Source organism: Haliotis rubra, unplaced genomic scaffold (assembly GCF_003918875.1).
Source record: "Haliotis rubra isolate DU_JTF1 unplaced genomic scaffold, ASM391887v1 Scf248, whole genome shotgun sequence".
Classification (NCBI taxonomy): Eukaryota; Metazoa; Mollusca; class Gastropoda; order Lepetellida; family Haliotidae; genus Haliotis; species Haliotis rubra.
The window spans coordinates 651121-769186 of record NW_025766536.1 but is presented as its reverse complement, the minus strand read 5'-3'; the positions used below and the strand labels follow the sequence as shown (position 1 = coordinate 769186).

General features: G+C 40.4%; 3 protein-coding genes and 1 long non-coding RNA gene across 9 annotated transcripts; 2 read left to right on the top strand and 2 right to left on the bottom strand.

The window, feature by feature from the left end:
* The first annotated feature begins 2867 nt into the window (after positions 1–2867).
* Positions 2868–6253, top strand: LOC124279228. Its single transcript, XM_046715040.1, has 2 exons — positions 2868–3041; positions 5017–6253. Exon 2 carries the CDS (start codon positions 5027–5029, stop codon positions 6251–6253), a length of 1227 nt encoding a protein of 408 aa, XP_046570996.1. The 5' UTR covers positions 2868–3041; positions 5017–5026.
* Positions 6254–13020: 6767 nt separating this feature from the next.
* LOC124279211 lies at positions 13021–16322 on the bottom strand. Its single transcript, XM_046715014.1, has 2 exons — positions 15867–16322; positions 13021–15445 (listed from the first exon to the last, which is right to left on the bottom strand). Exons 1-2 carry the CDS (start codon positions 16320–16322, stop codon positions 15287–15289), a joined length of 615 nt encoding a protein of 204 aa, XP_046570970.1. The 3' UTR covers positions 13021–15286.
* LOC124279209 (dual specificity tyrosine-phosphorylation-regulated kinase 1A-like) lies at positions 14529–113009 on the bottom strand. Of its 6 annotated transcripts, none has more exons than XM_046715012.1 (10): positions 100802–101641; positions 50247–50497; positions 41975–42178; positions 33932–34079; positions 29369–29655; positions 28147–28293; positions 27304–27444; positions 26407–26683; positions 18036–18088; positions 17335–17429 (listed from the first exon to the last, which is right to left on the bottom strand). In XM_046715012.1, exons 1-9 carry the CDS (start codon positions 100941–100943, stop codon positions 18081–18083), a joined length of 1605 nt encoding a protein of 534 aa, XP_046570968.1. In that variant the 5' UTR covers positions 100944–101641; the 3' UTR covers positions 17335–17429; positions 18036–18080. The 6 variants fall into 6 exon arrangements, with proteins under 6 accessions (XP_046570967.1, XP_046570964.1, XP_046570965.1 ...); XM_046715013.1 differs by having other exon boundaries at positions 26470–26683; XM_046715011.1 differs by lacking the exons at positions 18036–18088; positions 100802–101641 and adding an exon at positions 112752–113009 and having other exon boundaries at positions 14529–17429.
* On the top strand, positions 101803–103450 carry LOC124279212. The gene is made up of 2 exons (XR_006899326.1): positions 101803–101911; positions 102260–103450. It is a non-coding gene; the product is annotated as an uncharacterized LOC124279212 (long non-coding RNA).
* Positions 113010–118066: the final 5057 nt, after the last annotated feature.

The window sequence follows — 118066 nt, the reverse complement described above, 5'->3', positions numbered from 1 at the left end:
TATCTTGATAATACAATACTCGATCTTTCTTTTATAGAACCTATATTCAAAGTATTTTAGTTTTTAATGTCGACTGTCGGAATGGGAACGATTGTTTTTCTGAAGACCATTCTACCTTGATAATACAATACTCACTCTCTTTAGAAGAACCTTTATTCAAAGCATTTTAAAGTCTTTGAAGGGCATTTAGAAGTGATACACATAAAAGGTGAAACATTATGTCGACTTGTGTCTTTAAGTGTTGAGTGTCCACTCCTGGCATGGGAGTCGGGCTGTTAAAACATATCCAAAATATATAAAATATTAGTGATTAATTGATTGATTGATTGATTGTTGTTTAACGTCGCATTCAGCAATATTCCAGCTATACGACGGCGGTCTGTAAATAATCAAATCTGGACCAGACAATCCAGTGATCAACATCACGAACATCTCTCACGCTATTGGGATACGATGACATGTGACAAGCATGAGTTGCTGAAGACCAATTCTAACCCGGATCTTCACTGAAATCATAAAGTATTAAATACAGCTAGTAAAATTTCAGATACCCATTTGTAAAACATCGGCTGTTAAACTCATAACTTATAGCTTGAACCTCCTCTCGATGTGGACCATATGGACCTGGGAAGCCAGCAACGTATGGGGCCTTTCAGAAGGCACGGGTTTCGTGGCGCCATCCTCCGTGATCACCATTCTCCGCATGGGTAAATGTGTGTAGCCTACTTCTGGTGTCCCTACTAGTGGACCTACTTTCGCAAGTTCCTGTAGTTGATTTTGGAATTGACACTATAAAAAAGTTTATTGTTATTTTTACATTGTTTGAGGAGTTGAAAGCCATTTAGTTTGAAATCAATCTTTCCACACCGTGGCGCCCGTCATATAGTGCTTTGAGTCAAGGGGTTCACTATGACGATGTAGTAGTCGTTGTCATCCCCGGTGGTTCACTATGACAATGTAGTAGTCGTTGTCATCCCCCGTGGTTCACTATGACCATGTAGTAGTCGTTGTCATCCCCGGTGGTTCACTATGACGATGTAGTAGTCGTTGTCATCCCCTGTTGTTCACTATGACGATGTAGTAGTCGTTGTCAGTATGACGATGTATGTAGTAGTCGTTGTCATCCCCGGTTGTTCACTATGACGATGTAGTAGTCGTTGTCATCCCCATGTAGTAGTCGTTGTCATCCCCGGTAGTTCACTATGACCATGTAGTAGTCGTTGTCATCCCCGGTGGTTCACTATGACCATGTAGTAGTCGTTGTCATCCCCGGTAGTTCACTATGACGATGTAGTAGTAGTCGTTGTCATCACCATGTAGTAGTCGTTGTAGTGGTTCACTATGACGATGTAGTAGTCGTTGTCATCCCCGGTAGTTCACTATGACCATGTAGTAGTCGTTGTCATCATTCGTTGTTCACTATGACGATGTAGTAGTAGCTGTCATCCCCGGTAGTTCACTATGACGATGTAGTAGTCGTTGTCATCCCCGGTGGTCCACTATGACGATGTAGTAGTCGTTGTCAACATTCGTGGTTCACTATGACGATGTAGTAGCCGTTGTCATCCCTTTGTTCACTATGTCATGTAGTAGTCGTAGTCATCCCCGGTGTTTCACTATGGCCATGTAGTAGTCGTTGTCATCCCCTGTTGTTCACTATGACCATGTAGTAGTCGTTGTCATCCCTTGTTGTTCACTATGACCATGTAGTAGTAGCTGTCATCCCCTGTTGTTCACTATGACAATGTAGTAGTCGTTGTCAACATTCGTGGTCCACTATGACAATGTAGTAGTTGTTATCATCCCCGGTGTTTCACTATGACGATGTAGTAGTCGTTGTCATCCCCAGTGGGTCACTATAACGATGTAGTACTCGTTGTCATCCCCGATGGTTCACTATGACAATGTAGTAGTCGTTGTCATCCCTGTTGTTCACTATGACGATGTAGTAGTCGTTGTCATCCCCTGTTGTTCACTATGACGATGTAGTAGTCGTTGTCATCCTCTGTTGTTCACTATGACGATGTAGTAGTCGTTGTCATCCCCTGTTGTTCACTATGACGATGTAGTAGTCGTTGTCATCCCCGATGGTTCACTAAGACGATGTAGTAGTCGTTGTCATCCCCGGTGGGTCACTATAACGATGTAGTAGTCGTTGTCATCCCCGGTGGGTCACTATAACGATGTAGTACTCGTTGTCATCCCCGGTGTTTCACTATGACGATGTAGTAGTCGTTGTCATCACTCACTCACGCATCACCGGTGGACAATAGGTCACTGCCGGAAGACATTTAAATTTGATGTCCACTGTTTCGGTGATGTTAACTGTGATTTCCTTTAGGATTGGTTGGGCAAGACTCGATTGCCTCAGCTCTAGACATTAAAGGGGCGGTGGGGTAGCCTAGTGGTTAAGGTGTTCGCTCGTTATGCCAAAGACCGGGGTTTTATTCCCCACATGGGTACAATATGTGAAACTAATTTCTGGTATCTCCTGCCGTAAATATTGCTGGAATTCTGCTGGAATATGTGGCGTAAAACAATACCCATCGTATAGTTCTGGATTCCGTTTGGATTTGCTTTGAAAATATTTTAAAGATAACTTTATTTCTGAGTCTAAATATCAGTTTACATGAGGGCAGGCTGTTGTGAAAACATGCATGCAACACCTGTTTTTTATTCCGCGACTGTATACGTTGGGAATACTACCGACGAGGTCGATTTACCTCTTTCTCCAACAGTCAGTTATTGACAAGCCGTCATGACAGAGGTGGGATACGGGTGACTGGGCGTGTACTGTGCACAAGGTTATTGTGAAAGAGCCAAGGAGAGGCATGAATAGTCGCTCTTTCCTGGGCCTTTACTGTGCACAAGGTTATTGTGAAAGAGCCAAGGAGAGGCATGAATAGTCGCTCTATTCTGGGACACATCTGAGCCTGTCACCTCTGAATCCCTGGCTTCCCTGCAATACAAGAACAGTAACTTGGATCACTGTATATTCATCAGGAAGCTGCAGCTTGTATGAGAGTGCTTCGTCAAAGTTGGTGAGTAAACAAAAACCTGTCATGTATTCGAGTAAACTTTGAGTCGACTAGTCGGAAAAGGGCTCGAAATAGCGGTTATATAACTAATATTAATATAGGATATTTATAAAGCGCAAATACCCCGGCAACTAGTGCATGCTCAAGGCGCTGGTACTTTTTTTACATTAGATGCCAATCTCAACGGCACATGGTATTATCAATCTCAACTCCCTGGGAAGTAGGCGCACTGAGTTGTGGCTTTCTCATCCTAACGAGGTACCCATTCACAGCTGGGTGGACTGGGACACATAGTCACAGTACTTTGTCCAAGTTTACTGCACGTTGCTGTACCCACAACTAGGTGTTTGCACGTATTCATGTGGCCACCATCTGGTCATATACCACCGGATTCGTGGGTTCTTTTAAGTGCACAGCGTTGTGTACTGTACACTAGGGGTTGTGACAACACTGAAAGAGTCTGCACACAAAAGTTGACTCCAAGGTTTTTACACCCGGTCACAGGTGGGCGCGATCCCGACACCTCAACCTCGCTGGATCACGAGCCTGGCGCCTTAGCCAGCTCGCCCACGCCCGACGTCTGAAAATACATAATTTGAGAGAAACAAATAACTTTTTAACTTGAAATGGAGCTCCGAGAGAAGAGGGACTTCACTCTGAGCTTTTGTTCCCACAGGAGGGGCTGGGCAGAAGGGGGTTCGAATGATAACTTTTACATTTTTTTCTGTTCACGTTCGAGTGAGGTATTCTTAAATTACATTTGTGACGTCATTCCATTGTCTGTTCGCTCCATTACTTTTCAGGAATGGAGCGATGTGTACCAGTTTCAAAATAAAACCTTCATTTTGTCATTTTGACATTTAATTTTCATGACAGAAATATTCCCAATACTTCGAATGTAATTTAAGTAGGGTAATATCCTCGTAACTCTCCATTCCTTAAAAATAATGTGCCTCGGCCCCTCCGGGGCCTCGGCTCCATTATTTTTAAGCAATGGAGACTTACTCGGACATTACCCTCTACATATTGTGCTGACTACTTCCCTCACCTTTGCGCTTTTTCTGCATTTATTGATCTTCTGAGGGTGAATTAAAAAAACACTGAAGCACTACAATTTATTTCTGATCTATTTCTATAGATAATGAGCATTTACAGAGGTCAAAGAGTGTGGTAACGTACTTATTACCTGTGGGTTAACCGCATAATTAACTTCTTTCATATTACCATATTATCAGTCTATATTTTTAAACAGGCAATACTATATAGTTTGTATTCCACATTTGAAATCATCAATACATCAATAGGGATAATGTTTAAAAAAAAGGAAAAACATACACTCCGAGCTGCATAATTCAAGGAGAATACAGTGAGTGATTAATGCAGCTCTTAGCTTTTCACAACATCACGGCGGGGGGACAATAGAAATGGGCTTCACACATTGTATCCATATGGGAATTAAACCCGAGTCGTCGCCGTGACAAGCGAACGCTTCAAGTACCTGGCACAAGAAACTTGCAGTCTGTCGAGCAGAACTGCACCTCCGCTAAGCTGGCACGCCGTGATACTGATATATGTCAAACTTGGCGTCAGCACTTGCTCATTCAACTGTGGCCCGTGAAGATCCGGGTTAGAACTGGTCTTCAGCAACCCATGTTTGTCATAAAAGGCGACCAACGGGATGGAGTGGTCAGGCTCGGTGACTTGGTTGAAACGTGCTCTCGTATCTCATTTGCGTAGAGAGATGCTCATGCTGTTGATCACTGGATTGTCTGGAATATTGATGAGTGAGGCGTTAGACAACAAACAATCAATCAATCAGTCACCTGTAATTAAACAAATACTTTAAAATGACTCGTGCAATAATTCTGCTTTTTTGTAGTATGTATTATAAGAGAGACGGGTGTTTGGGTTCCATATAAACTTTGCCTTTTAGTGTACAGACTGAATGTAAAACTTCACATATTTTTTTCCTCCCCAGAAACCAGAAGATGTTCTCTGACATGTCGTCCAGCCTCGCTTCCATCATATTCCTGATTCTGACACCAATATACAAAGTTCTCCACGGCCTTATTTGGAGACTTACTGGGGTACAGTCTGCACGTGCAGCTACCAGCACGTGCTATGAACGTTCCGTCCATGTGCAACACGTGCTTTGGAAAAGGAAAGTGTCTCATGCGACGCCTTCAAATACAAATGAATTCTGGACTACACACGAAAGGTTTGACCATCCTCGAATCCTCTTGGACCCATCAGTATCTCTGTATAATATCACTTCAACAGAGGCTATATTTTTAAAGACGGACAAAAATGTAGACATCTACAGCTCTGACACCCATCCTTTCATGAAGTGGGCCCAGACTGTCAATGCTGAGAAGGTATACACCATTCCTGTGGAAGCCTTCCACCGTCTGGCGGACGAGACGGGAGACCCTCAGGTCCCTGTCATATGGCTCTCTAGCACTGGACGCTGTGGCTCTACTCTTCTCAGCCAGGTGTTTGAGAAGGTCCCCGGAACAATAACCCTCGGAGAACCAGAGGCCCTAATATCTGTCACAACGTTAAGTAAACTTGAAACCTGCCCGGAAGAGGAAGTTCTCAAGCTGCTGCAGAGTGTCATCAGGCTGCAGTGTAAGACGCTGCCAGGAGCTCAAAGAATTATTATGAAGGTCGCTTCATTCACATTCGCAGAGGTCAAGGTCATATGTGAGATGTTTCCTGAAATCAAGCACCTGTTTCTATACAGAGATAGTTTGCCATACGCCGTCTCTGCCAAGGGGTTAACTCAGTCGGAATTTCTCACAAAGTTAGCAAAGGTGATGATAGATTCTGATTTACTCGCGAGGTTCTTTCCAGGACTTCGACAGAGTCTGTACAAAATATTTTCACGGGTGGATCGCTATGACCATGACCTTGAGGATATGGCGGTAAAATTGTGTATGGTAGGACACACGATGATAATGACGTCAGCCCTCATGGCGAGATACACGGAGTTTAGGAAGAGTGGGATCCCGATATTTGCCGTTAAGTACGAAGAGCTTGTTAAGGAGAAGGAAGGAATGGTTAGAGCCTTGTTCCAGAAATTAAACATACCAGAGAAACATGTCTCGAAAGCTTTGGCTGCATTTGAAGTCGACTCACAACGAGGCTCGTCAATCAGCCGGAAGTCAACAGGAACACGTTTCCCCCCTGACACCGCGAGAGTTGTCCGACGGTAATATCGTTCTCGAACGATATGGCTTCCCGAGATTTGGCGAGAAGATAGACCTGCCTGGGCGTCTACAACCTGCTGTCTATTAGACTTAGTACAAAACATATTTCCTGCACCAATAGCGCCCTTTATAGAGCTTCGAAAACAATCACAAGTTGATCTTAACGCTGGGAGGTGAGGTGAGGTGAAATTGGGTTTAACGTCGTGCTTGAGAATATTTCGCTCATATGACGACGTGCATGCGTGAGTATGTGTATGTGCGGCTGCTTGTACTAGCCCAGACTGAAGCTGGTTTTATAGTGCTAGCCCACTGAGATACCATGCCGCAGTGAAGCATGAATACCCCACTCAGACACATTATACTGACTCCGAGCCGACCAGTCCTTGTTGTACCCATTAATGCCGAGCACCAGGCAGACACCAACAAGTACCATATTTTAACGTCTTTTGGTATGACGCGGCCGGGGATCGAACCCGCGACCTTCCGCTCTCAAGGCGGACGCTCTAACCACTACACCACGGAGGCGGTCGCCTTAACGCTGGGAGGATACAGATTACCACAGCATTTGAGGGAGGGAGTCTTGGTCACGAACCAATCACAAGCGCCAGGTGGATCGACGATCATTATTTTGCCACAATAGTCACCTTTTCTTTAGAAATATTGCCAACACGCTGCCAGGTAACATTGAATAGTATAAATATGTTTGGGTCTAAACTGACTTGGAGTCCCAACATGGAACATATTTACAAAGTGATTGGGTTTTTTTGCTTTACGACGCCTTAGGTATTGTAATCTTGATAATACAATACTCGATCTTTCTTTTATAGAACCTATATTCAAAGTATTTTAGTTTCCGACTGTCGGAATGGGAAGGATTGTTTTTCTGAAGACCTTTTAGTTATTCTACCTTGATAATACAATACTCACTCTCTTTAGAAGAACCTGTATTCAAAGCATTTTAAAGTCTTTGAACGGCATTTAGAAGTGATACACATAAAAGGTGAAACATTATGTCGACTTGTGTCTTTAAGTGTTGAGTGTCCACTCCTGGCATGGGAGTTAAAAACATATCCAAAATATATAAAATATTAGTGATTAATTGATTGATTGGTTAATTGCTGCACTCAGCAATATTCCAGCTATACGACGGCGGTGTGTAAATAATCAAGTCCAGACCAGACAATCTAGTGATCAACATCACGAGCATCTTTCTACGCTATTGGGATACAATGACATGTGTCAACCAAGTCAGCGACTCTGACCACATGAAGTATTTGTGATTGATTGATTGACAAGCATATGTTGAAATTCTAACCCGGATCTTCACCGATATAAACTAACTCTGTCTTTAGATGTTAACAAGTACAGCTGTAAGTGAAAACGTACTCTGTGTGTCTGTTAGGGCTGGCTATCGATATACAGATTGATAATCTAACATATGTTATATTTGGGATTACACTTTCTTTGTAAAGTACAGATGCTAGTACTTTTGTTTGGTTGAGTCCCATCCGGGATTCGAAAAAATGACTGACTGACTGGGTTTGGTTTTTACGCCGCTTTTAGCAATATTCCAGCAATATCACGGCGGGGGACACCAGAAATGGGCTTCACACATTGTACTCATGTGAGGATTCGAACCTGGGTCTTCGGCGTGACGAGCCAACGCTTTAACCACTAGATTACCCCACCGCCCCTCGAAAAAATGAAAGTCGGACAACTGGTAGTCTGGACTGCGAAGTTTGTGTACCCCTCTGTTAAATGTAAATTGGCACGGCTCCCACGGCCGTAAGCTATTTTTTAGGCGGCTGACTTTGTGTGCTGGCGATTAGGTGCCTGACTCTGAGGGTGTAGGTTCGAATCAACTCAACCCAACAAAAGTACTAGAATCTGTACTTTACAAAGAAAGTGTAATCCCAAATATAACATATGTTACATTTGATCACTTTCTAAATGGCATTGTGTAATCAGATCGATAATCGTTACATAAATATCGATCGATTATCGATAAATATCGGAGAAGTATCTTTGTTTATGCATGGGTTATTAGTAAAACAGCGTCCTAAACGTATTGTAGAAGCAGCCCAAGAATACAAGCCTAACTTTGTGTATTGTGTGTGTCAAGTTATATACGTTATTCTATTACAAAAGTTTTTTTTTTATCGATGACACTATTTTCATATCGATAATTATCAATAAAATTCAGATCAACGATTCCGATTATCGATCTTTTTGGCCAGCCCTAGAGTGGACTACCCCACAACCCTAACGTGACTGGAGATGAAACTATCGACCTTCCGCTCTCCTGGCGGGCGTTGACTCACTACCACGTATATACTCATGGCAACAAATAAGGGAACACATGAAAGTACAAGTGTTCCTTTATTCTTTTTCAGTTTTTTTCACAAGGTATGTATTGCACTGTGAGTGAAATACTGGAAATAAATAAAGGAACACTTGTACTTTCATGTGTTCCCTCATTCGTTTCTAATTTGGTCGCGGGTTCGATCCCGACCGCGTCATACCAAAAGACTTTAAAATATGGTACTTGTTGGTCCCTGCCTGGCGCTCGGCATTAATGGGTGCAACAAGGACTGGTCGGCTCAGAGTCAGTATAATGTGTCTGAGTGGGGTATTCATGCTTCACTGCGGCATGGTATCTCAGTGGGTTGGCACTATAAAACCAGCTTCAGTCTGGGCTAGTACGAGCAGCCGCACATACACATACACACGCATGCACGTCGTCATATGAGCGAAATATTCTCAAGCACGACGTTAAACCCAATTTCACCTCACCTCATTAAGATTGTTTGTAAACACTTGCATCATTTAGTCATCTTGTTGTACATTTTGTATGTACTTCATTATTATACTCATTTACCGCCGACGGTGGATTAGTTTGAGTGGGGCCGGTGGGATAGCCTTGTGGTTAAAGCGTTCGCTCGTCACGCCGAAGGCCCGGGTTTGATTCTCCACATAGGTACAATGTGTGAAGCCCATTTCTAGTGTCCCCCCGCCGGGATGTTGCTGGAATATTGCTAAAAGCGGCGTAAAACCATACTCACTCATTATTTTAAGTAATACGAGCGATGGAACGAGAGACTACCGACCGGGTGAGGGAATAAGAAAAAGATGGTCGACTCGGATTGATTACGGCCTAATACACCTATGAGCGCAACTGCACGCTTGCGTGTCTTCGAATTGATCTTCAGCAACCCATGCTTGTCGTAAGAGACGACTCACGGGATGGTGGTGAGGCTCGATGACTTGGTTGACACGTGTCATCTATCCCAGTTGCGTAGATCGATGCGCATGCTGTTGATCATTGGATATCGTGGAAGACAACGCTCATCGCGCCCCTCTAACGGTAACTAGATACCGGACATTTCAACATCGGAGTGGAGGGTATATGTGATCACTAGATTGTATGGATTATTTACAGACTGCTGCCATACTGATGTGTAGGCGTTGAACAAAACACAAATAACGTATGAGTGAGTGAGTTTAGTTTTACGCCGCACTCAGCAATATTCCAGCTATATGGCGGTTGTCTGTAAATAATCGTGTCTGGACCAGACAATCCAGTGATCAACAGCATGGGCATCAATCTGCGCAATTGGGAACCGATGACATGTGTCAACCAAGTCATCGAGTCTGACCACCCGATCCCGTTAGTTGCCTCTTACGACAAGCATAGCTATAGTCGCCTTTTGTGGCAAGCATGGGTTGCTGAAGACCTATTCTACCCCAAATAACGTATGTCTCAAAGCCATGGCATCAAGGTTGTGATCGTTGGTTCGATCCAAGCTTTGTCCCGATTATGATCCTGTGCCTTGTCCAGTAGAACTCGATTTACCTCACCCCGTTGTGTTTGGTGATGACCTCTGGCAGTCTGTTAAAGTTTAACGCTGCACTCGGCAATATTCCAGATATTTGACAGCGTTCTGTGAATACTCAAGTCTGGATCAGAGGTGAGGTGAAAGTGGGTTTTACGTCGTGCTTGAGAATATTACGCTCATATGACGACGTGCATGCGTGTGTATGTGCAGCTGCTTGTACTAGCCCAGACTTAAGCTGGTTTTATAGTGCTAGCCCACTGAGATACCATACCGCAGTGAAGCATGAATACCCCACTCAGAGACAGTATACTGACTCCGAGCCGACCAGTCCTTGTACCCATTAATGCCGAGCGCCAGGCAGGGACCAACAAGTACCATATTTTAATGTCTTTTGGTATGACGCGGTCGGGGATCGAACCCGCGACCTTCCGCTCTCCGGGCGGACGCTCTAACCACTACACCACGGAGGCGGTCAAACAGATAGTGAGTTCAGTTGGGTTTTACGCCGCTTTCAACAATATTCCCGCAATATCACTGGGGGGGGGGAAAATACCAGAAATGGGCTTCACACATTGTACCCATGTGGGGAATCGAACTTGGGTCTTCGGCGTGACGATCGAACGCTTTAACCACTAGGCTACCCCCGTAAACAGATAAACAAACAGACTAGAAAAACAACAACAGAGACGAACTGCAAGCGATGTAGCTTGTTTACTGCCAGACAGGTGACACTACAGACTCAGGATAGGAAACCATGGTCTAAGGGAGGTAACCCATGGTCAAAGGGAGATAACCTCGCAGACAGATGCTTCGGATAAGATGGCGGGGCCTGGCGTAAGGCAATGAACTCAGTAAATATATAATTTATATCTTAAAATGATGGCTATTAAAATGTACAGTGAGTTAAAAGTTACGATATAAACATAATAAAAGAAAGCTAATCATTCAGAAACACCCGTGTCTAAAAGTGTTGAACAAGATAAAAATTCAAACAATGTCTATGGTAAAATGATTAAAACCAAAATATAAACAACCAGAAATAGGATACCTTTAGTTCATATTCTCCCTACCGATATATATTTCTAAATCACAATTTCAATTCCTCGGTCAACTTGACTGAAAACATTTCCCCCCACTAAATTAAGAACAGTTAGTCCGGAACTATAGCAAATTCTTTCCACATTAATCAAGATTCATGGAAATATGATCCTGATATATCATTTCGATACCAAAAAGATATTTTTCCAATTTCAAAGACAATCGTGATGTGATGCCAGTGAATGGCCATCATCACTTTAATCTGTAAAATAGTTTTTTGCATCACAGGTAATTTATTGAGAATTAATTAACAAAACATTACTTTCCCAATGGAACAGAAACTAAGCTTCCAAACCTCATTAAATATGCCCCCCCCCTCGACTTAAAGTGGTAGATCAATATTAAGCTAAGACAATTCATGTTCAAATAGCTTGCCTCAACATCCATATGAACGATACGAGTCATATACCATGGCTAGGTGTATTCTACCTCAAGTACATACACTGAAATCTGATTATTGACTTTCTGAAAATATAATGCCAGTTTCCTTCAGGTGTTTTTTTCTCCATATATTAATTACAATACCATTCTGCTAATGAAAATATAGTCAGGGTCACATTTTAAACAAAATTCTTCATGAGCACTCATTTTATCCTTAAATCTGTTGTTCTGGCTTCTTGAGTGGAGCCAGGAGTTACTGGTGTCTGTTTTCAACAGTCTGTGGTAGAGCATCCTGTATGTATGAGTGAGCTTCACTACTCTGGTCCAATAACAAGCTGGGGTATCTTGAGTGGCCTTGATTACTCATCAAAATGCAATACAGGAAGTCCCAATCACAAACCAGTAATGCTTGAGAACATTTTAAATATCTCTGAAGTAACGGAATCCTTTAAAGTATATATATAAAAATTTACTGATTAATCAAATGAATTAAAAAAATTCACTGCAAAAGGGATATTTGGATATGAAATACTATAATCTTAAAAACTGATATTTGAAGTTATTTTAACAATTTCAAAATTGCATTGCCATTTAAAAATCTAAAATCTTCACCTTTGTAAAAAGGGCTAAGGCAAGCAAAATATAAATTGACAGAATTGTGGAATTCAATTTTGTATTCATGGAAATAAGTATACTTTAATGAAACTGGTTTAAAATTGTACACGAGCCCCAAAGGAGACCAGAACATGAGGACATTTACTGTACTGACGTGCCCCATTTTGTATATAAACCTAACCCCACGTGTCATTTAAAGCCAGGATGTGCCCTTCCTATCATGACAGTTATATCAGAAATAAAATGTAACTGAAACAAAGTGGAGTAAATATTCTTGGATAAGTCACACTCTAGGAAACACCTTGAATTCTTGCTTCACCTCGGACTCTGCAAATACAGTCTTCTGGGGATTTTAAGATAACAAAGGCAAAACAATCATTGCGAAACCCAGGAAACTGGAGACACAGATAATGCCCTTTGTATATGTAAGACTCCAATCTATGGTGTGTCTTATCCATGGATAAGCCACTTGCCCGATATTTTCTTCTTAAGTCTCAGGTTAACGATTATGATGGAAACAGGAAACATTGAACATGTCGGCATTCTTACTGTTGTGGCTATGGGAAGAGTGTGTGAGTGAGTGAGTTTAGTTTTACGCCGCTTTTAGCAATATTCCAGCAATATCACGGCTGGGGAACACCAGAAATGGGCTTCACACATTGTACTGCTATGGGAAGAAGTGCCAAGGAAAGAAATATGCCATAGATCGGAGTCTAGCACATACACTGAGAATAAAAAGAATTGCATCATTGGGACTAAAACCTAAACCATGGTTCCAAAATGGTAGATTGATCATATTTGAATAATGACAAAAGAATAAAAATTACACCCAAAATTAAGTAATTAAATAATTCTTGAACGCTTTATTGTATGTTTTTGTTAAAAATGAACATAAAACAAGTTATATTTGTCCAAATGTAAGAGAGCATGTTCATTATCTGGCAGACCTAACCACCAAGGCATGCGAGAAAAACTTATCACAAATGGTCATGCTTCTATTTCATCAGAATATATGCCTTAGGATAGTCCTCTTGATACAACGGAATTGGTCACCCTAGCCAAGCCCCATTTCAGAGAAAAAATTCTGTCATCAAATTTTAAAGTCGCCCACCCAATTGGTGTGAGAAAGGACAGATTGGGGTCATAGGTCAAGGACAGATTGGGGTCACAGGTCAAGGACAGATTGGGGGCGAAGGTCAAGCTACAAGTAGCAGCAACTAGGTCACATGACATGTGCCGGGTGTGGTACAATCCATACAAGTCTCGGACCGAGTACAGACATGGGTCATCTTGATAGCAATGCATTTTTAGGACTCTTGAAATCATCTTGAAGTTCTACTTAAGTTATGATAATGTTATGGCTACCGCCATCCTGATACTCAGTTGATGCTGTTTCTTCTTGATGCAAAGGTCTGACCTTGAGGGTTAACACACCCTGTAATTAATTTAAAGCACACTTCTTCAACAAGTTAAAAAACTCTTTCAAGCACTTTTTCACTGAACCATCAGTGACTATTGACAGAGCAAGGTACCGGTATATAGAGCCATTATTAAATTGACATGCCCATTAACAGAAAGGGCAGCCAACAAGGGGAAACAACTCTACATGGAGAGTTACCTCTCTTAGGTGGTGCTTCTTGATCAGCATAAGGGATGGTCTTAATTTTGAAATTTGCTTTTTCATTTCCCTTGAACATGATTTAATTTTCATCTTCACAAATATAAAGAAAGTATCCAGTTAACAGTTAAAAAAATGGATGGAGTAACATGTATGGATGTATGCATCCTGTCCAAGCTTGTGATGGCGTCCGCCCCTGGTCTTGGCGTAACGCGACAATGTTTATGCAGATATGCGTGCTGATGGTCATGTTTGTCTGTCAACGATGTTGCATGACCTTGACCTGCTGCAGAGTGGCTGTGTATGAGGCTACGTTCCTAGCTACGACATTGGGAGACTATGTACAAGTAGTAGGCAGACATCATTAACCTCCGCATCACGGAAACCTTCAGCTCCAAGCTTGAACAAACGATGATTCCTACCATGAGACTTAAGACAGACAACTGATATTGCAAGAAGCAATTATTTGTTGATTTATTTTCTCATTTAGTGAATGCTATGAAAAGCTTATGCTCAGTTGAAGTATGATGTTGGTTGTGCAAGAATACATCAGTTTCGATGCCTTGAAGTACAATGGAACAAAAGTATTAACTCAGACTTCTGCGACGCATCACATTCTTTACATTTACAGAAATTAAATGTCAAGGTGAATTTTAAGATTTATTCTAAAAAAAAGGCAAGGAACAAATCTGATTTGGGGATTTCAAAAACACAAATTGGAATATTTACAAAATTTTCGGAAAAACATAATCGTGGCAAGCCAAGACAAATCCTTGACAACAGAAACAGCAGGAGAAATTAGAGATTTCACCTCAAGCTTGGAACTGACGGTTTCACGGAGCGCAGATCATCACAGCGATGTCCGCCTACCGCAATATATTGTTTGCCTGGCACCTACTTGGGCCCAACCTTTCAATCTTAAATAATAAATAGTCACATTATAGCATACTTCAGGACCAATTTACACATTCTGTTTGTATCAAGCATTATATACAAGCAGTCGAATGCCGGTCTTTCAAGATCGGGCATCCAAGACCGTCATTCTTCAAACCCACACTTGCTGTCGAGGGCCTTTGTCTTCCGTGGAAGATAGGTTGCCCCGGTTTTATATACACTATATACAATTATATTGGAGGAACCGAACCCAGTGGTGACTAGCTTATTTACGCTGTTCGGGAGTAGTCGCAATCTGAAGGGTAAGTATGTGGGAAGTGCTTTAGCAGTCATTATCCTGCCCACACAAGATTATATACAATGAAAGTGTGTCCAGTTTATAAATGAATCAGTTGATTTGGCATTGGTCCGACACGTTTCTGTATGTCGGGAAAACGTTTGTTTTCATTCATAGCCTTTCTCCGATCGTGGCGAATGTCTTGCCGAGAGGGATTCACCACTGGATAACACCACACTTGGAAAGCCTGATGCCGATCTGCGGAAACAATTCTACAAAATTTTGGCTGACACGTTTGTTGCATATGGGCACACTAAATGTCAGTATTGCCCGTCTTGGTGCACGTTGGTAATGTAAGGGGTTTCTAACACTGTCATAGGATCTCTTTCTTGTTCAAGGCTAGCACAAGCCTGATCTGTCTGCTGGAGTCCATGGTCGGATATCCAATCAAGCCTGATCTGTCTGTTGGAGAGTCCGTGGTTGGACACAGTCAAGCCTGATCTGTCTGTGGTCAGATATCTAGTCAAGCCTGATCTTTCTGTAGGAGTCCGTAGTCGGATATACAGTCAAGCCTGATCTGTCTGTTGGAGTCCGTAGTCGGACGTACAGTCAAGCCTGATCTGTCTGTTGGAGTCCATGGTCGGACATACAGTCAAGCCTGAACTGTCTGTAGGAGTCCGTGGTCGGATATATAGTCAAGCCTGAACTGTCTGTTGGAGAGTCAATGGTCGGATATATAGTCAAGCCTGATCTGTCTGTTGGAGTCCGCAGTTGGACGTACAGTCAAGCCTGATCTATCTGTTGGTGTCCATGGTTGGACATACAGTCAAGCCTGAACTGTCTGTTGGGAGTCCGTAGTCGGACGTACAGTCAAGCCTGATCTGTCTGTTGGAGTCCATGGTCGGACATACAGTCAAGCCTGATCTTTCTGTTGGAGAGTCCGTGGTCGGACATACAGTCAAGCCTGATCTTTCTGTTGGAGAGTCCGTGGTCGGACATACAGTCAAGCCTGAACTGTCTGTAGGAGTCCGTGGTCGGATATACAGTCAAGCCTGATCTGTCTGTTGGGAGTCCGTAGTCGGACGTACAGTCAAGCCTGATCTTTCTGTTTGAGTCCATGGTTGGATATACAGTCAAGCCTGATCTGTCTGTTGGAGAGTTCGTGGTCGGATATCCAGTCAAGCCTGATCTGTCTGTTGCAGTCCGTGGTCGGATACCTAGCCAAGCCTGATCTGTCTGGTGGAGAGTCCTTGGTCGGACATCCAGTTCAAGAGGCATAAGCTTGTCAGGGAGAGCGTTTACCCCCTTGTTACCAGAGCCAGGAAAGCACTGTTCCAGAATTTCCTGTGTTGCCATCAAGACCTACGCAGCACTCGTTCACTGCATCAGTCCACAGCCTTGGTTTATCGCGTCAGTCCACGGCACTCTGTATATAATCCAAGACATAAGGGAGCCCTGTCACTCAATGTGGGAGTTTTTGCAACAGCAAGATTCTCCATCCCTGCACCACCATATGTGGAGCCCGCTCTGAGCCACGATCTCAGAGAGGAATGAACCCCACCCCTACAGATGGCACACTATACAAACACACCTAGTTCCTAGCCCGACGTTAATGGCTAGCCACAGGGCTCTGTTGAACGCACACCCCAACCATAGGGGACTCTTCTCCCCTCTCCCCTGCACCTCCAGTCCGGTTGTGTTGGCCTGTGGGGTCATGACTGGTCAAAGATGTCGGAGCAGCTGTGGATGTTAAAGCGTATGGGAAGGCCGAGGGAGGCCATCCTGCTTGTTGACCGAACTGTCCATATTGTCCAGGGGATGATGGGTACCCGGCCAGCTGCATGTTCACTGAGCCCAGCTGGGTGGCTTCTAGGCTGTTCCCGCTCGGATGATGATGAAGTGCATGTACATTGCCGAGTTCACCTGAACCGGCCATGTTTGTAGCGGAAGACAATTCCGGTGGGGGCACGCCGCTGGGGGCGAAATTCGTGCGGGCACTGAAGCTACTTCTTTCCGGGTCAGAGTAGAGTGTTCCGAGCATTAGGTTCTGCTGGGACGTTCCGGTCGTCCCACTGAGGATTGAGTGGCCAGACTGATGTAATGACGTGGTTGATGTCGACGATGAGGGTGAATGGTGATGATGCCGTTGATGCGAGTGGGAATGTGAATGCGACCCATTGCTATGGCGACCGTGGAGTTGGGATACCTCCGCACTGGTCCAGCTTGGCTGCTGTGCAAGTGGGTGATGGTGTGCAGCGTGGTGCGCGGTTGTCGTGACGACGGTTGGGCGGTGGTGAGGACTCTCACAATCCATAGTGGTGTAGCCGCCGCCTCCTCCTCCTCCCCCTCCTGTGTGCGCCCCCTGGTGGTGAGCTGCTGAGTGGGATGACTGCATGTGTAGATGTGGGTGGTGTTGGTGGGTGGGGTCAGACCGCGCCCGACCACTTGACTGGCTCAAACTCACTGGAAAGGAGACACAATATGTTTTAGATAATGATGCTGAACACACAACAAACTGAACGGCACAACAATGAGAATAGTTCCTGATAAACAGTTTCATTTCTAAACACAGGAGCCTACGTATGATATTAACCAAAACATGTTTTGGAAAATGATAATTTAGGCCCCAAAATACTCACATTAACAAATATGAATCCAAATAAATCACATAAAAATTAGACCACATTTTGGATTTCAATTTTTCAATCAAAATTACATGTCAGAATATGGGTTATCTCGCTTCAAACATTAATATTACTTTCTGGTCATTATCCAGAATTCACCCAAAAGGGCACAGAATTTATTAATTTGTCAAATTTGTTACAATTTGTTATAAACGGTTCACGTAACTTAGACGGAACATATCAAAACGGACAACACTCAAATATAGGGTCAAATGAAAGTGTTGTGTAGATTTTGAAAATGATTTCGATGACTATATCAATTTATGGTCTATTTATCAGGAACTTGTATGAAGGTAAAGAGAAGACTGAGGCGGCAACAGAACATAAGCATGAAGCAGGAAGGAGAAGGAGTGACTTAAAATTCTCTAACTTGCTATCAACTCACCATAACAATATCAGATCATGATTGCCATTACTTTGTCATTTTCTTCTATTTTCCTGAAAGAATATTTTCAATAGTTTTCACCAGGCCAGATAAACCAAACAATATTCAAAAGTCAAGGTCGTAAAATTTGTTAGAATAAATTATCATTTTGTTATAATTGTCAGAGAATTTGGTTTAAAGGTTCTACGAAGGAATTAACGTAATAAGACATCAGAATGAAATGTGTTACAGAAAAAACTACAACTTAAATGAATACATAGAAATGATGAGAACGGAATACTGGACGTGTTTGATGAAATGATCAACAGAAAGAAATGCAACTGCAGACAGTTCGGGTGACAAACAACAAATCTGAACAGGGCGTCACAAACGCGGCTCAATACCCTCTCTTAGTAGTGCTGGAGTGACTGATTGAAACAGCGATTATTGATGGACTTGGGAGATTAATCGACAATTATTAAAAATGAAACATTAAATTAAACTTTAAAAAGTATATTTTGTATTGTTATGTGCGGTTGTGTAGCCTAGTGGTTAATGCTATGAGTGTGTCATGTTATTGCTCACACAAATGTTGTGTTGGGATTTACGATAACAATTATTCGATTATTGATCAATTACTGAGCTCTGATTATCAATCTGATTATTAGTGAGTGAGTGAGTTTAGTTTTACGCCGCACTCAGCAATATTCCAGCTATATGGCAGCAGTCTGTAAATAATCGAGTCTGGACCAGACAATCCAGTGATCAACAGCATGAGCATCGATCTGTGCAATTCGGAACCGATGACATGTGTCAACCATGCCAGCAAGTGTGACCACCCGATCCCATTAGTCGCCTCTTACAACAAGCATGGGTTACTGACGATCCATATTTTAACCGGGACCTTCACGGGTCAATCTGATTATTATATTTCACAAGAAAGGATTAAATAAGATGTAGCACTTAGCGCTAAAATGATCTGTACTGTTCTTACTGATTGGTGTTCTAATGATCTGTACTGTTCTTATTGATTGGTGTTCTAATGATCTGTACTGTTCTTATTGACTGGTGTTCTAATGATCTGTACTGTTCTTATTGATTGGCGTTCTAAGGATCTGTACTGTTCTTATTGATTGGTGTTCTAATGATCTGTACTGTTCTTATTGATTGGTGTTCTAAGGATCTGTACTGTTCTTATTGATTGGTGTTCTAAGGATCTGTACTGTTCTTATTGATTAGTGTTCTAATGATCTATACTGATCTTGATATGTGTTGATGAATATTGCATTTAATAAATTGTTATTATTGATTATTTACTACATTTTGTGTTGAAGTCAATGTTTTGTGTTGTACTATTGATTAGAGTTGTATTTAATGAATTTATTGATTTGTCCTGCATGAATTATTGGAATATAAATTTTCACCGGTTACAAAACAGCTCCTAAAAAATTGCTGACTAAAGGTAAAAGTTCTATTTACAAATAACATGAGGCATGTTTTGATACAGTCAGCAGAAACACTGGTCACTCACTGAAGGAAACGACTCATTGTATTGAACATATTCTTCTTGGACTTGATCAGATATTAAAGCTGCATTTGTGACACCAGTCTTCAAATTAATTTTAAATAACCGTTTCAGCTGAAAGAGAAGCACATGCAGAAACTATAATTCTAATCCTGCGATGAAAACAGGCTGGAATTTGAATTAAATTTGAATTTTCTCAAATAACCGATTAAAACACACAAGCTCTAAAATGAGCTTGATAACCGCTAGGTTCCTAGCCTACAGCCAACACGCTTCATACACCACATGTCTTTCTCAAACACCTTGTAAATTTGGGAACTTGAGCAAAAACAAAAACAAATGCCTTACTGCTTAATATTACTTTCTATGAGAGCACAAATGTATAAATTTATTAAAATACCCAAAACGCCAAAAAATATATATAAAAATAACAACAATACATAAACCGTAAATTGACATGTTCTACAATGTTAGTGGGGGAGCCCTAGTGTTTAAGGCACTGAAATATTATGTGCAGAGTTGTGTCCCTTGGGCTGGGAAGAGGTGAGGTGAAATTGGGTTTAACGTCGTGCTTGAGAATATTTCGCTCATATGACGACGTGCATGCGTGTGTTTGTGTATGTGCGGCTGCTTGTACTAGCCCAGACTGAAGCTGGTTTTATAGTGCTAGCTCACTGAGATACCATGCCGCAGTTAAGCATGAATACCCCACTCAGACACATTATACTGACTCCAAGCCGACCAGTCCTTGTTGGGTACACCTACAGAATACCGGATACCTACCAACCATATTCTTTGTTAGCACGCGCACTTCCTATTATAGGGAAGCACGAGCTATATTATTCGAAACAATAAGCGAGCATTAAAATGAAAAATAACCATTGAAATCGGATTGATTGAGAAGACTTCCGGTTAGTAAAACTAACCAACGATTTTTAAAATGAAAGGTAAGTTATCACAAATAAAAAATATATGCGCCTTTGAAAAAAACGGACCTACGGAATTCTGGGAGTTGGAGCTTCGCTTCCCTACAACCCGATGCTAACGACAGTGCTGACGATTTCGTTCTGTGAAGGTAAGCATCATATCTAATGTCTAATCTAACCCTAAACCCTAAACCCTAACCCTAAACCCTGATGCTCGTAATGTCGAGTATGCAACATAAACAAAACGCCGTTACTAAGGAACTCCGTTGCGCACATTTTGTGCGCAGTTCTAAAATAAGCTTTCCAAGATGGCGGAAGGTATCCGGTATTCTGTAGTCTTGCCCCTTGTTGTACCCATTAATGCCGAGAGCCAGGCAGGGACCAACAAGTACCCTATTTTAGTGGTGTAGGGGACCACCCTCCCATTCTTCAAACCGTATACTAGCTAGCCTTAGAAAACCATGTGGTGTGAAAATCATCAGCCAAATTTCAGTTGTAAACATTTATCCTTTCATTTTCTCAAAAGCAAATACCAGATGTTCTTAAAAAATGCATCAATTGACCAAAGGTGTTTTAGAAAAATTCAGAATTTCATATTGGTTGTGTTAGCTGTTCAGCCTCGAACCAAACATTATTCAATTTTGACATAAACAGGAAGAGCCAGAGGAAGATGTTTGTAGAGGACATGCCAACCAGAATCACACAACACTGTTTGTAGTGGGCGTGGCAGGTGGGCGTGGCCTGATGGGTAGGGTAGGGAGGGGAGATTTAAGTATTAGTGTTGTGATTGCAGACACTGTAGGAAACTGTATTTACACATCAGTCAACTGTATTCACATAACTGTCACTATTCACATGACAACTGTATTAACATAACTGTCACTATTCACATGACAACTGTATTCACATAACTGTCACTATTCACATAACTCACTATTAACATGACAACTGTATTCACATAACTGTCACTATTCACATGACAACTGTATTCACATAACGGTCACTATTCACATGACAACTGTATTCACATAACTGTCACTATTCACATGACAACTGTATTCACATAACTGTCACTATTCACATGACAACTGTATTCACATAACTGTCCACAAGGCCATGACTGTCAACTGTATTCACATGTCTGTCACAAAAGTAATGCATTCACATCTGTTACGATATTCACAAATTAGAAAGGTCATATGCAAATTTTACTTTCACAGTGTAAACAAACATGGCGTTGTGTCCGGATTGACGGCCATGATTACGGTACTGTCAGTCCTTTGATCCAAGAAGGCTCGCTAAATACAATGTTTATTCCTAATGCAGGATATTAACCATCCAAAAACACACTTGCGTGATAACTTATACATGTCTGTCACAACAGTATTATATTCACGTCTGTCACAACGATATTCACATGTCCGTTACAACAGTAACATAATCACATGTCTGTCACAACGATATTCCATAACTTCAGACTTTACTATAGTATTTGCTGTTAGAGTGAGTGAGTGAGTATGGTTTTATGCCGCTTTTAGCAATATTCCAGCAATATCATGACGGGGGACACCAGAAATGGGCTTCACATGTTGTAACCATATAGGGAATCGAACCCGGGACTTTGTCATGACGAGCGAATGCTTTTACCACCAGGCTACCCTACCAGCCTATGAGCAATTATGATGCAGATGAAAGACAAACATTATTTACAGCTGCCAACAAGAGGTCGATAGCCTGAACACTATCCTTGTCACTACAGTGACACAGCAAACACATCTTCTAGTTCCTACAAGAATACGAATTAACCTGAAATTTTTACCACCTCAATGGTTGTTATGAATGGTTTTCTAACAGCCAGAAGAAAAAGTCTGATAAAAATGTAACCTGCAGATAAGCCAATCCCTTTCTACAGAATGCTTTCGACAAAATTCAGCTTATCGCCTATCATATACGGTGCATGAAAGGAAAGCCCTTTCACTTGCCCTCAGAATGCCTTTCGTTTAACATCAAAGTGAGTGAGTGAGTGAGTTGGGTTTCATGCCGATCTGAACAGTTAAATCCAGGGATGAGAATGAAGTTTTGAGAAAAACTCTGAAAACTAGCCTGAGGGATAGCAGCTATCGAATTTAGACGATTCACAAAATGACCTTTGGCCTTATGAAAGTCCAAAAATTCTCATCCGTGTAAATCACTGTGAGAAAACCCTGAAAAGATGCAGGTTTTCGATGTTCACCACCTTGGTGAAACTCAGGAGCATGGGGAATCCTATTTCTGGTGTCCCCTGCCGTGATGTTGCTGGAATATTGCTAAAAGCAGTGTCCAACTTAACTCACTCAGTTCACTTGAGCATGGCTTCAGTGCTGACAAACCAATGACAGAATTGGGGTGAACCGGAATTCAATCTCGCAATACTTTCCTACATGCCCAAGGGTTGGTTGGTCGTTACTTAACGCCACAAAATTCCAGCTATATGGCGGAAAATCTGTAAATAATCGAGTCTGGACCAGACAATCCAATGATCAACAGGCATGACCATGATCTACACAATTGGGATACGATGACCAGTGACGTTTGAAAATGAGCTGATCATGTAATCTGGACCAGACAATCCAGTGATCACCATCATGAGCATCAATCTACGCAATTGGGATACGATGACGTGTCAACCAAGTCAGCGAGCCTGACCACCCGATCCCGTTAGTCGCATCTTACGACAAGCATGGGTTCCTGAAGACAAATTCTAACCCAGATCTTCACAGGTACATGCCAAAGGGATGCATCTCTGACACAGGGTGCCCTAACCCCTTCTACCCTGAAAACACAGGGTATTTGGGATCTTTGTCAACAAGAGAAGCAACCTGTTACACATAGCTACATGGTATCTGTTCTGCCTAGTGAGTGAGGAGCAATGGACGGAAGAAAGGAGTTGTATCAGCTTCGTTTCAGTGATGCTACTATCTCTACGGAGAGTGAGTGAGTGAGTGAGCGAGCTTAGTTTTATGCCGCTTTCAGCAATATCACAGCAGGGGACACCAGAAATGGGCTTCACACACTGTACCCATGTGGGGAATTGAACCGGGTCTTCGGCATGACGGGCGAACGCTTTAACCACTAGGCTACCCCACCGCCCCCAGTGAGTGGGGAGGAATGGAGGGAGGGAATGAAAGGAGCTAAAATTTATTGTTGGATAAGCTTTGTTTCAGTGATGTTACGATCTCCTGGGAGAGAAAGGTGAACCTCAGGGAACATAGCCTAAATGGAACACACACATGATGTTCTTGAGACTAGCACTGCTTCAAATCTCAGAAAGGGAGACAAGCATGATGTTCTTGAGACTAGCACTGCTTCAAATCTCAGAGAGGGAGACAAGCATGATGTTCTTGAGACTAGCACTGCTTCAAATCTCAGAGAGGGAGACAAGCATGATGTTCTTGAGACTAGCACCGCTTCAAATCTCAGAGAGGGAGACAAGCATGATGTTCTTGAGACTAGCACCGCTTCAAATCTCAGAGAGAGAGACAAGCATGATGTTCTTGAGACTAGCACCGCTTCAAATCTCAGAGAGGGAGACAAGCGTGAGATAATGGGGACCAATGTTGCCTTGAAATGTCACTAGATACACAAGGATGTTGCACGGGGGATCTAGCCTGCCACTCAATTGCAAATGGAACACAAGCATGAAGTTCTGGAGACCAATGCTGCCTTGAAATCTCATAGGGACGACACACATGAGGTTCTGATACTAGTACTGCTTTGAAATCTCAGACAGAGAGACAAACGTGAGATAATGGGGACCAATGCTGCCTTAAAATGTCACTAGATACACAAGGATGTTGCACGGGGGATCTAACCTGCCACTGAACACAAGCACAAGTTTGGGAGGGAGCAATGCTGGAAGACACACATGGGGTTCTGGGGTATAATTCTACCTCTAAATCCCTGCGAGGAGAAAGATGTAACCCAACAACTGATATGTGCGAGGAGAAAGATGTAACCCAACAACTGATATGAGCAATATCAACATACTGAAAGCTGCAAAATCACGCAAGTATCTGTGGACAAGCTGTGTGTGTCACACACACAAAAAGGAAAAAAGAAAAATGTGGGACAAAGAAAAAAATCCCCACCCCCCAACCATCCCCTTTATGACAGTAAATGGGTGGGAAAATCTGCTGAGATAATCCCTTATCTGCATGGACAGAAATTAATTCGATCAGTTGATATTACTTGAGTCAATTTAAGCCAAAAAAATATCTGTTGAGTAAATGCAAGATGAAGAGATGAAGAATGTTAGATGAAGGGAAAAAAAAAATGCATATATCAATGACCTCACCAAAAACTGAAAACCCACTACAGAAAGTCTGTTTCTGTGTGTATATAAACCAGCTTTTGAAAAAATACAAAAACAGCCTGCCTCATATTCTCTGCACGCATTCCATGGACTGCCTTAATGTACCTCTATTTTTAGCTCATGTGCATAGCAAGGCTTGAAGCCAGCATGGTCTATTTATAGACTGCATGCATAAAGGACCTGGCCTGTTGGGGGCTGACGTTTATTGATTGTAATAGAAAACGATGGAGATGGTGACGTAAGCTGCAGTATCCAGGGAGAATCATGTACGTGCGTGTGTGCGAGTGTTTGTCGCACCTCTGTTGCCGGGGGCAACCACACCTGCATCACTGGCATGAGGGAAATGAGGGGAGGTGAGCGGAGAAAGAATGTATGATGTGTATAGCCATGTTCTGCCCTCATTGCAGGTCTACAGTTCTTTTAAGCCCTGTTCTCATAGAATATATCTTGTGTTTTTTAGTTGATGTTATTGCTGCATTTTCATTTGTTTTTTAAATGGGTAAAAAGGTTAATTTTAAGTAATCAATGAAATTGAAATTTACTCTTTTATGGGTAAGAATGTGGTCTTTACTTCCCAAAATTGTCAAAAGCTAAGGAACCCCCAAAGCTAAAACATCTTTAAGGGGGGTCTTTGACAACAACAACAACATACTACAACCACGACGGCTATCTCTATTACACTGTTTGGAGATGGGGGAAGGAGAAGAGTTCTTCCTCGGGTTGTTTGGAAGATGGCGTGTTCATGTATCGTCTATTATTGACAGGAGTGTGTGCGTCCAGATGGTAGATGCAATGCAAATGGGCAGGGGGTGAGGTCAATGTTTTGGATCAGGACACATGTTTGTTATGAAGATGAAGACAGAGTGATATTGGATGAAGTCACCCTCTCTTCAGCTTATGGTTAATTGAATGTTGGGGTGGGGTGGAGCAGGTGGGTAAGTGGGAGGTGCTGGGAATAGCAAGGGATAAGTGGGAGGTGCTGGGAATAGCAAGGGGTAAGTGTGTCTGCTCAGAATGGCAAGGGGTAAGTGCGTGTCTTGGGAAAAGCAAGGGTCTAAGTGGGAGATGCTTGGAAGAGCAAAGGCTCTGTGGGTGGTGCTTGGAAGAGCAAGGGCCTAAGTGGGAGGTGCTGGGAAGAGCAAGGACTGTGATTGTGACATAACTGTTAACATAAATCTGTATTTAAAACACTGCCTTTCAACTGGCTCGTACAGTGTGCCAGTTAAGAATATCTATCAGTTAGGAAGACTAGATATTCGGAGAACAGACTAAAAAAACAATAAATATATATATATAAATATAAATAAATATATAAATGGTTAGATGAACATGTCAGTTTAAGGCAACTGTAAAAAATATTTTATGAAAAATAATAGTAAATTTTTTTAAAAATTTAAATGATTTATTTTAAATGATTTATTTAAATTTTGGAATGATTTGACAGCGACACTGTGTTGGTGATTCAAGCAGAGTGAGTATGTTTGTGGTGTATGAACGTCATCCCGCTAAAATCGGCTGTTGTGACTGTGGTTGGCGAAGGGCCCTATGGTCTATGTTACGTGACACGTAGCGTCTAAAGGACCGGTCTACCTGCAGGCCCACACTGCTGTTCCATCGCAGGGCTAGTCGAAGTGCTATTTGACGTGTTCGTACTTTCGTCTGTCGTCTTCTTGAAGAAATTGTGCTGGAGCCCGTAGTACGGTGTGATGCGAGTTTTCGGGTCATAGTCCAACATTCTTAGAATCAAGTCCTTGAACTTGAGGTAGTCTGCCACCGTGTGGCCCGGCTCGCCTGCCCTTCGACCGCCTGGACCTCCAGTCTCTGCACCAATAATATCATGGAGTTTCCTGGTTCCTGCCTGCTTGTACTGGAACAGACAAGATGGATTGACCGATTGATTGACTGATTGATTGACTGTCAGCTCATAAGTCAACCCTTGGATCTTTGCATCACTTCAGTTGATTTTTCTGTTATTCATAGCTCAAAGTTTTCAGTCACCAAATACAAGGTCTTTCTCAGGATGCTTTCCTATATTCAAGGATATTGGAATGACAAATATATTTGCTGCCTTTCAGCAATTTATGAACAACTTAATTTGAATTACACAATTACTAAACAAAATGGTAGACAATTAAAGAGTGAACCTTGTTATTTCACAAAACGAACAGATGAGTAGATCAAAAGAAAAATCCACGGGAAATTCCCGACTTCACTTGCTTGCTATATTACAATATTTCAGTGTTAAGTAATGTCAACAATTCTAACCCTAAATCCCCATTGAGAGTGAAACAGCATCTTATAAAAGATCAGCACTTTTGCAGCTTGGTAAACTGACTGATTTGATCGAGTTCCATTTATTACAGTTTAAAAAACTTTTTCAGTTGCACGACTGTCATAAATAAGGTAATTTTCTGTTTTATTTGCAATGAAACCCTTTCCATCTCGAACATGGAGGGCGATGAGGAAGAAGTGTCCAAGTGGTCCTACCTTTTTATTATCCTTTGGCCTCTTACAGGCGTATGTACCATCAGGCTGCTGGTCAAAGTACTTGCGAGCCTTTGGTGCTTGGTCCAGGATGTGTTTAGGGGGCATCCCGAGAACCTCCACGATCTTCATCATCTGGTCAAACTGCAACAACACAAGACGGGAATTCAACTCAGATATCAGTGAGCGTGTGTGTGAGTGAGTTTAGTTTCATGCCGCACTCAGCAATATTCCAGCTATATAGCAGCAGTCTGTAAATAATCGAGTATAGACCAGACAATCCTGTGATCAACAGCACGAGCATCGATCTACGCAATTGGGATGTGATGACATGTGTCAACCAAGTCAGCGATCTTGACCACCCGATCTCATTAGTCTTAAGTGAGTGAGTGAGTTAAGATTTAACATCACATCAGCAATATTTCAGCCATATCGTGACGACATTAGTCTTAAGACAAGCATGGGTTACTGAAGATCAGTTCTAACCCGGATCTTCATGGGTCACTATTCTGAAGTAAGTTGACTAGCTATTGATGAACACCATCACTAAATTTTAACTTGTCCAAAACATAATTTAGTAGTCACAGGCCAGCAGACAAGTGTAAAATACGAGTTCAAGTCTATCACTACAATTTTGACTGACTGACTGACTGAGTTTGGTTTTACGCCACTTTTAGCAATATTCCAGCAACATCACGGCAGGGGACACCCGATATGGGCTTCACACATTGTACCCATGTGGGGATTCGAACCTGGGTCTTCGGCGTGACGAGCCAACACTTTAACCATTAGGCTACCCCACCGCCCCAATTTTGTAAGAAGACTGCTAGTTTGTGGGGAACGTACCTCATTTGATCCGGCAAAGAGCGGTTCTCCCGTGTGCATTTCGACCAGGATACATCCTAAACTCCACATGTCTATAGCCAGGTCGTATGGAATCCCTAACAACACTTCTGGAGACCTGTAGAACCGACTCTGGATGTACTGGTATATCTGCAAAAAACAAACATCGGTTCATATCGTACATCATAACTAAAGTGAAAAAAAACCTGAGTGAGTGTGTGAGTTTGGTTTTATGCTGCTTTTAGCAATATTCCAGCATTATCATGGTGAGGGACACCAGAAATGGGCCTCATACATTGTACCCATGTGGAGAATCGAACCAGTTCTTTCACGTGTCGAGTGAATGCTTAACCACTAGGCCATCTTACTGCCCCCTAAAGAGTCTTGAGATGGCCTTAGACTGACTGACTGAGTTTGGTTTTACGACGCTTTTAGCAATATTCCAGCAACATCACGACGGGGGACACCAGACATGGGCTTCACACATTGTACCCATGTGGGGATTGAAATAGGTCTTCGATTGAACGCGATGTGGAGAACAGCTTTAACCATTAGGCTACCCCACCGCCCCAGATGGCCTTAGACAATTGACAGGCATTCTGACGGATATAATGCAGTTGTAATATTCCACACAAGGTTTTCTGTATATTATCAAACTGTGGACTAGCTGAATAAGAGAGTTTGGTTTTACACCGTTTTCAGCAAAATTCCTGCAACAGCATGGAGAAAGACACCAGAAATGGGCTTTCAGCATTGAACCTATGTGGAGAACAGAACCCAGGTATTAGGCGTGTCAAGAATGAACAAACCTTGTTGTCAACACTGTCAAGCTAACCACATGGTTACCATACCACACACTGCCTTAGATGGCTACTGCTAATATTGCCTACCAGGTTTCAGTAAAATTTGTTTAGGCAAGATTTCGATTGTTTCTGGTTTTATGCCACGCTCAGCAATATTTCCGTTATGTGGTGGCGGTCTGTATATAATCAAGTCTGGACTATCAATCAAGAGATCAACAGCAAGAGCATCGATCTACGCAACTGGGATACGATAACATGTGACAACTAAGTCAGCGAGCCTGACCACCCGATCCCGTTCGTCACCTTTTACGACAAGCATGGGTTGCTGAAAACCAATTCTAAACTGGATCTTTACGGGTTTGTTTAGACAAGAAGTAGATATAATAATAATTTCTCAATACAAGACAAGAAACAATACTCACCCTCTGCCCGAGCTGACAGGAGCTCCCAAAATCCACTATTTTGATTGCACTCCTCTTGGGGTTACACAATAAAATATTCTCTGGTTTTAAGTCGCAGTGAATAATATTCAGCTCAGGAGTGGCCAAAAATAACAAGGCCGTGCACAACTGCTGAGCAAATTTTCGAGTCAAATTTAACGACACACCTCTAAAGTTTGTGTTACGTAACAAGTCGTACAAGTTGTACGATAATAGTTCAAACACCAAGCAGAGATGATTCCGAAACATGAAATGCCTCTTCAACCTCACTGAAACAGAAAAGATGACAAGAATTAGTCAAAATTACATATTCCAGATATTTTAGTTATTGAGAAAATATAACTCCGGTTACTCAATGGAGGTGGTTTACACATGTGTATGCTTTTGTTTTCTTTTAAAATATATTTCAAAAGTATAAAGACGGGATAAAATTTTCTTATCACATTGTAAATTTTTACGATCTGAATAAAAGAACTTTGAAGAATAAATACATTAAGTAATTAAACATTCATTTTTTTCAGTTGAATCAGTAAATATGCTTCGAACATTTTGTCTTTCAATGATATATAAAAGTAAACAATATCTCTCATACTAATTTTTTTTTTAAATTAGAGAACAATCTAATAATCACTGTATTGTGGCCTATGCAAATGAGCTGGTTCTGTGTTGATTTGCCAATGTCACTGACCTTGACCTTCAGACCGTGTGTGGCCGTCCACAAAGACGGCCATGTACATTTGATTATAATCACAGATTCTAATTCCATCTACGGCACACACAGACACCGAGAGATATGTTTAAAAGTAAATTTTCACCTATTTGTACTTCAGTTTTCCCTGGGAAAGAATGCAAGAATAAACACATACTGGATGCAAAAAAAAAGATGTGTGGAATTTCGCGCGCACACAAGGACTTTGTCATGAAATTGCGAGGAGACTCTACTAGTTGCACTTGGACAGTCGCCTCCCTATAACCTGCTGTTTGATATTAGCCAGCGTCAACAGGTTGCGTCAGCGGCGGCAATGCCAGCAGACAAGGCACCAACTGAAGACGGCTCGTGGAAGATGTACTGAGTCCAATGCCATATTTAGATACCTCAAACACGGAGGACGCGACGCTGCGAAGGTTATGTCAAAGTTGCTCTCAGAGCACAAGTGGACATGTTGTGTCGACACAATACATTTGTTTCAGTGAGTGAGTGAGTGAGTGAGTATGGTTTTACGCCGCTTTTTACATTATTCCAGCAATATCACGGCGGGGGGACACCAGAAATGGGCTTCACACATTGTACCCATGTGGGACATTTGTTTCAGACATTATTGGTACCAGAAATGGTTAATATATACATGTATTTATAATTCAGAAATATATGTAGAGATAGTGAGCGAGTATGTATGGTTTTATGCCGCTTTTAGCAAAATAACAGCAAGGGACACCAGAAATGGGCTTCACACATTGTACCCATGTGGGGAATCGAACCCAGGTCTTCAGCGTGACGAGTGAACGCTTTAACCACTAGGCTACCCCACCACTCCCATTAATATAGTGATGTTTACATATAATGCAGATGTTTATTATAACACAGAGGGTCATTGAACCTGGCATGTAATCAGGGCAGGCACACAGTGATTGATACGGCAGTTATCACGCACTGGATGGTAAGTCTGAATATCCAATGAGCTTTCTCCTCATCCCCATCCCGAATACAAGTACTGTCTAACCGTGTAATGATGGCACAAGTTACATACAAACATATTTACATGTTTTTGGAAAAAATAACCTGTACAAAAACTGAGCTCCCATTTCACAAAGCCCTCAACCCCAACTGTGAGAAATACAACACCCCACCCTGCCCTTATCTTTTTTCTGTCATTTATTCATTGACCCCACCCCACATATAAATTACCAGTCACTATGTATTTATTTGGATGAAGATATATCATCTTTTGCATTGTACTTTATCACCAGAACTCCTTATGTAAACCCACCCCTAACAAGCGGAAATAACAGCTTATTGACGAATGATTAATTGGGTGTACTTGTGACAATGCACAATGCAAAGTTCAACAACTGGTATTAATTATTTGCACTGTTCTGTTGGAATAAATAAACAGCAAGTGGTATTTGATGGCGAAAACAGCAGTTTTGAAACTGTATGTGTACACCAGTAAATTCTAAAACTCAGAACATATTTCACTCGATAACAATTTGTATAATTTCATCAAAATCACATTTGGAATGATGACATGGGTCCAAAATCTCTGGTTTTATTCCAGACAATATTCCAGGAATCTCCAATAAATCACCTGATGGTATATGAGCCTAAATCATTATTTTTCATCAGTAAGTAATACTGTTTGCCTGACCACTGATCTTCATCTAATGATGACTGGCACAGGAGCATGCTGAGATTAACAAGGTTAACAGTGGAATCAATGAGTTCAGGACAAGGCAATAATCAAGGCCAACAGGTGCTTGTTATGATCAACTGTACTGTAACTCAGATCTTTGATAAAACAGTGTGTCCTTCCAGCACTAAGGAAGGGTCGATCCTGCAATATTTCAGGATTGTATCATTTGTTTGTTGTTTAACGCCGCACTCAGCAACATTAAAGCTATATGTGGCAGCCTGTAAATAATCTAGTCTGGACCAAACAATCCAGTGATCTACATCATGTGCATTGATCTACACAATTGGGATACGATGACGTGTGTCAACCAAGTCAGTGAGCTTGACCACCCGATCCTGTTGAGTGCCCTTACAATAAGCATAGGTTGCTGAAGACCAATTCTAAGTCAAATCTTCATGGGTAGGATTCACAATTGAGAATACGATATATGAACTAATTTTTTCACACATAATAGTGAGCAGATCCCACAACAAGCAGCATGAGGACCTGGGCCTAGATTTTCGAAGCTCTCTTATCGCTAAGATAGTCGTAAGTTAATATTAATGTATGGCACTTACGACTATCTTAGTGCTAAGAGAGTTTCGAAAATCTAGGCCCTGTTCCGGAGGTTGTGATCCTCCAAATACTGACCTATATAGTATTTGTTTTCAGCATCATGCTAAGAGAGTTTCGTAAATCTAGGCCCTTGGTCCGGAGGTTGTGATCCTCCAAATACTGACCTATATAGTATTTGTTTTCAGCATCATGCTAAGAGAGTTTCGTAAATCTAGGCCCTTGGTCCGGAGGTTGTGATCCTCCAAATACTGACCTATATAGTATTTGTTTTCCTCCAAATACTGACCTATATAGTATTTGTTTTCAGCATCATGCTAAGAGAGTTTCGTAAATCTAGGCCCTGTTCCGGAGGTTGTGATCCTCCAAATACTGACCTATATAGTATTTGTTTTCAGCATCATGCTAAGAGAGTTTCGTAAATCTAGGCCCTGTTCCGGAGGTTGTGATCCTCCAAATACTGACCTATATAGTATTTGTTTTCAGCATCATGCTAAGAGAGTTTAAAGAAATCTAGGCCCTGTTCCGGAGGTTGTGATCCTCCAAATACTGACCTATATAGTATTTGTTTTCCTCCAAATACTGACCTATATAGTATTTGTTTTCAGCATCATGCTAAGAGAGTTTCGTAAATCTAGGCCCTGTTCCGGAGGTTGTGATCCTCCAAATACTGACCTATATAGTATTTGTTTTCAGCATCATGCTAAGAGAGTTTCGTAAATCTAGGCCCTGTTCCGGAGGTTGTGATCCTCCAAATACTGACCTATATAGTATTTGTTTTCAGCATCATGCTAAGAGAGTTTCGTAAATCTAGGCCCTGTTCCGGAGGTTGTGATCCTCCAAATACTGACCTATATAGTATTTGTTTTCCTCCAAATACTGACCTATATAGTATTTGTTTTCAGCATCATGCTAAGAGAGTTTCGTAAATCTAGGCCCTGTTCCGGAGGTTGTGATCCTCCAAATACTGACCTATATAGTATTTGTTTTCAGCATCATGCTAAGAGAGTTTCGTAAATCTAGGCCCTGTTCCGGAGGTTGTGATCCTCCAAATACTGACCTATATAGTATTTGTTTTCCTCCAAATACTGACCTATATAGTATTTGTTTTCAGCATCATGCTAAGAGAGTTTCGTAAATCTAGGCCCTGTTCCGGAGGTTGTGATCCTCCAAATACTGACCTATATAGTATTTGTGATCCTCCAAATACTGACCTATATAGTATTTGTTTTCAGCATCATGCTAAGAGAGTTTAAGTGAAATCTAGGCCCTGGCCCTGTGACCGGAGGTTGTGATCCTCAAATACTGACCTATATAGTATTTGTGATCCAAATACTGACCTATATAGTATTTGTTTTCAGCATCATGCTAAGAGAGTTTCGTAAATCTAGGCCCTGTTCCGGAGGTTGTGATCCTCCAAATACTGACCTATATAGTATTTGTGATCCTCCAAATACTGACCTATATAGTATTTGTTTTCAGCATCATGCTAAGAGAGTTTCGTAAATCTAGGCCCTGTTCCGGAGGTTGTGATCCTCCAAATACTGACCTATATAGTATTTGTTTTCCTCCAAATACTGACCTATATAGTATTTGTTTTCAGCATCATGCTTGTTCATCAGCTCCAGGAGTTTCACTTCTATCTGGGCTTGGTTCAGGAACGGTTTCTTGTTCTTGATTATTTTTATGGCTACTGCTTCTTGATCTCCATGGTCGTACGCCTTCACCACCTGAAACAAGGGAAGAAGCTCTTAGTCATGTTACTGAAAAATGGTAGGTCATTCTAAACTCAAAACAAGATTATACCATATCCATCGATAGGTAATAAAAATGCATGACAACTCAAGGTCATGACAGCCAAGATCCTAATAGTTTATAGAATATTGTCACTGTTTCTGTATGGAACGTTTGCACAATAAATATATTTGATTTGATTTGATTTGAAAAACAGTTATTCTGAATAAGATGTTTTAGTCAGTTTAAAACCTGTCAGGACATGCACAAATACAAATATTCCAGGAATATCATTGCAGAAATGGGCTTTCCACATTGTACTCGTGGGAGGAATCAAACCCGAATCTTTAGCGTGAATGCTTTGACCACAAGGCTACCCAACCACCCTGTTAACAAAAACGGAATATCTAAGTTACTGAATTGGGTGTGTAATGTACGATCTAATTACTTTGATAATATGACATTTACATTTCTTGAAAAAGACTCTTTACAGTGATTATCATTGTGCGTCTCTGAATATATTTTTTCACTGCATCCATCAAACACATTTGTGCTGTTATCAGCTCATAAATACCAGAAATTATTTCTCTATCAAACATTGACCTGCACACCAAGATAACGTTCCCCTCTACACTATCAAGATGATGGCACCAGCACCAGGCTAACACCACAGTCAGTTGTACCGGGATCAATTATCAGTCATATCCTCAACACCCATGACCCTGTCTCCTACATCTGACAGTCGTACAATTAGCTAGGGGGGATAACCAGCCATATGTGTCATGGTATAATAATTATGTTAAATAGTTTTAGGTATTGCCATTGTATTGCCTCAGTGTTGTGATAGCTGTAAACTGTTGCAACATTATAGTAATATTTTCCAACTGTTGCGATGATAGCTGTCAACAGTTGCAACATTGTTGTGATAGTTGTCAAGTGTTGCGATAGCATTGTGATAGGTACCAACAGTCGCAACATTATTGTAATATTTTCCAACTGTTGCAATAGTGTTGCGATGATAGCTGTCAACAGTTGCAACAGTGTTGTGATAGTTGTCAAGTGTTGCAATAGCATTGTGATAGGTACCAACAGTCGCAACATTATTGTAATATTTTCCAACTGTTGCAATAGTGTTGCGATGATAGCTGTCAACAGTTGCAACAGTGTTGTGATAGTTGTCAAGTGTTGCAATAGCATTGTGATAGGTACCAACAGTCGCAACATTATTGTAATATTTTCCAACTGTTGCAATAGTACTATGATATTATTAAGCCAACTTCAAGGCTTGATAACTTATTTATGAACGTAACAGAAATGAATTAAGCAAGCTATGTTCAAGTCTGCCGTTTGAAGAATCAACACACACACCCCCCCCCCGAATCATTATCAAGCAGCTTGACTTGAGTATCATCAGGGAGTGTTGGACATTTTTAGGTTAACAAGTTACTCAGCATCATATTTTTCACACACCCAAGTTTCACCAAATTAGGGAATAACAGAAAGGTCTGGGCATTTCTAAGTGCCAACAGCAGACACTGCACTGCTCGCCAGCACCGTGGTATACGACTGTTATAAGAGACAGATCAAGCCAATAGCAACATCACATCACCACAGACTCCAGCCCACTGATAGCTTAAGTGCTCAAGATAAGATTTCTGAGTTGATATTTATGTTTTTGTTTAAGATATGAAATTGCATGCATATTTATCATATTTTAGAAGCAAATTCCAATAGAATTTCATAACTTGGGTCACTGACAATTATAACGAAGCATGTTTGGTCTGAAGTGAGCCACATTCCTGTAATGACAGGCTCTACAGCTGTGATGTTTTCTCCATGTAAAGTTGCATCCCTTGGGTGTGTCAAAAGCTAAAGATTGTGGGTTTGAATCCAATTTTACCTTGCTTATGTTTCTAGGTTTGTCAACAACATGCTTGTGTTTGATGATTTCACAAAGGTGGTAAACATCAGAGGCGAGTATCACTTTGGGCTTTCCTCCACGTTAAACTGACACAAGTGATATCTTATAAACTAGCATTAAACCCAAACATTTCCTACACATGAAAAAGTGATCAAGTTGAAAATTTCGTTCAAAACTCCTTTTTCACTTCTCACATGAACCCATGAGGAATAAAAGTAATAGAACATATATCTTGTTCACAAAAAGAGATGTGTTACTCTTTCGAGGTGTGGCTTTAGCAATAATTTATGTGAAAATGCAGCGTTGACAGTAAAGGTTAGTAACTCAAGGAGGGGGAGAGAAAAATCTGTAAACCAACTTAACAAGGGGAAGAAAAGGCCATGCTCAGAAATAGCAGTTTACATGTGTCCCCCTGGGCAACCTCCCTCGACCTAGAAAGTGTGTTGCCACCTGGCTGCTGCTATTTCTGGTCCCTCTGGATGATTCTCTCCCCCACTACTGCCTCCAAGCCCCTCTGTATCTAGGAGGTCTCAGGAGTAGAAATGAGTGAAGCAGGTTGTCATGACAGAAGCATGTTCAAGGTGGAGAAGGCTTACTGAACAGTCATCACCTAGCGGATATGCTTGTCATATCTTGCAGAATGTCTATGATATACAGCAGTTATACCACGGAAATTTGAAAAAAGATACAAATTATGTGAGGAACACTTTTCGCTCATAAGCTGTTTCCCAACATCCAGTAAGTAATTACTTACATAAGTAGTGGTTAGGGAAACACTGAGTTATCTCCCTTACCCTTCACCTCATTATGAGAGCTAGGCTATCCAGTATATAGACACCGTATTACTTCTCACTTAAACTTGCTTATCTTGAAATTCTACAAGCTGTATCAGACATATGCTTTTCTATATTAGTATCCCATTGACTGGTAACCAGTACGTATCTCCCCACCAGTTTGTTCACTGTAGCCTTGTTCATCCTTTCTTTACACATCCCACTGCTATCTCATGAATCCCAGTCACTCCCACCTGTCACCCACATCTATAAACTCCATGTCTACCTCATTCCATGATATGGTACACAGCCCAATCCTACTGTTTCTACCCTCCTTCCACGACACAGTAACCCCCATTCACAACCTACACCAGCTAGCCCTACTGTCTCTACCCTCCTTCCACGACACAGTAACCCACGTCAGTAACGCCCATTCACAACCTACACCAGCTAGCTCTACCCTCCTTCCACGACACAGTAACCCACGGCAGTAACGCCCATTCACAACCTACACCAGCTAGCTCTACCCTCCTTCCACGACACAGTAACCCACGTCAGTAACCCCCATTCCCCACTACACCAGCTAGCTCTACCCTCCTTCCACGACACAGTAACCCACACCAGTAACCCCCATTCACAACCTACACCAGCTAGCCCTACTGTCTCTACCCTCCTTCCACGACACAGTAACCCACGTCAGTAACCCCCATTCACAACCTACACCAGCTAGCCCTACTGTCTCTACCCTCCTTCCACGACACAGTAACCCACACCAGTAACCCCCACTCACAACCTACACCAGCTAGCTCTACCCTCCTTCCACGACACAGTAACCCACACCAGTAACCCCCATTCACAACCTTCACCAGCTAGCTCTACCCTCCTTCCACGACACAGTAACCCACACCAGTAACCCCCATTCACAACCTACACCAGCTAGCTCTACCCTCCTTCCCGCGACACAGTAACCCACACCAGTAACCCCCACTCACAGCCTACACCAGCTAGCTCTACCCTCCTTCCGACACAGTAACCCACGGCAGTAAGCCCATTCACAACCTACACCAGCTAGCTCTACCCTCCTTCCACGACACAGTAACCCACACCAGTAACCCCCACTCACAACCTCCACCAGCTAGCTCTACCCTCCTTCCACGACACAGTAACCCGCACCAGTAACCCCCATTCACAACCTACACCAGCTAGCTCTACCCTCCTTCCACAACACAGTAACCCACACCAGTAACCCACAGCAGTAATCCCCACTCACAACCTACACCAGCTAGCTCTACCCTCCTTCCACGACACAGTAACCCACACCAGTAACCCCCATTCACAACCTACACCAGCTAGCTCTACCCTCCTTCCACGACACAGTAACCCACACCAGTAACCCACATCAGTAACCCCCACTCACAACCTACACCAGCTAGCTCTACCCTCCTTCCACGACACAGTAACCCACACCAGTAACCCCCACTCACAACCTACACCAGCTAGCTCTACCCTCCTTCCACGACACAGTAACCCACACCAGTAACCCCCACTCACAACCTACACCAGCTAGGCTCTACCCTCCTTCAACGACACAGTAACCCACACCAGTAACCCCCACTCACAACCTACACCAGCTAGCTCTACCCTCCTTCCACGACACAGTAACCCACACCAGTAACCCCCACTCACAACCTACACCAGCTAGCTCTACCCTCCTTCCACGACACAGTAACCCACACCAGTAACCCCCATTCACAACCCACACCAGCTAGCCCTACTGTCTCTACCCTCCTACGACACAGATGTCCTCAGCCATCGCCCATATATCGTTCTCAACCCAATACACAACCCACACCTTCCCACAAACATGTTAACTGTCTCTACCTTCCTCCAATGACCAAGAAGTCTATGCTCTCATCCACCACACACATATCAACCCCATCCACAGCTCATCCCTACTGTTTCTACCCTCCTTACATGACACAGTAACCTATCTCTTCAGTACACACGTCAGGTACCCCCTTCACAACCCACACCAGCCAGCCCTACCTTCCCATCCACAAGTAAACTGTGTCTACCCTCCTCCAATGACCAATAATCTAAGCTCTCTTTCATCACATATATCGTTCTCAACCCCATACACATCCCACACCTTCAAACCAACAAGCAAACTGTCTCTACCCTCCTATTATGACCAATAATCTAAGCTCTCTTTCATCACATATATCGTTCTCAACCCCATACACATCCCACACCTTCCCATCCACCAGCAAACTGTGTCTACCCTCCTCCAATGACCAATAATCTAAGCTCTCTTTCATCACATATATCGTTCTCAACCCCATACACATCCCACACCTTCCAACCCACCAGTAAACTGTGTCTACCCTCCTATTACGACCAATAATCTAAGCTCTCTTTCATCACATATATCGTTCTCAACCTCATACACATCCCACACCTTCAAACCCACAAGTAAACTGTCTTTACCCCCCTATTACGACCATTGCTCTCAGCCACCACACACTTATCGTTCTCAGCTCCATTCACAACCCACACCTTCCATCCACAAGTAAACTCTCTCTCCCCTCCTCCCATGACCCAGTAGCCTACTCCTCTGCTATTGATCCTGACTGGGCATGACCCACATCTGCGACTGCTGCTGCGGTGGCTGCCTCACTCACAAGCAGCTGCATCATCTACTCCAGCTCCCTCCCACTCACTCCTGACTGTTGTCAGATCCCCGGCCCGTTCACCTACCAACAAAACTCACATAACAGACACAACAGTGACGAGGTTCCTCAACTCACTACTGCTTCACTGGTGGTATCACAACCCATATTCAATTTTAAAGGTCCTTGAGGCCCCTTCAGCATTCAAATTTCAGAAACTCCAAATCTATTATTTCTAACATCAGCTCTCTGACTAAGACCCTAGAATTGGGGCGAATATTTGTCAAAAATCATAAAATCTATTCACTAAAGGTCCATTGGTGAGAATTCTATACTATTACTTCTGGTTGACTTTCTTTAATGTTAGGAATTAATGGGTTATGTTGTGTATACAGTGTTGGTACCTGGTCCTTTAACAGCAAAATGTCCAGTTCTCAACACTGACAAGGACTTGATTCTAACCAACGCCATTAGTCAAACTGAAATATACAGTCATAGTCCAGTCAGTTTTTGTCACTCGATTCAGTCCAGTGACTGTCTGATTCACAGACAGCTTAGTCATCTAATAAATCAGGAACAAACTGCCGTGCCAACACACGCTTGTAATATATGAGCCATTTTCATGGGCTTAACTTCATCTCCACAGCAACCTGTTGTGTTGTTTAGCAACAATATAACCAGGGATAGAAATACTTTTTTTTTAAGTGTGCCTTAGGGCACCAGACAAATATTTTAGGTGTGCCTTTCAGAAATCAAGTATGCCCACATGTTTTTAGAATAAATGGCAATGATGATGATCATTTGAAATTTAGTGTTAAATAAAGAAATGGGTTTATGAGCATTCAAATATGTATGGTATTATTCAGTTTGGTAAAAAATAATTGTTTGGGGGATTAAATGACTAAATGTGAGCAGTCTCCAGAAAATTAGGAGTGTCAAAAGGGCACAGAGAACATCTTTTAACCGTGTCATGGCACACTAATATATGGGGTATTTCGAACCCTGATAACATAGACTATGCTCAGAAAATATTCAAACTATTAGCCTTCATGCTCCCTTTTTTAAAGAAAAAAGGCAGAAAAATGAATCACGTACTATGTTATTACTGAGGTCAACTATAACCCAAATTTTCTCAAACAGTCAAGAATATTATTCTCTTTTTTATAAGCACTTTATCTTTTTCATTATCATTCCAGCCTCAAGAGACCAGCACAAACATGGGTCATACTATAAATTTTTGTACATTGTAGTTTTAAAAAGATTAGTAAACTTACTAGACCAACATTGTACTACATTCAGGTTTTGGGACAAGAAGCTAAAGATTCGAACTTCATAACACACTTGTAAAGATTTATCACATCAAGTAGAAATCTTTACTTCCCTAAATGACAGCTGATCACATTTCAGTATCAGTCACACACAGGACTTCGGTGCTTTCACAAGACAAGTTGGGTTATGGAGTCTTGTCAAATATTTCATGAACTAAGACTGAACATATATGGATCGACAAGTCATAAGAGCTAACAATGGCTGGAAATCCAGCCTCCTTACAGCCCTGCTATGCGCTGTGAGCAGCGATACTGGTAAAGATTTCTTCGTATCAACATAACTGGTTGTTATTACACAAGAGGGACTTGTTGATTGGCTGGTGGTCACATGACTCACAATGGTGCCACTTCATTCACACCGACCTGTGAATCAGGCTGTGGCCACTCTAACCAGCATGCATCGGTGAATAATTCACAACATTATGCTCTTGTATGGTGCAGTGGCTGGGGAAATGGAGTTCTACCTTGGTGTTCTAGAATACTGAACTAAACAGTCTGTGTGTGTGTGTGTGGTGCATAGTGGGTGGAGTGTGGATAGAGGTAGAGAGGTAGAGGTAGAGAGAGAGGTAGAGGTAGAGAGAAAGGGAGAGAGAGGGGTAGAGAGGTAGAGAGAGAGGTAGAAAGAGAGGTAGATGTTGAGAGAGAGGTAGATGTTGAGAGAGAGGTAGATGTTGAGAGGTAGAGGTAGAGAGAGAGAGAAAGAGAGACAAAGAGAGAGAGAGAGAGAGAGAGAGAGAGAGAGAGAGAGAGAGGAGAGAGAGAGAGAGAGAGAGAGAGAGAGAGAGAGAGAGAGAGAGAAAGAGAGAGAGAGAGTGATGTCTCAGTTTGAAATATATCATTCTGTGTCAGGATTTAGATAATTGGGTGGGTAAGTGATTTGGCTTTTTAAACAGCATTGCAGTTTTTTCACAGGCAAATAAAAATGATAAACATGGCAGACAGAAACCCTGTGATTCGGATACTCTGTAGAAAAATGTACCCTGTGACATGAATTCAAACATAAGCCCGGTGGATCCTTTCATATCAAAGGGAAGCAACTCTGCAGATACTTCCTTCTTTGTATTTATCAAGATCTCACTGAAAGGTGTATGCAGGCATCATGATTCATTGATGGGATAATTATTCTTGACAGCAAAGCGAATAATTACTTCCATAAACAAAACAGATTTAAGAAAAATTTCACCATACACCTAAACTCACCTGACCAAATGAGCCTTTTCCTATTAAAGAATCTATTTCATATCTGTCGAGCCACTTTTCACCAGGGTTCACGATATAGTCGTGGTTTTGGTCATCATATCCGTCGTTGTACACATGTGCGTTGACCTTGCCCTTCTTGTTTCCGCTCTCGTCGCCAGTGCCGGACATGCCTTGTGCACGCCGTTTCTTCTTGGCATAGTAGACCTGTAAAAGGAAACAGCCAAGTCAGCACAAATCAACACACTTCAATCCAAATCAATTCTCAGGTAATGTATTTTCAACGAACGGTAAAGTAGCAGGTGTTTCATTTCACTTTTGATTTAAAAATAGAAAATGTGTGCCATAAGTGATCATGTTGCAGTATATTACAAAACCAGGTCTATGGCATGCCAGAGGTGACTTCAACCAACGGGCTACCCCAATCCACCTTGCTTACGAAGAAGACAAGCAAGGGAGATAAGTGGGTAGGGTTAAACAGAATCCCAATCCAGGAACAGAAGTGAACAGCCCTGCTTGCCTAGACCATTTTTTTACGTGGAATATCAACAGAAAAAAGGATTTCTAACATATTTTAGAGCATTACTGTGTCATCACAATTTGGATTATTATTAGTTTCTCTCCCTGCTGTCCTGCCTGTATTTATAGTCTAGGAGTCTAGGAGTCCAGGACCCGATTTCTCGAAACAAACTTAAGTTTTTACTCAAATTTCAAACTGAGTTGGACAATTTGAAACAACTGCATTTTTTAAATAAAAAAAGCCCAAACAACTTAAGAAATCTATCCACCAAACTCGAATTATCTACTATGTTTGAGTTTAATATCGATTTTAGTTCATTCTGGGAAATGCATTTTCTCAAATTTGAGTAAAAACTCTAACTTAAGTCGAAACTCAGACTTAAGTTTGTTTCAAGAAATTGGGGCCAGGAGTCCTCCAAACTGAAACCGGATTGGTCAGTTGGTGTTGAGCCTGTTTCAGCAATTATTATAACTAAAGGTAGGAGTGACCTGATTGGTCAGTCTACCAGAAGTACCTGCCATACCATACATGCACAGCAGGAGTGTTTTCCAAACATTAGTTTACAAAGCATTGCTAGTAGTACGGATTTGACGACACTTTTAGCAATATTCCAGCAATATCTTGACAGGGAAGAGTGAGTGAGTTGGGTTTTACACTGTTTTTAGCAATAGTCCAGCAATATCACTGCAGAGGACACCAGAAATGGGCTTCACACATTGTGCCTATGTGGGGAATCGAAACCGGGCCGAACGAGCGGACGCTTTAACCACTAGGCTACCCCACCACCCCTGGCTGGGAAGACGAGAAATGGGCTTTGCACACTGTGCCCTATTAGGGTATAACAACTAGTCTCTGAAATGAACATATTTTATCCATCTGTTATTCCAGATAAATGACGGCAATTTGTGAATAGTGGAGTCTGGACCACACAATCCTGTGACTGACATAATGACCATTGATCTATGCTCTGAGATACGACTAAGACTGGGATATGTCGACATTAACAAATTCTGTATGCCTGACAAACCAGAGGCCTCTTATGAAAATCATAGTTAAACTAAACCAGTAAAAACTATCTCGAGTCCAGTATGATAAAAATGCCCTTGCAGCTTAAAAAATATAAATGGGGAAATATGAATATTTGAACTAGCCCGCAGGAATTTGAACCAGTTGCAGGCCAGTTGGCTAATGTTAAATTCTAACTGTGACAATCATGGGTGGCTGACCATCAATTCTAATTCAGATTTCTAGAGTTACTATTATCCGAACTCGGATGGTCCTTTAACATGACTTTCTTAAACTGATGAGCGAGCGAGTGAATATGGTTTTATGCCGCTTTTAGCAATATTCCAGCAATATCACGGCAGGGGGACACCAGAAATGAGCTTCACGCATTGTACCCATGTGGGGAATCGAACCCAGGTCTTGTGCGTGACAAGTGAACACTTTCACCACTAGGCTACCCCACCGCCCTGCTCAAGTTTGGTGAACACAGCGGACTGGCATTGATTCTCTTCCAATGTTTCACTGACCCGGACACAACAGCCCAACTTGAACCATAAACACTCTCCACCATCAGCTACCAATCCCATTAGGACCCAGCTGATCAAATCCACAACTAATTATGCTAATTGCCGACATAATCATGTATAATTAACCAAGGTCAAGGTCACACCCAGCCAATCAGAACGAAGCTGACTGCGGTTCTGCGGAATGAATGAGCCACATGGCAACAGTGAGGAACTGGATGCATAAGCATCCTTGCAGATCTAGGAAGCTACATCACTTCCTGAATGCATTCTACCATTGAAGGCAGATAGCCATTGAGGCTCTCTTCCCACATGTGAGCTGGCCCATTCACAAGTACTTGCCATTCACACTTGGGACGGACAGCATTGCCCTGACGACCGATGCTGACAAAAATCAATATGCCAAACTACTGCAAGAGTTTTATAATGAGCACCCTATTATAACGCCATGTTTTGGGTTACATAACTTAGTAATTACACAAGGACAATGTGTTATAATGAGGAGTGCAAGGGGGAAAGGGTGCCTAGTGCTCAGGAGGCTGTGGAGGCGGTACTGGACCTTGTTGTTTATCGATGCACTCAGGAACACTCCAGCTATATCATGGCTGCCTGTAAATAGCCAAGTCTTGTTCAGACAAACCAGTGGTCGATGTTATGAGAAGGATCCCATTCCCTGGTTACCAACGAATCAACAGTCACAGTCTCACCACTTGATTCATTGAGTCACCTGACAGAGTATTTTAGTTGCGATATCAGATCATCAGAGATAGGAAAGACCAAAGATATACAACAGTGACTTGAACCAGTATCCTGTCTTTTGAAAGGGAGGGTACTGCGCAGACTTCGCTTCACTGAGAATACTTGAAGAACAATGACCAACATTTCAAAAAGTGATTTTTTTTAATTTTAAAAGAGATCTAATACCACTGCAGAAGATATTGCTCAAACTCAAAATAAATAGCAGGTGCTTGACAATCTTCCCATACTGACGAAAACAAATTTAGACAATTCGCCCATCAAACTATTAATCCAGGAATAAAAACAAGCCAAAGACATATGACTCTTTCAGTGTGCATTCTCCCACAACGTTTTTTAGCTTAGGAATGCTGCAGAAAAGGAGAAAAATTCTAAACATATATCTGGGAACTCCATTCGGAAGAGTAAGAGTGCAATGTACAGGAAGTCAACTAAACAATCAAATAATTTTGGAAACGACCCAAATGATTTGACCTTGTTTGGTGAGGTGAGGTGAAGTTGGGTTTAACGTTGTGCTTGAGAATATTTCGCTCATATGACGACGTGCATGCGTGTGCATGTGCGGCTGCTTGTACTAGCCCAGACTGAAGCTGGTTTTATAGTGCTATCCCACTGAGATACCATGCCGCAGTGAAGCATGAATATCCCACTCAGACACATTATACTGACTCCGAGCCGACCAGTCCTTGTACCCATTAATGCCGAGAGCCAGGCAGGGACCAACAAGTACCATATTTTAACGTCTTTTGGTCTGATGCGGTCGGGGTTCGAACCCGCGACCTTCCGCTCTAACCACTCTAACCACTACACCACGGAGGCGGTTGACCTTGTCTGACCACAACGACATACAAATATGACCTTGAGAGAGATTCCATACGGGAACATTAAAAAATGTCTGTGTGTCAAATCTATGTTGTCACTGAAGTTTGGAAAAGCAGGAACATGAATGTATTGTGGCTACCCCAGTATATCCTGTATCGCCCGGCTGGTAAGAAACGAGTCTGGCAGGATGCCTGGAATTCTGCTGGTGCCACTAGGCCAAGTGAGTGCAGCACTAGCAACAGTCAGCTCAACACTGATACATCTGAACCTGCCTCTGGCAGTCTGGCCTCACTGTTATAGTTCAGCTCCACGGCTAAAGTACTTCTGTGTTCCACAACCTCCATGGCTTAAATACTTCTGTGTTCCACAACCTTTGTGGCTGAAGTACTTCTGTGTTCCACAACCTTCGTGGCTTAAATACTTCTGTGTTCCACAACCTTTGTGGCTGAAGTACTTCTGTGTTTCACAACCTTCGTGGCTGAAGTACTTCTGTGTTCCACAACCTCCATGGCTTAAATACTTCTGTGTTCCACAACCCCCATGGCTGAAGTACTTCAGTGTTCCACAACCTTCGTGGCTGAAGTACTTGTGTGTTCCACAACCTTCGTGGCTTAAATACTTCTGTGTTCCACAACCTTTGTGGCTGAAGTACTTCTGTGTTTCACAACCTCCGTGGCTGAAGTACTTCTGTGTTCCACAACCTCCATGGCTTAAATACTTCTGTGTTCCACAACCCCCATGGCTGAAGTACTTCAGTGTTCCACAACCTTCGTGGCTGAAGTACTTCTGTGTTCCACAACCTTCGTGGCTTAAATACTTCTGTGTTCCACAACCTCCATGGCTGAAGTACTTCAGTGTTCCACAACCTTCGTGGCTGAAGTACTTCTGTGTTCCACAACCTTCGTGGCTTAAATACTTCTGTGTTCCACAACCTTCGTGGCTGAAGTACTTGTGTGTTCCACAACCTTCGTGGCTGAAGTACTTCTGTGTTTCACAACCTCCATGGCTGAAGTACTTCTGTGTTCCACAACCTCCATGGCTGAAGTACTTCTGTGTTCCACAACCTTCATGGCTGAAGTACTTCAGTGTTCCACAACCTTCATGTCTGAAGTACTTCTGTGTTCCACAACCTCCATGGCTGAAGTACTTCTGTGTTCCACAACCTTCATGGCTGAAGTACTTCAGTGTTCCACAACCTCCATGGCTGAAGTACTTCTGTGTTCCACAACCTCCATGGCTGAAGTACTTCTGTGTTCCACAACCTTCGTGGCTGAAGTACTTCTGTGTTCCACAACCTCCATGACTGAAGTACTTCCGTGTTCCACAACACTGTATGAAGGGCTGTATAATGTGATATATTGGGAGCTAAAGTGTTTGACTCTAGGGTGTGACACTAACTGAACATAACGGTACGCTCTTACCACGGTACAATATGTATTGAGGTACAAGGCCTTCAGTCCGGTCCGTTTCAGTTTGGTATATGAGATATGATCAAAATGCAGAAAGAAAAGAAACGCATAGATTTTGACAAACTGATTATATTTCTAGATAATTTAGGAAAGGTTTAACAAGGTTCATAAAATGATGGTACGAAAAACGAAAATACAGATTTTTTGGATTGCATTACGGTATACTGAAAGGTAGGCAAAATACTGCAGTTCTACTTATACCGCGGTATACCGTTTCACCCCTACTGATTAGTGGTGGTCCGATTAATTGAAATAATTGAAGATTGGTCGCAGTGACTAAACGACCAAGCAATCGATCATGTTTTCTCATAATCGAACACAAACAATTCTGGAACACTTGTTGCATTCACAATGTCTTTCATACGGTTGGTTTTGTCTGTTACATTTCATGACCACTACAAGCTCGTCCAAGTCATGATTGAATTTATCTTAAAGACCTCCAAGAAATTTATATTCCTAACATACTAGTCATCCTTTAAAGATGAGCAATTTGCAAAAAAAACAACCAAAAAACTACATGTTTATTCTTTATGTTTTTGTGCAAACAAACATAACCAGGAAAATCTGATAAATGATGCTAACCAATTATTATTTTATGCCGCTTTTAGCAGTATTCCAGCAACATCACGGTGGGGGACACCAGAAATGGGCTTCACACATTGTACCCATGTGGGGATTCGAACCCGGGTCTTTGGCGTGACGAGCCAAAGCTTTAACCACTAGACTACCCCGACGCCCCAGCAGCAGTCTGTAAACCAGACCAGACAATCCATTGATTGGCATCATGTGCATTGATCTAAGCAATTAGGATAAGATGACATGCGTCAACCAAGTCAGTGAGCCTGACAATTGATCCTGTTGGTAGCCTCAAGACAAGCATGGGTTGCTGAAGACAAATTCTAACCATGCTCTTCACTAGTACCATGTAGTATAGTATGGAAGCCTGACAAATCCAGGCCTGCATGAGAGCCAGCAGTTTGCTAGTGGTTCTGGTAGCAGCCCCCACACATCTACAGATGAGATGTGCGAAGGAGGAAGTGGGCACAGTCAGGTTAGATACCTTTACTGATATCCTGCACACTTGGAGGGGCAGCAGCATGGTGGATCTTCAGGACAGACACTTCCGGGAGCCTGCCCTGCTCATTAACACGATATTTTGGTCCGCATTCTCGGATAAACATCAGACAAGGGGAGGCAACTGGGTATTGACGTCATTGAGGGATTCCCTACCTGGTGAGTCAGAGGCGTAGACGGTGATGGGAAAGGGTTGTGTAACAGATGTCTGTGTACTGAGTTGTATAAGGGTTCTTGGGTTTGTGATAGGCCTCTGTTTTGTGATTGATTGACAGATTGATTGAATGAATGATTGGACAAATGTAGTTTACCCTTGTTCTGGCAATACCATGGTGGAATATTCCAGTAATGTTAATCACACGGTAGCCGACAGAGAAATCAAAACCCAGACGTTCAGACAAGTGAACACTTTAACCATTTGGCAACTTCCACCAAAGATTGGTTTTGCTTTGTTTGGTTGTTGTTTATGCTGCACTCGGACAATCCAGTGATCAACATCATGAGCATCGAATCTAAGCAATTGGTATGCAATGACATGTGTCAACCAAGTCAGCGAGCCTGACCACCCAATCCCAATAGTCGCCTCGTACGACAAACATGAGTTACTGAAGACCAATGCTAACCTGGATCACATGTCCCTCAACCAAAGAATGAGCTTGGTGATAGGGCCAGATGTTATGGGGGCTTGTTTTCAGTCTTCTACACCAATGTGTGGTCAAGAGGCCCTATAAGCATCATCAAAGTCAACAACACATACAGGTATGCTTTGATGCTGCCAAACTGACCTTTGCCACAGTTCGGACCTGATATGCAGGTGGCTCAAGTTCCCCTCACACTGGGCAATGGAGATGGGATCTATGTATGCCATAGGTGGTCGGAATGCAGACACTGAGGATACTTACAGGATCGTCTACAATAACCTTTACTTTGTCGTCAGTGGCCTCCCACACACCGTGTGGTCTAGATTGACCTTTTACACAGCACGTTTTGGAAGAGGCCAGCATACACTTCATTCAACTCACTCAACCCCTCTCTTACCATAACCACGTCATTGACGGATATTTGGATATATCACGATAGTCTCTGAATTATCAATATTAATAACCTGATGAGTAACAAACTGACCTTGAGATGGGAATTAGGCTGGTACTGGGGACCTATTTCGACCTGGAATCTCTACCAGGGAGACAAGCAAGAGGTACTGGGAACCTTTTCAGACCTGGAATCTCTACCAGGCAGACAAGCAAGAGGTACTGGGAACCTATTCAGACCTGGAATCTCTACCAGGGAGACAAGCAAGAGGTACTGGGGACCTATTTCGACCTGGAATCTCTACCAGGGAGACAAGCAAGAGGTACTGGGAACCTATTCAGACCTGGAATTTCTACCAGGGAGACAAGCAAGAGGTACTGGGAACCTATTCAGACCTGGAATTTCTACCAGGCAGACAAGCAAGAGGTACTGGGAACCTATTCAGACCTGGAATCTCTACCAGGCAGACAAGCAAGAGGTACTGGGGACCTATTCAGACCTGGAATCTCTACCAGGCAGACAAGCAAGAGGTACTGGGGACCTATTCAGACCTGGAATCTCTACCAGGGAGACAAGCAAGAGGTACTGGGGACCTATTCAGACCTGGAATCTCTACCAGGCAGACAAGCAAGAGGTACTGGGGACCTATTCAGACCTGGAATCTCTACCAGGCAGACAAGCAAGAGGTACTGGGGACCTATTTCGACCTGGAATCTCTACCAGGCAGACAAGCAAGAGGTACTGGGGACCTATTCAGACCTGGAATCTCTACCAGGCAGACAAGCAAGAGGTACTGGGGACCTATTTCGACCTGGAATCTCTACCAGGCAGACAAGCAAGAGGTACTGGGGACCTATTCAGACCTGGAATCTCTACCAGGGAGACAAGCAAGAGGTACTAAAGGCCTATTCAGACATGGAATCTCAAGAGGGGAGACAAGCAAGACGTACTAGAAAATTGTTTTCCTGGAATTGTCACACATGCAAGAAATACTGGAAGAGTATGTTTCAAGGTCGAAGTTCAGAAAAAACAATCCAATCTATTTCAACCAACAGAATTGTAATACATCTCACCTCATTTATTTTCTTGTAAGTTTTGATAAGGTCTACGCTTAGTTTGCGTAGCGGGGCTTCGGTGGGCTCCCGGAACGCGACAGGGATGCGGTTCTGCATGGCTGCAATGTCCTCCTGCGCCTGTTGTTGCTGTTGATGATGTTGCTGCTGCAGGGGATCGGCCATCATCAGCAAGTGGTTGCTGCCCGTTGCTAGGCGACCATAGGTCGTGCTTGCCCCTGCACTCACATGCCTGTTCTTGGACAGCTGTCCTGAAAATGAAAAGTTTGTCATTAGTACAAGGACCTTCATACATGCCACTGCACGAACACCTGTCGAAATGGTTTGAGACTTCATCCACTGGTCTGAAACAGTCTCTGCAAAACACTGTTGAGTCTACAATCCTGAACATGGCTCTCAACATTATTTTCAGAGTCCAGTGAAGACTAACGCTTAGTCTCTGAATATATAGAATTTTGATGGTAACAAACAAGCCCATTTAAATTGACAAGGAGCCCGAGGGAGACCAGAGATTCAGAACCTGAGGGAATCTAGACTTGCTTTATTTAGGGCTTTAGCACTGCAGAAAGGGCTTGGCAGTAGTGAAAATAATGTGGTTCAGGGACTGTGACACAGACTAATTCCAGTGCTATGTTGTTGGACCTTACAAACCCATTTTTGTGTAAACTGTTACAGGAACACGTGAGGTAATAAAAATAAAGTCTAAAATCAGTTATTTAGCTCCTTCCCTATGTGTTGGGAACCAAACCAGGGGTTGAAAAATACCACTGCCCCAACGCCTGAGCCGAGTGGAATTCGGTCGGTCAAGTAAATATCCACATTTAACTTTACTGTGGTACAGTAGTGCAAAACTACTGAAACGTTTTGATATATGCGTTTTGATGATGAAATACAAAATGCAATTGCTACCATTTGATAAAGATTATGTGCAAAAGAAACCAAATTGATCATTGTGGTCAAGTGAAAATTAATATTTGAGTGAGTGAGTTGAGTTTTACTTTACGCTGCACTCAGCAATATTCCAGCTATATGGTGGTGGTCTGTAAATAATCGAGTCCGGACCAGACAATCCAGTGATAAACAGCATGAGCATCGTACTGCGCATTTGGGATAGATGACATGTGTCAACAAATCGCGAGCCTGACCACCCGATCCAGTTAGTCGCCTCTTACAACAAGCGAAGTCGCTTTTTGTGGCAAGCATGGGTTGCTGAAGACCTATTCTACCCCGGATCTTCACGGGTTGAAATTATTATTTGGTCAAGTGGATTTTGAAAGTTTACTGGACCAGTGAAAAACTTTTCAACCCTGCAAACCCGGGTGTCAGGCATCGCCTGTTAAGACAAGCATATGTTGCTGAGAACCTACATCCATATCCTTCCCAACCAGTCTGTGTAAACATGCCAAACTTGGGGACACGGTGACACCTGACCTTGACCTTACAGAGCTGGTCACATGGGTGTGTTTGAGCTGACCACTGGGCAAGGTGTAAACACCAGGAGCTGCCTCATATTGATCTTAATGTTTAACAGCTGGCCAATGTTGACCAAAACATGGCCACCGCCATCAAACATGACTGACACGGTAATCAGATACACAAGGCTCGAACATGAAGATCAATTATTTTTAGCCATTGGATATTTACTCCATTTTCATTCATTTGGTGATGTTTTTGTTTTTTGGGGTGTTTTAAAAATAAAAAATAACATTTTGGGGGGAGATTCAGCATATTATTCCAGTAACTTTCAAACTTATCTCTCAGAAATTCCCATTACACGGCATGTTGAAATTGTTTCTGGTAAAACCTGATATTTATCTTTCAGATAGTCTCATGGAAATGGTTTCTTGTGAAATCAGATATGTTCATCCATATCTATATACCAATGTGTTTCTTGTTCACCACGATTGCCAGCAATATCACAGAGCCTGTTGATCTTATCTGGGCCAGGCAAGCCAGTGATTGAATCCGTTAGGTCGTATACATTGTGAACCAGATACAACACACGGGCTCTATACTGCCCTGTTACAAAGATGCCAGACACAACTAGAAGCAATTAGGAATATTATTTAAATTTTAAATTGTAATTTAAAAATAAGTTGCATATTAATTCTCATTTTCACATGTCTGTGAAATGATCTGTTTACTTAATACCAAGTAGCCCTTCGTCAGTTTACTAGTTGCAATTTAAATCCAGTTAACTAAACCAATAATTTATTCCGATTTTTATGTGTGTCAATGCATGTACAAAAATTTCTGATATTCAATTTTTATATATGTCAGAATATACTTTCAGCTAAAACTATTACAGTGGGAATCCCTTAAAAATTGTTTATAAGTCTCTGAACATAGTATTCTAGCTGCCTACAATCACATGCCTACAACACATTCCTACAACCACATCATGTGCCTACACACTAAATATTACTGTAATCAAAATTACATAAAAATTTGTAAACATACAAATCTGTGGCCTTCACTAAAAATCAACAACCATGGCCATACAGCATAAAAAGGGGCAATTAATAGTGTATCTAGATAGTTTCTTTTCCTGAATGAGAAGAATAAACCAAAAAGAACCAATGAAAACACGGCCTTCCACCTGCTATTCTGTACACCTCAGTGGCAAAGAACATGAATTCTAGAAACATGAATGTTTGTGAATAAACTTCTTAATATGTTTTATATATCTAATATGTTTAAAAAAGCATCAATGGTATCTGAAGACAACTGTACGGAATTCCTGAAAATTACAGAAATTATAATTGTGACTAAAATTTCTGAATACATGTTATGCACTTAAAAGACATGGCGTATAGTCAACTGTAAATATTTTGGTGACAATAATATGAGATGAAATATGGGCGCTTTTACGAGAAAAAATAAGTGGAGAGATCTAGGAAACCAAATGAATTCCCTACCCCGGTGGCAGTAGAGCCCTTCACAAACATACATTCCAAAACAATGGTTGAATCAGAAACACGTAGCTATGGTTGATGGATGGGGCCACCATGGCATGCAGTAAAATCATCGATCCAGACGACTAGGGCAGGTCACACAACACAAACAATGCCGCCTTCATGGACAGTCCCCGCATCCTCGTCGTCGCCTCTACCCACATCCTCATCAACAATAACAGTGCACACGTCTTCTTCAAAATGGGCCAGCAGACGTGTTAAGCAGACGGTCATCCTGGCCAATTGGACAGTGAAGGCTCATCTCGGAGACAATTTGGACATATTGATCCGCAGACACCAAGCAGACGTCATTTCTTGTCCTGTGGTCAGTTGGGTCGAGGGAAGCCTCGGTCATAACATCTCGGCCGGTCACGGGAAAAATCAATATGTCTGTCTTCGACTGTTCTTATTGCGTTTCGCGTATATCAGTAGACAGGCTGCCCAGTCAGCTAGTCCTTGCATCTTCTGGGGTCAATGTCCTGTAAATGATGATACAGACGCACGTGGGACGATGCGAGATGTGGTGACGGCTGCGAGGCAAGGCCAGGTATGGCGGGTGACCATGACTCCGGTGTGCCGCCAGATGGTTTTCGGCGGCGTGTGACCCAGAGGAGGAGGAGGACAGACTCCGTAATGTACCCACATAATCATGTGCTTCATCTAGTCTGGCCCGTCACACCACACAAACACCCACCACAGCGCCACACCTCGTTGCCATGACAACCTTCCACCTGCAGTGCACTTGCTGCGTCCCTCTCCACCTTTGATTTCCTTTTAATGCAGCAGGCAGAGATACAAGGGAATCAAAACACTGAAGCCTGGCTGTGATGCAATAAGCCTGCTGATGCTGGCGACTACCGGAGGTAGTGTCACGGAGATAGTCAGACTCGACGGCACTGTCGGTATTGCTACAGATTGATTTCAGCACCTATGGGTCAAGCAACCCAATATCTGTGAAAACGATGGACCAGAAATCAGCAACACAGAGATTCCCACGTCTGTGTCTTGTTGTTTTTGGAGGGGTCTTGTGCTCAGTGAACTTGCTCCCTGCATATCTGACTCCTGTCTCTATCGGTATGGGTCTGGCTCATTAGTCTCTTAAAATCTTGATTCAGGTTAGAATCCTTGGATCTCAAATCATTGTGCAAATGCATGAGTTTAGTGAGTTAACATTCAACATCACCTCAGCAATATTTTAGCCACAGTGATGAAAAGTGTAATGTTAAATATATTTAAAATTAATCACTAAGGACAGAAAAACATTAGCAAGATATCACAATTTATGTCTAAAAACTAATCATTTCAGTTATCAAATATTCTGTTTAACACAAGGATCACATATTACATTTAATACCATTAAAATACACCCTGTAGATAGCCAGCAACTGAAGGCAGATCACCATTCATGACAAACAGGTTTTTGAGAATTAGCAGTTTTATCACTACCCCTTTCACCAATATGCCAAAAACACATAAATCAGTGTTCAACATTCAAAAATCATCTGCTTCTTGTCACTGCTTGCTGTTTATGTTTAAATTCATAGTTTAAGTTTGTTTAATATTCTTTAAAATGCCCCAGAGGGAACCTCAAGTGCCTCTTCACCTCATCACTTGCTTTAAGTCATTTTTAGCTTGTTAATGATAACTATCCAGAGCTCCAGATAAGATTTAGCTCATGTGGGTACTGTACCCACTGTAATTTTTTTGGAGTGGGTATTTTGAATGTTGAGTGGGTATTTCATTTTCCGTTACCCACTGCTTTCAAATATGTGCGTATTTCAGTCATTTTACTCACTTAAGTATTATGTCATTGAGTAAGTTTACTAAGCAGGTATGTTCTGCCTTATGTCATTCCTAATCAAAACCAACTTAAATATAATGGAAATGATTTTATAAAAAAATCACTCATCCTATACTGACAGTACAACACTTGTCCTATACTAACAGTACAACTTGATAGCAATCGATGTCTTTTTCATTACGCAAGCGATTTTTTATAAATATATTTTGTACGCATTTGTTCTAAACTTTTAGCGTATCTTTCATTTTAAATGCGTAATTGGTACGCAACAATTATTTTTCAATGCGTAATTTGAAATTTTCTATGCGTATTTTACCCGGATACGCAGCGTATCTCGGGCCTCTGACCATCTACATCCAAATGTCGCTCAATGCAATAGACAAGAAGTTTTCCGTACGTTATTTGTTGAAAAATGGTAAGAATCTACATGATACATTCAAGAGTGAGGCAACACAACAATCAACAATCTTAGTATTCTCACCCATCCAGCCACCACAAAATTGGAATATGACAACTGAAAATCTAAAACATACTCTGACAAGTGGAACAATATCAACACAAATTTCTATCTTTTGGGCTCCCTTGAATGCCATGGCTACATAACATTCCCCATATCCCTGACAAATGTTGAAATTACCACCCACCCACTTTAAACTACACTTGAAAGACTTGGTCATCAATAAACTATTTTATTGTATTACATTTCAGTTCCCTAAACAAATAGTTCAACAACACCAGTTTGGATTTTTCTCCCACATTCCTGTGGGGTACAGCCCAATTCTTGGCGCTACACAAACAATGGCATCATATGTTACCGGCCAATCAGATATAACCAGAACTCTGGGATTCCAATATTCTCAAGATGTTTGTCGTATTGTTTAGCACAGCCTAGAAAACTGAGGGCCAGAAAGAGGCAATTATTATTATTATAATATGATACTTATATAGCGCACATATCCAGGCAACTAGTGCTTGCTCAAGGCGCTAAATTTTTTTTTTTGTAAATTTTTTTTAAGACTCGATGAAAAGATTACCAACTGAAATAAGAAATACCTCCATCTTAAAATATTGCTTTCTTGTGAACGATAGAAGTTTGAATAGAAGTAGAAAATACCTTTACAAACTGTCCAACTAATTTTGAACAAAATCTGAAACAGGAAGTCAAGAAAGAGTCGATGGCGTGTATCTAAAGCTCCTGTTCAAAGATGAGTATGGCAGAAAAGGATAAGTTGGTTGATCAAAAAGTTATGAGTGCTGTGTCATGTCATACGATGAGAATAGAAAACAATGAAAATAATCTGTGAGTTTGGGTTTGTTCTTTTAATTCTTGGGAAATACTAGTAGTAGTCAACCAGGGCTCCAGATAAGGGTCGTATCGGCGTATGTACGGATATAAAATAAGCACGATACTAACTGTAGGAAACAATTTTAAAAACATAGCAGATACGGACCACAGCAATGGTGTATGGTTTCAGAATCATTTACAGACGTATTTATCTACAAAAGTATTGTTTTATTGTTTACTGACCTGTTTACACAAGAGTAGCAATGTTGTGGTGCATATATGAAACGAAGCACAAGATTACTGATACACCATTAAATTCCATTCAGTACTCTAAATGTACTCTTATTGTTTTCCAGTACTCCTATATTGAAAAAATAAGGAGTACGTACTCCTGATCGTCAAAAATTATCTGGAGCCCTGGTCCACATAATAAATTTCATAGATTTAACACTGTTTTATCGTGAGATGGGATGTTTATGCAGCGGTAGACTCAAAGTCAATAAGCCAGACCACCCCATCCTTTTAGTTGCCTCTTACGACAAGAATGGGTTGCTGAAGACCAATTCTAACCCAGATCCGAACACAAAACCATGGCGTCTATGACAGCTTGGCCACCAATCTTGACATGAAATATATGGCCACCAATCTTTACATGAAATATATGGGTCCTACAAATTTTCACTGATGTTTGCAGAAACCATGACACCAAAACGAGTTATATCGCCATAAAACATATCATAGAACACAACATCACAGATAGCTGAAGGTAATCCCTAAAGGAACACTTTTCTCATCATGCCATTTGAACAATAAGACAGGAGCCTTCAAACTCATCTCATATCAAAGGGCTAATGTTGACACTGGTTTTAACACTATCACTATGAGATTGACACATGGGGGAGCTTGCGAGAGGCCTGGGTCAAGTTGCTCTTGCAGAGGATAAAGGTAAAAAGCAGTGCTTGAAATTTAGCCTGAATAAGGTCAAGGTTAGAAAATATTTCGCTAGTTTGCTAAAATGATCTTGAACAGAGTCGCAGTATCTAACACTAAAACATTATGACTGACTGAGTTTGGTTTTACTCCGCTTTTGGCAATATTCCAGCAACATCACGGTGGGGGACACTAGAAATGGGCTTCACTCATTGTACCCATGTGGGGATTCGAACCCGGGTCTTCGGCGTGATGAGCCAACGCTTTAACCACTAGATGAGCCAACGCTTTAACCACGACTTACTGTTGTTGCAGCTGATGGAGTATAAACAACTAATTACTCATGTTACAGGTTTAGATTCTGTGGATCCTGGTACTTTTCTGCGTCAAACTCAAGGGTAAACTAAATCATGAACCGTGGTAAACCCCATGTATTATTCTAGCTGTGTAATGGTCACCAGTAATGAAGTCTGGACCAGACAAACCAGTGATTACAATCATGAGTGAGTGAGTTTACTTTTATGCCGCACTCAGCAATATTCCAGCTATATGGCGGCGGTCTGTAAATAATCGAGTCTGGACCAGACAATCCAGTGATCAACAGCATGAGCATCGATCTGCACAATTGGGAACCGATGACATGTGTCAACCAGCGAGCCTGACCACCCGATCCCGTTAATCGCCTCTTACGACAAGCATGGGTGGATCTTCACGGGTTATTGCAATTATGATATGTGGTCATGTTGTGATGACACACTATTAGCAAGTCATCATGTCCCCCATATGATCCACAATCGGCAGGGTAGCTCAGTGGGGCCAAATAAAAAAAATGTTGTGGTTCCGATTACACCTCTTACAAATTTATTTAGGGTAGGTAGGTAGGAATTTTTTTTTTCTTAGATATTTTTTTAAGAAGTAAAGTACGAACTAATTACACATTTATCAATGTGTAATTGTTTATTCAATCAAGCTTGCGGCCATCATGTCGACTTTCTCTATCAGTATGACCGATATCCGTTGGTGCCGGGCAAAAACAATGGTTTTCTGAAAGCTTATTTTATTCATACCTCGTAAAAAAACTAGGGTCGGCACCAGAATTCAAGGGCCGGTCGGGTAATCGGAACCACAACATTTTTTATTGTTAGGCCAAGTTAAAATGTCCAAATTTCAAGCTTTTTTCAACTCTGTGCGAACCTTGTTATTACATAGTGGGCATACCAACCCGACAAACTCTGATCTGTGCAGGAACTAATACTCAGCATGTCCTGCTTTGATTGAGTGGTCTGAGGGGCTGTGTGTACTCTGACCTGCACCCTCCAATACAAACACAGAAAGGGGTTCGTTGGAGGGGGACGTCCAACCTGACTGACCCACTGACTGAGGAACCTACCGATCAATAGAATTCAAGCTCTGACCTCATCAGCCAGCCGTTCACACTTCTGTGAGCGGTATACAGGGAAACACCCTACCCATGAGATAATCATGACGATGGTATATTCAGTTGAGTACACAAACTCGTTCAGTTTCAGTCAGCTGTACAACCGCAACACATTCAAACATGTACAAAAAGAAGTCGTGACAGTGTTCCACGGTAACATGGTTACACTTTGAAATCAATGGGTCCTTCCATAACTGAACAAGAATAAGACAATTTCATTTGCCTCTGATGACATGAGGTCTAAAAGGGTTTCATATCGCCTTTGATAATGTGATTCATGGTAGCTCACAGTCAATGGTTTTGAAAGTAATTTTCTAAATTTGTGAATCAATAGTTTGTAAATATATTTATTCCTTTATTACTTCTAAACATAGAAACGGCTGTGAAAGCATATTTTGTCATATTGTTTTCACTTGTTATTTCTTTTCAAGATCTAGCACATTGTTTTCTCAATTCCAGTTAACTTTAAAACTTTGATTGCTTATTATATTTAGTTTAGGGTTTTTTTTGTTCAATTTAAAAGAAATATATTGAGTCAGCTATGACTTGTATGAAAATATTTTGGGAGTATATTACCAAACAGCTGTGTCACACACTCAAGAATTACGTGTCACGTAAGCCCTTGTCCAACGGAGCATTCAAGATTATTTCACCCATATGGTTAGTGCACGCACATTGGTGTGGCCACTTGTATTACATTGGATATATTAATTTTTTATTGCCAGCTCAGAGACACTAAGCCACAGTTTGACAGATACCCACTGTATACAGAGTGAGTATGTAAGTGAGTGAATATTGTTTTACGACACATCAGCAATTTTGCAGCTACTCACAGTGAAAACAGTACAGACACCGATCTGTCCTTATCTCATCCCCTTCAAGCAGAGTGAAACAAATACATTCTTCAAACATGTCATTTGCTATGTCACTATCGTGAGTGAGTGAGTGAGTTTAGTTTTACGCCGCACTCAGCAATATTCCAGCTATATGGCGGCGGTCTGTAAATAATCGAGTCTGGACCAGACAATCCAGTGATCAACAGCATGAGCATCGATCTGCGCAATTGGGAACCGATGACATGTGTCAACCAAGTCAGCGAAACTGACCACCCGATCCCGTTAGTCGCCTCTTACGACAAGATAGTCGCCTTTTTATGGCAAGCACATGGGTTGCTGAAGAACTATTCTACCCCGGATCTTCACGGGTCCTATGTCACTATCGGATCCAAATGACATAGCTGCCTGAATCCACTATTGACATACTTTTAACTTTACATGACTTGAATTAGTAAAATTTTATCATTTATGTCACCTGCCCTAATCCAATCATTGAGATACTAGTAGCACATAAAATGTCCTGTTAATTGATATGCCATTCAGGGATATCAAAACCTGGGGGTTTTCCAAATCGTGTAAAACACAAGGAAAAAATCCACATACATGCTTCTAAAAATAGAACTGGGAAAATCCAATGTGCTCTTCACCAAAGAAATCAACACATTGAAAACTTCCTAATGTTTTCAATATTTCTTCTGTTTCTTTTCCATCATCAAATCTGTCCCAGACAACCAAGAAGATCTCAACTCACTCACTCAGGGTAATCCAAAACAGTGAAACCAAAAGTTTATTTCTTCTAAAAGTTTATTTTTATTACAGCAATGAAAAAATGCTGGCTCTGCTGTCTATATGAATCCCATTCACAAAGTTCAAAATAAAGGGGCGGTGGGCTAGCCTAGTGGTTAATGCGTTTGCTCGTCATGCTGAAGACCCGGGTTAAATTCCCTACATGGGTAGAATGTGTGAAACCCATTTCTGGTGTCCCCTGCTGTGATATTGTTGGTATGTAGCTGTAAGAGATGTAAAAATAACCTCACTCACTCAAGCTCCTTTCAAACACAACCAGACAGACTGACCCAGAGACCTTCCTCCATTGAGGGGAATTCCCTTGATGAGAAGCGACATTTATGATCACATCCTGTTTGTAAAAAGTCTTCCTTTTTAGCAGAGGTGTGACGATACGGAGATGTCACAATATGCTATCTTTAGTTATTTTCTTTAAAAAAGTATATTTTGATAGCAGGTAACAGTGTAAATTTTTACATAATCGTCAATTTCTAGTGAACATTAACAATTTTAAGGTCAATGATTTGTATCAGGATACGAACAAAAGTATCGATATATATTTATCGTCAGATAAAGTATCACGATATCGATACTACGATATATCATCACAGCTCTACTTTTTAGCAAGCTTGGATACAATTCAATACTACAGACTAGTAGTACAGTACAATGCTATTGGCCCAACACTATCATATCATGTGGTGCCTGTCCCAAAACACATTTCTGGTGACTTCAGGAACCAAAATGAACCACAGAATACTATCATATATATCATTCATCCCATTAATCTCCACCAAAGATTGTTTTGCCTCAGAGTGCAAAGTAACATTATATACTTAATAAGGCAAAACTATACCTATTATGATGATAACACATTTAATGCCAAGACAAGAATATTTATGCCATGTCTGTGCAAGCATTGGTTGATCAAAGTCCAAGCCATGCAAACTAGCGGTTGATAACAAACATTATATCCTGGTATCAGGACCTAACAAATAGGAGGGGTCATTAAATTTACAATGTTACAAAAAGGTAAAAGAATGTGATTTTTTATAAGTGAAATTTTTTTAAAACAAATATAATATTAAAATTTATTTTTATTTTTTTTCAGACCGTATTGTTAGGTTTAAAAGATTGTGTGCACCACTGTATACACTGATTGGCACATAAAAGAGGGTTGGCTGGTATTTCAGAACCACATAAGTGTGTAAGTCTTTCTTTTTTTTCTCTGGAGTGAGTGAGTTTGGTTTTACACCGCTTTTAGCAATATTCCAGCAACATCACGGCGGGGGACACCAGCAATGGGCTTCACACATTGTACCCATGTGGGGAATGGAACCCGGGCCTTCGGCGTGACGAGCGAACGCTTTAACCACTAGGTTACCCCACCCCCCCTTTTTGGGGAGGAAGACAGTTTGAAGGTATCCTAAACTAGGCCATATGGGTATGCTGGTTTTATGACACTATCACCACAGCCTATGTCAGTGACAGATCCTGATTCCAGTCAACTCTTGCCACAAACCTGGAGTACCAAAGACTAGGACCAAGGATTCCAGCATGGAATTAGCATACATAAACTCTTGCCGAACAGGAAGCAAGGACACTCCCAAAATGTTCAGAATCCAACTCCTGATTTAGATAAATAAAATCAAGGCAATTTATTAGATACTCCCTGAAATCATCTGCGAACACTCGACTATATTTAGGCAATCAGGATAAGAACACTCGAAATCCATGCCTACAAAAATTGTCTACTAACTATTATGAAAAAAGGACTTGTTTGATTCAAGTTGTGTCCAACCGGTTGATCTCTGAATAAATAACTGGTTTCAATATTGAAGTATTACTTTTTGTTAATTTCTTCATCATCCAGGGTGCATTTTACAAACTATTAACCCACTTTTCGACACAGGAAGAGACTAGGCATTACAGAGTTTTCAATAATCACTGGGAGCTTCAACATTCCATCATGAACTTAATTCCCTTGTCAGATAATTGTGGAGATAGCAGTAGACATGGGACAAGGTCGGCTGCTGTTGTATGAGGTGAACTTTAAACATACAGGGCTGTGTCTGGGCAGGCAGAGCTAGGAAGTCCTGGGGACATGATCTCTCCTACCAGGCCAGGGATTTCTCCATGGTCGCTATGCCAACAATCCCAATTATGTAAACTATTTAATGAGAGCAGAGGCATGAAAGGAATTCATTGACCCAACACTGCTCCAGTCGTGTGATAAGCTGTGGGACATAACGTGTCGCACATCAGCTGACTTGGACCTTCATGAGAGAGCACTCACCTGTCCACGGACGAATCTGGACTTGATTACGAACTACAGAAATCTCATCCCTGGTATCATCCATTTGACAACGTGTATCCAATCAGCAAGGAAGGCATCCATATTATAACAACCACATATTCGTAGTTAACAATGACATTAACTCCGTGCAACAGCTCCTATACAACAAGATCTTTGCTTTACAAGCTTCAACATGCTCCAGTGAAGTTGTCACAGTTTCTTGGTAAACGCTTTGCCCCAAGGTGCTCCTGGTGTCTCCCCCCCCACCACAGGCCACACGAACCCCTCCAAGGCCCTCACCCTACCTGCAGACAGACCCGACCCCCACTTCCAGACCTGACCCCACCGAGGTCCCTCTAGCCACCATCTTCCCCCCAAAACATACCAGTGCATTGTGGGTAGGAAGGTTCACGGAGTGCAATGTGAGAGAGAGGTCATGCAGGCGAGGTGGAGGCATGGTTCTCGTAGCTGGCTTCCTATGGATCTAGAATTATTGATCTACAGCATGTACATACAGGCATGGGGAAAACATGGAGGTACATAGTACTAGGGGGGAGAAAATTATGATTACTTTTAAAAAATATTAATTAGTCACTGAGAGTTAATTAAGTTGTATTTTCACTCATTTGCAAAATATTACCTCCTCCGGAGTTTTCTCTATCTTAAAACTTCAGACAACCAGCTCGAAAAAAGCTCTACCACTAAATCACTGGCACCCAGCACCAAACTTACAATTTTTGGGGAGAAAAAAAAGAAAGATTTGTGATGTATCAAAAGACAAATAAACATAACAATAATAATAATGAGAGTGTGATGGTGGTGTAAGAATTTACACTGAAACATCGCTAATGCAATAAACAAAATCTTATCCATAAATGTTTTTTTCGTATTTACTCAAATATTCTAGAATGACATTCATACAAAGTCAATCTTTCTAATCACCAGTCATCTAAACTATGGTTAGAGGAAACTGAGGACCCCTAATATTAGTTCATCATAACTGATTACCTCTTACAATATGGGGGCGGTGGGGTAGCCTAGTGGTTAAAGCGTTGGCTCGTCACGCCGAAGACCCGGGTACAATGTGTGAAGCCCATTTCTGGTGTCCCACGCCGTGATGTTGCTGGAATATTGCTAAAAGCGGCGTAAAACCAAACTCAGTCAGTCAGTCTTACAATATGGACCTGATGTCGGGGACGTTATCCCTGAAACGTTATCCAGATGGAAGTGCCATGTATACAAAATCCTAAAAAAATTTCAAAGACTTCCATGTCTGGGAGGTAAGTGACCCTTTGACATTTAATAAGGATATTCTTACATTGAATTCTTCTGTTTTGCGATTAAAACTTCCAACTTTCCATAATTATTTCAACAAAATTGAAAGTCAAGATATAAATAAAGTTCAAGTTATCTGAAAGTTTTGAAATAAGCTTTTTACAAACATTATTACCTTGCAAGCAAAGGTGAACATGAGTCTATATTAAGCCCATCAAACATTGACTTTCTTGCACTAAAGCTTTCACAGGGTGTGTTTTACTCATTATGAAGTACGTCACGACTATAGCAGAGGTGAAGGCGATAAAAAACCTGTGGGAGACTTATTACACATGGACATTGGATTGAATACATCAAGCTTTACTCAAATAGATATACTGATACCAACAGGGATATTTCACTCACTAGTGGTGGTCCGATGATCGAAAATAATCGAAAATGGATCGAAAGAAGGATGAAAATCAGCGATTGTAAAAAAACATAGTTATGATTAATTGGAATTTTGTTTTTTTAGTTTAACACACTTGAATGATATAAACTAGCGATTAAATATGACAAACATTCACGAACAAACATGCGCTCAACAGCGTAAAGCTATGCGCATTGTAAAATTTTAACTACTTTTATTGTTTAATTATAATTCCAGTGTCGTTCTTGCATGCGTGCATTTCATTGCATGACAGTATTAGTTATAAGGAACATTTATTAGAACAAAAAAAAATTATGATAATTGATAATTGTTCACCGCAATCCTCCAATAATCGATAGTGGGTTTGGTTTCCGATTCCCAACACTAATACTCACTCACACAAAGTCAGCTATTGGATTCTATTTGACCATTCGGTGAGCAGTGTGTGACATTTCCGCTGAATGATAAGATTTCAGTGTTCCTGGTGGCCAGTGAATGGTGTATTGATAGTTAAGTAAACCTATGAAGTATCAATGCCATTTTGGACCACTGAAGTACAGACGGGACCAGTAATTATTGTCCTCTCACTGGTCATGTGGTCTAGTGGGAAATTTGGAAAGGTTTCCTTCCCTGTGTCAGTAGTCATTACTTCCAGTAGATCTTAGTGGACCTTGTAGACCCTTTCAAAACTTTCCTTTGCAAAAATGTTTATGAAAATTTAGGCTTCACACTAACTGGGATTTTTAGGAGACATTGTTTTCTTACGTAGCCATAGTTGTTTCTCTGAAAACAACAATACTGAACTACTACTACTGAAGTCTTATCAACCTTTTCCATGACATCAGTGGGCAAATCGCGTGGAATCGTGAATTTGTGTGGAAAAGTAAGGACAAAAACAAATCCAGGCCTCCTCTTAAACAAAACACCCTCCTCCTCTAGACAAAATACTTACATGGTTGACCCTAGTGTTGGGAATTGATTGAAATCTCACAATTGATGATTGGTTCAATACCAACGACTAATCATCGAAAAAACAATTGGTTAGCGTCATTTTTCAGATTTTCCTATTCAGGTTGTAGTTGCAGATAAGTATAAAGAAAAAACATTTGGTTCTCTGTTGTTTTTTGAAACTGCACAAATTACATTTGCAAATTTCACATCCAGTGTAAAATGATTCAGTTCAAGTGTAACATTAACTTCCCAGATTCTTCAAGAAATATTCAGTCATGACTTTTAAGAAAGTGAAGTGAGTTTTCTTAGAAATAAACACATTTTCAGGCCCTGACAACGTCCTAGATATGTTCTATCATCAAGTATTTCAAACTCTATTACAGCGGTTCCAAAATCGTTTGTGTTCGATTATGAGAAAATGTGATCGATTGCTTGGTCGTTTGGCCACTGCGACCAATCTTCGATTATTTCAATTAATCGGAACACCACTAGTTGACCCTTGGGAAAAAATAATTTAAGAATTATGTAACAGACATAACCTACCAGAGCTGTTGTGGACACAGTAGTTCAGTACGAGGGTCATGTTTCAACTGATCCTGTACAGCAGAACCTCAGTATAAGAACCCAAACTATTCCAGACATTATTAGCATACCTCAACGACCCTCGACACTAATTACTGGTGTCATTAACATTGGCATTGTCTGTTGGTTAAACATCAAAGAGATCAATACTTTTAATTACATGTTAATTGGCATTTTACTGCCTTCTGTTAATCTCCTACTGTTGGTTACCAACGTGTGACCAACCGTCACGGTCTGGTGACTGTATTGTGTCTGGGTGGTGGGATAAATGGAGTTATTCACTGTGTGTTAATCTCTCTCCCAACATTGTATTCCCATTTTTCAGATGTTGAAATATTTGCTGCTGGGTATAATAACAGTTCTGATATTTATTTAGTCTTTTCATGGCTCATCAGTCAAAAACTGTTTCATGCATAATTTTGTTGAATTTACAATCTCTACACAATTTGGATAATTTGAACAGCGTAATGAGCAGTTTGTTTGACAAAAATCCCAAATCTTCAGACCTATGAAATTTGAATCTGTTTATTTGTCATAGTGTACCAAACCAGCCACCCTGCCTGTACTAAGAATGTACATTTCTGTGTTCACCACCTGCATAGCTAAAGGTAAATAAAGAATTGAATTGAAACTGGAAATCCTCAAACTTCTCACATTAGGGCTATGACAAGAAGCCTTGGACTTTATATCAGTGACATAATACAGCACAGCTGCTAGACTGGACGATACAGACATATAGTGATACATGACAATCGATTTAGAACCATACACACCACTGATTGATACGAGGAATAATGCCCAACATTGTTGGGATACAGTGGCTGTCAAATACAGTGGCTGTCAATGAACAAAGTCAATACCTCATGTGATCCTATGCAGAGATCTGCTGGATACAAATAGCAAAAGGATATCTTCATAACACTAACGAATGACTGAAATTATTCATGTCTTGCAATATTTAAAAAATTCATGTATGGCCAATTCATTGTTCAGGATTACTGTTCTAAAACCCCCAAAGTCTCATATGGATTAAGCAATACCACATGAGATGAAGCTTGACTGACAAACTCACCAGTTTGAGCCAACTGTTGATAATAAGTGTAACAGTACCAACACAGATTAGGATCAACAATCTGCTCATTAAGTCTGGCTGTAATAAATGATAATTAAGAGAACAAAGCAAAAGCTAAATTGCCTTTTTTGTAGTTTAGGACTGCAATCAGCTACATTCTGTAAAGAATTAATCCCTGACCACAATAGCAAGAGATTGATATGACTTATGACACAGCTATTAGCAATATTTCAGCTATATCACGTCAGGGGACACACACCAGAAATGGGCTTCACACATTGTACCCATGTAGAGATCAAACCTGGATCTTCGGCGTGACGAGAGCTACACAATTCTTATCGAGGTACGATGACATAAAATTAACTAAGTCATTGCGTCCAAATTGCTCCCACAACCGTCTACAGGGGACCCAGAAGAGTCACAGTGCTGGAGAGGATCATAAGACATATCCAACACTTCAACCCCACCATTTTTATCGTCTTTTCTGACAAGTATCCGTACTGGAATTTATCTTGCCTCAGAAATGATTCCTCGTTGGTGTAACAAGGCCACCCAAATATTTGTTTCTGAATTTTTGACCAATTCAAATTTGGGTCACATGACCTAAATCTTTTTTCTTGTTTCATACAAGTTTCTATGATTCTGCAGTGCACCTATTTAGTAAATAATTATTTCACTGTAGGAAAAAACCCTCAGTCATTCAGAGACTACCTTAAAATATTCTCAATTTTTCTCTTCCACAGCTTCCTCCTCTGGAACAATCTTCCCCTAACTCTCAATAAACTTTAATCAGCTCTGAAGACATATCTCTATCTTCAAGTGAGTGAATGAGTTTAGTTTTACGCCGCACTCAGCAATATTCCAGCTATATGGCGGCGGTCTGTAAATAATCGAGTCTGGACCAGACAATCCAGTGATCAACAGCATAAGCATCGATCTGCGCAATTGGGAACTGATGACAACCAAGTCAGCGAGCCTGACTACCCGATCCCCTTAGTCGCCTCTTACAACAAGCATAGTCGCCTTTTGTGGCAAGCATGGGTTGTTGAAGACCAATTCTATCCCGGATCTTCACGGGTCTCGATCTTCAAGCATATTCTAAACTAAACTGTAGATTAATATGAAGACTTGACAAATTAATAGCAAACTCAAGACAAGACTGTGACAATGACTGTGATATGCACTACTATGGAGAGTGACAGGCTTCACTCCAGTCTAGTACAGATTCCCACAGGAAATACCTCCCTACCACCTATCTGACCTTGTTCCCCTGGTACACAAGTCCTTCTGAATACCAGGGACCTCAATACAGCTAGTACTATTTCCTGAAGTCAAGTAACCATCAGTCTACTGGTTGTCAGGCTGTACAATTCAAATTTCACGTCCATTAGAACTAAGAGTCAATCAATCACTTCAAGATACTGAGAGTCAGAAAGCATTGTATTGTTCATGTTCCAGGTAGTCTGTCTGCTACACCTTTGAGAATAAATTAAAAAAGAAATTCAAATCACTGGACAAGCAATTGAACATTGTTCTTAGTCTTGTTCGGTTTAAGTGTTTTGGGTTTTTTTTTGCAAATGAGGGCTTCATTTTTGTGAGGTGAGGTGAGGTGAAATTGGGTTTAACGTCGTGCTTGAGAATATTTCGCTCATATGGCGGCGTGCATGCATGTGTATGTGTATGTGCGGCTGCTTGTACTAGCCCAGACTGAAGCTGGTTTTATAGTGCTAGCCCACTGAGATACCATGCCACAGTGAAGCATGAATACCCCACTCAGACACATTATACTGACTCCGAGCCGACCAGTCCTTGTTGTACCCATTAATGCCGCGAGCGCCAGGCAGGGACCAACAAGTACCATGTTTTAACGTCTTTTGGTATGACGAGGTCGGGGATCGAACCAGCGACCTTCCGCTCTCTGGGCAGACGCTCAAACCACTACACCACTGAGGCGGTCTCATTTTTGTGACTAAAGGAGAGTGTAAGTCAAACACATATTCATATTTCAAGGATTTCTCTCATGCCAAAGTAAGAGCTCTTGGTTTCTCCGAAAACTGAAAAAAATTGTTCAAATGTGGATGTTTTATGTTCTAATAGTAAATTACCAGCATATGGGATATTTATGATTAAAAATGTGACTTTTTACTATCAAAGGCCAAATATCGGCCTGGAAGGTCTTGTGAACCTATATATGTACAGGAAGAAGCATTAGATGGGGGTTCTGGGATTTCAGATTTGCAGTCTCTGTTTTTAAAAAAAAACTTATTACAATCTTACAGACCTCCTAACTCTACTAAATTACCATCACTCTGGTAACAAGGCCAACTGATTTTCATGTTTAATGAAATGAAAAGATTTAAGCTACAGCAATCATGTTTACTATTTTCTTGAAAGCTTACTAAGATTCTGCATCATTGAAAGCATGGTTTGTTATTTTTAGAACTGCCAAGCAATCGAGTACAACTGCTCTTGCAATGGCTATCAGGTGTCCTATTTTTCTGAAAACTTATGAAAATTTTCCATCACTGAAAGCATAGTTTATCATTGATTAAGTTATAACTGCAATGCAGTGAGGTACAACTACCCAAGACTAAAACACTGATGACTGTAACCGGTGCCTTATCTCCCACTGCATCTGCCAGTTAAGGCAGTTTGTCCAAGCACTGTTACTAACACCCTTTAGGGAATAGCACACTGACTAATACCACACCAACCATTCTTTTGAAAATTTACAACAGCATTGACAAAACATCCTCTCTCATGAAAGAAATTACATTTTTCCCAATCGTTTAGAATGTCCTTTTATTGTCTCCACTTGATGTTTTTGTAGACAATATTTATGAAATGAAAGTAAAATTACCTTTTTTTAATGTTAGAAATTTTATAATGTAAACAAATGAATGGAAATAAAAATTCCAAAACATGACTGCATAAATACAAGAAAATGACAATTCCAAATAGGAATGAAATTAAAAATTACTTATTTTTGAATGAGAAATTTATCTCTAGAAATTGACATGTGTATTTACATCCAGTTTAATGGAACACTGCAGACAAAACGAGAACTGATAAGAAAATGTGCCAAAATATATTATCAGTGTCACCCATATTCAATCTAACATTGAGTACAGGCATCAGAGGTAATTTTGCACCTACTCAATTGATATTTGTCGTGTAAATAGCCAATCAATAGAAAGGCGCTCTCAATGATGTAGGCATAGCTCATCTTTATTCATTTATACCCATCTAAACTTACAGTACATATTTGTAATGCCCTCCACACAAAATGTTCAATTAAAGGAGAATGACCCTCTATCATGTCCGAAAATCTCATTAACTCACAGGTATGTTCAACAGATACGAAACTACCTGCCTTGTTCTAAAAAATAGCCCCCACTCATCCCTCCAACCATGCTCGCCTTGTGTTTACATCACATGACAAGCTATCATGCAGCAGGGAGGTGATTCAGTCATACGGCCTTCACCTTGGAAATGGACCAATCACAGCCAAGAATGCTGTGACCTGTAGGTTGTTGCTGTGCTTTCATTCTAATTATAGCGCAGGTAGAAGCCAGTCACTGGCTATCAGCGAGTGTTGCCTTGGTCATGTGACTGTGCTACACCTAAGGTAAGCGGCCATGCCTCGCTTGCAGAAGGGAGAAATCATTATTTCGTTGTGACAGGCACAGAGATGAAACTACATGGATGGAGGTTCACATTTGTTCACTGCTGCTTCAGTTTGTGTAATAGTGTGTTGACCATGGAATGGTGTAACATTCAAGGGACATAACTCCGATATTGCCTCAGCTGGATGCAGTGCTTCATAACATTTAACTTGGGCCATATTGGAAACCAATTTAATCAGCTCATTGAGAGCTCATGTTGTTAATCATGAATCATGAATAATAACAGACTTCAAATATTTCTCTTTTTTTTCTGTTATGGGTTCAATTTGTTCACGGTTTAGAAGAAAGGGGTCAATGCAAAGAAAAATAAATCAATATTTTCACCAAAACCCCATATGTATGAATATGCAGGGTTTTACATAGCTCTTCGAAACTACGAGTCCTGGGGACTCAGGGCATATTTTTTTGAGAGTCCATTTCCAAAATTGGGAGTCAATCAATTTGCATGAAATCAATGATAATGGATGCTTCCCATTTGATAATGATTACGTTATGATATGTGTTACTTTCAATGTCATTAGAATAATGATTGTAAATAAAATGTTTACATATTAATATGGGATGTCATTACATACTCAGAAAGTTCTTTCCCAGAAAAAAATTATATTGCATCCACAAGGACTCACAGGATTTTAGTTTTGGGGTACTTCACCAAATTTCTGCGTCCAATACACAGGAATCTTGCGTCCCATAAAACCCTGCATATGCATAAATAATGGTTTCCTAGGAAATGCTCTTTCCAAGAAACTTTAATGAAACGTAAAAATATAATTTAAAAAAAAAAATTAAATCTGTATCATAGTTTGTGCTCAAAATATTGCATTGTTTGGAAATTATCTTTATCAGAAACTTTGATAAAATGAAATAAAAAAATATATATATAAAATTTGAAAAAATAATAATTTTACATTATTATAGTTTGTGCCCTTAATATGAATAGTCTCTTCTGTATTTTGCTCTTCGGATCCTTGATGATCAAGATTATATTTGATTTTAGCTGTCAATGCTTGTTGTGTAGAAGCATCTAAAGGTTTCAGATGGTCCCAGCCCATGGACTTGGGAAATAATAATCATTATATCCGAATTGTTTAATCAACGCTGATGATGTCAATCACTGGATTGTTTGGTCCAGAATCAATTATTTACAGACTGCTGTCATGTAGCAGGGATACTGCTGGATTTAGTGTAATAGAAGAAGAAAAAGAAGAATAAGAAGATTATCATGGAATAAATTGTGCAGCCGTAATTTATACCTTTTTCAATAGTATGAGTTTTATTATTTTTGACTGGAGTCTTTCTCTAAGCTATTACTGATTAGTGGTGGTCCGATTTATTGAAATAATCGAAGACAGTGGCCAAATGACCAACCAGTCGATCACATTTTCTCATAATCGAACACAAACGATTTGGGAACCGCTGTAATAGAGTTTGAAATACTTGATGATGGAACATATCTAGGACGTTGTCAGGGCCTGAAAACCTGTTTATTTCTAAGAAAACTCACTTCACTTTCTGAAAAGTCATGACTGAATATTTCTTGAAGAATCTGGGAAGTTAATGTTACACTGGAACTGAATCATTTTACACTGGATGTGAAATCTGAGAACCAAATGTAATTTGTGCAGTTTCTAAAATCAACAACAGAGAACCAAATGTTTTTTCTTTATACTTATCTGCAACTACAACCTGAATAGGAAAATCTAAAAAATGACGCTAACCAATTTTTTTCGATGATTGGTCGTTGGTATTGAACCAATCATCAATTGTGAGATTTCAACCAATTCCCAACACTATTACTGATGCATGATGAAACTAATATTCTATATTTATATTTTCCTAATATCTGAATCCTGATATATTGCTTGTAGTGGTAATAATGAATAATAAATTTTGTATGAATAATTATTCCATGATAAGATGTTTAAATGGTTCTTGGGGGCGGTGGGGTAGCCTAGTGGTTAAAGCGTTGGCTCGTCACACCGAAGACCCGGGTTTGATTCCCCACATGGGCACAATGTGTTAAGCCCATTTCTGGTGTCCCCCGCCGTGATATTGCTGGAATATTGCTAAAAGCGGCGTAAAACTAAAACTCAGTCAGTAAATGGTTCTTGAGTTGAAACACAAGACAAGCAGAATTATGTCATTCTTTTTAGCATGTTCCCAATATTCTCAAATTTGAAACAATGACTCAAACGATATGGGTGGGTTTGTAGGTATTTTGTTAATAACAGGATGTTTTTTATCATTTAACACAGATGCTTGATTATAGCTGACATTAGCAATGATATATTATGTTATTTTGTAGGTCAAAATACCTACATCAACGTCAACATGTGGAAACATCCAGTTATTTCAGAGTGTTATGAGTGTCCTCTCTTGCCAGCTGTGATATAAACATTGTCCAGTGAAACAATGGGTTGGTCAGGTAACCTGAGACAATTGTGGCAACCTGGGCCCACATGCACAAAGCGATCTAATCTCTACAAGTATTTATGTTAGAGTATGGGAGTTTTCATTTGTTTGTTTGTAGATTAACACCTTGCTTATCAATATTCCAGCTATATGGAGGTGGTCTGTAAATAATCGAGTCTGACCAGACAATCCAGTGATCAACCCCATGATCATCGACCTACACAACTGGTATACGATGACATGTGTCAACCAAGTTAGCGAGCCTGACCACCCAATCCAGTTGGTTGCCTCTTACAACAAGCATGGGTTACTGAAGGCCCAAACTCCCCAAAACAAGAAAATTATTTCAATGCTTTATATCTTGTGGGTTTGTAAAGATTTCTTACTTCACACGAAGAATACTGTTATCCATAAAATGACTTGTTTGACAGCTGACATTGTGAGCTGACAAGGTCAGTGTGTGCCTGGTTGTGTCTGGTTGGTGGGAAAACTAGTGTTCCTCAAATCAATTTCATTGTCAATGACCACTAAAAGAAGTCCTCCGTTCCTTTTCACTTTTCAGAAAAATGTGTGTGAGAAACTTTATTCATGTGGCCCCATATAAATATTCACTGAGGAACAGCAGCATTCGTCAATTTGTCACAGTCTTGTCTATGGAGAGTGAGTGAGTGAGTGAGTGAGTGAGTTCAGTTTTACTTAGCAATATTCCAGTAATATCGCAACGGGGACACCAGAAATGGGCTTCACTCATTTTACCCATGTAGAGAATCGAACCCAGAACTTCAGCGTGACAAGCGAATGCTTAAACCACCAGGCTACCCAACTGCCCTAAATTAAACCTGAGTAGAGAATAGCTGGAGTAGAAACATCTTTTTTACAGCCAGTAGACTTTCTGCAATTATTTTCTTCAGAATGTTCTAAGCAATCAAGGATTTTCATGACTTAAACTTATTTGACATTTCAGATGACAACCACGCAATATCCTTGAAAATGAGCAGATCTGAAACTGGTGCTCCTGCAACACAAACCATGACATTTCATATTTTGTGCTACATTAACGAAACTATATCTCTCAATGAGGAATCTTAAGCCATGTCATTTATTTGATACCCTTACCACAAATAGATTTGTACAAATAGGTATGTAACAATCTTGTCTATTAGTTACCATGGTTACACGTGTAATAAATATTTTATGTTCAAAACCTGATGATGCCACAGCAGACATATTTTGTTATGTTTCATAAGAGCAACCTGTAGGAAACTCGAGATTGAATTGGTTTGTAATAAAAAAACAAACAGTTGTGAATAATCAAGTATCACTTAGAATGATTTGATTGATTTTGAATTTTGTTGTTGTTGTTTTTTTCTTGGGGAGAGAGAGAGAGAGTGAGAGAGAGAGAGTGAGAGAGAAAGAGAGAGAAAGAGAGAGAGAAAGAGACAGAGAGAGCGAGGAGAGAAAGAGAGAGAGAGAGAGGGGGAGAGAGAGAGAGAGAGAGAGAGAGAGAGAGAGAGAGAGAGAGAGGGGCAGTATGTGCTACTTCTGCTGAGTCAGTAACTTTCAGCCATACCTTTCACAATACACAGAGTACAGGTGAATGACCTGAGCCAGCCAATCTGGTTGAGGTTCTCAGGTAAGGGGTTGTGTCCCCCGGCCTCGGTTCAGTGAACAAGCTGGAGGATTGATCAATCAGCTTGACGGACACAATAGCAGAGGCCTCTGGGACAATACAAACACTGGATTGCAAGTATCAGAAGTATTTGAACCGCATACCAAGCTTTCATCGCCCTAGTTAGAGTCCACATGAAACATTATTGCTCTGCCCAAGACTCTCTGTGTGTGTGTGTGTGTGTGAATGTGCGTATCCTTGTGTTGTGTGTGTGTGTGCTCGTGAATGCGTGTGTGTGCGTGCATGCGTGCATGCATGCCTGCCCGCGAACGAATGCATGTATCTGTCTGCCTGTAGGTGTCTCTCTCTGTGAGTGCGTGTGTATGTGCGTGCGTGCATGCATGCGTGCCTGTATGTGTGTCTCTCTCTGTGAGTGCGTGTGTATGTGCGTGCATGTATCTGTCTGCCTGTATGTGTGTCTCTCTCTGTGAGTGCGTGTGTATGTGCGTGCATGTATCTGTCTGCCTGTATGTGTGTCTCTCTGTGAGCGTAAAATACTACTAGTTCATTAATGCCATATCATTTTTCTAAATGATGTTTCAGGTTTCCTGAGTCATCTTGAAGACCTTTCATATCAGTGATCTTGCTCCGATGTGTCAGTTCTCAAGCTGTCAGTGATATTCGACTTCCCACGATCTTTCCACCATTAAATAAGACTTAAAGTTCCAGCATTACTGAATTTGACTCACAGCTTTCACCAGTGTCAAAAATATCAGTCATTTAAGCATTTTGGTTCACGATTCGTCAGTTTCTGAGACTGGCACCTACAATGCATACATATAAGTCAAGTAGGACCGTCGGCGGGCAAGTACCGATATGAATGAACACACGCAACCCTACTCGATACAGTTCCCTCATCAATCTTCATAACCGACTCACTTTATATTCATACTTATTCAGATCCTTCAAGTCCATTCACGCTCAAATTGTTTGTTCAATTTATCAAATATTTACATAGCCAATTTTTAATGCTCGCTATAACAAAACAGCAAATATTCAGGTGAGGCAATGACTATATACATTGTTCCACATTGGTAGGGATGTAGTTTGTTTCGACACAGTTGCTGCTACTAGGAAGTGAAAAAATAACATGTTTTGTCATGTCAGGAATGAAATCCCACCCGCCTCCATGGCTCTCAGTGCATTATAGTTACCGTTAGCGACAGGCTCGGCCAATCAGGGCCCAGACTGGTAAACCCATTTGCATTTGTTTACAAACAAAGACACGTGGGTCATCTGGCTCTGAGGCTTAATGAGGGTCAAAGGTAAGCTGAGTTTGCAAGCAATTTATTTTTCTCTATGACACTTTAAGAAATGTAGTGACTTTTAAGGCAACAAGTGGGTCAATGTACAAAATATAGTTTATGAAGTTTCAATGACAGTATTGTACCTCACATAAACAACGCTTGTAAAATGAAAGGCATGGATTACGTCTTAAAAAAAATCATACACAAGCATTTTGATAAAAGTAAAAGTAAAAATTTTATTATTTTTTTTGAGACAAATACCATTAGGTTGTGGTCACGAATCAATTTCAACTTTTAAAATCATTACTTTGACTTACAAAATATCAAAGTTTCTTCACAAAATGGAAAGGTCTTTTGAAGTAATGAAATGGTGTAGTATACCGTAAGATTTGCTTATTATTATACTTACAGAAATTACTTTTCTTTAAAAAATAAGTGATACAATGTATATTGTCACATATCTTTCAGGACAAAATGTATGTTCGTGCCCTGAATCTCAAGTTTGCAGAGGTACAGATAAGCTGCGTATCTGCGTAAATTACGCAAATATTTATGTGAAAATTCAATTCCTATTAAGTCTGTTGTGTACAAGTATGCTTGAATTTTTGTAAATACTCAGTAACTTTGATCTTACATGCGTACACACATAAATGTCACATTTTAGCTTGCGTACCGATGGATAGATAAAATAACTGAGGTATACTGAGAGGTTCTATTTCAGGACATGAACTTGACAACTTGCAGTCTTTCTTATTGTTTCTCACATTACAGATCAAATATAAATAACAAACACTAACATTTCAACATTATTATATTTTTAAAATTAATGGAAAATGGCAAAATACCGAATTGAGTTTGAGTGAGGTGAGTACAATTTATTTGGTTACTCAAAGGAGGTGAGGTGAGGTGAAATTGGGTTTAACGTCATGCTTGAGAATATTTCGCTCATATGACTACGTGGTTACTCAAAGGAAAATTAGGATACCCAATTGAGATGAACACAAGCGAGTACATAACTCAATGACCCGAAAAGTTATCTGTAGCTCGGAGTTTGTTTTCGGAAATTTAAAAACAAATGATTCTGGGTTGTGTTTAAGCTGGAAAAATATAAAACATTGCGACATAAAAATCCTGTATCGGAATATGAAACACATGGCAGCCACAGTTTCAGGATACATACTGCAAATGTAGTGACCCCACACATACACTTCCGTAGAAAAGCTCAAGGATCCCTCTTAATCAACAATGATTGACATAATATTATCTTTAACAGATTCATCATCAACTTAAACTAAACCACGAGTCCATAAATCAAACCAGTGTAAACTGAAGTATTTAAAGTGACAGACCTATGACGGTTGTTAGGAGAAGGGTATGTGAATAACGTCATGCTCCTTGATAAAACATCAGGATACAGTAAGTTGTACCAACACTGTTGACTTCCTCTGTAATTCTCGAAAATCTAGCTCAGCTGTAAATCATGTAATGCGAGTAGATCTGTCATGAATCACAACATGATATGACATGTGGATAACGTCTCACTAATATTCGTATATCCCAGCAGATAAAGTCAAAGTAATATTCGTATATCTCAGCTGTTCTCTGTAGTGTTAGAAATGAAGCATGAACGTCATGTGGTCGGTGATTAAATATTTAATGGGGGAGGCATTAAATTCATTTAGTACAGCACATCTTGAGGACCCCCTTAACTTCAAACACTGATCAGCAATGATGATAAATCAAAGGGGCTCGAGGTTTTCTCTTACAGTATTGGAGTCAAAGTACCCCATAAATCTTTCAATTTTTTAAATCTGACAAGGACATCATTTTTTTAAAATTGACTTATACTGATATATAATCTAATCTTCAAATGGTCATTATATTCCAGCAAATCATAATGGTGAGAGCTAAAACAGGCTTCACACAGTGTCCATGTGGGGAATCGAACCTGGGTGTTTCGCGACAAGCCAATGCTTTAATCACTTGGCTACCCTCTTCCTCCAACATGATGGTTAAGAAATATTCTTTCACTGATACCCGTTAAGATCATTGCTGAATTTTGTAATAATAAATTCCATAGTTCTAAGAAAACTTAAAGACCACATAAAAAAAAGCCCCCAAACCCATTTCTTTCCTAACACCATTGTTTGACTTGTACGAAGAAGTAGCCCGTCCAGCCGATTGCGGGAGTTTGTTATGTTGGCGGTTGGTTGATTGGATATTGCCGATGCATGGCTATATCTCATGTTGTGACAACCCATAGTGAGGTGGAATGTCAAAGTGTCTTGCAATCCAGACAACCTTGAGATCAGTGGCCTTGTTGGCTGTTCACATTTACCTCATACAACATAGTAGAGCTGTGACGATACATCGTAGTATCGATAACCGTGATTCTTTATCTGACGATAAATATATCGATACTTTTGTTCGTATCGTGATATGTATCGTTAAAATTGTTAATGTTCACTAGAAATTGACGGTTATGTAAAAATTTACACTGTTACTTGCTATCAAAATATACTTTTTTAAAAGAAAATAACTAAAGATAGCATATCGTGATATGCATCGATTCGAATCGTATCGTTCCAAGATATCGCGATACGTATCGTATCGTGACATTTCCGTATCGTCACACCTTTACAACATAGCAACCAACAAACATCACAGGGTTTCACTCGGACACTGGTCCATTACTTCAAAGTTCAAGTTGTTTTATGGTTAAAGCAAGACTCTGAAATAAGCTGCAGAAGAGTGCCAATTCTTGCATCATTTACTTTTCAGGGTTAGTCGGTACCAGAATGCAACGGTTAAATCGTACCAGTCCGATTATCAGGGCACATGGGTCAATATCTTGCCCCACACATAAATGTCGTTTTCTGATTGGCTGAGCGCTCTTTTATTATTTTCAATGTACCCAGATTACCAGCGAGTAACATTTCTATGTACCCCGCTGGGAATGTTGAACCCATTTGGTACTTTTTATTGGTAATTATTTATATCGAATAACATTGAATCACGTTTGATGTATGGATGATGTACGGATGTATGTGTTTTGTGAATGCAAATCGATGGAAGGGAGATTACTCTAAATGTGTTTTTCCTGTCGTCTGGTACTCCATACTATGACCCAATACCCGTGCTTCAAACAGTTCAAAATTACCATTGAGGTGTTCAGTAAGATATATATGTTGTTCACTGGTCCCTCGAAGCCCATGGGTTGATGTACCAATTTAGCACCACTACTTACTCCTTTCACTACTTGACAAGACGCAGTTAAGTAAATAAATAGTTTTGTAATTTTCATGGTCAAGATCATTCAGATATATCGTACACCATGAAAGGAAACCATGGCAACTAGGTTAAAAACTCACATAGTCAAAGCCAGATTGGTTTACCATCCCATTGGCAGTGTAGGAAAGATAGCCCGTCCAAACGTCCGAGACGGGTCAATTTTGTGGAGGACGGGTTAAAAAAATATCTAGTCCGTCCTCATGTCGGGTCAATTTTAGCAAACCAATGACATATATATAATTATTATAACCTTTTTGAATATTTACTGTTATATTTATATTTGGAGGACAGGCTAGATTTTGGCAGGACTGGTAAAAAAATTGACCTGCCAGTCCTGTGGACAGGCTAGATTTTCTACATCTTTCCTACACTGCCATTGGGTACCCACTGGGCACATTTCAAATTACTGGGACCCATAATTTTAAAAACTAATGTGCAATGAATAAAATCTCAAGAGGGTCCTTGAGGTTTCCTCTTATATTTGAGTGAGTGAGTGAGTATAGTTTTACGCCGCTTTTAGCAATATTCCAGCAATATCATGGCGGGGGACACCAGAAATGGGCTTCACCTCTTATATTTGAACTTAAGAACCTCTAAACCTTTAACAGTAAACATTGAGGCAATGACAAGGATTCATTCCTTGATGTAAATGAGAAAACTGATATGGACTGAAACCGTGGCAACCAGGGTCAAAACTGATACCAGCAAAGCCAGATCTGAGAGGCCTTAGCTACAGAGAGCCTGGCTTGCCAATAGCTGCTTTATGTTCATACAACAAACTGATTAGCTGAGGCCATTGCAGAAGGGTTAGATTCAGGGGCTGGTGATTATGGAATATATACAATGCTGCAGTGCAGCCTGGGTAATTACTAGCTAATGACAGGCTGCAAGTGGGTCAGTGCGTGGGAGCTGTAATCAATGTTTGCCAATAACACATGGAGTCTTCTCACAGCCACCATTCGAATCTTAGAAGAACAGAAATGAGAATAACTTGCTATTACCTTAACCCTCAGGGTCTTTTTAAACATAAATTTTGGTCGAGAAGCATTCAAAATTTGGTTTGAAAGTCACTGGATCAGGCCTTCAACCTAAGAGTAAACCATATGGAATCACTACATTCAAATAATATCACAGAAACCCAAAGGATTGCTGGAAACCCTGAATTACAAATCTGTGGAGACATATAAACCAGCATTCTCTTCCCACAGAGGTTACTTGTCATATCTTCCGATGAACCTCTGTTCTAATATGGCCCTTTCATGGTGCGAGTGTTCAGGATTCGTGATTGGTTGCAATCAGATTTAGTTGTGCAATCAGCGACGTTGTTTCAAAAGTGATCATTCGCAAGGCCTCGGTAATTTCCGTATGCTTCGAGAAAACTAAACCTATTCCCCTGCACGATGCGCAAACGTTTCTTCTAGACAGAACTCAGTCATGTTATGGCGGATCAATGGTGTCTCCATCGCCCTCGTTGACAACGGCCAAGCTAGCCATTAAACGTCTTGTGTGTAACATCAACACAAGTCCCCGGCAGAGGGGGAATATTTGTGGCCCCACATTTGCATGTGTTAGTCAAGTTGAATCTAAGTCGATGTAACACGTGTTCTGATTGGATAGAAAGAAGGGAGATAATTCGTGTTGCGATCTTTTGCCGCTAGGGTATTTTACGAGAACCGGGAAATATGGCCGTATTAGAACAGAGGTTCGTAGGAAGATATGACAAGTAACCTCTGTGGGAAGAGAATGATAAACCAGATGAATATTCGATTACAAGGGGTCCTTGATATTTTTAGGTTTGTTTTTCGCAGTATTTTCACCTGAACAACAACCTCAATTGCTCCAGATTACAAATATGACTTTGGGGTATATTATACAAACAACATTTTCCAATAAAACAACCATTGTTAAAATTGTTTAAAGTAAAAATTCCTGGGGTCCCTATTGAAATACTTAACAAACCCCAGGGAACGAAGACTCCCGATATTTCAGACATGACCACCCTATATCCGAATGGGGTACTAACATTGAAATACTTAACAAACCTCAGGGACCAAGGACTCCTAATACTTCAGACAAACCACTCTATATCCGAATGGGGTCCTTATATTGAAATACTTAACAAACCTCAGTAACTGAAGACACCCTATATTTCAGACCTGACCACTGTAACACTTAAACAGCCCTGGTTGTGTGCCACCAGTGAGAGAAAGAAACTGGTACAGAAGAAGCGCAGACATCCCAACTGCATCACAGCAGACCGGAATAAAGAGGTCAGTGAAGCCTGATAGGTTATCCAGTGTAGAGCATCACTGCTGTTATTAACCCACTAGGTGGGGAATACACCCAATAACCCCCTACCTGCATCCTTATACCCGCTTAGGCCAAATAAAAAAAATGTTGTGGTTTCGATTTCCTACATTTCAGAACTGGGGTAGGTAGGTAGGTTTTAATTTTTTTTTTGCAAAATATTTTTACATTGCTCATGTGTCAGAAAATAAATTCAATTTATTATGTGGTGAGTAAAATTGTTAGGCTCGGCGGGAATATTTAGGGTCGGTCAGGAAATCGGAACCACAAGCTTTTTTTTTTAAGGCCTTAGCAAATCTCGCTGGAGACACATTAATGTATGTAGGAAACATACAGGTTAAATTAGACCCCATTCCCAGAGATGGAACTAATGATTATTGAGTGTGCAAGTACTTCAATTCTAACATAGTGAGTGAGTAGTTTTTAGTCATGGTATATATGAACATGAATAACTTGATCTTACTAGAAGTAGCATAAAAGCTCTGTCTTTGTACCCAGCTGACCTTTTTCATCTTAGCTATCTGTAACTGACCCAATGGATAACATTTATACCACTAGGCTGTATTTTGGTGAGAAAACTAGTTCTATATGATAAATACTTGATGTGACACGTTAGTATAGTTGGGTAAAAAAAAAGTTCTCAGTAAAATACAGATTCCTGTCGTTTTGGGGGTTGAGTCCCATCCGGGATTGGAACCCACACTGTCAGTGCCAGCACACAAAGCCTGTGATCTAACCCACACAGCAACCATGGTCTCCACAAAAATAGTATTCTGACAGCTGGTAGTGTTGATCACGTACTACGTGAGAAAGTGTAATCCCAAATATAACTTATGTCACACGTACTACGTGTACCCCTCACATGTGTCAGTGATATGATTCAAGTCAGTGACAGACCCTCACGCCCTTGCTCGTCATGAAACACAAGAAAAACTACTTCCCCGCTACCCTGTGTGCAAAATCTCCACTTTCTGGCATGTCTCCTTAACTTGGCTGCTGTGCCATTTTAAACACATCAGACGCTTGGTTCCGACAAAGCGCACCACCTATTCCACGACTACCACCTGTCTGAGTCAGGCCAATCCAACCTGCCCCCATCCACAGAACCACCCACTGATCTAGTAGCACTGAGCATGTGCCAACACCAATCTATATAAATCATATGCGTTGTAGAAATGCAGTTAGATCCCACCCTGCTGGGCAATAATAGTTGTATCACCCCCTTCCATTCGAATCTGAACCAATGGGAGGGAGGGGTTTCCCCAGACGGGGAAAGACCCGAGTAGTTTTGTCTTGGGTCAGGCCATCATAACCCACTGAGGACGAACAGGCAGACGTAAACAGTGCCTGCTACCTGCTTCCACTGAGCTTGCTCATACACATACACACACCCCTCCCGCTGCCCTCCCCACTGCCTGGCATGTCTCATTGCAGGTTAAACCACCACCAGCCATTCGGTGATTACAACACTTATCTGATGAGGTACTGGAGACGTCAGACAAGGAGCTCGCAGCATTTTCAAAAACTGTTTTCGGTGAAAACCTGATAATGGGCATGTAAACTTAGTGCCATGGTTGCATCATCCTACGTGGTCATGGAGGTAATTACGGGACTTATCAACCGACGTCATGCTAGCTCCCAGCAACAGTGTCATGAACGGTTTGCAGGACGGACTTATCTTGTGAGGGATAGCATTACATACTTTGAGGAACTCCTGGAACTCCTACCTCGGTAGATGATGTGAAACAGAAACCACCTTGGAACTTCCACCAACATCGTCATCAACAACATGATGTTTCTACCTGCCCATTTGACCGCCTCCGTGGTGTAGTGGTTAGAGCGTCCGCCCGGAGAGCGGAAGGTCGCGGGTTCGATCCCCGACCGCGTCATACCAAAAAGACGTTAAAATATGGTACTTATTGGTCCCTGCCTGGCGCTCAGCATTAATGGGTACAACAAGGACTGGTCGGCTCGGAGTCAGTATAATGTGTCTGAGTGGGGTATTCATGCTTCACTGCAGCATGGTATCTCAGTGTGCTAGCACTATAAAAACCAGCTTAAGTCTGGGCTAGTACAAGCAGCCGCACATACACATACACATGCATGCACGTCGGCATATGAGCGAAATATTCTCAAGCACGACGTAAAACCCAATTTCACCTCACCTGCCCATTTAAACAAGCATTTTCAGAATGAGTGAAAACCTAACCAAGAAATATCAAGAAATTTAAAAATATTTACCCTGAGGATCCATTAGAAAAAGACCAATCAGAATGCCTGAAGACCACCCCATAATTTACCCCATTAGTATTTTGTCAAAAACGAGCGAAATTATTTCTGGACAAAGAAAACAGGACATCCCTATCACTTTACTGCATTTAGCAACATATAGACTGCCTGACATCTTTTGTTACATAATTAATTTCACATTTATCTTTCTCTGATGATGTCTGCATCGTGGAGAAAAAATACTATTCACTGTATTTCTACCCAGGATGTTATTTCACATGATATTCATTTATTTCTAACCTCACCAACAGATCTGTTATGTCACACATTTAAATTATTTTTAATGAAATTCATTCAATTTTTATCATTTTGTTTTTCCAGAATTCTGTGAAAATGGTTCTTTATAACCTACGTCAAACCTATTCAGAGATATTCTCATCAAAACCTAATGTCAATTTAATGTCACTTCAAACAAAAAATTATTATAATATCACTTGTTCAATTCTTTCTTGAAGTCTGAGGCATTTGGTTTGAAAAGAACTGAATCATCAAACCAATTTCCAAAAACTATCTCTCTCCCCCTCCCTCCCCCCTACAAATGGTGGACATAGACAATCATAGACAATGCACAGCCTAGTGCCCCTAACTTCTCCTGTGTGGAACACTACATCATGTCTAGACTATGTAATTCTATGCAGTCCAGCCATTTGCTAGACTCACTGGCAGGTGCTTGCTGATCCGTTAGTTGCCTCTTGGCAGTAGCAGAGACCGAAATAACTAGAGTCTTATTGCGAGAGTCAAAAAAATGTAAAAAAACCCCAAAAAAATAATCTTGCATTTTCTTTAAAAAAAAAAAATACAGCTATTTTACATCAGGCATCTAGTTGTCTTTTCTTGAAAAGTGCAAGGCAGGAGAAGTGTTTTTCAGTTTCTTAAATTTGTTTATTTAGATAATTTGTTTTGGTCTGTAGATGCTTCAGTACTGCAGTGTAATGTATATGATAATGCTGTGGAACTCCAACAACAAACAAACTTTTGTGTGATAAATGTATTAACAGACAAAATATTCACTTTCTCATATTTCTTACTGCACAAAACAGATGGTCACCCAGATCATACATGTTTGTTTATAGTTTTCTAGGAACAAGCTTATTGAATCAATTGGAACTCTGTACGTCCGCTGAGATTGAATCGACCGATGCTCATGTAATATTTAGCAGAGCCTGTGCTTGGGTGTCAGTGTAGCTATCGGCCTGCTGGTGTGGTGGAACGTAGACACTACAGACATGTGGAGGACAGAGACCGGACTGACATAGCGAGTGAGTGAGTGAGGTTAGTTTTACGCCACTTTTAGCAATATTCCAGCAATATCATGGCTGGTGACACCAGAAATGGGCTTCACACATTGTACCCATGTAGGACTTTAACCCCGATCTTTGGCATGACGAGCGAACGCCTTAACCACTAGGCAACCTCACGGTCCCAACATGTTTAGAATCGTCTCATGTTGTCGTGAAAATATCCAAAGTACGATGCACATCAGCAATATCTTTTTTCTCAACATCCACTTAATGAGCAAGCTGACTTCCTTGTTAGTCAGCTTCACTGACATTGACTGACTGGCATCCAGCCTGTTCTACATGCTTGTTTCAAATTTGGTAATGACACAGAAGATACAATACAGGGACATTTCGTGATTTTAACACCTGACACCCATCTAAATAGAGAATCTCACCCAAGTGTCTTCTGATATCAATTATATCAACACGAGTTGATAAAGTTACAAATATCCGAGGCTTGCCGAGGATATTTTTACTTTATCAACGAGTGTTGATATCTGATATCATTTGATAGTCAGAAGCACTCAGCAATATTCCAGGGTGAGATAAATAATCGAAGTCTGGATTTATCCAGTGATCAAAATCATGAGCATCTTCATTAATTTTCAATGAAAATGTGACAACAATCTCTGAACATGGTACTGCCATGATACACACGCAGGGTGCAGCTATGTCATCAAAGCACTCTTGTGATGTCATGAAAATGTACATGAACGTCATAGCATTGTCAGGGCATTGTACAAAATCTACTGTCAAAGCGATATCTCCTAGGAGATATCGTTTGATCTCACACAAGCGATATCTCCTGTGGAACACAGTTTTGGATGATAAATTATGTGTATTAACACCTTACACCCATCTACTGAAACACTCAATGCTGCTGAATATTGATCTTCAGTAACCCATGCTTGTCGTAAGAGGCGACTAACGGGATCGGGTGGTCAGACTTGCTGACTTGGTTGACACATGTCATCGGTTCCCAATTGTGAAGATTGATGCTCATGCTGTTGATCACTGGATTGTCTGGTCCAGACTCTTACAGACCGCCGCCATATAGCTGGAATAGTGCTAAGTGCGGCGTAAAACTTAACTCACTCACCTTCCTTGAGACAAGAAAAAGTTTCAACACACAACCACAGCTTCACTCACTTAAAACCCCCTTACAAAATTGTATCAAATTTGGAAATATCCAAATTCGTCAGTCTTTCCTCGGCCTTCAAAGTGGATAATCCCCCCTTGAGTTCGGTTGCCATGTCAACAAGGCAGCTGATAATTTCATGATATCTGACCTACATGCTGGAACACACTGTGAACAGCCCAGCCACAATCTCTTCCCTCATAGACAAACCTTTCATGATCACTACTGTTTACATACCAAGTGTCATTGCATTCATTCCAAAGACATTTTTGAAAATCCCTTTTATCCATCAATAAAACAACAAGGCCACAACCATAGGTTTGTTCAATGTTTTGATGTGTCTGGGGGTAAACAACAGTGCAACATGCAGTAAAATATGTAGCATTTTAGTGGCTAGAGAGTGAGAGTGAGTATGGTTTTTGCTTTTAGCAATATTCCAGCAATATATCAGCGGGGGACACCAGAAATGGGCTTCACACATTGCACCCATGTGGGGAATCGAGCCGGGTCTTCAGCATGTCGAAAACGCTTGAACCATTAGGCTACCCCGGGTCCTAGGAAGAGAGATTTGCACCCCTTTATCAGGGATGAGAATGAAGTTTTGAGAAAAACTCTGAAAACTAGCCGGGTCCAGGGCGGCGCCTGGTGGGTGGACAAGGGGGGCATAGCCCCCCCCAAAGCTCCTGATATTTGAATTCCGCGGAAAATTCTCATCCCTGCTTTATGAAGCTCTCATTGAGAGAAGGCAAGAAATTTCTTTCCCTTTTCTGCAACACTTCAAACTCTAAACAAATGATGAGACAAATCAAAATTTAGCAATTAATTCAAGGGTCTGAAAATATACGATGACATCAAACTTACCATTGACTGAGTGAGTCAGTGAATTTAGTTTTACGCTACTTTTAGCAATATTCCACCAATATCACGGCAGGGGACACCAGAAATGGGTTTCACACATTGTATGTCCCCATGTGGGGAATCGAACCCAGGTCGTTCCATGATGAGAGAACACTTTTACCACCACGCTACCGCACCACCCTACTTATTGAAAACTGCCAAACTCTACTTAGTCTACTGCCCACGCCCACTCGAAGATCAAATATTAAAGTTATTGTATGGTATTGCATAAGCTGTGTTGCTGAGATGTGAGTTATACTGGGCAGGTTTTGGACTAGTGGCTAGTCGCGGACTGACTCCGAACCATGAAATGTTGTAGAGACACGAACAACAGCTGCTGCAAATAACACATATTCTAACACAGGACATTCACATATGTAATGTCAGTCTGTGCCCCAAACGCTTGAGTCTGCAAGGCCAAACATTTTTTTCAGATTTAGTGATACAGTAAGCAGGGCTCGAAATAAGGGATGTTAACCTACTTGCACCAGGTGCAACCTAAGATAAAAACCAAGTTGCACCAGCCAAATTCCAGTTGCAATGTAGTGTGCTAAAACGTCAAGAGGTTTTGGTGCACATAAACATATTTCCGTGACGTAGTACCCATGACATCATAACAACACAGATACACAGCACTGACTGACTGAGGTTTAGTTTTACGCCCCATTATCATTCCAGCAATATCATGGTGGGGACACCAGAAATGGGCTGTCATGCGCCCATGTGGGGAATCGAAACGCGGGCGAGCGAGCTGGCGGCTTTAACCACTAGGCTCTACGCCCTGATCACGCAGGTCAAGCTGAGACGATGCCTATACATGGCAATGTTTCGATGCCATAGCTATTCAAAGTTTAGAAGAAAAATGACCTGACATACTCAGATTTGTTACTGATTTATTTCTCAAAAATTGACTTGCACATTGTGCACTTTTGACTTATAACTAGGTTGCACTTTGTGATATTGAGTTGCACCAGTGCAAGTAACAAAGCACTAAATCAAGCCAAATCTACATGAGTAAGGATTTGTATCAGCTAAGCTAACTAGACCAAACAGAATTTTACTAGACCAATGGACCAATGGCTGAAGTTTCAGGATGGTCTTAACAATTTATGCACGTCTAAACAATTGAGTGAGTGAGTGAGTGAGTGAGTTTAGTTTTATGCCGCTTTTAGCAATATTCCAGCAATATCATGGCAGGGGACACCAGAAATGGGCACACATTGTACCCATGTAGGGAATCGAACCTGGGTCTTTGGTGTGATGGTGAGGAGTGAATGCTTGAACCACTAGGCTACCCCACCGCCCCCATGTCTACATAAAAAAACTCCAACATTGAGGACTGTAACTGTATCCTAAATATCTGTCTCAGTTTGTTTTGTTTTAATCGTATTTTATTCACTGAGGAAAGGATTAGGAACTAGTTCTCCAACTTAAAATACCGGTACCCTCTCCTTGGTATGTACATAGGTAATTAAGATCTCCGCAAATAAAGATGACAGATAGTGGACAAGAAAGTAGAATAAGTAAAAAGAGATTGAGCTTATACAGAATATCAATATGCTATACAAATCGTTTTGTCTCACTAATGAATAATTGCACTAACTTGAATACTTTTGCATTTTCACATGATGATAGGTCTGCCCTTCCTTCTAACAAAAGTTTAAGGTCGACTGAAATACTGCTGATGAACAAATGCGCTTAACTGATAACATGAACTTAACTCTTTGTTGTTTGTACAATGGACAGTTCTCAAACACCACAATAATGATACTGAGTTTGGTTTTACCGCTTTAGTTCTCAATAAAATCACCACATATACAAATAGGATCAGAACCCCTCCGCCCCACCAAATATACAAATAGGATCAGAACTCTGTACAAATCAAAGTTTGTCCTCAATGTAGCAGAATCCCCATCATGCTGTGACCATGTTTTTACATCGTTCGTCTCCAGCCACGTCCTTGGGACGCAAAACACTGTACGGCAAGGATGGCAACAGCTACTAGTCCGTTTGTTCAAGGCTAGTACAACCTAGATAAATTTGTTAGTTTCTCCTCAAGTTTGGGCTGGAAGTCTCAGAAGAATTATGTTCAGGCACTGTGAGACAGGCAAACATCTGAGCTGTAACCAGTAGCTGGCATTACTGACTGACTGACTGAGTTTAGTTTTACGTCGCTTTTAGCAATATTCCAGCAACATCACGGCAGGGGACACTAGAAATGGGCTTCACACAATGTACCCATGTGGGGATTTGAACCCGGGTCTTCGGCGTGACGAGCCAACGCTTTAACCACTAGGCTACCCCACCGCCCCCCTGGCATTACTAAGGTAGGTAACTCTTCATAGCAAACTCCAGTATCTCATAAAAATTAGCTATAGACCCAAATGAGGAACTACTAAGGTAGGTAACCCAACTGCAGCATCTTATGGAACCAAGCTGTAACCTAGCTACGGCTGAAGCAAGCAATGACTCAAATCAGAAACCAATCAAAACTGATGAAACTATCCCGATTACACCATTTTCAGAACTTTTTCAGACATAACCAGATTAATATTCATTTACTATGAGATGCTGTCGTAGAAATTCACTGTCACCAGATGGCAATGATATGAGTGACTGAAATGTCATAGACAACTGGGATGAGTCCAGACTGAGTTTGGTTTTACGCTAATATTACCACGCTGACCACAGAACTTCACATACTGTATCTATGTCAGTAATCAAACTCAATTGCTTAACCAGGGATTTACAGGACGCTTGAAATTCCCTGCGTCCTATAATGCTAAAATTGACAATGGACGCAACCAAATTTATTAGCGCGTCCACAGGGAATAATTGTGTAAATTATTGAATCTGGACCAGACAATCCAGTGATCAATGCCATGAGCATCGATCTATGCAAATGAGATACGATAACATGTGTCAACAAAGTCAGCGAGCCTGACCACCTGATCCTGTTAGTCACCTCTTATTATAAGCATGGGTTGCTGACAACCAGTTCAAACTCATATCTTCATGGGTTAATATGTATAAAATAGCTGATATGACTCAGAGCTCATGATCATCAACACTTGGTATATAGCTTTCTTTAGAGATTCAATATTCATAAAGAAATATACTGAACTTATTGTTATTTTCATTGTTTTTTTCTCTTTTTATATGCCAATTTTTAAACAAACAACTCAAAATTCATTGATTAATGGGAATTACTTCTTAAACTTAGGCTAGACCAATTTTATTTCTTGTTTTACGGATTTTTGTTCTCAGAAAACCTAAAGGCAGGACTGAAAAAAAAAGAAAAAATATATATCCAGTCAAAGTAATATTCGTTTTAAACACTAAAAGTATTTTACTTTTGGCAATTTATGAAGTGTATATGGGGCAATAAAAACATTAGGATTATACTTTTTGTGTGGTGAAAATTACTTTTTTTGTTTCTTGAAAAAATATGACCAGCGGAAAAACAAGAAACAAGAAAAAAAATTGGTCTGACCTTACTTAAACATGCATGTCATCTGCAGATCTGTTACCACAGAGACAGATATTAAAATTACCCTAATCAATTTTTCAGATATCAAATGACATCAGTCCAATCTCATCATACAACAGCATAAATATATCAACTACTTAATGACGCACAATACTTTCTCAAAATACATCTGTTACCTAAACCTGTTCCCATATCAAGGAGAAATATGAACCAAACGGGAAAGAAAGACATTTTTGGAATTCTTGATTAATATTATATCACGCTTTCATTTCCAGTGAGTCCCAGCTACTCTGCTGCAGAATGATGGTGGATGTGGGGGTGTATGTCTCAAGCAGATATGTCGTAGCTGTCTCACCACCGAGATCAAGCAATTAGAGCCTTCACCAGGATACTGTCATACAACTTATTATTGTCTTTACCAAGATAATGCGATACAACTTATTGGTGTCTTTTCTGGAATACTGAGATAGAATAGAATAGAATAGAATAGAATAGAATAGAGTAATACTTTAATGCCTTTTCAGGAATTTGTGTTAAAATTTGTGTTAAATTAACCCTTTCAACACCAAGAGGCCACTTTGCGGCCACAACGTTATGAGTCCCCAGACACCGGAGGCCGATTAAGCGGCCAGGCAGTAGTCACGTCAAAATGAGACATAATTTTAGGAACCTACCTGACTTATGATTCATATATTAAATCTATCACATTTTACAATGTCTGAAAACACTTATTAAATTTCAATTTATCATATATTATCAGCAGAATTAAAATTATAAACTATTTTTCGCAATGTTATTGAAAACAACGATTCGGACACATGCTTCGGCAGCGGGTCTACAATAACATTGTCAAAGAGCAAAGTAGCGATGTTTTGAGGAATTCATTAAATAAATTGAATAAACTTATGAATAAAATCAACAACAGCATTCATAAAAGTTGTCAAACGTACATATAAAATTACTATTTCCATCTTTTGTGCGATCATGTAATGCAAGTCAAGTCACTGACGAAGTGACATCTCGCTCGCCTCAATCTTCACGCTTTCGGACACGATGTTTAATGCGAAAAATATATACATGAAGCCTTTTGTCACAGGTCATAACCTAGCAATCCACGTCCAATAAGTTCCATAATTTACGTACAGGTAGCGATTTCTTGCTTAATATGTTCAGAATAGCATTATTTTACCCAAAACGTTTGTCTAAATCTGAAGGTTTTCGTTTACGAGGAAGGTATCCATTGCCGTAATATGATTGGCTGCCTCAGGTCACGTGTCTGATTTTGACCAATCACGACCCTTATAGCAGACTGTGGCGAAAAAGCGTCATTAGAAACCAATCTTTATCCAATAAAATCGCTTCTTACAACTGTGAAAATACTCTTGGCAAGGGTACAGTGATATTGTTGATGTTCAGAGCTTTCGAACGATGCCTGCCATCAAACGATTCGCCGCATGTTATGCACACGAAGCTTCGAAAACGGAGGTATTTTCCGTTGTTATGTCATGTTACCGAGCGGAAAGCCACAGATATCGGGAAATAGGCGACCATACATATTATTTAAGAAATCTTTTTATAATAATTTTCTGATGACGTAAAAATGAAAATATAAAAGAAAAAGGCACGGGCATGTTATCACATGTCACAAATGGAAAAAAATCGCCATAGTTTTTGCTTCTTTCGTGGTTTATCTGGACGTTATAAATGTAAGCTTGCATTTTCATTCAAAAATACATTTATTTAAGTTGTAGTTGTATTATTTGAATAATATTATAAAAATAAACTTCATATTTATCAACAGTAGGATTAGATCTTTTAAATGGTGTATGGGATGTAGTAGCAATAACGTTTTACAAGCTTATAATTTCCTTCATAAACATAGGCTTCATCTATGACCTCAGGGTCTCTGGGAACTCGGTGTCATGGCAGTAAATGCCTCTGGTTGACTGGTGTTGAAAGAGTTAAATTGATGTATTGTTATATCAAGCTTTCATTTCCAGTGAGTCCCAGCTACTCTGCTGCAGAATGATGGTGGATGTGGGGGTGTATGTCTCAAGCAGATATGTCGTAGCTGTCTCACCACCGAGATCAAGCAATTAGAGCCTTCACCAGGATACTGTCATACAACTTATTATTGTCTTTACCAAGATAATGCGATACAACTTATTGGTGTCTTTTCTGGAATACTGAGATAGAATAGAATAGAATAGAATAGAATAGAATAGAGTAATACTTTAATGCCTTTTCAGGAATTTGTGTTAAAATTTGTGTTAAATTAAATGTTAAATTAAATTAAATTAACCCTTTCAACACCACAGGCCACTTAAGCGGCCACAACGTTATGAGTCCCCAGACACCGGAGGCCGATTAAGCGGCCAGGCAGTAGTCACGTCAAAATGAGACATAATTTTAGGAACCTACCTGACTTATGATTCATATATTAAATCTATCACATTTTACAATGTCTGAAAACACTTATTAAATTTCAATTTATCATATATTATCAGCAGAATTAAAATTATAAACTATTTTTCGCAATGTTATTGAAAACAACGATTCTCGGACACATGCTTCGGCAGCGGGTCTACAATAACATTGTCAAAGAGCAAAGTAACGATGTTTCGAGGAATTCATTAAATAAATTGAATAAACTAATGAATAAAATCAACAACAGCATTCATAAAAGTTGTCAAACGTACATATAAAATTACTATTTCCATCTTTTTGTGCGATCATGTAATGCAAGTCAAGTCACTGACGAAGTGACATCTCTCGCTCGCCAATCTTCACGCGGACACGATGTTTAATGCGAAAATATATACATGAAGCCTTTTTGTCACAGGTCATAACCTAGCACGATACGTCCAATAAGTTCCATAATTTACGTACAGGTAGCGATTTCTTGCTTAATATGTTCAGAATAGCATTATTTTACCCAAAACTTTGTCTAAATCTGAAGGTTTTCAAGCATTTAGGAAGGTATCCATTGTCGAATATGATTGGCTGCCTCAGGTCACGGTCTGATTTTGACCAATCACGACCCTTATAGCAGACTGTGGCTTAAAAGCGCCATTAGAAACCAATCTTTATCCAATAAAATCGCTTCTTACAACTGTGAAAATACTCTTGGCAAGGGTACAGTGATATTGTTGATGTTCAGAGCTTAACGATGCCTGCCATCAAACGATTCGCCCGCATGTTATGCACACGGGCTTCGAAAACGGAGGTATTTTCCGTTGTTATGTCATGTTACCGAAAGGAAAGCCACAGATATCGGGAAATAGGCTTACCATACATATTATTTAAGAAATCTTTTATAATAATTTTCTGATGACGTAAAAATGAAAATATAAAAGAAAAGGCACGGGCATGTTATCACATGTCACAAATGGAAAAAAAATCGCCATAGTTTTGCTTCTTTTCGCGGGTTTATCTGGACGTTATAAATGTAAGCTTGCATTTTCATTCAAAAATACATTTATTTAAGTTGTAGTTGTATTATTTGAATAATATTATAAAAATAAACTTCATATTTATCAACAGTAGGATTAGATCTTTTAAATGGTGTATGGGATGTAGTAGCAATAACGTTTTACAAGCTTATAATTTCCTTCATAAACATAGGCTTCATCTATGACCTCAGGGTCTCTGGGAACTCGGTGTCATGGCAGTAAATGCCTCTGGTTGACTGGCGTTGAAAGAGTTAAATTAATTAAATTATTTTTAGATCAAGCCTAATGAATTCTGAGCTGTAACTTTATGTGTCCTTACTGAGGATGAAACAGTACTCTGAAGATAATACGTCTTCCCAAGTGAGTGAGTGTGTGCGCGAGTTTAGTTTTACACCGCCTTTAGCAATATTCCAAGAATATCACGACAGGGGACACCAGAAATGGGTTATATAAATTTACTCCACTCTTAACTTCAGCACTACTCCACAATATCAGAGACACCAGAAATGGGCTTGTATGCAAGTGGGGAATTGAACCCGGATCTTCGGCAAATGCTTGAACCACTAGGCCAGATATTTTTTGAGAAAACAATACACAAATGTATGAGACACTGTAAAGTTGCAAGTAATTACATCACTTCTTACTGTGTTGATGTATTGTTATACAAATCCTTAGTTCTCAGAGCTCCAGATAAGATTTAGCTCATGTGGGTACTGGACCCACTGTATTTTTGGGGAGTGGGTATTATGAATGTTGAGTGGGTATTTCATTTTCCGTTACCCACTGCTTTCAAATATGTGCTTATTTCAGTCATTTTACTCACCTAAGTATTATGTCATTGAGTAAGTTTCCTTAGTTCTTATGTATCGTATGTATCGCATCGCAAGATACACGGCGATACTTAGCTACTTGACAGAAACATACTCCAACTCATTAGTCACAGAGGGCTTCAAATATTTGGCATTGGTAAGAAGAGTTCACGATTGCTACTAGCATAGCTGAGGCAAGGGATATAAATGGTTTAAAAACAAAAAATTTAAATGGTTTGTTTTGACACCATGGCCTAGTGCGTGGACATCTAAGTTGACGAGTGACTAGAATGCTGCAACATTCTCGTGTCATGTTTATCACTCATTCTGTCATAGTGGTATTCACATTCCAGGGAATATGTACTCGTATCCCATCGGTATGTAGAACTCCCAAACCTGCCATCATGCATGATGCAATATGCACAAATATACACAAATAATGACAAGAAACATACAGTTCCTGTTGTATATTATCATTATTACATCTTAAACTACAGTACACTATTTTTTACTTTATTTCCTAAAAGAACCCTTGAAATTAGTACTTGGAGGTCATATGGATCCCTTTCTTGTAGGGATAGTAAATAGAATGCGTGTTAATACACAGAACAAGCCACTGCCACACTCAGATGGGACTCAACCCAATATAGTTCAAGAATCTGACGAAGGGTACAAATATCAATGTTTCACTTGACCATTTTCTAAATGGCATTGTGCATGCAATAACAGTGAGTGGGTGTAAGTGGGTGTGCCTATATCAGTTTTGTCTTGTAGTCGTGGGTATTGACCTGACTTTCAAAATGCAGTTAATTGCATTAATGATTCACATTTTGCAATATGTACTTGAAGATTGGTATTGCACGCATTCTTCTGTTTTTCGATTTTCTGATCATGTTATCGTTTTGGATAACTAGAACATGAAATAAAAAAAAACATGGAAACAAGTATGATTTTGAAAAACGCGATCTGCAGATTTTCTCAGCATATTGTGGAAATATATAAAATCGTTGTACATTGGTACCACTGTGCACCTCTACTATCATGGACATGCATCCGGACAGGCGAGGGAATGATAGGGGTGAAACGGTACGCTCTTTCCAAGGTACGGTACGTATTGGGGTACAAGACCTTTGGTTCGGTCCGTTCGGTATATGAAATATGATCATAATACAGAAAGAAAAGAAACGCATAGATTTTGACAAAATGATTCAATTTCTAGACATTTTGGAAAAGGTATAAAAGATTTAAAAAGAATAATAAAATTTTTGGGATTGCATTACAGTATACTGAACCAAAGGCAAAATACCACGGTTCTGCTAATACCGCGGTGTACCGTTTCACCCCTAGGGAATGAGATATCAGTTCAACCCAGACAAACTCAGGTTTGTGTTTGACATATCCAGTGTTCACACCTACAGACAAGGAGTAATTATATGGGGTTTTATCTCGATCACATCCCCCAGGGCAGGTGCCCCTGGAGGTTCAATGTCACATCCACTGTCTCAAAGATTTTGTTTGACATAATCCTCATTGTGAATCATTTTGACAGGAAATTTTGCTATGACAATAATTGGCTGTAAAGTTACACAGTACACATGTACAGTATTTCATGTGAAGGTCTTTGAAATTTGTTATTTGATGGGTCCTGTGACCTGTAGTTTGGTAGGTCAAAGTGTAACAGAGATACAGGTCTTAATTTTCACTTGATGAAAATAATAATAGAAATAATAATAAATTCATACATTTTTTTTTTAAATGAAAATACGGCAGCTCCGAAAAATAGCATCACTGAAGTTTTGTTTTTAATTGAGGTATTCCGTAAAATAATAAGATTACCATTGGTTGAACTATCCTTACATTCTTAATTTCAAACACTGAAAGGCATAGCTGTCATTTAAAAATCAGGTCAAGTTTGAGGTTATGATCGATGCCTTGCATATTATTGCAAGGAATTTGGGCGTGGAGACTTTGACTTCCCAGCAGCATAATACAGGCAATGATTGAGTAATCACAGGCAAGTAGGGACCTGTCATAACTACCCACTGTCTGGCTACAATAGACTTCCTAGAATCAAGGCACACAAGACACAAGTAGGAGCATGCAGGGGCCATGTTGGAGGGGGCACCTGTTCACAGCATGGGACCCACATATGTCTGTTTACATAGTAACAGGGATCCCACTGGGGCCATGGTTGGAGGGTCAGGACAATGTAGGTGGGGGGTACATCTAAAGGGGGAGAGGGGGTTCATGTGAACGAGGAAGTTGTGGAGGGGTGGGGTGAGGCTGGATCTTGGGGGTGAAGAAGTAATAGAAGGCTATTCATACATTTATATTTTCACATGAGAGAGAGAGAGAGAGAGAGAGAGAGAGAGAGAGAGAGAGAGAGAGAGAGAGAGAGAGAGAGAGAGAGAGAGAGAGAGAGAGTAAGAAAAAGAGAGAGAGAGAGAGAGAGAGAGAGAGAGACAGAGAGAGGGAGAGAGAGGGTTGGAGGCAGTGAGGGATGGTGGGTGGTGGTTAGGTAAGGTAAGAATTGATGGTAGTTCAAACAAAAAAGATAGACACCCACACACTAGTACATGGATGTCACGACACCCACAAAGGTGGAAGGAGCAAGGCGGAGCTTGATAGTTATTGGAGTGAAAGGAGACCACAGTGGACTTGTTCTTTGTCAAGTATATGTCTAATTCCCTGAGGCTTGAGGGGATTAGGTGTGGGAGAGGCAGGATTAACCACAGTATGGTTCGATTCGTATATATATATACATTCCCCCCTAGGCAAAGAGGGTTTGGTGGACATCAAAGCTTTTTGGTCACTAGGCTCACTCCAATATAACTTGGGATGAAAAGGCAGGTTTATTTCAACTACTCTTCCAATTTGATCACTTCTTTTGTCTCATAGGCCATTTAGGAAGAACGACACGGGTTATATTTGAAGACTTAGCACTCAGCAGATTACCAATTTTAGAAAGAGTGAAGATGAAAAGAAAGAAGAAGAAGGAAAAAAAAAAAAAAAAAAAAAAAAATAGAAACAGGAAAGAAAACTCACATTTTAATCAAATTACCGATAAACAGCATTTCCTCCAATATATTGTAGGTGATCACGTGTCATTTGATTGACTAACCACACTATTATTTTTGTATCTATGTTCCAATAAATCCAAAATAATCTATCAGACTACGCCCGCTGGTGGTCTAGTGTTTCCTGATAATCTTTTAAAAGGGTGGGCTGGTCTTACCTGCATTATTGGACTGAATGATGTCACAGATTATGTAAGTCGCCAGGATTTTGTGTTATTGATTTAATAACCAGTCGGTGAAGGTACTATAGTTGACTTAGTTTATTTACAAGAACTGAATTAACCATTTTTGCAGAATTACACATACATAAGTTTATTGTATTTGTGACTCAATAAATCCAAAGCCATGTTTAAGTCATTTCTTGAACAGCTTCCCAGTCTATGGGAAACAATATTGGCAAACTTGCTGAATTCCTAAATTCACCCATTACATCTTGAATGGTATGATTCACAGGGCAGCTGAGTCGAGGATAACGAGTGGGCTGAGAACAGCTGTTTCACCAACAACTGCTTCCAACAATGATCGTCCATGTTGACAGAGTTTTAAGTAGATTGTATCTATCCTAGCAGAGGAATAATGACTCCAGACCGGGAAATGAACAGTTCTAGCCGTGGCATGAACTATCTCCACTGGCTACTGAACTCTACTAACTGGGGAATAACTGTCCTAGCTGGGGAATAACTATCCTAGCTGGGGAATAACTATCCTAGCTGGAGAATACACCAATCTGAGCATGAGAACAAATGCCATAGGTGGGAAATACACCTATCTGAGCAGAGTATCTTCTCGAGTGGGGGAATATATCTATCCTTGAAGGGGAATAAGTATCCTTATTGGTAAATAACCATCCTCCTTTGGCAACATATCTATCCTTGAAAGACAATATATTTATCCTTAAAGGGGAATAACTTTCCTTGTTTGGCAATATATGTATCCTTCAAAGGCAATATATCTATCCTCATTGGGCAATACATCTATCCTTGAAGGAGAATAACTATCCTTGTTTGGCAACATATCTATCCTTGAAGGGGAATAACTATTCTTGTTGGGCAATATATCTATCCTTGAAGGGGAATAACTATTCTTGTTGGGCAATATATCTATCCTTGAAGGGGAATAACCATCCTTGTTGACCCTACTACACAAACTTTCAAACAGTTTGACCCGACTCAAATTCAGGTTAAGATAATCTCAGTCACCAGATCAGCAGTTAAATTATGGCCATCTGATAGGATAGGCTGAATCTGATGTCAGCAACCAAACAAACAAAGAATCAGAAAATACATCCAATGTCAACTGACATTAAAGGGAGATAATTTATAAAAAATTACTTGTGAAATCAGGTTATATAACTGTCAGCTGGAAACTTTCATTTCTTTTCCTTGGGAACAAACCTGATGCTTCTTCTACAGGGTTCCACTAACCTCCAGTTCTGACCTACAGGGTATGTCATATGGTAGACACATTAACCAGCGTTAAAAACAGAGATGCCAACCCTAATTTAGCCCAATTGGTATTTTGGTCCAAAACTGACGCAAAAATTAGTGTTTTTTTGGGCCAAAATTGGCATTAACATTTCCAAAAGGTTTTATTCAATAAAAAACATACAGATATTCTAAGGGCTTGTTAGTAACTGTGTACTCACCTAAATCAGTAGTAAGCATCCACATACAGCTTGATACTGAATAAAATGTGATTGGATTTGCTTGTGTATGGTACGTATGCTATTTGATAATTTAATTTAATGCATTTTTTTAACTACTATCATAGTTGCGTATTTTGTGTTGTTGTTTTTCATAACGAGTACGATAAAATCGTATGAGTTGGCATCTCTGTAAACACCAAGACTGGTTTGCTGGTCAAAGTCTTACATATTTTCTTACCGATCTGTTTACCTCCCAGTACATGGCAATAAAGGTACCTGAACTGCAATATATTGGGATACAATTAATTTGCCAGTACACAGCCCTAGTGATGGCTGTGGAGTAGTCCAGTGGTTTAAGTGTTTGCTTGTCAAACTGAAGACCCCGGTTCGATTCCCCACATGGATGCAGTGTGTGAAGTACATTGATGGTGTCCACCATTGTGACATTAATGGGATAATGCTAAATGTGACATAAAAGTAATCTCTCTCTCTGTCTCTCTATGTCTCACACACACACATAGTTAACACCCTTCTCATGCAGCCCACACTGATGAAATTAGCTACAGTTACTCACCACTCTATCAATGAATCAAGCACCTAGAGAAACAGCTGATACCTGAACAGGTCAAATGGCTTCACCTAGCAACCAGATTGTCAACACCCTACCTTTCCGTAATGTTAAGATCCTGTAGGTTTCTCAAAGCACATCTGTGGTGACACGTGAAGGCTTCACAGAGGCGGATATATTTTTACTTGGCTGACAAGGCTCACTAACTAGATTGAAAGATGAAATTTTTACATTATTTCGGGGTTATTTTTTTTAAATCACGGAATTTTAGGATAAATTTTGGAAAATGACATATACTGAAATTAATTTCAGTATATTAGTCATATGAGGATGTGTTAGTTTAGTGTGTGAGATGTTTGCCAGTTTGGTGAAACACATTCACTGTGTCGGAAATAACAAAGACAATAGTTTCTGACGTGTACTGCGAATTGTGGTTTCTTAAACGATTCGTCCACCCATATGTCCCATCTTAACATGACTGACTGACTGAGTTTAGTTTTACGCCGCTTTTAGCAATATTCCAGCAATATCACGGCGGGGGACACCAGAAATGGGCTTAACACATTGTGCCCATGTGGGGAATCGAACCCGGATCCTCGGCGTGACGAGCCAACGCTTTAACCACTAGGCTACCCCACCGCCCCTCTTAACATGAAATTGTGTGAGAAAATGATGATACTAACGTTTGAGTCGCATGGTCTGTTTATAGGCCTCCTGTTCGTGTTGCAACCACAGCGTCTTGTTCACAAACTGAACGCAATCGTCCGCTAATCCGTTACTTTCCATATCCAACGAAGCGAGTGTTGCCTTCTTCTCCTGTACCATCCGGGAATATCCACAACCAAACTCCAAGAAATTCACGATACAGAAATTCCACAACCCAGTATATATCCAGTGTATATCCTCAGGTATATCAATATATCACAGCATATACCTCACTGTTATTCAACGTGTCGCTAGATATCACAAAAACAAAATCCACCTTTTGAGACCTTCCCCCAAAATTTCTCTACATCAGGTCATGAGAGTTTCCCCCTTCATGTGATCTCACTGCTAAATGACATGCCATCAACTTTTTAAACACAATCACACACAAAAAACCACCACACTGTATCCTCAGCAAGAACAAGACTCAGCCCAAGTTGGATGAACGCAGGCCATGTGATATCACGAGTTATTCACTGAGCTGAGTGTTTTTCTGAATCAGGTGGATGACCCACTTGGGCGTATGTGTATCGAGGTCTCTTCATGCTAGCCTGGTTGATACAGCACTATGGATGGAGGGGGGCCAGTCACTTGCTCACATTCTTCTGCTGAAGGCCTGTATTCCACAGAGCAGGTCCGATCATCACACACAAGATGGCCGTGTCATGGATGTCCAAGGCTGTCCTGTCTCCGAGGGAAGCCGGGAAGGTTTGTGTAGGGGCCGTGAGGGTGCTGGTGCCCCATGTACACAGTATGTAGATATGTAGGTATGAGAATACAGCCAGTAATCCCCTCAGCCTCTTCTTCAGTTCTCTGAGCTCAAGCTGACCTGATTACTGGGACTGCTTCAGCCACTCACCACCTCCGTCTCTCAGTAACTCTCACACACCATAATTGGCCCACAGATTCCTGCCCCTCCAGCCATATTAATAATTGACCAATCAGGGCGGACGTAACAAAGGCTCTTCGTCAGCTGTTATCTGTCTAGGGTGAATATAATGAAGCAAGGCTGAGAGCTATTTTGGGAAGCTGAGGACTCTGGTACTAGGGGCCTGTCCTCTCTCTCTAGTCTACCTGCAACACAGCTGGTATAAAGCTGCTGTACATCAAGATAGTAGTAGCATCCACAACACCCACTGAATACTGATGAGAAGGACTGAACCACATCTACTCAGACTTGTCCAAGACAACTTCAAATTCTGTTATTTGCAACATGACACATTATTTTGAGGACTGTTTCATTTGAATGCAAGTCATGTGCTGGTTTTATTTTCAACAAGTTTTTCATTATGATTCCATTCTTACTCTCAAATTGACAAAAAAATATACTTTTTTTTATATTAGGGTGGATTTTAAAATTGGAAGCAAATCCTCTAAGACCATATGAATTCAGATTTCCCATAATTCTCTGTATTTACTTTCATCTTGTTTTTCAGATTGGATTGCAGTGAGTGAAAGGTCCCATGAGAATACATCCATGAATGAAGGACCAAGGGTCATATCAAATTATGGGGATAGGCAGGCATCTATTTTCGGACAGCCAGCCCAGAGACAGTCATGCTTCACTGACCCCTCGGCAGCTGGTCAACTACTGATCTTTAAAAACACTACACATGGTTCAGTGGTCAGATGAAGGCCTTATAGTGAGGAAACTGTGAATACATTTTCTTCAGGACATCAAAAGGTGACACATGGGCCAGTGAACAGCTGATGTCCTTATAGTGAGGCAGCCATGTAATCATCAACATCAGAGTAATACTGTGGTGACACATGGGCCAGTGATCAGCTGATGTCCTTATAGTGAGGCAGCCATGTAGTCATCAACATCAGAGCAATACTGAGGTGACACATTGGCCTGTGATCAGCTGATGTCCTTATAGTGAGGAAGACTCCCTGCTGTCAACTTAATCAAAGGAAAATGCCATAGGAGAGCTGAATGTCCTAATAATGAGGACAAGCAATCCTGCCCAAAGAAAGGCACTGAGATGACAATAGAAACTTTCATATTTTTGTACTTGAAAAAGTAAACAAATGAAACCAAACAGAATTCTCAATCTGCTCAGCAGGATTAAACACAACAAGCTGAAGCTGGCGCTATAGTGAAGCTGCCAGGGATACAATTGTTACATCACTGCCTGGACAATGGCAGCCTTGAATGGACCAGCAATTAACAAAGTCTCAACAGAAGGCCAGCCTGGTTTATTGAGCCATTGCATCAGAGGTCTGGTCAACAATATCTTTGCCTGACCCAACACAGGCCACAGAACCAGTGTGCTTTCATCAAGCAAGTATGTGAGGAATTTCAACTGTCCAGTCCAAGTCCACAGAATAGGTTCTCATTGCATCACACCAGCCACGATGTAATTAGCATATATCAGGTCAAAGGTCACTGGTGTATAATAAATATATCTCAATCCCAATATAACTGTTAAAACTATGAATAAACAAAGGAAACAGTACTAGTCTATTCATATCAGAACAGACGGTTATGAAAGCACAAGAGCCCACAATGTTGACTTGTGTGCAAGTGAAAGTTATCGTCACATAGGCAGTATTTCAGCCATACACAAGGGAAAAAATACATCGATGACAAATATATTTCAACAGTATAAAATCTGATTTTGGAATTTTTGTTGTTGACTTTATGAAAACTTTTTGGTTTTCAGAATTTTGTTATGAACTATGACAGCTGCATCCCAGTTAATACTTTGCAAGCAGGTCTGTCAACATGATTGAGTGAAACTAGGATAGGAATATAATGAGTTTACATAATTATTTACAAATTCCAATGGAGTACACTATGCAGTATTGTAAGTAGAAATTACAATTACTGTGTGTATTTGTCTTGGAAAGTAAACAGGAAATAGACATCAGTTCTACTCATGTTTTATCATTGAAATACCCATGATTGACTTAAGAAATATCCAATAATATAAATTCTAATAATTTTGAAGGAATAAACAGAAGAAATTGTCCCGTCGAAAATCACTTTGCTTAAAAAAATTTGTGGATGTGCAAAAACAGCAACCATACATTGTATAATACGTAAGATTATACATGTACAGTGTAAAAGTACATCATCATCTGAAACCTCGGGAAATCTAGACTTACTTCAATAACAGTTATTAATTTTGCAGAAAAGGCTAAACGGAAAAGGGAGGGACTGTGATACAGTCTAGTCACTACTATGGCCAGAATAAATTTCTTGTGAAAGTAATTGGATATCAGAAATAATATATTAGAATGTTGTATTAAGTATACTTTATATATCTAAAAAAAGTAATAGTAAGAGTAAAACTATAGAACAACTGACTGCTATTGAGGAATATATTTTGACACATAGCATACAGGGTTTTACGGGATGCAAGATTCCTGCGTTTTGGACGCAGAAATTTGGTGGAGTACCCCCAAACTAAAATCCTGTGCATCCTTGTGGAGGCAATATAATTTTTTTCTGGGAAAGAATGTCCTGAGTTTGTAATGATATCCCATATTAAAATATAAACATTCTATTTACAATCATTATTCTAATGACATTGAAAGTAACACATATCATAACATAATCATTATCAAATGGGAAGCATTCATTATCATTGATTTAATGCAAATTGATGGACCCCAAATTTTGGAAATGGACTCTCAAAAAAAATATGCCCTGAGTCCCCAGGACTCCCAGTTTCGAAGAGCTATGTAAAACCCTCAGCATAGCTTGATCACCAGATCAGTCCTCCAGAATTCTAAAATTCCACTCACAGATTACACCTCTTTAAAATTTAGGGTAGGTAGGTAGGGTGGATTTTTTTAAATACATTTTTTAAGAAGTAAAGTACGATCTTATTTATTCAATCAAGCTTGCGGCTATCATGTCGACTTTCTTTATCAGAATGACCAATGTCCTATGGTGCCTGGAAAAAACAATGACATCTGAAAGCTTATTTTATTCACACACCTAAGTCTAAAAAAACTAGGGTCGGAGCCAGAATTCAAGGGTCGGTCGGGTAATCGGAACCTCAACATTTTTTTTTTAGGCTTAAATATTAGAGATGGCAAGCAGTGACTTCTCTGGATCTTCCCTGAGGTCTATGATTGGTTAAAAGTCATCTTAAGATATATAATTACTAATTTTTTGGCACTGTGAGGATGCTAACATGATGTAAATTTCATATTATCAGGAAAAACATACTGAAAATTTTGATGCTTATTGTTATATTTTTGCTTTGAATAGTCATAAAATATAATGTTAAAATAACTCAACTTCAAAAATCATACAGAAATCCAAACCAAAATTTCAGTCTTGGACATAATTATAACTTTCCCCCAATCTGTCTGCCAGGAGCACTTAGTACAGATTCATGGATAAATCTTAGTCTTGTGTTGATTCATGACAGCCTCTGCTAATATCAGAATGTAGTTAGTAATTCTGTGGATGATCATTTCGCTGGGCAAAATACAGAAGTATTTCTACCCTTGCCTTTGGCAGTCAGTTACTAGAGACCACAGGCTTAGTGGAAGGTAGGGGTGGGTATTGCATAGAATTTTCATATTGCGATATATTGCGATGCGAAAGCATATATTGCGATATGTATTGCAATATATTGCAAGAAGGTTTTTTTTAACAAAAACTACTTATTATCGAATTAATGCTTGATTTATAAAGCAAAAACAGAACAAAATCACTATGCTTGACTAGGCTTTGATAAAAACGTTTAATGATGACAAAGTATAAATGTAAATAATGTTTGGCACAAATGAAACAAGGAAAGGAACGATTGAAAATATCCGAAGATTTCCTGGTGTTACGAAGTTTTCCGAATGCATGTCAAAATACCGGTTTTCGATCAGCATATCGCAATACGTATCGTGTTCATGTTTGGACCGGTTATATTGCGCAGCCCTAGTGGAAGGTTATCTTATATTTGAGGGAGTGGTGGGGTAGCCTAATGATTAAAGTGTCTGCTTGTCAAGCTGAAGACCGGTTTCAATAAGCCACATGGGTACAATGAGTTAAGCCCATTTCTGGTGTCCTCTGTTGTGATATTGCTCAAAGCGGCATAAAACTATACTCACTCACTGATATTTGAGGCTCATTTGAAGAGAACGTGATCATCCACCAAACATTTTGAGCATTGTGATATTGGCACCATTATATGAATCTTACATTTTTCACATAAGTAATTTATAAACACAACTTTGCAAGAGGATGAATGGGTTTGGGTTTAACATATGCACACACACTCGAACAAATAATCTGTACATCAGGCTTACCCTCTCTATAGAAAATTTCAATATTTTGACACTGGCAATTAAAAATCCAAATTTGTGTTGAAAAAGTTGTAATTAATTGATGACCCACATAAATAGTTGCTTTACTGACAAAATGGTCAATGAAGAGGAAGAGCTTTAAATGCTGTGGAATAAATCAATCAATGTATTGAATGCAACACCAATATAAAATGTCAAAATTCCTGTGAACTTATTAAAACAAGACTTTGAACAATAATTTGCCAGGAGACAGAATCCTGTGTATAAATCTAAAAATGCAGAAGTCATAACTACAACAGATGCTGAATATCAAATTGTTATATACAATAAAGATCATATCATATCCCCTTATCAAATACATCAATCATTGTCTGTACAGATGCATAGCAGAGCGGTAACACTGGCCTACAGACGTGCCAAAATGCTACAATGACTGGTCCCTCTAACTGTGTACAGTTGAGGTCAGTGCACCTTTGTCTAGGAGGCTGTTCTCAGAACTGACCTCCCTCCCTCCATCCACACTGGACAGACAGGGCACCCTACACAGCTTTCGTTCACACGGGAATGTATGAACACCACACAGACTATACACCACAAATGAAAGCTTACTTCAGCTGATGGTGACAACAACCCAGAAATGGGACGACTGATAAATATTATCAATTTCTGATAACACTTCATTCATGAGCAACTCACATTTTTTCATAGGTTACTTGCATAATCTTGTTTCATCACAAACTGTGGAATAATGTCAAAATATCACATGCAAAATAAATTTCATTAAGCCTTGTTTATACCGTGTATGATTCTTGGTAGTTTATCAATACAAACTAAACAAGATCTCACTAATCCTTCAGGAACTGAATTTCAGTTCATAACTTCATAGCAAATACTTGAAATGTACATAATTCAGTATTTCATCTGCATTGCAAAATACAAATATATGATAACAGCATAGTAATTTAAAAAATTGTAAAGACTAGATATGACTCTATTAATGTCACACCGTAAACCAATAGGTTTTTTGTTTGTTTATTGTTTAAAACCGCACTCAGCAATATTCCAGCTATATCGTGGCGGTCTGTAAATAATCGAGTCTGGACCAGACAATCCAGTGATCAACAGCATAAGCATCAATATATGCAATTGGGTTAGAATTGGTCTTCAGCAACCCACGCTTGTCGTAATAGGGTATTAACTGGATTAGGTGGTAAGGCTCGCTGACTTGGTTGACACATGTCAATGTATCCATATTGCGAATATCAATGCCCGTGCTGCTAATGACTGAAATATCTGGTACAGACTCAATTATTTACAGACAGCCACCATATAGCTTGAATATTGCTGAGTGCGGTGTAAAACTAAACTCACTCACTCACTGTTGATCACTGGACTGTCTGGTCCAGACTCAATTATTTACAGACAGCCACCATATAGCTGGAATATTGCTGAGTGTGGTGTAAAACTAAACTCAATCACTCACTGTTGATCACTGGACTGTCTGGTCCAGACTCAATTATTTACAGACAGCCACCATATAGCTGGAATATTGCTGAGTACGGCATTAAACAAGAACCAATAAAATACATTATCATTGGAATTAAATGAAAAATTTATGACTGACTATGGTAAGAAACCCAAACCAAATCAATCTACATTATTTTCATTAACCTGAACAATGCTAATGATAAGTGATATTCAGTCAATATATCTTAATGGTTTTGGTCTGTTAGATCAGGATTATTACTAGAAAGGCATCACATCCTGTATCAGGGATGGAAATAACTTTAAAATTGCTAGTGTACTCCGGTACAGTGGCACATGTAAAATCACTTGCCCTGATCATTTTTCCACTATACCGGCCTGTATTGTGTAGATCGATGCTCATGATGCCAATCACTGGTTTGTCTGGTCCACCAATGATTATTTACAGACTGCTGTTATATACTACTCATCAAAAGTTTAGTTTAGTTTGTCAACTGTTCCAAACTAGATTTTGCAAAATATTCCATACTGTTTAAAGGTACTGTTTACACATGAACTGATGTATTGTAAAAATTCGTAACGGAAAGATAATTGTAATGAGTGCAATAAATGATGAAACTCAGTGAAAATTGGCGAATTCTTAACAAAACTTTACACAAAAACACAGCTGTTCACATGCATGATATTTGCACATGCTTTCCAGCAATTTTTCTTTGCGCAGTTCATCTGCATAAGGTTTGCACTTGGTTCCCCCAACTAAGTGGAGAAATTCATCTTCGATGCAACCATATATATACATAACATATAGTGAGTGCTTCAAGTCTAAACTTTTGATGGGTAGTATTTAATTATCATATGGCTGAACGCAGCGTACAACAACTCAAACCCATTACTTATAGATAACTGGGAGTTACAAAGTCACCCAAAAGGTGATATAATGACCTAATTCGGCAACTAGTGTTGGTCCAAAACCCAAATGGAAGTTGACAACTGATTGCTGTATTCAAATGGCTGACAACTGGCCACTACTCCTTTCTTATACTTGGGGGGCGGTGGGGTAACCTAGTGGTTAAAGCATTGGCTCGTCACGCCGAAGACCCGGGTCCGAATCCCCACATGGGTACAATGTGTGAATCCCATTTCTGGTGTCCCCCGCCAGGATGCTTCTGAAATATTGCTAAAATCGGCGTAAAACCAAACTCAGTCAGTCAGTCAGTCTTATACTTGGGATTTCTAACATGGTTAAATCCACAAACATAGTTGACAAAAAGGTAGATCAGTTGAGTTTACATAAAATTCTAACTTAGTAAGTATGAGCTACAACCATGACCCAAGAACCCTTTACCATATCTTTAAAATGCCTTGAAATACTGGTACATCTATAAACATGATGATGAAATTTTACTCTTTTATTCCTTCCTATATTGTCATATATGTATTGATGTAATTGTCGCAAAAATCAGTTTTTAAAACATTTAATGTAATTATTTCCAAAAACAAGTTTAATATAATATTATAATTTACATAAACACATTTATAAATGTAATAATAAACCATAGTAAATATCTGCAATATTCCCATCCATTACCCAGCAACTGTGAAACAAATCATTTTAGCCCCATAGTGGGTTTGTTGCAACCCTGCTCTTAGACTAGTGTTTAGTCTCTGAATATTTGTATTTATGATAGAAACAATTCCTTTAAAATTAAAAAGGAGCCCCAGAGAGAAGGGAGATTCTAGATCTGCTTCATTTAGGGCTTTAGCATTGCTGAAAGAGCTAGGCAGAACGGAAAATAATGTGGTTGATGGACTTTGATACAGACTACCCTGCTCTATTACAGACTATATTGAGGAACATGTACAAGGATGTCTGTCAGCCTGGAGATGCTGTGTCCCCTCAATAGGTGTCTGCAGCATTTAGTGAGTGAGTGAGTGAGTTTGGTTTAACGCTGCTTTTAGCAATATTCCAGCAATATCATGGCGGGGGACACCAGAAATGGGCTTCACACATTGTACCCATGTGGGGAATCAAACCCGTATCTTCGGCGTGACGAGCGAACGCTTAAACCACTAGGCTAACCCACCGCCCCTCACGCATTTAGACAAAATACAAATGTAAATTGGAGTTAACAGTTCATATTATTTAACCAACATACAAATGTTACTATCAATACTAGGACTAAACCTGATCAAATGCAGATATTTGGCAGCAAATGTGCAGGAAATGTCTAAATATTCAGAAGTGAATTACAAATTTACCAATTCATGTTAAGCAGAGATAACTTAATCCATACTTTGATTTTATTAATTTTATTTCTTGAAGTTGAACATTATGTGTTAGGCGCCTAGTTAAGAATCCTGGATAAATCCCTGTGTTAAGTGTTGCGTAAAGATCATGAGAATATTTTTGAGAAACTGCTTGTTTACATACTTTTAGTATTGAGTATTGCATAATGCTGTAATTAAGCTCATGCAACACTGCACAATAATATATTGTGTCAAATCCAGGCCTGCTAAGTGACAAGTGGTTGATGGTGTGAAGAATGTTGGTCCACACAGTCTGGCTACCCAGTCCCTACTGCAGTCGACACATACTCTATAGTGCTGGAGCGATTAATCGTAGGAGCGGTTAATCGTTCGATCTAAGTCAAAATAAACGATTGTCGATTACAAATAAACTGCAGATCGATAATCGGAAATAATCATTATTGGATGCACATACTTTAAAACGTTTTATTCTACCTTGTCATGTTTTCTTATACTGAACACTCTGAATGAACGGGAATTGTAATGGCCGATCAAAAACATATAATGATTGGATACTTGATGATCCAAAGACGCTGCAAATGTAAGTAACTTGCTAGCGTTAACAATTGACACGTGCTGACAACATCCCGGAAGTTTGTTCGCTAACGTAGGTATTTGACTATGAAATGACCGTCCAAACGACACTAGCGATTATCGATCTGACAAAATGTAACGATAACCAGCTTTACAACTCTATGGATTGTGTGTTGGAAACCTTATCTTCACATGCAGGGGCGGAAATAACCCATTGCCCGACGCCCCAGTCCAGTGTTTTTTTCTGTCGCTCAAGCAAATTTGCATATCACACTGTACCGTGTCCAGTTGACTTTCCAATGTTAATTATGTTGTTTATTTAAAAAATCAACAAGAAAATCGGCCAGTATAGTGGAAAAATGATCAGGGCAAGTGATTTTACATGTGCCACTGTACCGGAGTACACTAGCAATTTTAAAGTTATTTCCACCCCTGATATGACAAACAACTGACTTGTAGCATGAAAGACACGTGGTCACATTTACGGAATAAATGCGTTTGATGTCATAATACTGACTCACTCATCAGAAGAGTTTGGAAGACTGTGTTATCAATATCCATGCACAGCAAAGCTACAAGACATAGAGAATCTCACCCAAGTGTCTTCTGATATCAATCATATCAACACGAGTTGATAAAGTTACAAATATCGGAGGCTTGCCGAGGATATTTTTACTTTATCAACGAGTGTTGATATATTTGATATCAGAAGACACGAGGGTGAGATTCTATTTATCATCCAAAATCACTCTTCATTAATTTTCAATGAAAAATGTACATCTCTGAACATGGTACTGCCATTAGACTTGCAGTGCAGCGACGTCATAGCATTGTGACGTCATCAAGTACATGACGTCATAGCATTGTACAAAATCTACTGTCAAAACGATATCTCCTAGGAGATATCGTTTGATCTCACACAAGCGATATCTCCTGGCGAACAAAGTTTTGGATGATAAATGTAATTAATCGCCATGAGAAAAATCTCACCAACAATAAATATGTGAAACTAATGATGAATTGGTAACATGTGCCTCTACATAATCGTTTAGTTCCACAGATCATACATATGTTCTTTGTTGAGCACAGAATTAAAATTCTGCATTTGTATTTAAAGGCACAAATGACCTCTCCCGGTGATAATAGTCAAAATGCCAATACATATCAACAATCAACAGTTTACAATGTTAACAGGGGGGCATGTACCGATTGATGGAACAGCTTCAACAGTGTTGAACATTCACAAATGAAAATAAACCAAAATACATTCATTGGAGATGCATACTAAATTTGATAACCGGAACTGCGTTTTGTGCATCAAAATTAACCATGCTCCTAAAAACATTGTCAAATTCACAGGCACCTCCATCGTCTGAGGATATCAGCTGACGGGAGGCCATTCATCCCTATCAAAACATAACCATGTGATTATCGAGACAGCGTCAGAGCTTGAGATTTAGATTCGTGTTTTGGGGAACAAATTTGCACCGTACATAAAAATGAAAGGTTTACGTTGACAAAACGTGCATGTCCCAGTTTTCTAATGATTTAATGATTCCGTGTTTAATCAATAAAACACTGCAACGTTTCTAGGACGAAATACAGTCCGTACACATTCCCTAGGTTGCTAAGGTCGCACCAACGACACTGATGTTTTGGGAAAGTTTGACGATGTTAGAATTAACTTGTAATTTTACACTGGACATTATTTTCCGCTAACTCATGGTGCATTTATTTTGACTGATATGAAAATACAAGGAACAATAACTTTGCTGAAATCGATGTATAAGCAGCGAAGACTGCGGAAGCTAAGACATGCATACTCTGAGTTATGGCGCTCAATTCAATTTAGATGCATACAGATGAATGAATTATATCGTCAACATTAAATACTAGGACATCGGGAATCAAAACGACAAACTTATCCAAATACCATGTTTTCGTTTGTAGGGAAAACGGAGTTGATACAAAACGATAAACGATAATTCAGATCGATCATGTGTTTGTGACAAGTCCAGACTCGGTCTCAGCAACGAAACAGATTTTCATCACGATATCAACATGAACATAGGTCTTAATTCTGAAACGTTTCATTAAATTAAATGTTCTTAACATTAAATAAAGAATGTTCTAAGTCTAAAAATGCCAAATATCAATTTATGTCGACATTTATTTACAAAAACGTGGATCGCGCGATAGGGCTGACATGAAAACACAAACAAGATGCGATTGCAAAGTCATGTCTTCCGTAGCACAGCATGAGAATTTAGGTCATCTACTGCGATCGCGTGTCTCAATCTTTAAGAATATCCTATATCTTAGTCGAAATAAACCACTCACCTTAAAATAGTTGCCGTATTGTGTACAATCCAGTTAAAAATCCTTTCGTTGTACCCTTTCCCTAACAGGAGTCAACTTGACCTGGCCTCTGTGATCTAAAATGGCGCGCAAATGGCGGATTTGAATTGGCCATCACATTTACACAATCAGGCGGCTTAGTAACCTTCTCTGGTGTGAAATAAATCTTTCACTGAAACATGGGACGTAGAAAATAGGCCCAAACAAAAAAATATAAAAATCAAGGACCGTTGCTACAGTATTTTCTCCATTCGGGAATTGTCGGATTTCAAAATGGCGGCTAATTCCACGAGCAGCGACGGCGTCGCTTATCCAGTAGCAGGATCAGCCTGATGGGAAATGGTTAAACGAGGTTAGTTGACACGCACTGGCGACCTTTCTTACGGAATTCACTCTCCCGCGTAGGTTTGTTACTATAGTGACAGTGATGTTTACAGCGTGGGATTTATTTCTATTCACGATTCTGCAACGAATGAAGGATTTAGTTGCAACATTTTTTCAGTGTCAAATAGCATGGATGTACGAATGTCTACAGTACAAATGACAAGTTACTACTATTTGAGAAATAGTGAGTGAGTGAGTTTAGTTTTACGCCGCACTCAGCATCATTCCAGCTATATGGCGGCTTGAGAATAGTGGGTATTATCAGAGACCATATATAATATTATATGATCTCTGGTATTATTTGAGATCAGCTTTTTATAAATATTTATTTATTATTATTAGAAATTCAGTTTGTTAAAAATAACCAGTTGGTCAATTAAATATTATATACATTTCAAAGGAAATACAAACTACGAAGACTGTTGTTTGAACTCTTACTTGCCAAAAAAGTGCAGATATTTTATATTAAAGGTCACATGCAACCCAAAAATCAAACATAATTAAAACACAATTATCACTTGTTCCTGACATATAATATACATTGCTGATTATGAAAAAACATATTAACAAAATTATAAGCGTACAATCGCAAATCAAAAGTGCAATATTGTGTACTTGGGTTTACTTGCCCAGAAACGAAGCAGCCGGGATACCGAACCCAGTCAGTGCGGGTGGGTGTGCACACAAGTTTAACGGCTGGTTCATTTGCCGATGCCTTCACGGCTCATTGAGTGTGTATATGTAGAGATGTTGGGTTTTGTAAATACATGCTCATTTTTTGTGTATAACAATTTGCAATCAACAGATATCATAACATGTCATGTGTACAAGTATCACATCTGCCTGTCTGTGTGATTACATAATGCAATTTATTTTTCACTACATATTCAATGTCTGCATCTAAATCACCAGGGATGTGAGTATTTCTTTTTCCCTCAAGCAGCGAATATATTTCAAAGCTATTTACTATATACTGCCATTTACTGTTTAATGTTTTTACTTGAAAAATACTATGTTCAGTATATTTTGTGCTAGATTGCACGCACACACACAAACGCACACACACACACACCGACCTACCTGGATCCGCCCCAGGATACTAACCTGAAGCATATTTTCTAATGGGGAACATAGGCGGATCCAGAGGGGGGTGCACCCCCACCCCCCTTTTGTGCTGAAAGTTTGTTAAATGACCATTGAAATTCGGGTGAAAATGAAGTGTGCACCCCTCGTTTTCTCAATAGTGTGCACCCCCTTTCTCCAAAAGCTGTATCCGCCCCTGGGGAATGATGTATATCACCAGACAGTTCACAGTTATGTGAAGAGCACGACACTGACAGGCAGAATTGTATTAAATTTGAAATGTTAACATCTTAACAATGATGATTGTGGCCAAATAAACACCACATAATTTTACATTAAGTGTTTCACAGTGACATTTTCTATTATTATGTTTTACAGATTCAAGATAGTATGCAGCAGAGAGGGTACGGGTGATCCTGGCACAGTCAGGCTGGTAAGGCTCTTCATCAGCTCAAGGCCCTTGCCCCCTCTACACGCAGCCCAGACAGCGAATGGGACTTCTCCCAGGAAACGCTGCCTAGTCGAACCCACCAAGAACTTTCCGGAGAATATGAAGGCTCCCCAACACTGCAGCCTTCTGCATTACACAGAGTGTCAGAAGGGCTGTGCTCCCGGTGAAGAACCCGGGCACTCTCCTGATCTGCGCCAAGAGATCAGGAGGTACCAAACCAAGGGCACCGAGAACAATGGGGAGCCTGACGACAGTGTACTTGGGATGCAAGTGAGACATTTCAAAGGCGAGGTCCGCATATTTATCATGCTTTTCCTGAATCTTGCCAATCACATTGCTGTCAAAAGGGACAGAAAATTCAATGATATAAATAAATTCATTGGCTTTATCAAAAAGGACAAGATCAGGTTTGTTGGCAGGAATTCCTCTGAGGCTGTATATGGGCCTATTCCAGAGAAGTTTGAAAGCATCATTTTCCATGACGCCCTGGACATGTTCAGGGTCGTACCATGGATGGACCTCGGAGTCAAAGACACAGGCATGGCAAAGACGGTAGTAGAATCAGCGAACCATGCCATCATGTCGTTTCAGATATGATGTTTGTGCCAAGGAAGGGCATCCACTGACACGGTGTTGGACAGTCTCTGAGAATTCATTGCAAAGTCGGCATTTCATATTGATATTTTCTTTAAGAATCACATTTTGGCGATTACGAGTGGGAAGTGACTGGTCCTGAGCAGCAAAAAGGAAGCCCTCAGTTTAACATTTAAGACCTGCCGACTTCATCCAGGCGAAGGAGTCGATGGGATTGCTATTCTGTTACACACACTGCATGTACACACGATACAATGGCTTCTCAGAAAGCTTCTCCACAAAAGACCGACTCTGGGCAGACTTGGTGAAGGACTTCCCCTGGTTTACTCCCATCCCTGTACCGTACATCGCCATCAACAAAATCAACCTCAAATTTGAGATTCTGTCCAACAACCTTGGCACGTTTAAGATAGCTGTGGAATTCCTTCCTTTCATCATGAGTCTTCACATGCATCACCAGAGGATCATCTGATAAATAAATATGTGCAAAAGTACACAATAAAATTCTATCACGAAGAGCCTCCACATTAATCAAACCCCGTCCTTCAGAACTGATTGGCATGTATAAACGATTGAGAGAGGAACGAGGGTGGTGGGCTCTGTTATCAGACATGATCCTTCTGGTCAGGCGGTCAAGACTCTGGATGTCTTGTTTTGTCCAATCAACTACTCCAAAGGAATAGGAAAGGACTGGCACAGCAAAAGTATTGGTGGCTTTGACCTTGTTTCGAGCATTTAGCCCTGAGCTCCAGATTTTCTTTAAGCGAGATTTGTTCTCGGCCCGAAGTTTTTCTTGAATTTGAGCATTCTGGAGCTTGTCTCGAACTTGCATTCCAAGATAGGTGTAGGCCTGATCTTCCACAAGATGCTCAATTGTTATTATTATTATTATTGTTGCAGTAATCATTAGCAACGACAATGACCACAACAACATTACTAGTAAGAGGTGGCTAACGGGATGGGGTGGTCAGGCTTGCTGACATGGTTGACACATGTCATCGTATCCCACTTGCGTAGATCGATGCTCATGATGTTGACCACTGGATTTTCTGTTCCAGACCCGGTTATTTACAGACCGCCGCCATATAGCTGGAATATTGCTGAATGCGGCATTAGACAACAAACCAACCAACTAATAATAATTGACATTAAAAAGTAGACTACAGTTTGTTTTGTACGTACATGTAATTGTAAGTTGAGAGGACTGTTATTAATTTTGTTATTGTGTTCATTTAACCATCCTCGTTGCTGCAATAGTTTGTAAAATTTGTCTGTGGCTGGGTACTATTGTGTAAAAAGTTGCCTGTGGCTGGGTACTATTGTGTAAAAAGTTGCCTGTGGCTGGGTACTATTGTGTAAAAAGCTGCCTGTGGCTGGGTACTATTGTGTAAAAAGCTGCCTGTGTCTGGGTACTATTGTGTAAAAAAGCGGTGCCTGTGGCTGGGTACTATGTCTGGGTGTAAAAAGCTGCCTGTGGCTGGGTACTATTGTGTAAAAAGCTGCCTGTGGCTGGGAACTATTGTGTAAAAAGCTGCCTGTGGCTGGGTACTATTGTGTAAAAAGCTGCCTGTGGCTGGGTACTATTCTGAAAAAGTTGCCTGTGGCTGGGTACTATTGTGTAAAGAGTTGCCTGTGGCTGGGTACTATTGTGTAAAAAGAAAATGGTTAAATGAAGACTGGGGTAGGAAATGAGTTTGCAACCAATCATGTTTGAAATGTTTTAGTTGTGCACAAAAGACCAGATTCACTGATTATGAAAAATTTCGCTCATATGACGACGTGCATACGTGTGTATGTGTAAGTGCGGCTGCTTGTACTAGCCCAGACTGAAGCTGGTTTTATAGTGCTAGCCCACTGAGGTACCGTGCCGCAGTGAAGCATGACTACCCCACTCAGACACATTATACTGACTCCGAGCTGACCAGTCCTTGTTGTACCCATTAATGCCGAGCACCAGGCAGGGACCAACAAGTACCATATTTTAACGTCTTTTGGTACGACGCGGTCGGGGATCGAACCCTCGACCTTCCGCTCTCTGGGCGGACGCTCTAACCACTACACCACGGAGGCGATGTCCAAGGGAGACATATGCCGTTTATCGTAAGTTTTCAATCAAATTAAAGAAAATAAAACCATGATGAAATGCTGAATTGAGATCAAATGTTTGATCATGTGAACTGAGAGGTATGGTATCTTTACTTTATCTCCTCAGTTACTACTACTGCTATTACTGCTACTACTACTACTGCTATTACTGCTACTACTACTACTGCTATTACTGCTACTACTAGTGCTGCTGCTGCTGCTGCTTCCGCCACCTCCACCATGGAACCAATGAAATTATTAATAATCATTGAAATTATTTATATCATTGAATTTATTTTCCTTTTTGACTGCAATGTAATAGACAAGATTCCCCACAAGAGCAGTTTTTGCCTTTGAAATGTCCCGCTGATTCCTATTATAGGGAAGCACGAACTATAAAATAAGGGAGCATCAAAATAAAAAATAAACGTTTTGAAAAAATAGAGCAAACGGAATTCTCGCACATTTTTTACGCAGTTCTAAATCTTTCAAAGATGGTGGAAGGTATCCACTATTCTGGAATCTTACCCTCAGTTCCTTTGGTTTGGTACCTTCTGATCTCTTGATGCAGATCAGGAGTGGGGGCGGTGGGGTAGCTTAATGGTTAAAGCGTTGGCTCGTCACGCCGAAGACCCGGGTTCGAATCCCCACATGGGCACAATGTGTGAAGCCCCTTTCTGGTGTCCCCCGCCGTGATGTT

Coding starts and splice junctions, on each gene's coding strand:
- LOC124279211 (XM_046715014.1), bottom strand. CDS start 16,322: ATGGCAACACAGGAAATTCTGGAACAGTGCTTTCCTGGCTCTGGTAAC. Junction 15,446..15,866: donor GGCTTGACTGTATGTCCGAC/CATGGACTCCAA, acceptor ACTGTGTCCAAC/CACGGACTCTCCAACAGACA.
- LOC124279209 (XM_046715008.1), bottom strand. CDS start 100,943: ATGGTACAGGAGAAGAAGGCAACACTCGCTTCGTTGGATATGGAAAGT. Junction 42,179..50,246: donor CTTACAAGAAAATAAATGAG/GTGAGATGTATT, acceptor TTCCTTTTACAG/GTCTACTATGCCAAGAAGAA. Junction 29,656..33,931: donor TGAAAACAAATACTATATAG/GTCAGTATTTGG, acceptor TTTCTGTTTCAG/TGAGGTTGAAGAGGCATTTC.
- LOC124279228 (XM_046715040.1), top strand. CDS start 5,027: ATGTTCTCTGACATGTCGTCCAGCCTCGCTTCCATCATATTCCTGATT.